The 116553-nt window shown below is 37.4% G+C and overlaps 8 protein-coding genes, 1 long non-coding RNA gene and 1 other non-coding gene across 15 annotated transcripts; 6 read left to right on the top strand and 4 right to left on the bottom strand.

Moving 5' to 3' along the window:
• Nucleotides 1-4622: 4622 nt before the first annotated feature.
• srbd1 (S1 RNA binding domain 1) lies at nt 4623-59127 on the bottom strand. Of its 4 annotated transcripts, none has more exons than XM_056760902.1 (21): nt 59094-59127; nt 58220-58322; nt 57734-58019; nt 57188-57433; nt 56837-57003; nt 56366-56483; nt 55904-56042; nt 54782-54878; nt 54429-54591; nt 49256-49359; nt 45613-45720; nt 45330-45487; nt 44506-44596; nt 44322-44429; nt 33621-33712; nt 29162-29244; nt 18704-18810; nt 14307-14474; nt 13957-14106; nt 6798-6982; nt 4623-5298 (listed from the first exon to the last, which is right to left on the bottom strand). In XM_056760902.1, exons 2-21 carry the CDS (start codon nt 58285-58287, stop codon nt 5006-5008), a joined length of 2931 nt encoding a protein of 976 aa, XP_056616880.1. In that variant the 5' UTR covers nt 58288-58322; nt 59094-59127; the 3' UTR covers nt 4623-5005. The 4 variants fall into 4 exon arrangements, with proteins under 4 accessions (XP_056616880.1, XP_056616876.1, XP_056616878.1 ...); XM_056760898.1 differs by lacking the exon at nt 59094-59127 and adding an exon at nt 58605-58652; XM_056760900.1 differs by lacking the exon at nt 59094-59127 and adding an exon at nt 58553-58648.
• LOC130431735 (lysophosphatidylserine lipase ABHD12-like) lies at nt 59127-62844 on the top strand. The gene is made up of 13 exons (XM_056760903.1): nt 59127-59317; nt 59725-59810; nt 59926-60019; nt 60164-60283; nt 60655-60688; nt 60781-60826; nt 60943-61072; nt 61186-61223; nt 61369-61445; nt 61785-61867; nt 62022-62100; nt 62180-62304; nt 62482-62844. Exons 1-13 carry the CDS (start codon nt 59217-59219, stop codon nt 62507-62509), a joined length of 1041 nt encoding a protein of 346 aa, XP_056616881.1. The 5' UTR covers nt 59127-59216; the 3' UTR covers nt 62510-62844.
• Nucleotides 62845-63372: 528 nt separating this feature from the next.
• Nucleotides 63373-72304, top strand: tm9sf3 (transmembrane 9 superfamily member 3). 2 transcript variants are annotated; one of them, XM_056760167.1, is made up of 15 exons: nt 63373-63584; nt 66395-66590; nt 66741-66863; nt 67159-67319; nt 67530-67607; nt 67719-67850; nt 68168-68334; nt 68652-68746; nt 68903-69033; nt 69286-69425; nt 69526-69594; nt 69684-69830; nt 69981-70064; nt 70242-70318; nt 70468-72304. In XM_056760167.1, the coding sequence occupies exons 1-15, from the start codon at nt 63492-63494 to the stop codon at nt 70533-70535; spliced, it is 1761 nt and encodes a 586-aa protein (XP_056616145.1). In that variant the 5' UTR covers nt 63373-63491; the 3' UTR covers nt 70536-72304. The 2 variants fall into 2 exon arrangements, with proteins under 2 accessions (XP_056616145.1, XP_056616144.1); XM_056760166.1 differs by having other exon boundaries at nt 70227-70318.
• Nucleotides 72305-72633: 329 nt separating this feature from the next.
• On the bottom strand, nt 72634-75924 carry prdx3 (peroxiredoxin 3). The gene is made up of 7 exons (XM_056760169.1): nt 75823-75924; nt 75342-75453; nt 75081-75222; nt 74802-74937; nt 73355-73458; nt 73056-73221; nt 72634-72850 (listed from the first exon to the last, which is right to left on the bottom strand). Exons 1-7 carry the CDS (start codon nt 75856-75858, stop codon nt 72800-72802), a joined length of 747 nt encoding a protein of 248 aa, XP_056616147.1. The 5' UTR covers nt 75859-75924; the 3' UTR covers nt 72634-72799.
• Nucleotides 75925-76157: 233 nt separating this feature from the next.
• Nucleotides 76158-79687, top strand: sfxn4 (sideroflexin 4). Its single transcript, XM_056760168.1, has 14 exons — nt 76158-76611; nt 76740-76805; nt 76940-77002; nt 77093-77119; nt 77266-77320; nt 77454-77479; nt 77583-77636; nt 77722-77784; nt 77857-77925; nt 78059-78149; nt 78275-78390; nt 78528-78613; nt 78710-78827; nt 79038-79687. The coding sequence occupies exons 1-14, from the start codon at nt 76573-76575 to the stop codon at nt 79113-79115; spliced, it is 951 nt and encodes a 316-aa protein (XP_056616146.1). The 5' UTR covers nt 76158-76572; the 3' UTR covers nt 79116-79687.
• Nucleotides 79688-79775: 88 nt separating this feature from the next.
• dennd10 (DENN domain containing 10) lies at nt 79776-82917 on the bottom strand. The gene is made up of 9 exons (XM_056760165.1): nt 82424-82917; nt 82123-82319; nt 81818-81897; nt 81521-81669; nt 81159-81270; nt 80934-81034; nt 80642-80749; nt 80467-80561; nt 79776-80323 (listed from the first exon to the last, which is right to left on the bottom strand). Exons 1-9 carry the CDS (start codon nt 82461-82463, stop codon nt 80156-80158), a joined length of 1050 nt encoding a protein of 349 aa, XP_056616143.1. The 5' UTR covers nt 82464-82917; the 3' UTR covers nt 79776-80155.
• Nucleotides 82918-82980: 63 nt separating this feature from the next.
• Nucleotides 82981-84924, top strand: LOC130431246 (uncharacterized). Of its 2 annotated transcripts, none has more exons than XR_008908194.1 (4): nt 82981-83185; nt 83261-83354; nt 84048-84133; nt 84283-84924. It is a non-coding gene; the product is annotated as an uncharacterized LOC130431246 (long non-coding RNA). The 2 variants fall into 2 exon arrangements; XR_008908195.1 differs by having other exon boundaries at nt 84048-84146.
• Nucleotides 83965-84071, bottom strand: LOC130432279 (U6 spliceosomal RNA). Its single transcript, XR_008908450.1, has one exon. It is a non-coding gene; the product is annotated as a U6 spliceosomal RNA (small nuclear RNA).
• A 1958-nt stretch (nt 84925-86882) lies between the features above and the next one.
• eif3s10 (eukaryotic translation initiation factor 3, subunit 10 (theta)) lies at nt 86883-96707 on the top strand. Its single transcript, XM_056761345.1, has 22 exons — nt 86883-87053; nt 87734-87924; nt 88033-88169; nt 88625-88788; nt 89005-89204; nt 89466-89674; nt 89811-89982; nt 90415-90519; nt 90696-90794; nt 90926-91042; nt 91278-91463; nt 91548-91895; nt 91988-92092; nt 92234-92347; nt 92614-92736; nt 92848-93001; nt 93222-93403; nt 93544-93632; nt 93732-94195; nt 95387-95531; nt 95683-95840; nt 96066-96707. The coding sequence occupies exons 1-22, from the start codon at nt 87005-87007 to the stop codon at nt 96257-96259; spliced, it is 3705 nt and encodes a 1234-aa protein (XP_056617323.1). The 5' UTR covers nt 86883-87004; the 3' UTR covers nt 96260-96707.
• A 4018-nt stretch (nt 96708-100725) lies between these two features.
• Nucleotides 100726-105877, top strand: emx2 (empty spiracles homeobox 2). Its single transcript, XM_056761025.1, has 3 exons — nt 100726-101875; nt 103057-103241; nt 104686-105877. Exons 1-3 carry the CDS (start codon nt 101485-101487, stop codon nt 104851-104853), a joined length of 744 nt encoding a protein of 247 aa, XP_056617003.1. The 5' UTR covers nt 100726-101484; the 3' UTR covers nt 104854-105877.
• Nucleotides 105878-116553: the final 10676 nt, after the last annotated feature.

Raw genomic sequence — 116553 nt, 5'->3', positions numbered from 1 at the left:
TCTCAATAGCATCCTTCACTCTCATAATCAGTCTAAAGACATTATCCACTTAGTGGAGATGAGCTGAGGGGCTGCAGGGGATACGCTGACTGCGTAACAGAGTTAGTCTAATGGCCGCCAAAGAGGGACCAAGATGAGTTTCAGTTGGGTTGGAGGATGGGGGGGCTCTGGGGAGAGGGGGTCTCCCTATGGGCCTGCTAATCTAATGCTTGCGTGGAGGTTTTGATATCACACTCATTTGGTGACAACAGCTTTTATAAGCTCTGTTGACAAGGTGCAGCCTAATGCAAACAGCCATTTGTCTGCCCCGAGGCACTCAGAGAAGAGCGGATGAGGACAGACTGAGTATGAGAGAATGGCAACGTGTTTTGGTGTGTGACTTAAACATACTTTTTATCAAATTTGAAATAGTTGTGTTCATTTTAGTGTATTAAAAATGGACAATGGTTTTGTAATTGGCAAGTGAGGCAAAACATATTTAAGTGGGGCCTTGAAATACAAGAGCAAAACACATTGTACATCCGTCATCTGGGGAGTCATCATTTACTGCTCACTGTCAACACTTTGAAGCTGAAACTTTTTATTACCCTTGAAAATTACCACGAACTTATGGCCACTCACACGCATTTTCATAACAAGACAAGTACAAACCATCTCTTTCCCAATGGAGTAATGGAGACTCAAGAAAAATGAACAGCAGGAACACAGTAAGTTCCCCAAAGGAACACAAGAGCAACACAAGGTTGCAGAAAATTCCAGTTTGACTTTAGCTTTATTCGATCACACCGGTATACCGTCGCACAATACTGGCTTCATGGTAAATCCACCCAAACCTTCATTAAAGAAATCATAAATTTGATGTCAAAATTGTCATATTAATGGTGTCTGCTGCTTGTGTGTGATGAGAGCAGGAGTGGGTGTGTCTGGAACATTTAAATGTAGTTGTCTTTGGTTGGGAGTTGTTGGAGGTGTTTTTGGTTTGGAGTAAAGTGGAGTAAAGTCTTCAACTTTTGGCTAAAAGATCTGCTGTATTTAATTAAACATTTTGGGTCTCTGATGGAGGTACTATTCAATGGATTTTATTCCTTTATGTGGGACAACTGGAAAAACTCATTCCAGTTTGTGTCATTGTTTGACCATGTGTACACACTGAAGCTATAAGTGCTAACTAAGATTGTTGACCCACAGACTTTTATTATTAAAAAGACTGATTCTATTGCGCATCAAAATTCACTGCTTTAAAATTAAAATATGTGAAATAATAAATATGCTCAATTAAACTACATAAATATTTATAGTGATCTCCTGTGGACACTCCTATTCAATCCCAAAAACTTCCTAGATTTGATTATTTGTCGCTTTTTGTTGGTTCAATTTGAGTTACTGGGTTGCCTTACATTTTTTTGTTAATTTATCTTAAAAATAATAGTTACCTCAATATTTCATGGGGAACCAGGTAACTTATTATTCAAAGCTGAATCAACAATTTTTTACAGTGAGGTTGCACAAATCAAAGATGTTTTCTTTAGACTGTTTGGCCTGGTTTCACAGACACGGCTTATCTTAAGCCAGGACTATTAAATATTTCTGTTGCTTTTAGAAAAATGCTTCAAAGAAAACATTACTGGTGTGCATCTTCAGACAAAACAATGGCACTGATATATTTTACGATATTTCTCTGCAAGTTAGATTCAGTTAAGACAGGTCACACATTCATTTTAGTGTGGGACCAGCCTTAAACCTTGTCTGTGAAACCGGGCGTTTGTGTCCTGAATCTCGTGACTTACATCAGTGAAATTCAGATTATTTCTCTTACAACAGTGTATGATTTAAAACGTGTATTATGTTGCAGTTTCTAATAAAGATGCGGGCCAACTGGCAAATCAATAAGCCAAATTTTACTTGCATTTGGTGCTTGGTGAGTGTTAATTTTGGACCTTAGGTACAGTGGCACACTACATTGCCCTGGTGTTTTACATTCATCACATCATCAAGAGCCTGTACCTTAACTCCTGCTCCACATCTAACCGTTGCCAAAGACATTGCGTAGTTGGACCAGATGTTTTGTCTGGGCCCAATGCTTTTCTTAATTTAGCTATATGCAGAAAGATTGAGAAAACAATAACAAATAAAAGGTAGCAAATGCACACACATTGACACATGTACAATCCTGAAAATTGGGACTCAATAAAGACCATGTGAAGTCAAACAAGAGCTGAGAGATATATCGATCACAACTGTGATCACAGCTGCAAATGATTGCACGCAGACGCATGCCCACAAAGACATCAGCATTGACCCGCCGAGTTCCCCTTCAGCCTTTCTCAGTGAGACCTCTGCATTTCCAATCACAATAGCAGAGCAATGCACCGCTTTGTCCAGAAACAAATGAGACAAGTGAATGCATGACTTCAAACCTATGTCCAAAATCAGCAGTGAGTCCTGATAGCCCAGCACAGACTGAGGCCACCTACATGGTCTTTATAGAGTCCTCAGGGCAACAGTTTCGGCTCTGCCAATGAACACAATGGGTTCTGCATGGAGGTGGTGCTGTTGTTTTCAAATAATTGTCTGTAGCTCTGGTTTACTCACGTTTGTGGTTGAGATTGGACACCCTTGTTTTAGAGGCGCTTGTGGTGTCCAAAAAGATGCTCCTATATTGGGGGCATTCAAACTGTTCTACAGCATTGAACTATTTGATGTTTTTTATTTGCCACAACATTTTCAAGTCATAAGGTGGTCTACCTTTCAACTAATGGGTTAACTCATATAGGCCTATGTAATGTAAATGTTTGGCTATTCAAGAATTTTCTAAGAAAAAATTTGGAAAGGTTGGGGAGAACAATTTTTTATTTCTTTATTTGGAGACGCTTTTATCCAAAGTAACTTACAGTGCACTGATTTTAGTTGTATGTTTTTTTTTTAAATAAAATGTACCAATGACCTTTTGCACTGTTGATGCAATGCTCTGTTGCAATTGCGCTAAAGGTACACTATTGTCAAGATTTTATAATCCTTATACACAAAGCAGATCATTATTTATAATGTCATTCCATATAAGACTACTGTACTTTATTCTGAAATTACAAGTCAAAGCTGTTGTATTTAAGGGTGATTCCTCATCCTTTTTTTGTAATAAAAAAGTGCTGTGCTAAAAGCTTTAGGTACAGTCTCAGGTTTGAAAAATCTTGTTCTAGACGCTACATATTGCATTCAAGTTCACTTTCTGTTATCATGAGGGATCCAGAAATATGCTGAAAACAATTAGGCATTTAAAAAATGATTGACAAAAAATGGTTATGGAACAATGGACACTTCCATTTGCCTGTTTTCCTCCTTTGGTCTCATGATAAATCATTATGGAAAATATACACACACACACACACACACATAGTGAACCAGAACCATTTGTACAGCCAGATAAAATTAAAGATGAGCTCAGGTTTAATGTGCTGTTGTTGGTTACTGATAAACATTTTCACTTAGCATTAATAGATTACAATAGAATGCACATTCTTTGCTGAAACAGGAGGAAGCGCATACATGTGCCTTTGAAAGTAAAATGTCAATATTGCTAATAAGACTTGCATTCATGCATTTGTTTGATACGTACATATGTTTATACTGTACAAGTCTGTTCTCTGGAAACCTAACAGACTAAAACCTGTTAACTAGCTTGAGCTACCATGTGATCGCCATCCACAAAACTTTTTGTTTTGTATTTGTTTTCCAATAATGGTTAATTAAACACCTGTCATTTACCATAAATATGTTAATTCAAACTAATATATCAAACTTTCAGATCTGTAGGCTATGTAGGGCAAAAATGCTTCAGCTACGAATAGAAAATACCAATAAAAGTTGGAAACATAAAAAGCATTTAAACCAATTCAGTAAAAAACTACAAATGAAGTCATTTTATTAGGGTCATTTACTTTTAACCATTGATGTAACACCATTCTTTACAACAGTTCCTTGTCAAACAAATGAAAGATCCCAAATGTAAATACACACTCATTTGAAATTCTCTCCCTGTGGTTCCAATGAAGTGCTCAGGGCACATCGGGTTTCTTATTTATCCATTTTTCTATTTGTGTCATATAAACACAAACAGATTAGATAATAGAGATAAGGGAGTATGGGATTAATTTTGAAGTAGCTCATTAGCACGTGGCTAGCCGTGGTAATTAGGTTTGCTTTTCCCAATGGCCTCTAGTCATATTGGAGTGTGGCAGCTGTTTGTTCAACCCCCTCCTCACTGCTTGATAAGTGACTGTCAATCACTGTATTTGAGTTTGGTGGGGTAACATCTGTGACTGTGTCAGAAGTGCTCCATAGCAACAGTAACCAATTTATAGAAATCATGTGCTGCAATTACATCCATTCAAGGACAAAATGATATTGCACAACAGTGTTAAAGCTGAAAAAAGAACAACAAGCTTCATAACAAGAACATCCTGTAGGGTAAAACCTAATATTATCTACACTAAATATTTAGATCATCATACAAACTTTGCTGAAATATCTTAAAAATATAAAGAAATATAAAGATAAACATCTGAACCTAAGAAGAAAAAACGAGATCTTCATACTGTTTGGTGTAAATGATTCAGTTTAATATCTATATATTAGACATTAATATGATCTTGTCATCTTTAATGAATCATGACATTTCATGACAACTCATGACATTTCTTTCTCATTCACCACCAAATGTTAAAGTAAAACAAGAGAACAAAACAGCAGCATATTTATACTGTAATAAAGGAAGCAAGTTGTGAAAAATAATATATTCACAAAGAATATACATTATTAACCATTGACAAGTAAGAATCTGCTATAGTGCAGAACGCATTCCAAACATTTGAACAGTTGTTAATTTCACCTCACATTCAACACAGCAGCTTGATGTGAAAATGTTTCATTCCAATAAACAAATACAAAATGTTTTATAAATGGTCTCATTACAACACGTTTTCATTATGTATTCCTCTGATCAATCAGTTTATCTGAGAACTCTTATGAGGTCCAGACTGATCCGATTCCTCTGGAGATCAACATGTTTGACCATCACCTCCACCCGTTCGCCTGGACCGAGAGCTAGGCTGCGTCTTTTTTTGTCATTTGGAAGTTTATCAGTAGTGATAAAGCGCTTTGGGATCAGCCCGCTACGACCAACTCCGATGTCCACGAAGGCTCCAAATAACGCAGCGTTCGTTACGCGCCCAGTGAGAACCATCCCCTCATACAGGTCATCCATAGACACGATTTCTTTCTTGAAATCTGCCTGCTCGAAATCTAAACGGAGATGAAAAATAATTTAGAGAAGAAAAAAGGATGGAAATCGAGAAAAAAAAGTGACATAAACTCCACCCATATCTGAGACCTCCACAGTGAGAGATCCGAAATTACCAGGCCTCTCAAACCTCTTCCTCCTCACTTCTTCTAGTCTGTTTTTGAGACATTTTCTTTGGGAGGTGTTTTTTACATAAACACGGTCTCTCAGCAGGCTCTGCAGTCCAGGAAACATTCATCTCTGATTATTCTTATCCGGGACACCTTACCTTACAGCACAGCTCACATGGCAGTTATTTATACAGCTGGCTACAAAGAACGAACAACTCATCAGGCTTCTAAGCAGGGGAAGTGAGCCTACAGCCATCTGATGAGAAACAATAGTGTCCCATCTAGTGCACATCACCCTTACCCACCCCAAATGACATCTCATAGTCTGGAACGCCCATCAAACGTTGCAAACATTGCAAAAAGGAGCCATTATGTGTCCTAATGTGTGATAAAGGATGCTCATTCAGACATGATCAAAGCGCTTTTGTGGCACAACACATGTGCCTCGGAAAACTTTTTCTTTTAAACTAACCACATCATATTTTGGGATTGAATTATGCCTACAATATCTACAAACAGCATTTTCTCCCCCACCAGAGTTCCATTGTTAATTCGACTTTAACGAACAGCGCCATCATCATCTTTCCAAGTGCGGAAAATAAAACTCCGTCCCGTTACCAAAGAAAACCTTCCCTCTGCATATAATGAACTCCGTTCCCCAACCCTTAAAACACGTTAAGACATTCGTCTCAATTATGATCCTGTCATCCTAAATGAAACGTAACATTTACTATCAACACCCGCAGAAGAAAAACAATGTCTTCTCAGATGTCTGAACGTAACATTAAAACCAGAAGAGGCGTTTGTTGTTCGGTAGGTTTTATTCATTCCAAGAGAGAGTGGTGGGGGATTTTAGCGCTGGGATCAAGGGTGTTCTGTGTTGCTTTTTAAAGCAGCTTTTTCTCCCATTAATGATATATCTGTCGGCAGGTCTGCTTTAATAACGCGGGTCTTCCCCCGGTTTACGCGGCGAGACTTCAAAAGCCTGGAGCGTCGCCCTGTCATCTCACAGACAAGAAACGGACTCCGGGGAGACAGGAGAACCGCTAAGAAAAAAAAAACTGAGAAAGAAGGAGATGCCAGCATTGTCTCTGATGTGTGTGTGTTGCAGTAGTGTTGGAAGAGTGTTTTGATTTTGTCAACTTTTGCTTTGTTTTATGCTAAGTTGGTTTCATGCGCAAAAGCACAAATTATTCATGCACCTATTTTGTAATTTACTGTTTGTCTATTAGTGTTGTTACATTTCTAAATAATACAAATCTAACAATATATTATGTTATCGTGATATTACTCATGCAACCCAACCCTACAAAAGCATGTATTTTCATGTCTTTGCTAAATATCTGTATCCAAACTGAGGGGCTGCATGGGTGTCACTTATAGATTCTTACCCTGGCGAATGTCAAAACCTGGAGGCTGAGTGAGTCCGTCCACGATAAGCTGAAGAGTCTCAGGTGTGGTGTTCAAAGATTTGGCCAAGCCATCCAGACCACTGCTCTTAACACTGTTCTTCACATTGTGCCCAAGAGAATCACTGCCCATCATATCCAAACTGCTCTCGATCTGAGACAAGAACCTGCATGAACAGACAAAGGTGGAGGAACAAATGAAAAAAGTGCATTTGATTTCATTTGAAACCTTAGTTTCTGAGCCACACACCAAAGCATCAGAATCAAGTGTGTTGAAATGTAGGGAGGTCTGCTGAGGTCCATGGGAGGTGGTGTCTTAATGAATGGCTTTTTAATAGCCCTTCCCAAAGCCCTGCACACGTGGAGGAACTCCCCTGACGCCGGCGAGGAGCCTGAAGGCCGCCGCACAAGAGCGGAGGAGAGGAAAGAACGGAGATAGCAGAGGGGAGGTGAGGCTAATTATGTCCTAAATCTTGATTTCTAGTCCCAGAGATGAAAACTCTGTCTCCCTCTATAAATCTTACAGCTTAGAGAGTATCATACGTTAGAGAAGGTTAGTGCTAAGGCTTGAGGAGTGAATCAGGATGTCGCTTACAGACCAAACACATCCAGCAAAAAAAGGTCCAGACAGGGCCAATTACTTGGCACGAGCTATAAACTCTGGCTCGTGATGACTCTATATACTAAAGAAAACTGACAGTGATGAAGTGCTTATACTACAGTATTATTCTCTGTTGCACAGTGAAAATATTAATATTAATATTTTGTAGATTAATAAGAAATGGCTCTCTAAAATAGCTACGTCCATTTGCTTTGTTTTTGCAGAATTGGCATTTTATCAGACAGTTTCTTCAGGTCTCACCCAGAGAAGCTTTCAAAACAGTCCCAAAGTAGTTTTTATCAATGCAGGGCTCATATTGGCTCTCTTTCCTTCATTATTTAGCCCAAATCATCTATTTCAAGCACTTTTTAGTTAAAGAAAAAGTACTAAAAAATACGTATTCATCCTATTCATATTCATTCATATCAATATTTTATTGTAACTTAATTGTATTCAATTAAATCAAATTGTCAATAACGGCAGTTCTCAATCCTAATCCTCGCGACACCCCGCTCTGCATAATTTGTACCTTTCTAATGGTTACGGTTAAATAACCCTTCACATTTGTGTAGTAAGTTTTGTGTAAAGTAAAACAAATTGTGATCTTAAACGTCAGCGGATTTTCTGTGTGCAGGGAGTACAGATCAATGAACGCTGTCTAGGGACCATGTCAATCCGAACACAGTTTGTTCAAGAAGCAATCTTCTAATGAGCTGGTGATTTCAATATGGTGTGTTTAACAAGAGAGAGACGCAAAATATGGATAGCGGGGCTTGAGAACCAATGATCACGTGATCACGTCATCCAACACAAGAAAGACTATGAAGACTCATACTGCCTCCATAAAATCGAAATACATCTCTCTACGCAAAGCACACTTATAATGGCAACATAACCTATACAGTGCGATACATCATGTCCTGGAGTGGGCAACAAGCTTGGGGCAAGGACTTTGAGAGAGGTCAAGCTGTCCAGAGGTGGCTGAGGAATGCTGGGGTCCAGGGGTATTATTGGAATGTGTGTTTTGGCAAGAGGAAGGAGCGGACCTGCTGAGCCAGCTTGCTGATGGATGGCCGTCGTCGTGACAGCCTGACGCCAGCCAGCCAGCGCAGCTGTCCTCTGTGTGACTGACAGGGCAGGTGGGTTCAAGCCCCACCCATTTCCTGCTGCAGACGGGGGCTTGACAGCTACAGCAAAAGGCTAATCCGCTCACACTCACTCTTTTGTACGCACGCTGACAATTCCGCACGGGTTCCGAGCTCGAGCGGATAAATGCAGATGCACTTACATATGGATCATAGTTCCTTCCTGACTCACCCTGCTGATAAAGTGTACACTTGACAGGAGGGATGCTGATGGGTTAGGTTATATAGAAAGATTCATTTCAACAATCAAAATTCTGTCATCGTGTATTCATAACCTGTATATGACACTTCTGTGGAACACAAATCAATATTTTGAGAAATGTCTCCGGTTTTGTGTCCATACAATCGAAGTCATTTGGGGACAACATTCTTCAAAATATCTTCTTTTGTTCTGAAGAAGAAATTAAGTCACACAGGTTTGAAATTACATGAAGGCAAATAAATGATGAAAGAATTCTCATTGAAGGCAATGCTAGGTTAAAGGGATAGTTCAAACAAAGATGAAAATTCTGTCTTCATTTACTCACCCTCTTGTCATTTCGAACCTCCTTCCTTCCGCAGAACACAAGAGAAGATATTTTGTAGAATGTTGATAACCGAACAGCAGTGGCACCCATTGACTTCTATTGTTTCTACACAAAACCATAGCAAGTGAATGGCTGCCATCGCTGTTAGGTCAACAACATATTTCACTTCTGGGTCCCTATATGGCCTGGTTCCAATTGTATGTACAGTATATGGGATTTTTCACCTGTTAGATCATACATCAGGTGAAAATGGTCCATCTGATCTCTTCAAAAAGTAATATCGCACCGTTCGCTGACAAGCTGAAGTATGATCTGTGTTTCAGCACAAACAGTGAGAGATGAGTTACGTGCCGAAGTTTAATAAATTCGGCTTAAGGGGTCAGAACGGACCTCAACACTTTGATAGCCTCAGCGAGGGCCACTGATTATATTAGCAGTACATAACCATCCATTTTTCATTAGTAACCCGAGATGATACAGACTTTAAATGGCTTTCCTTCTCACTTTGAAACCACCAACAGTTTTAGAGCAGAACTCGGTCTGGTGAAACAAAAAAATAATCATAGACTCTCTGTTGGGTCTCAGAGTTATGAGGTGATGAAACTGCAAAGGGTAACAGACATGCACTCTTAGCTGATGAATTCCAGCTTGTCTTGCAGGTCAATGTGGACGTTTTTGAAATGCAGACCTAAGTCATTCAATGCGTGTAATGAAGGCCAAAACAACAACAATTGAGCTGTAATGACAAATCTTGTCAATCAAATTTCATTGCACATAATCTCTTACTCAATGTCCTGAGAACACCGGCATTTCAACGTTTTTCACACATGTACCTGTGCCCAGTACTTGTACCAAATTCAACAGATTACTTAAGCGCTCATGCTATCCAAAAGCAACTACATATCGCCTCCAGTGGTCCTCCCAAGATTTCCGTAATATTCATAAGGGAGACGCTATGCCCCTCTCCAGCTGTCCACGAGCAGTGCCAGAGTAGGCAGCAGAGAGAGAGAGAGAGAGAGAGAGAAGGTGGAGAGCTGAACTTTGAGTGATTTATGAACAGCTACACTGTAAGTGTGGTGGTGGCGGGTGATTGGCCCGGGGGCTCAGGTTTCTGGAGGGGGTCTCAGCTGGGCTTATGTTTCCCTCTGGTGTGTTAGTGTTTAGGGGGTACCAGGGCCGCTGCTCTCTTGGATCGGGGAGAGCGGAGTCTGCCTTTTCCTCTGGGCGTAATGAAAAGCAGCTCTGCCGAGGAGCAGCACAGAGGAGGCCTCGGTTCCACACGCCGTAAGCTGCTGGGTGGGCCCACAGATAGAGGCTATCCAGACCCAATGATTCTGCTTTAGTGTGTGGTCCCCTCAAGTACATTTTTTATCATTAGGGAATGTAAGAAGTATAAATTGGTGACATTTGATATCAATTCTCAGCTGATTCAGAGATTTCGGCCAGATCTGTAGTAACAAATGCCGAGTTCAGGTCGTGATGGAATTACGGCATTTGCAAGATGACAACTCTTATACATCTTTTGCACAAGAATGCTGCTGGTTTTTGTGTTAAATTTGGTGCTCGGCCGACCGATCTATAAACCACCATTGCCTTATGAGCTCAGTGATGACTTACTTGCTACTTCATAACCTGCTTAACCATAGCACAGAGTAGTCTTTCTTTACAAAACAGTTTTGAGAAGATACTAAAACATTTAAAGTAAAAGGATGAAACGGTCAAAATCTTACATTTATAGATGTTTATTAACACTTTCTATTTGTAAAATAAAGTATTTAAGTATTAAACGCTGCACAATTTGACGGGATGGCCATCAAAATGAGCTAAAATATTTTTAGAAATGATGCCATTACGTAAACTTAATTTGATAGCTCACCCCCCCAAAAAATCTGTCATTATTGATTCACCCTTGTGTTATTTCATGACTATGACTTCATTTCAAAACACAAAAGCAGATATTTCAAACAATGTTGGTAACCGAACAAGGACGGCAGCAATTCACTTCTATTGTATAGACTCAAAACCGATGCAAGTCAATGAGTGCCAGTGTTATTAAGTTACTGACATTATTCAAAATATCTTCTTTTGTGTTCTAAAGAAGAAAGTAACTCATACAGGATTAAAATGACGAGAGGGAAAGTCAATTATTAAATAATAAAAAAAATTGGGTGAACTATCCCAATAAATCTTGTTCAATCTGAATAGCCATATTTTTGAGATGATTTACATGTTCCAAAGATAATACTTAAATCCTATTGCTGATCCATGATAGGGTCAGCGCTGCATTTTGTGAACGCATATTTGTGTGTGTATGTGTGGGAAGTGATTCCAAGTGGTGAGGCTTAGGATATCAAGTTCATCACATTAGAGCAACATGATCCACCATTACCGTCTGCTGGCCCACGCTTCGCAAAGCGCCCATCGTGCAACAAAATCACTCACAAAATGGAGGAAGACAAGCTGCATGTTTTCACAAGCAAAACCTGTGACTGATTTAAGCCACCTTCTGTACCAACTTCAATTCTAACCACACACACCAGTGGACTAACAAGTTTTTGTTATTTTGTATTCAGGTAGTATAATTAAATTACATATTAATGAATAATAAATAAGTTGAATAGTTCAGGTTGTCTTTCAAAATACTGTTAAAATATTTCAGATATAATGTTCCGTTTTTATGCTTATCCTTATCAATACCTGTTTTAGTTTACAAGCCAAAATGTAAAGGATTAAAACCTACTGCAGTATCAGAGATGTCTTTGTATGAGAATGTTTGTCGTTGTCAATCTGACGTGTTTTCTATAGTATACACAAGAATGCACTACCACTATAGTGCATACAAAACATTCAGGCAAGGTTTGTCATTTTTATCCTGTGCAAATTTTCTAAATATGAACAACAAGGTTAAGTACATCTGAATAAAAACCATGATTGTGATTTTTTGTGGTTACAAAATCATTTAAGAAAGACTGGCCATAATAAATAGTCTGTCTTCTCCTTTTTTGGAGGGCAGTGAATTAAAGGAAGTGAAAAAGGAGATGGGCTGTCTGTACTCTATAATATGCGAGGGAAACAGAATGAGCTGGTGAAACAGAGGACACAAGTGATGAACCCAGTTCAGAAATGGGTTACAGATTGTTGGGAATCTGTCAAGCTTGTCATCATCATTATAAGGCCATCTCTCAGACATTCTGCTCGCATCATTAGCCTCATGATTCCAGCCCTGTTTCAAGCTTGCAACATATTTGATACATTTTATAAGCAATACCCAGAATTCCTCCCCAGCCCCCCAGAAACCCCTGTTTTAAGGCCGCTACATTAGCTGGCCGCTACATTACCAACTCGGCACTGCTGGTGGCCATGTTTAATCAAATCCTGTTACTCCAAGAAAAATATGCCTGGCCTCATGATGACAATTGGAGTGGAGCAACGTCCATTAGCACAGCATTTGGTAACGATAGAGGATGGTGATAATACAGGGGACTGCGAGGGAGGCTTTTCTGCCTGGTTTAGTCGGAAATGAAGCCTAACGGAGAGAAATAAAAACAAACAGAAGGAGAGGAGAGGAGGGAGGATATGACAGGCTGATTATTCCTCCACTCCATGGCCCTAAGTGGCTTTATTAGACCTCTGACCCATGCAGGCGCCTTCGACGACAGATCGGGCGGACGGACAAGCACGCGCTCACACATGGGTCACACATGCGGACACGTGCAAATACACTGAGGTTTAGACGTCTCAGACCACTGGCGAAACTGCTTCCTTTTTATATTATAATTTGATTGCAAAGCTTAACACAAATATTTGTAATACCTTCTCAGTTGGTAAATCCAGGCTAATGTAATTTTACAATGATTTCAAACTTTCAAATGGCACCTCAGTCAATATAAAATATATAAAGGTTATATTTTGACAGAATGTTCTTTACATGTAGGTTGATTTTAAATAGAAAACAGTAAATAAAAAAAAATATGTTTTCTCAGTCAGGGTTACACTTTTTAAGTAGTTGGCATGGCGCTCTTTTGCTTATATGACAGCACGAGCCGGCATAGACTCCCCAAGTTTGAATGAAACCTAATGATCCCTGTTATCCCAAGTTGATTTGCATGTGCTACAATTAAAGGAAATCTGATCTTTTGAACAAAGTGTCTAAGTGATATTCCATTTAAAATACTCATTACCAGAACTCTAGATTTCCAGTTTCTTTCAAAAGCCTTTCCAAGCATTTTTTTAACTTTTCTACCGAGCTGTATCATTGCACAAATATAAACTACTAAGTGACACAAAGCGTTTCTGCACAAGTACACCCACTGTAATACATCCAACACTAAAACCTCTTTTTCAGTGGAAACGAAAGACGTGAGTAACACGCAGTGAATGAATGTCTTTTTCCTAAATTACAGTTGCCATCAATGAATCCTCGGAATTCCACAGCATCAGATTGCTGTGCCCAACGTTCATATTCAATTTACAGAAAAAAGCCTCTTTCACATGCACACACCGATTTCGATTTAACTCGCAGCTGTCATGCACGCAGGCGCATCCAAACCGCAGGGCATCCGTGCGCACATCTTCTGGAAGCAACAGGCGCGAGTGTCAGATTGGAGTAGTCTAAACAGGCTTGAGCAGCACAGCTGCAGGGAGAACTACATTCGCTGCCAGAGAGTCCAGAGCACACGCTGAATGTGCTTTTCATATAAGTGGCAGCAGCTTGCAGCACGGCCCTCTCGCACCGAGCAACACAGGACCAGATGCTCCCACTTGATGTAAACACGCACGCTACTGCTTGGGTCAAGCCTTGAGCAGATCCAATGATCGACTGCATGGGTGAAGTAATGCGATAGTTCAATGCCAAGCTCTGTTCTCACCTCAGGGCGATGCTGTAGGATTCTGGGTGGATGCAGGTTTGGTCCAGCGGGTTAAACTGGTTGGAGATGGTACCAGAGGCTTTGACTTTTCTTTTCCCAGCAGTCTGATTCTGAGGAACATCAAGTTCTTTGTTCCCTCCAGTGCTGTAACTGCATAAACCAAACCAAAGTACAAATACAGAGTAAAACGTTTGAAAGATTTTAAGAATCCTGCAGAAGTGTATTTAAGCTATATTATAGTATTACAAATATTTAAGCTACAAAAGGAACTGTAAAAAAGCAAAGCTTTACATCTAAACATCACAGCACGAGAAAATGATACAATACATGTTATAAGGGCAGATTGATACCTTAGCACCGTCTCGGGGTGGACCCGTATGAAGCCAGCACACTGCTGAAAGCTCTTAGGGCCCAGGCCTTTCACCAATTTGAGCTGCTCTCGGTTGAGAAAAGGTCCGTTCTTTTCTCTCCACTCCATGATGCTGCGAGCTCGTCCTGCATTCAGGCCTGCGACATGTCTGAAAATAAAACAAGCACAACTGACAAAACTCACTTGTACATTTAAGACTAAAAGACATTTGGCCCGTGTCTTAGTGTTTCTTGCGAAACATATTTCTCCTGGTTTATTAGTTGCATAGTTTGTATTCTTTACATCTGCTTTGCAACAATGCAACAATGCAAAAAGTGCAAAAAGCACTATAGAAATAAACTTGACTTCTGGATTTATTGAATTATACATTTTTACCAGATTATAAAAATCCAAGCTGTATGCACTGTAAAAAAATGAAGCCCTCACCTCAGCATTTTCTAGTGCCTGGTTACGTCTAGTCTTCAGATGGCTTAGTTAAAAGTAAGCCTGGGACGATATATTGCGCAATTCTTATGCTAAGTTTCTCAATGAATTATGGTTAAATGCCGCCATATCCGAAAGTCAGAGGGCACTCTCATGCAAAAACTCAAACTATGGGACGAAGAAGAAGTGTCATTTACACACACTTAGGCCGTTTCTCGCTGGGTGTATGGGAAATGGCATACTTCCTTACTATATAGGAGGTAGAAAGCAGTATGCGAACGAATAGTATGTCCCAATCATCAGTTTTCATAGAAGAGTTTGCGAAAAAAATACCAGAGTGCTGGACTATTTCTTGCAAAATTTGGACATGCCTATACTAATGTTGCGTCTGATAAAGCCTACTTACTTACTATGTAGTAGGAGAAAACAGTTCTTGAACAAAGTAGTATGTCTGAATCGACAGAATTAATAAAAGAGTAGGTGAGAAATTCCCAGATGGCTTACTGGTTACGCCCAGATTTAGAAGTACTCAGCGACGGATACTTGAGATGCTCTATATCCCATGAGCCCACGGGACAGATTACCACACACAGCGCGCAAAACAGTCTCAGCCGACTTTCATGTACAATTAAACATGTTGTTCATTATTTTGAAGCTAATATAACATTAACATTGATTGACCTTGCTTTGTTGTTAAATTGACCATGTTTTAATTCATAGAATCTAAATACGAAGCATTAATATTGAGCTTATTTTCATCAGTTTATTTACGTTTGTGTTTATATGCATATTTGCCCTTTACAATATTATATATTGCTTAAATGTTTTTTTAACTCGCAGATATAGAAAAATACATGATAATTATTCACAAAATCGTTTTAATCAGGTGGTTTGAACGGATACACTTTGGCACAGTTCAACTTTCTAATTACCCTTCATAAACAAATAATTACAAAACACAAATAAGTCTTAAATCAATTAATTACATATTTATTATCTGAACGAAACTTGAAGAGATGTGTAAAAATGGTGTAGTTGTATGGACAAGGAAAGAAAAGAACAGATAAGGAGAAAGTGAAAGAAAAACGAGAGCGTGGTCGGATAACATTTGGATAACATCCAAGTTAAAACATAATCGGCATATTTTCTCAGGTTGTTTTTAATGCTACAACAGGATGCATATTAGAGCAACATGGGTGTATCTACATGAGAGACGTCAACCAATAGCCCGAATACAGAAAAAAAAATTAGCAGCAGTTTACAGTCAATAATCATTTTTCTGTTACAAAATTAACATCTCATTGGCATAATCATTCTTCACAATGGAAAGTGTGAATTGGCCTGTTATTGCCAAAATTTAACTGAGAAAAAGCATCGCAAAATCACAAAGTTGCTGTTTTCCTTTTAACTTTTTAATTTTTTCAAAAGTACATTGCCCTACAAGATAAAAATGAAAATACATTAAAATAGAAAGCTCTGAATGTGCAGTACTTGAAGAAAATTGAAAGCTTTGTTTCATGTGTTGTTAACATGTACAAACCCCGTAGTATGTAAGGTTATTGATGCAACCTGTCTCTCATAACTGAAATTGCGCTTGTCTTTACATCACATGGCTAATCTCTGGCCCACACTACAGTAAAGTAGGTGGCGGATATGCACCTCAAACGTATGTTGCCACCCACTGTCAAAAAGGAAAAGAAGAATTACATCACATTATTACTTCAATATGGTGGACAACCGCCGATCTAATTCATACTACCATTTCGGATGCAGCCAACATGGGTTCCTTAACGGTCTTGTGTCCTCGTGTTTTTGCTCTGTCGTCAATAACTGTCAAAGTCCCTTCCAAAACTCAAGAACACACGAACAGAAACGCGTATAAACGCATAAAAATACATGGAAGTGTTCTCGATATCAATGATGCATCGAACGCAGTCTTGCGCGCATTCGCAACCTGCTTGAATTCCCAGAAGTCACTGCGGCGAGTCCATTCAGGTTCGTTCTTCCGAGTCTGCATCGCAAGATCGGTCTCCATTAGAACACAAGACCAATCTTTGCGTCCTTGGAATTGAGAAACGGCCATAGTTCCAGGAAATGCCAATGGTGATATTCTATCGCTGTTCTTCAAACCGTTTCAGGTATTTTCATGATAAAAAAGTATACTTATAATGATGATGTTTGACGAGTGTTGCTTTTTCAAATGCATGTTATAAACGACTCAATCTCGTATTGAATTTAGATCGAGGATAACTTCCTACTGATCAAAGAGCCGTAGTTCACAGAAGAGCTGTGCATAAAATAAGATAATCGATTTCAGAACCGACATAGACTGTGGATCCCGATATATCGTCCCAGGATACTTCACCCCAAAATTAAAACAATTTTATCATTTACTGACCTTGTTGTCATTTCAAACCTGTGTGAGAGTCTTTCTTCTGCAGAACAAAAAATATATTTTGAAGAATGTTGGTAACCGAACAACGCATTGCATTGGTTTTGTTTTGACATAACAAAAGTGAACGGGTACCACCGTTGTTTGGTTACTAACATTCTTCAAAATATCTTTTGTGTTCTGCAGAAGAAAGACCATCAAACAGGTTTGAAATGTCAAGAATAATGATGACAGATTTTTTTTGTTCTTGTTGTACTATCCCTTTAGAGTTCAGTAAATTTAAGGAACAGTCCTTAGGTGTAACTAGTCACTAGAAATTAGAAGTTGAGACTTGTGCAGTAAAACTCGAGCAAAAATATAACAGATATTCTGTTAAAAAAATCCCAATTTTAACCCCTCAAATCCCTCCGCTCAACCGCAAGTAGCCGTTAGCTTTTGGAATTACTCACTGCTTTATAAGTCAATACTCTGCATTAACCGCACATCCTGGATAAAAAACTTTAGCATAAGAAGTCCACCCAAGGCTATGGAAATTCCTTTTCATACTGATGTAATCCCTACATGCTCACAAATGAGACGCAAGATATTAGTAAAAATATTGTGAACATTTTCCAAACAGAATTACCAAACTGCTGCCTAAGATCTCATAATCTTTTTGACCTTTTCATCCGAAACAGACAGGCATTGAGAAGTTTTTTTTTGCGACGCGGTGTGGGCAATTCGAAGTGGCAGCTCCACCGAAAGCAGCTATGTAAACACTATATGTCATCACATATAAATAAGGGTCGAATAATGCTGGAGCCATGAACACTGCTGTCTGGAGCTCTGGTACTGAGAGCTCATTTAAAGTCAGGTAAACAGATGACCTGATTCCGGGCTACCTCACTAGCATTAACCCTGCCTACTAATGGCAACGTACAGCTTTCCTGTTCAGACTAGTGATGTGTGTGTGTGTGCAATAATTCATAAGCCTTTGGAGTTAAATATAGAGGTCGCATTTCAACCTACTGCTTACATGTATGTGAATTTGGTGTTGAGATGTTGAAAGATGACAGTTTGTGTGCCCTCGTCAATTTCTCTTTTAAACTTAAGTAAACACACCAAACTGTGTAGACTATGCATGTGAAAATGAACGTTTCCAAAGTGCATTGAATGACATGTAAAAATGATCCAGTTTTTATTCCGCGAACGCGTTCCACGCCACTGCTTTCCATAGAGAATTACTCACGAAATCCTACAACGAATTAAGCAGAGCAGCTAGCAGATTTACTTTCAGTACATAAGCACTCCATGCATTTCCATCATTGGGTAAGTTTATGTGACTAATATTCAAGGCTATATATCTTAATTTGAAACTATGTTGGGGAACAACAATGTTTGTGTATGTAGATCACAATGTTTGTGTGTAGTGGGGACATGAAGAAACGTTAGGGTGCACGCTTTTGACCGTGTGTGTGTGTGGCGTGAAGGGTGTCAGACTAAACAGAGCGTTAAGCAGTAGTGGGGAGGCGAGTGAGAAGTTGCCATGTTGTGACTGCTGCTGGAAAGTATTTGGCCCCTACCTCATCAGCGTCTCTGAACAGATGTTGATGTCCACTCCCACGAAGCTCACACACTCCTGCACCACCCCGTCCAGCGCTGCCCTCAGCAAACTCTGCGACACGTCGTGCTGGAAAGAGTGATCATGGTCTTTACAGAAGTGTGTAAAATGGGAGGAACTTTAAAAAATCAAACACATTGACAATAATGCTTTAATCTTTATAGGGGTCATATGGCGCCAACACGTGTTTACTGTGTCTTCTGGTGTGTTATAAGTTTCCCATGTGTGTATGAGTCACGTTAAATTGCAAAAATTAAAGTGTCAGAAACGAAAGATGCATTCTATCTAAAAGCGAATGCTCACCCAGACCTGCCTGAAACACCTTGTGTAAACACACCCCCAAAAATCTACGTCAGTTCGTGATATGATGAGACTAGACTAAGCACTGTCAGTTCAATTGCTTTGGAACCTGATGTTACAAATATGGTAAGAGGAGTTACATTTCCGTCACACGCTTGTACTATTCGACCAATCACTACGCACTGGTTAGCTGGCCAATCATAGCACACCTTGCTTTTCAGAGCGATGAGCTTTGTTAAAAATCTGCGTGTTTCAGAGAGGCGGAGCAAAGAGGAGATACAAACAAGAACGGTATGTGGAAAATACAGCGTTTTTTAACCTTAAATCGTGTATACACATTGCGTTACATCTAAAACAAACAATAATATCTGTTTTAGCCGTGTCATATGACTCCTTTAAAATCACTTTTTAGTTGTAAAACTTCTACTGCATCGTTTTAAATATCAAGAAAGTATACTAATATCTCGTCGTCTCAGTCCCAAAACAATTCTTTTTCACCAGGCCAATGCTGTGTCACTGGCAATCCAACGATAACCTTAAATACTTTGCAGGGTTCATGCTGGTCCGAGAAATAAGAGAAACTGCAGAACAAAAAGGCGTTCGGTGGATCCCTTGCCTCGAGAGACGCGGCGAGAAGGTCTGAGGCTGTTTTCCTTGGAAAGCATCTGTGACACTTCAAAGTCCTCTCACAGGGGTTTTCCATTAAGTGCAGAGAATTGATAAAGTTAATCCAGCCGAACTTTTCACACTTTGGAGGCGGTTTTCTAAAATGGAGATGGAATTCAAAGCACATAAAACCACAAGGCCAAATCCAAAACGGACCAAAATTAGGAGCGAGCAGGGAATTCTGACAAGCCTTTGTCTGTCTGGCATTGGGACCAGGATCCATATGGAAGACGTTACCGGTGTTGGAGACCTGGTTAGAAGAATGTGCAATACTTCATTTGGGAGGACTCATTACGATGAGCGCTCTACTATATTTACAAGAGTTTTATGTAATGACTTCGAACCCCTGTAGTGGCTTCGGAGGAAAACTCGAAAATGTAATTTAATAAAGATGGGTTAATCCGTCCAGTATATCCACATGAGATGCAGGATAGGTAAAATACAAAAACAGCACTGCCATGCTTCTTTAAACCATTTAAGTCTGGAGGAATGATGCTAATTGAACACAGAGGAAAATACACGTTTGGCAAAACTGCACTATAATTAGACTTAAATGACTAAAATCAAATATATAAAGATTCAAAGCCCTTTTGATGAAGCTTTAAGCGTGCAGGTAACTTTCACATCATGCGCCAGTTTTATGGATGCATAAAAGGGTGACGGGGAACATCCAAACTTCAGAGAGGAAACATTAACAGGTCAAAAAAACTGGATCCTCTCATTTTCTGTTTCATCCGGGGAAAATCAAACAGTGAGAACGGCCAAAGGGAAGCAATGACAGTTTGTGGTGGAGTGTATGACATGTTTTGCCGGTTCTGTTTACTTTCTGCAAGTACATTTACACGGTAAGTATGTTTAAAGCTCTCTTTTTCTATCTGCCAGCGTGTTTTGTGTTTGTGCGATTACAAATTCACCATTCATACAGAATGAGAAGCCCTCAGTCCTCTTACAGCTAATTCAATATACACATTCAATCTCCCTTGTGCACACACGCAAAAACACAGTCAAACGCTAACACGGGAACAGGCAGAAATAATAAACGAAGACATAGACGATATATTTCTCTTCTATTTAGACACAGTGGTTTACTTTGAGAGAGTGTTAATGTTACAGTCAACAATGAACTAGGAAACTCTATCCTAATGCTTTTTGTGTTACTCATTCTAGGATATGATACACATTTTTTATGAAATTGAGTAGATGTGAAAAACTAAATAATATGAAACATGCATTCTATGTATTAACTAAAACTAATTATGATGTCTTCGTTTTCTTCTTAATAACATTTACATATCGTTGCTTTCCTTCTAAAACCTTGTATCTGCATATTTCGTGAATCTTATTTTTTGTCATAAATCATTATTATTAGTCACCCTTTATGTTTGTCACTGGGTTTTGCAAATATCTTACCATTAAAAGTATTAAAAAGTGCTTTTCAACTGCAGCAAATCAGCAAATTTGCACAACAACGATATAGTGGATTATATTCAATCACATTCAAGACATGTTAACATCCCTCCAAAGCAATTATGTTTCAGAGTGATGCAACGTACGGCTGAAGCACTGTTATCCATTGTAATAAAACACAGTACAGGACTGTAAAAATGTGGCCAGAAAGGCAAGGATGTCAAAGAGGTCCGAGAAGCAGATGTTCAAACAACACACAAAAAACACCCCGAAAACAAATATTGTGTTCTAGAGAAACCTGATCATGTAAACCTCATTAGCAGATCTGCCTGTTTGTCCAGAAAACACATGTCAGTTGAGAGCAAAGCACACCAAGACAAGGAAATGTTTGATAAATACTGTAGAAAAATAGGTAAAACATAATACAATATAAATATAGTCTACTAAAACACTATGTAATAAAATTAATCAAAAAGGGCACTAACTGACACCATTAAACTAAATAAGAAACAGGAACTACAGAAACTCCTGTAAGCAGAGGCTCTATATACATTTTTTCTTTCAGTGAAAAAGTGATGATGTTTTAATGCTCGGTCCTAAAATGACTGGCACATGCAATAGCTATAATGATTGAATACGGCACCACAAAAACTGTCCCAAGGGCTGCTGTGTTTGCAACCAAAAGGTGTTAATGGACACGGTAAATGAGACCAGTCGCCAACCACGACGAGATGTATAACATGAGGTGAAATGTGTCCAATCAGATATGAATAAAGAAACCTTTGTGTTTTCTAACCCACAGGATAAACACAAAGTTAAAGCGAAAGCATTTAAATTTTGTCATCGTTTACTCACCCTATTGTGATCTCAAAACTGTATGACTTTATTTCTTCCGCAGAATACAAAAGAAGATATTTTAAAGAAAGTTGGTCACCGATTCACTTTTATGGACACAAAACCAATGCAAGTTATTGGTGGCCGGTTAACAACATTCTTCAAAATATCTCATTTTGTGTTCTGCGGAACAAACAAAGTCATACATGTTTGTTTTTTTGGGTGGACTATCATCAATTTTTGTCATAATTTATTCACCCTCATGCAGTATATGATTCTTTCTGTGGAACAGAAAAGAAGATATTTTGAGAAATGTCTCAGTAGTGTTGTGTCCATACAATGGAAGTCAATGGGGTGCAGTGCAGTTTAGTTACCAACATTCTTCATAATATCTACTTTTGTGTTACACGGAAAACAGAAAGTCATGCAGGTTTAGAATGACATGAGGGCGAACAGGTAAGAGTGCGAGACATGAACAATCATGTACTCTCTCACAATATTGCCTCTAGTGGTAAACAGAGTTAATTGAAATACACCAAAAGTACCAAAAAAAGCATCAATTACACCAGAGAGGCTGTGGTACTTCATGAGAAAATAAAGGAAGATTATTTGAGTATCACTTCCTAAAATCAGCTATTGATACACAAATATTGAAAAGAAACTGTAATACTATACAGGTAAACATTTAACTGCACAGAAACAGGCTTCGTGTGGGGAAAACCCTGCTGAAACATTCAGCCAGACTGTCTCACACTTTTCTTTTGTAACCTTAGAGAGGTGAGAAATTTGTGTATGCTTCTGGAATGCATGTGTGAAAAAGACGCAAGAAGTCTAAACAATAAACAGGAGTGCCTGAGGGAAAAAGCATTCATTAGAAATTCATCAACTACACATCAATCATTCCTAATGATCCTCTTTCATTTTGAAAATACCCAGACGTATACAATTTATGGCATTTCCCCATATATTATTAAACTATATTAAAGGAAAGGTTCACCCTAAAATAAATATTATGTCTTTATTTCCTCACCCTTAAATTGTCCCAAATCTGTATAAATTTCTTTGTTTAGATTAACACAGAGAAAGATATTTTGAAGAATGTTTGTGACCAAACACTTCGTGGCCACCATTGAATACAATAACTGGATAATTGTGTCATACATTTTTTTGTTCTGTTAAATGCAAAAGAAGATATTTTGAAGAATGTAGGACAGCAAACAGTTCTGTGGCACTTTTGACTGCCATTGTAATTTTTCCTACTATAGAAGTCAATGGTGGCCAAGAACTATTTGGTTACAAGCATTCTTTCAAACATATTTCTCTGTGTTCATCATAACAAATACATTTATACAGATTTGAAACAACTCGTGACTGAGTAAATGACGACAGAATTTTTTTTTGAGGGGGGTGAACTGGCCCTTTAAGATGGTTACAAAACGATCACTCATCACTATATGATCGCTGTATACAGCTTGTGCAGTAACAACCAATGACTACTCTGATAAATATAAAAAAAATACATCAGCACATGCTCGAGAGACTTTCATAAGAATACCAAACACCTTATTTTTAGTCCACAAAAACCCTCTGGTGCACAATATCCGGATGCAACCTGAGAAGTATGCGGACAGGTTCCCATGTATCTGCTCCCAAACCCTAAGGTTAGCTTTTGAGTACTTGGCAGGCAGTCGGCTGAACAGAATGCCTTGAGCGTGGATGAAGCGAAAATTCTCACAGTCCTCAAGCGCGCAGAAAGACACCTAAAAACGACGGCCTCCAGGCACCGCTGATGGAATGCACACTCATTAGAACGCCATCAATTATAACAGCCCCCCAGATCTATTTTTAAGGCGATTCCTGGAAGATATACGCGATGCTCCATTAATTTATGATGTGGGACGCCCCTGCTGTGATAGTAGCGCTTGCATACTGGGAGAAAAGCGTAAATGAGCGGCATATGATGGAACGGGAGAACGTTCAATGATCCGCATCAACTGTCAGGCGGTCTGCCACGCCGGGTCGAGAGGGAGGGAATACGGCTTCAAAGACAGATCTATCACTGTGAACAAATTGAACAAAGATGAACAAGAGAGTAATAACAGTGTTGTGGTCGACATATGTGACAATCTGAAAAATCAGCCTTGACGCTGTGAATCATCCGGCCTTCCGGTAGTCGCACTTGAAAGAGGCTTTGGCTTTTACCCATGTCATCTCTTCAAGCTCTCGTCAATCCTAGTGGATATATCAAAAACGGCATAACCATTTCAATTAGAGAGTGTTAAACCGAAGAGCACTGAGCTACATCTGCTAAAGTGTAAGATTAGAATCAAACAACGTCTTTGAGAAGCTCTCCGCTGCTTCATGAGATACACAGTGTTCTCTTCAAGCTCATATTAAGCTCTCCATCTGTCTTCAAACACACGTTGTGCCGCTCTCCGGCCTTGCTCAGTAGGAAGAGCGGATGGCAGCTGAGCTCTGACACGGCGTAGCGGTGTGGTCGCCCTGAAGACACAACAACCCCAACTCAATTAAAGCATTGAGGAATAGGTGAAGAAATGTGGTGCGAGTTCACATAGTTTTTAAAACCTGTTTAAGTGTGAACAGACGCATACCCAGAATCCCTTGCTTCTGCCACTCCAGAGCGGGGAGACGAAAAGGAGCGGTAACACAAATACGCACGGATGACACAAAACTCACGCGCCCACGTACACACGAAAACATACACCCAGACCCAAATACACACCGCGAGATTAAATTCAGGTGCGAGGTCCTGTTTGGCTTGGACAGGCCCCAGCGCCAGAACAAAGTGCGTCTGTCCGCACTCGGGCCAGTTAACAGCTTTTTTTATCAAAAGCTGCCACTCCGAGATGTCAATCAGTTCTTCTCTCCCCACCCTTGTGACCCAGCGTACATCTAACCAGCTGCAGGCTCTAAAAACACACTTCCCAGAGAGAGTTGAAAACACAAAGATGTTTGACTGGGAGATCCCTTTACATACCTCCCAAACCTCTGCCTCCTGAGAAACCAGAGCCCCGCGTTTTCAGCAAAACATGAAAGCTCCAAATGAGGCATTTGAAAACTGCTGAAGACATCCTGACAGAGGTCGAAGAGATGCCAATGACTGACAGCGTTGAAGTTCTACCTGTTCTAGGAAACGAAAGAAAGTGGTCTGCGGCTCTATACGTTCTACAGTCTTAACTACAAGTTCATGTGTAGATGTGTTGATCGATGTTAATCTCCATGCAGAAATAATTAAAAATGAAAATAGAATTACTCTTCAGAGTTCTCCATTATCATTCCAGTTCTTCCTGGGTTTAAAAGCAATTTTTAAGCCTCAGTTTGTGAAATTTAGTGGCATCTACTGATGAGCTTCTGAATGGCAACCAATGGCTCACTCCATCCCTCTCCCCTACCCTTTCGAAGCACTACGGTCGCTGACACCGTGCTAAGATGTTGTCAAGTTTTCGCTTCTTTGCTGAAGTATTTATAATGAAACACGCTCAGTAGAGCAGTTTGTGTTTGGGACTACTGTAGAAACAACATTTCGGATTCCATGCAAGGGGACCTGGGGTGTATGTAGATAGAAATAACTCATTCTAAGGTAATAAAAACATAAAGCTTCAATATGTAAGGCCCTTATACACCTCTGTAGACATAGTTGTGTATATTATATTGCATTTCCGTCAATAGAACACCTTTAATTCAGACAAACTTGCTTATGAGTCATTCCAGCCAAAGTCTGAATAACTATTTAATGAAATGAATTAATTCTCTCTTCGCAAATTCTACACACCAGCAACTGTATTCATTTCAATGACTTTTCCAGACCTGGAAAACACTATTGCATGAATTAAAACAAGCTTTCAACTGAGACTGAAAGCTTCTGGCAGCAAATCAGGTGATGCAGTTTCCTGGCAATGAGTTGACATTTTAACGGCGACACTTTTCTCACCTACACTCCCTTCCATCTTTCCTTTACCTCAGGTGAAGCCTGGAGTTCAGGTCTGGAGTCAGTAAACACCTGTCAGACAGAACATGAGAGCTGCTCCCACGTGCACACTCGCCCAGCAATAACGTGAGAAAAACACGGATGTTGCTCTTTTTCATTAGTTTGTAACTAAAATAAACACCAATAAGGACCGAAATATAGAGGTTATTGTTGAAGGCTATCCTGAACCCACCAACAGGTATTTCAATTTTATTCAACAACTATTATACGGAAAATGGACCACACAACATATTCAGCTACAGCACTAGTATGAATCATAATATAAGAGAAGGTGTTCAGGAGAACATAACTTTGACTTTTTCCCACGCGAAAAAGAGCAGAGCTATCAATCATCGTCCATCAGCTTCCTGTCAGTCAATACTCACACCTTCATTCGCTCTCTTCCGTTTCACCCTGAGGGAACAGTCTCAGCAGGCCCATTAAAAAGAGAAAGCTCTGAGAAAACTACAGTGACATCATCAGAGCTTTTCTTCCCTGTCCTTAAAGGGGCAGCTCATCCAAAATAAATCGTTATTTATTTTGTAATAATGTACGTGGTAAGCTGTTCTTCCTTTTTTCTTCAACATTCTTACCTGTAACCCTATTAAATGTACATGACAACAAAACATATTTTCGCAAAATTACCCCTTTAAAGGGAGAGTTTCCCCAAAAATGTTGTCATGAATTATTAAAAACCAGTATACATTTCTTTGTTAGGTTAAACACAAAGAAAGATTTTTGGAAGGATGTTAGCAACTAAATTTTTCCGGGGCAACACAGATTTTTGTCTATAATTGTATTTTATATTTTGAAGAATTTAGGAAAACAAACAGTTCTGGGGCACCCGTGACAACCATTTAATGCTAGTCAATGATGCCCTAGAATTGATTCAGTTTGGAACAACACTTTTATCTTAACATTTGCAAACACTTTATGAACAGAAGCAATGAACAGCTTTAAAGCAACATCATGTATGAACAACAATCAAAACATATGAACCTATAACCAGCGACACTAAATTAAGGGTACTTTTTAAGTAACTTACAAATATATACCTTAAGGAAAACGAAAAAAGATGTTTAATAAAAATGAATTCATATAATTAAAGAAGATAAGACGCTGCTAGTGGACTTGAGGTACACATGGGAAAGTGTGTCAAGGAGAGTGACAGTTTCCTTAATATCCGGACGTGTGTGTGCTGTTTTCTCTCACAGCTGGGTAAAATGGTAAAATGTGCCCTTTGGGACCTTTAAGGAGTTCGGAAACCTGAAAAACAATCCTCTTCTGCCTCAGTGATTGACAGTTAACAATATAAACGTAAACTCTGGAGGTCCCTCCCGCTTTGGCTAACAGGCATGTCATGACAGTACAAGCAACAACAGAGGGCAATGTGTTATCATCTTGTAAAGTTCCTCCCGAAAAAGGAAAATTCTTTCAATTACTGACGGTCCAGTCACTCAAACCTGTCTTACTTTCTTTCTTCTACAGACCGCAAAAGAAGATATTTTGAAGAATGTCGGTTACCGAACAACACTGAGCCCCATTGACTTCTTTATTGTATATGGAGACAAAACCCCCTGACCAATTCTCAAAATATCTTCTTTTGTGTGCTAAGCAAAAACGAGCCATATACAGGTTTTGAAAACATTAGGGTGAATAAATTATGACAGAATTGTTATTTTTGGGAAAACTATCCCTAAAAACAAATCAATTTCAACATCACTTGGGAATGAGAATATTAAAGTAAATAAATTTACTAAATGTAAAAATGGCTAATCTAATAATTGAAGTATTATCCGCTGAAAAGCCAGGGGGATCCGCATGTTTCCGCTAGTTAGAGGTTATGACCCTGCCTAGAAAGTTTACCTGATAATCTGAATTGAGATCACTGTACATAGTCCAGTCTATTTGCAACACAAACAAATATACATACTGTAAACCTCTCTCTCTCTCTAACACACACATCACTCATCATGTCAAAGCAGTGGAGAGGCGTCTTGTGTTGCTGAGATTATGTAGCAGGGTAAATAAACGCTAAGTGCTGACAGACGTGCAGGGCGACTCTGCGATGCACACTGGACAAGTCTCACACTGTGCAAGGGCAAGAAGAGGTGACCCTGATCCTCTGCTAACCTAAACCTGTGCACATGTGCATATGGTCTTTGGGTCAAAAGTTGACAGTGTGAAATATGTGATATGCGATATTGATCCTTGACATTTGCAAAGATGCAAGATGTTCTTTCCTCGCCTTATTTGGGAAATGGCTCAGAGGCTGCAGTGGACTTGGTTTAGAGTTCCCTTGTACTGCTCTTAAACCAGCTAAATTTCACTCACAAGTAATATGAACGACTGCATACAAAACAATCATGAGTTTGCAAAGCCCATTTAGCTTGATATTCGTTATCTAAGGCAATGACAAGGAGCATCCAAATGAGGTTCAACAAAGGTCATAACTGTTTTTTAAAGAGCGAAACAAAGGGTAGATGAAGGAGAAATAAAGCATGTGGCACAGACCACAGAGAAGGCGAAAGCTGGATAGTGAGGGAGAAGAAAAAATACAAAACCAGGCCTCAAGTCAACATATGATGCTGCTGGGAATAGCAGCTGAATTGATTTCAAGAGAGAAATGAATTACTCATAAGACGGGACTGCAAAAGCAAACAGTGAGAGACAGGATTAGGTCGCTGGTCCAGCTGACTTCTGTTTTACTTAAACGTAAAAAATCAGAGGCTGGTTAGAAAGTTGGGAAAGAGCCTACAACTACTTTGAACATTTGAAAGCATCAGGAGTAGAGCCACACATTGTTCACACAGTCACTATCACCTGGATGATAAATGATATCATAAATCATAAAGACACAATTAAGTTGGTAAAACTTTACAATAAGGTTATAACAATGGGTTTATGCATTAGCTAACAAGAACAACACTTCTACAGGATTTATTTTTCTTACTTTATGTTATTTTACTAATACATTATTAAAACCAAAGATCGTAACTGTTAACATTAGTTAACATTTCTAGTTTACGTTAGTTAATTAATTTACTAATGTTAACAAATAAAATGTTATTGTAAAGTATCTTTAATGCAAAATTACTAACGTTAACAAATAAAACCTAATTGTAAAGTGCCTTTAATGCACTTCAAACACCTAAGCAGCAATTCACATCTAATACAGTATGTTTCGGACATAACACTTAGAAAAGAAGATATCATGTGACTCACCTGATAGGTGCCAATCCCAATGTGTTTGGGGTCAATCTTAATGAGCTCTGCTAAAGGGTCCTGAACACGCCTCCCGATGGACACTGAGAAGACCACAGGAGGAAATTATCTCACAATTGAACAGTTTACTCTCAAATATAATAACATCCTCTGGAGGGATAAGCAATATTAACACTTTAATAAACCAACAGATTTAATTAAGAATAAATTAAGCCCACACAAATGCCTTGAACTAATCACTGGTTTACAGACTATATTAATGAAGCAGATTTGCATTTACTACAGGGAATTCCGGTGCTTGCAAGAAACTAAAGAACTCTGTTTAGGGTTTAGCTGAGCTGAGATCTTAAACATGGGTTCTGTATTAATGAACAGACTACAACAAGCATCAAAAAGCAATTTATCACATATAAGGGAAAATATCAATGTGTAATTTTTTGGAGGATATATTAACAGAAATGCAATACAATAAACATAACTATGTATTTAGAGCTTATAAAGACCTTACATAATGAAGAGTTTGTTTTATTACCTTAGAATAAGCTATTTCTATCTACATACACCGCAGGTCCCTCGCAATGTTGTTTACGGACAAACTGCTCTCTGGAGCGTGTTTCATAAATACATTTTCGCCGGCTAAGAAGCAAAACGTAATGACATCTTAGTCCTGTGAGAGCCACCGTAGTGCTTCGCAAGGGAGGGGTGGAGTGAGCCGTTGGTTGCAATTCGCAACTTCACCACTGGATGCCGCCAAATTTCATTCACTGGACTTTTAAATATGTCATGGTAACATCTCTTCTATGAAATCATCATTAAGATGTACAGTCTCTCTGTTACTACTGATAAATTGTCTAAAAATTTAATTATACTGTAGTTGTTGTAACTTTTTTTGGTGGGAGTAAGATATTATACTTATACTAAGGTTGTGGCATATATTAATGTACCTTCAATATAACAACCCTTTATTTAAAAAATGTGCACTCCTGAAGTCCACGCTTAAACACACTGAGCTATGCATACTTTTCCTTGTACTAGACTATTTTCTCTTTACGACGTAAGCTCAAAACAAAAACACTTGTGCAACTCTGACCTTTAAATGAGGCTGAGAGATTAGACAAATAAACTCAGACAGATTCATTTAATAGCGGTAACTACAAGCGCACGTGACATCACATCTGTCTGAGAGAGAGAGAATGAGAGACACTGACAGACACATATAGATTTGCCATGAGTCCTGTTTCCCAGTAAATTCTGTAAGACAGGCAAAGACATGAGCCAACTAAGAGTGGTCTGGACAAATAAGAACTCAATTAAAGTAAATAAAACTCAATTTAGAAGAAGCAGAATCCAACTTGTCCCTGGAAATATCATGTGTGAGCAGGCCAAAGACAATTTTATAAAATGAAATGAACATAAGCACTGTGGAGCACTTGTTCCATTAGCTTTATCTAGTCTTGTTGAAGGTCAGCAAATGAAAATCAGATTTTCATCTTTACTGTGCGTGGCCGTGTGTGTGAGTGTCAAAGAGCGAGAGAGAGTGAGGAAGAGAACAAGACTCAGACAGAAATAACAGGCCTGAAAACTCAAGACAGAATGTGAGAGAGTACGTGGTTTTCTGCCCAAACACAAGCTCCACATTACAGAGAGTGGAGAGAAGTGCTTTTGTGTGTTCAGTACAAGGCCTGAGCTGAAACTCCATCTCTATCCAAATATTATTACAGGCAGCAATTTCCCACAGAGTTCAGCGTAGAGACGCAGCGAGTGAGGCTTGGCCATCATGCTCTTGCAGCCCACCTCAAAACCTCTTTCCACGCTCACCCACTTTAGCAAGCACAGATACCTTCATCTTTCAGGTCTTAAGAGAAAGGCAGTCACCTCCTGAAACTGCTCTCATCCAGTGTTTGAACACCTCTTTCTACGGCAGCTACGGTTTAACTCTTAGAATTCATACAATGAAAATAGAAATGTCCTTGATTATCTGAAATGTTGAACATCGTACTATAAAAACATACCAAGACATTTGAAACTCAAACGTTTTGAATTTGTGCACATCAATCACAATCACATTTCTTAAATGCAAATAAAATCCAAGAAAAGCACAGACAAAGTTTTAGTTTGTTTACATTACATAGACTTTTGCATTTTCATTGATTTGGAATTTGTTTTAAAATTGCAGTTCAGTTTTGTTATTTGACAAAAAGTATATTTTTATTTTACAACGAATGTGCAGCATTTGAGAAATAATAAAAGGGCAGTTGTTTATTTATAATTTGTCTCAACTCACTTTATACAAATAAATTGTGAATAAATCATATTGTGAGATCAGCATCATGAATCATTACATCCCTATTTTGTGTTTATTTAATATATGTGTTGTGTATATTTATATGAATCCATAAAAATATATAAATGTGTATATTTAAGAAACATGTGTAACATATATATTCATAATATAAATTGTATATATATAGAAATCTAAATATATTTACGTACATTTATGTTATATATATATATATATATACATGTATCTGTGTGCATTTATACATAGAGATACGCACATTTATATGATGTAAATATTTATTGATTAATCGATTTGACAGCACTTAAAAAAATATACAAACATATGTATTTAAAGTAAAAGGGAAAAAACTAATAATAAATTACTATATATATTTCTAAATAAACGACTTTTCAATATATCAAAAAATATATCATAAATAAATAAATGTATTTAATATTGCAAGATAATGATCTATTCCAAATTCTAGAGTTGTGATCTCTGATTTTAGTAATGCTGCATGGTGTCTCAACACTAGAGGACTCTACCATTCATTATAAAACACATCTGAGTGCTCAGTATACAAACTGTGGTGAAATCAGAGGGTCCAGTTTTCAACAGAGTTTACTTTATTAGTATTAAAAGATTTTTAATACTTCCTACACAATACTGCACTGTGTCATGCATAACTGTATTTTCTTATTAAAAAACAAGCCACTTATGTTTTGATACTGTTATCCTATGTTTTAGTGTGTATTTATTGTGTGAAACACAGAGCACTACACACATTTACACAGATCCCACACAGGACGCTCCAATTTCTTACGCCTTTCATAAAATGGCCAAATATAGCTTCCTAGCTCGCTCTTGCACTTGACCAGAGGAAAATTTATGATTAATCCCACACTGATTTACTGCCTTTATAGAGGAAGTCTGGTATAATTCTCACATCCTGTTTTTGAGAACACTGGAGTGATTTCCAAACTTTTCGCCATGCTTTACGTTTTTCAATATTGGAGAGTCGCTTGTGTGGTCCAAACACAAGGACGCCTTCATACAGAACCCTAATGTGTTACACAGTTTTCGAAAGAAGTGAAACTTGTTTTATTCATAAGTGGCATTTTGTCTACCAGGGCAACTGTCTTTCACTGCATCTGAAGTCAATATATTGAGAGAAATAAATGTGGCCTACAGGTAAACAGGAAGTCTGTTCCTGACAAAAAGACATGAATGCCATATAAAGGTCTGATTTAGTAGGAGCTGAGTTAGACTGACAGGTAAAGGTGATTCAACTGTCCAGGGCCAGTACATGTGACTTGGGTCTTGGCACTAAAAAACAAACAAACCCATCATTCAAAGGGACATCTTTCAGTCAATGTTAGTATGCTTACCACTCCACGTTTGGTACAAGAAAAGGTTTGACATTCATATTCGCAAGGTCATTTGTCACCAAAATCCAAAATAAAGTCTAACATTTATATTACAGCATCTTTACCAATACCATGCAGCAGGTGTAATTTGCGGGTGGGACATGTCCCCACAACTTTTTGGAAGAAATTGAGAAATGCTTGCGTAAAGTGTGCATTGTTTAGGTGCCATTAAAATCTAAATCTTGTGGAAAACACAGGATGAGCCGCTTTCTCACCATCTCCCGTTGCTCACACTCGTAAGTCATATATGCGGAAGACAGAGAGCCACGACTTCAGACACACGTCCAGTATAATAATGTGTGCATCAAACAGACTTGCGGTGCTTGCTCGTGCCTCCAATGTCCAAGCACAAAAATGTGTAAACCTATAAACAAGTGACTTTTTTAGTCCAAGAAAAAAATCTGTTATTAAGTGTAATGCACCGCAACAGCCAAGTGACAGTTTGGGAACCACAAGATGTGAGAGCTGTAGTCGAAAAGCGGCGTAGGCAATGGACAGACCACCCACTATACTATATATGATAAATATACCCCCAAAGTATTGTTTTTGTCATCTCAGTCCCCACCACTTTTCAAAACAAAGTTACGAGCACTGCCACGCAGTAACTTAAATTAGAAAAATATTGTCCAAATATTTCGTGTGAAATAAAATGACAGATTTAGGCATTATTTTCATTTACAAATTAATTTTCTATACAGTATTTCAGCAAAAAAACACATTGGTTAAACTCTAGAGAAGAATATGTAATCACCTGCACTCCTTAAGTTGGGATCCAGGTCAGGCATCTCTTTCACAGCCTCGGGACTCACGCTATAGATGGACGCTCCTGCTTCATCTGTTATGCTGGACAAAAAAAACAAAGACAGACTGAAGAAGGTTTCCAAGGAAATTGGTGATATAAACTCACGAAGACCCCAGATGATGTGGGAGTCTCATAAATTCACTTCCCAGTAATTCTAGGAGGACAGACCAAAGAGCCAATTTAAATAAATTTCCATTGAAAACATGTAGCCGAACCTGCAGGACCTGAAGCTTGCAGTACACAGCAATGCACAGAGGACATGTGCAACAACACACATATGCTCAATACAGCGCTGTTTATATTGGACACCAACAGCCATTTTAGCATCTTGAAGGCTTGTGGTTAAATTCTGTGACTCCGAGTTGATGTTCATAGCTGGGTGTTTATTAAATGAAAGTTGCTGGGACTGAATCATACAACAATTTCCAAGACAGAAGGAGAAGGTAAGTGATGTGATTGTGGGGAAAAAAACAAGATTTGATAGTAGTAAAGAGAAAGAGAGTGTGGCGGTGATCAAAGGTTGACTGAAGAAGCTTTTATAGAATAGCTATTCATGTCATATTACAGTTGCACAGGTTCTAAATAAAAGACAGAGACAGAAACCAACTAATAACATGGTGATATATATTAGACATCTATGTAATGTAGTTCTTTATATATTAATAGTTTTTTAATAATAAACAACTTTGTTTCCTGAATTGTTTTGTTTTTATGTACCACCAGGCATCTATAAGGCCTGAGCAGTCTCGTCAAAATCAACTGAGACATGTTCTTCTGTCGTATCAACAAGAATGAACATCCATGAGGTCTTTAATAAAAACATAATGTAATAAACATTATTGAAAAGACGTTTGAAAGGACTTCTGCAGCAGACCAGTGTGAGAACCCAGATGCATTACATTTATATGAAAGTGTGAGGATAATTATATTTAATTATTGCATAAATAATGAATATAAAATTTCAGAGATGTACTTTGAGAGATTAAAAATACAGTGTTGCATTGCGTAGGGTTTACCCCACCATGATAGATTTTATTTTTATCAACGTATTTTTATATGCCACAAACACTTTGTTAAAAAACATGTTTATTAACTAGCAGTAAGTGATGAAAATTACATAGTTATAATGTTATGACAGCTATATATTCATAAACGCACTATTGCTACAAAACGATAGCATGTAGTCAAAACAATCCTAACTGGTTTGTAATTTTTTACCAACTCTTAATGATCCTACCAAGAGTGTCACATACATACTGACAATTTAAATAAAATCTAATGTATGCCAACAAGCAAGGTAAATCTGCAAGGCAGTGAAGAGCACTCTGCAGATATGCACAAAACCTTTGATATCAACGCTATCACATCAATTACATTACACACAAACATGTTCTTTCCTTAAAAATGTACACAGTTGTATCTATCCACAGTTTTACTTATCAGGCAACTAGCATTACGCCTCTAATGGATTACAGCAAAAATTACAAATACATTATTAACAGACACAACAATTTTATGTGTTTTAATTTTCAAGCCTTTCATTGAGAATACTATTTATTCACACAGGTTTAGTTTAGTAAACAGTGTATTTATTTATCTAATCATGAATCTAACAGTAGTGGTCACCCAACAAGCAAATGAAAGCATGGGTAAATACTGCCATCTAATGGTAAACAAGCGCATTCTTTACATGTACTTCTGACAAAAGGACACTAAATACTAAACAAAATTCAGTAATGGAAAATTCAGAAATATATTCGTGTTCTTATAAAATTAAAAACTAAATACAAGATTAAAAACTAAACGAAAAACGAAATATATAAAAATAACAATAAAAAATAACAATAAAAAAACTCTATTTTACAAACCTAAAGATATAATTTATTTATATCTGCAGTTATTATTCATGCTTAGAATTTAAATAAAAATGAAATCTTCAAGTGTAATTTTTTAAGTTATCTAAGTGATCTTTGTGACAAAATGAAACGTTTCTTTTCAGCTCATCAGACCCTGATTCATCATATATTACAAAAGATATTATTGGCTAGTTTAAAAAAATTCCATCAGAACCTTCTTCAAAACTTTTTTTACTTGCCAAGTTACTGAGATCTGTTTTACCCACTTATCTATATAAATGACTGGATTGTTCATGACGTCATTACAGTGAAGCTTTCGGGAGCCATGTTGGTATGGCCAAATGTTCTGATAAAACAGTAAAAACAGATAAAACAGAGATCGCCTCCTGCCGTTAGTTTAGCGTGCTAGGCGCAATCCAGTAATTTATATAGATTAGTGATTGTATCTATCTTTAACAAATTTCAGAAATGTACTCCTCTATGCTATTGTTGTTACAGATAAAACATGTACTCTTGAATCGACCTTGACTAAGATAATGTCCTCCCCACATAATTATGAGCACAGTTACAGAATAAGCATTCAAATTAGGCCGGTTCACAACTGCAGCCTGTTACATTTCCTGTCCTTCCACTGCTGCCCACGGCTTCTTTGGTTAACGTTGCCAATTAGTGTCATCATACCCCTGACAGGATGCAGAGGCTTTGTGACATGGACCAGTTTGACTCATTTTCTCAGACCCTTTCACCTCTTATATATTGTTGTGGTGACAGCACTTACTCAAGGGTCAAGGTGAAGCAGGTTATTATAAAGAATAGTAGGGATGGAACAATTATTAAATAATCCTCTCATCGCAAATATTTCAGATAACTGCAATTATTGTGAATCCTTAGAAAACAAGGGTGATCTCTGCAGTATCTGCAAAATTTTACATCGACGGTCCTTGATCTGCACTCACTGTTAAGTTCAAATGACATTTCTACATCTTTTGAGTTGTCTCAGCTTTGTATGTTTTGGGTTGATTTGTTTTGTTTCTTTGATTCCAAACATGCTGCATCTACACACCAAGATGACATCATCCTCATATTTAGTTTTTGTTTTCTTTAAAGTCACTCTATAGTAAATACTACTAGTTATTTAATAAAATTGTACATTTCTTCAATGAATATATTAATTGTTATTAATCGTAATATTGTCAAAGCCTTGATGTCTAACAAACATTAAATATTTATAGTCATCTGTCTGCAAACATGAACCTCATTTTTTATTTGTTTGCTTATACATCATTGTGCATTGGCGATGAATTGTCTGTTAAATAATTGTGATAATGGCGATTAATTGTCTATTTTAAAGAAAGATATTAGCAACCCTAATCTAAATCTCTATAAACACTAGAGCTGGTGCTGATGAGAGTGACACCTTCCCATAAAAGATGACACAACCGACAATCAAGTTTTAGTTCTCAAAACAATCTTTTTTAGTGTTCAATGTTTAGAACATCATTTTACAGAATTCTATGTAACCTTGTGTCTATTTTAACATTATGTATAAGACAGGCAGCAGAAAGCCACCAGCTCCCTGGCCAAGCCCAAGTGAAACGAAAGATGCAACGTTATGATGACAAAAAGACAAACCCTGTCAGCAGATGACTTGATGATCCTTTAGGTTTGAGAGTCACACACTTACTCACACACACTATTGGGGGCTATCATGTGTTTATGAGACCCCCTGGGCAAAGTCACAGCTAAGCATCCCCCTTAATTGTAAGTTACTGTGGTACTCGTTGTATTTGTCATAATCCTCTAGGCTGGTCCATCTCCCCGTCTCAAGGTCCCTGACCACAGGGTGACATCAAGAGATACATACTTTGATACTCGCCTCTCTAACAGCCCCCCGAACACAAGTGCTAATTAAAAAAATCATTCATCAGATCCATCGGCAGGGTAAAGAGATATCATCTCGACAGTAACCTGATACACAAAACCTGCAATGGAATGAAGACTTAAAGCTAGAGGAAGCACATTCACTATTCTTGACCATATATGATGTGCAAGTAAATAAGTTAAGCATGTGTGTCATGTTTTGTAAAACCGTCAGCATCAGATGAGAATTAGGCTCTGCAACTGCTATAAATAAAATATATTTTCGCTGTCTATCTGAAATCTTGGATGTCCAAATTCGCACATAGAACAAATACTGTACTTTTTAACACTTTTTAATACTTTTGGGTTAGATATTTGCAAATCCTGGTGACAAACATAAAGGGTGAGTAATAATAGTGATTTATAGTAAAAAAGTTATATGAGATACAAGGTTTAGATGGACCACAGCAATATTTAAAAGAATTAGGCCCACTCAAATTCAAGATTAACCACAAAGCTTTTCTATAGAGTATTTTAACTATAAGTACGAAACTACAAAGTAAAACCACGTGGATTTGGTCAACAAAACTGCTTTATTAAGCAAACATTTAAAAAAATCTTATATGATGGATTATAAAGACCCCTGCATATCAAATTGAAAATCTGGTCATTTTAAATGTTAAGATAAAAAATGATCATATTTATACAGATTGAAAAGTGCTTAAATTGTTGCCCCCTCTCATAAATACAAATTAAGATCAAATCTATCTCTGTCTTTCATGTTTGCCAGAATGAGACGGGAAAAAAAGAACAATCTTGGATAATTACAGCTGATCAAAGGGACTCTAGCCAAAAGAAAGTCATCAGATATCGCCCAATGCCAAGTCTAAAAACTCTGACTTTTTTCGGCTAGAACAGGGCCAGAATGGCAGGTGTCAAAGGCCGTCAGTCTCAGGCTCTGCGCTAGAGGCTAGAAAACGCCCGGCCAGTACAGAGCCGCAGTTAACACCACATTCAATCTGCCACCACCACACAAGTCTGAAAAGAGCAAACCCTCAAAGTCACTCACATCAAACTGGTGGCAGATGTTCATCACCCCCTCAGCTCCCCTTCCTCCCTTAAACACCCTTCTCCTCAAAGAGTCTCTTCAGTGTGAGCTTTCCAGGTTTCCAGGTTGTGGATATGTTTCACCACAATCTCACGGCAATTCGTAATAAAATTTAATGATTCGGCAAATTTTTATGAATTTAGTAATCGCTCTGTCCTCAAGCCAATAAGAGTTAGGTTTAGGGTGGCTTCATCATTGCGTTTTTTAATTATTCATATTGTATGCTTTAATATGAATAAGCCACCTTGTAAAATGCATAAAAATTCCTGTAAGATCATGTCGTTTCCTGCAGAGATTATGGGGGCAGGGTGCAGTGTCCAGATCTCAAGATCATGAGTGTCCAGTTCCAACAAATTTCAAAATCTAGAGATAAAAAGCACCCAAGCATAGCTCAAAAAACAGATATCTCGGGTCTTTCCATATTCTAATTTCATTTCGGTTTCATTAGAGGTCCGGTTCATGAATGCAGATGTGAAATTGAGGTTTCAATGTTTTGATGTAGCAAGCTTTTTCTTTCTCTATACTCTAAGGGCTATAAACTAAAACCTAAAACGGCCAAACACAAGTAAATGAGGCATGAAATGTGCAGCGTGGTAAAAACTTCACTGCTGGCAAGTGCTTCCAGTCGTTCTGACATCACAAGAGGCCATTAGATAGAAATTGACAGACAAGGATTTGGCATCTGGGTTAAAGGCAGTGAAAACTTCGGACCGCTTGTTTGATCTCACGGTTGGCTGAAGAGGATCAATCAGCACAAGGCCGATTAAGAGTGACACTACAGTTTCCATGTCCGCTCTTATGAAAACTTTGTTAAATGCAAGAAAGTATTGCTGGTATGACTGTTCTGGACAACCGTTCTGCTGGAATGAATATGCAACATTGATGCTAAAATTCCTTATGCAAACAAACATTTGGCTTTTAAAATACATGACATCGATAAAAGACATTAACACAAATTTCTATATTTACTGTGATAAAAGTAGTCAATCTAAATTAGGGGGCTTCATAAACCCACTGGTTCTGAATGTCCTCTGTGACATCTGCGGACATCTATACCTCAGTGAGACATTAGCCAAAGGCCTGTGACTGGCAAATACTCCTTCTCATTTCTCCCTGTCCTAATCACCCTACCCAGAACCCTCCTCAGAGGCCAAACTGCCCAGAAACAGCACTCCACTCATCCAAGACCTTACAGCCACAACTCATCTCACTCCACCAGAAGCAAACTGGAATCTAAGAGCACCACAAAAAAGGACACAGACACAGGTCTATACATAAAGGAAATCTTTAAAGTAATGTATCATAACCATAAGAAATCGAACAAATGACACTGCAAACCAGACTTTAAATTGTATTATTTGGCATAAGTATTATAGTCTTGTTTGTAGTAAAATGATCGGAATCGTGTTTTAAAAACAAGATAAATTTAGCAATATTTAGTGGGATTTGTTTAAGACAAGAAAAATACTATTTGCCACATGGTAAGAAAATACAGTTGTTTTCTTTAAATTTAGATTTTTCTCAGCTCACCGGAAGATTTATTTTAAAACAAGACGTCTTGTCAATTTCCTCCTTAAGTAAATGTGTCATGTTTTATTCTAAAGTTTTAAAGCACATGACTGCAATACTATGATCTTTTAATCTTTTAATGCAAAAATGTTTGTTAAAATCTTTGAAGTTGTTTTTGTAGACAAAAATATTACTGTGCCAATTTTATTTCTTAATATTATAATTTACTGTATTTTTTAAGACAAAGATTTTATTAAATAAAATATTTTTTGCCAAAATAATGAGCCAATATGAGCCCATGAATGGAAAAGCTTTCCCGCAGAGTTTAAATTGGCCCATAAAATGCAAAGAGTACAATTTTGCACCTTCCAGGCAAAGGATGGCTATTTTGAAGGCATATAACACAGTTTTAAATTTTTTGGGATGTTTTTAGTCCTAACAAAAAAACGTGTAGTTACCATTCTGTTATTCCATTATTAAAATGAGTTTACCATTATTCTAAAATGTGGAGAATAAAGAAATGTAAATTAAAGACAATAAATAAAGACTAAGTCTTTTAAAACCTTTGAAGCTGTCCTTGAGCTTAGAAAACGTTTAGTCTTCTTGATTTCTCAGATAAGTGGACGTTTCTTTCCTGTTACAATGAACACGATTATCTCCGAATCAAGCAACAGACACTGATTAAAAACAAAGTGGATGGGAGTATGAAGGAGAGAGCTCCTGTAATTCCTTGTCCCCCTGCAAACTGAGTCTAATGACCAGAGACTGGCCGGCTGGTGGCGGAGAGACGGCCTTAGGGGAGGAGGCTGGCCTGTGCTGCTGTGTTCAACCTTACAAACAGACAGAGCTGTCCAATCAGTCTATAGCCACAGCTCAGTATCAGGATCCCTGCCCTGACAGTCAGAAACACTACAGGCTCTTTCTCATTAAATATATACATGTCATCTCGTCCTTCAGGGGCAAGAACCAAAGTCAAAGCCAAACAGTAGCAATGACCTGAGTCAGAGCAGCACCTTCCTTTGAATAAACCTCTTAAAGAAAGATAAACAAAAGATGTTCTGCTATAACATAACGGACAAATCACACTAAATGTGTAATCACGACAAAATTCATATTTCAAAAATCAAAAGACCCTTTCTAAATTCAGGGAATATACAGGGGCAAAAAAATTAATACTTTTTAAGAGCTTTTTTAAGACTCTTTACATACATTTTAAGACCTCATCGCCACTTCAACAACATTAGCGACACTTTAACTTACATTTACTGGGCTATATACCGTATAATGCAAGATAGCACAACTAAACAGTCTTATATTTTGTGATAACTCCTTATTAATGCAACATAATTCAGAAGTGTGGGAATTAATTTGAGTGACTAACCAAACGCAAGGTTTATTAGAAAGAAAAACCAGTCTACGCTTCTTGCCTTCCAAGACACAGAGCACAGTTCTTCCCATGACAGCCCTCAGCCATGGTTCCAACTCATTATCCAGCAACCATTTGAATGAAAACTTGCATTTCCCCATTAGTCAACAATGTTGCTTAACAACCGGGTGTAAATGGACCTCTCACTATTCGCCTACGCAAAGATTAAATTCATGCAAACTTAAGCATATGACATCTTTAATAATACACAAAATATTTTCAGTTTTACATATGACAAAAAAAAATATGACAAACTAGATTTTTCTCATAGTTTGTATACGTCTTGTAATGCTGTCAGTCTTTCACATTGCTGTTGGATGGCTTTGTCAATCCTGAGGTTTGATTCAGTTGAAATTCAACAGACACTGGACTGTTATGAGCACAATACATCTAGAAATTCTGATTAATTGAACATTTTCAATGGTCTCTTATATTTTTATAAGGCTGTATATAGGGTATAACCATGGAGCTTGTATGGTGGTTTCATCCTGCAAGAAGCTAAAACCGAAAGATGAATTAAACAAGATAATCATCTTTGTGAGTATTAAAAGGGGCTTCGTAAAAAATAAATTATACATTTAAGAGACTTGAAAAAGCCTTTTATAAAGATTCAAACTGCTCTGTGCTGAGGTTGGTGAGCAGAGCTTGAAATCCTTTGGGGTTACATTAAGAAATTCTGGTGTCCAGTTAGGGATTTTAAAAAAGCTCTTAAAAACAAGCTTGTGCACAAACACTGTCAAGCCAACATAAATTTGGCAAATCCACATCAGAAGCACCACTGCTATCTTCCAGCAGTCCTCGGATACAAGGACAACCAAGGTCATCCTGGATTTGGTTCATGTTAGAGGCTTTGAGCACATCTTAGTTATGATGATAGGGGAGAGGAAAAGAATGCCCCCCACAAAAAACACAACACTAAAACCTTTCACAATGAATGGGATAGTTCAACCAAAAAAGAAAATTCTGTCTCTTGTCAATTTCGGACCTGCATGACTTTCATTCTTCTGCAGAACACAAAAGAAGATATTAAGAAGAATGTTGATAACTGAACAGCGGTGGCAGTCAATGACTTCTATTGTATAGACACAAAACCAATTCAAGTTAATGGCGTCCATTGCTGTTCGGTCAACAACATTTTTCAAAATATATTTTTTCGTGTTCTGCCAAAGACCGAATTTTCATTTTTGGGTGAACTACCACTTAAATATATTAGACCTCATTGTAGGCTGCTCATGCACTGCAGAGGAGGAAATCTCAGTTGCTTACATTCCAAATATCTTCCTTTGTGCTCAACAGAACAAAATATGTATCCAGGTTTGGAACAACTTGGGGAAGGGAGTAATTCCTGACAGAATTTTTTGGTGGAGTATCCCTTGAAGTTAGTGTGAATCCTGGCCTTTTGCAAATAACAACCTCATCAACTCAACAGGCCCGTAGTTTAACGGAGGAGCACCGGGTCGCTGAGAGCGGCTCATCCCGCAGGCTCATAAGCGCACACAGTCACCCGGCACTGCCTGTCATTCCACAGCAGCAGTCAGGCGAAAGAAAGGAAAGCAGGCAGCTAGCGGGGACGTTGTGACAGAAAGGAGGGAGAACCGGGATGATGGGAAGGGGCAAGAGATGATGTTTTATTTCCGAGCAAGCTGAGGGCTCCGGAGACAGATAGCAGACGGTGCAAATGAAGCCGCCGGTTTAATTGACTAGCTGCGTACAAAGTGCAGTGCGGAGATGAACTTTCAAGGGGGGGAAATGTGCCGAAAAAACACATGGTTCCAAGTTCATCCGTCCAAGCAGCACACACAGGGAAGGCAGGCGCTATATGTAGGCGCACCAACCACAAAGCTATCGGCACCAACAAAACTTTTATCAAAACTCTTTATTAAAAAGGAAAATGCCCTTTACACTGATATGATAGGGAACAACACCATATCACATCACACTATGAATTAGTAATATGTGTTATGCTTCTGATGTTTTCATACAAGGGTTACTGTTCTATGTTTCCTGTAGAAATCTGCAATAGTCTGAGAATCTTACTCTAGTAAACCGACGAGTGATGCATTCCTCCACTTAGAGGAACATTTCAGCATGCAATTTAATCAGTATCATTTATTACAACTAGCATTTTGCTTCTATAAATACCTGGCTGGGACTACCAGGACAAAAGTTTAACGTGTCAGCAACCCACGCCAGACACTGGATGTTGCACTGCCTATGTGGAGATCGACCACTTTCATTTTCGAATAGAGGTTGAAATGAATCCACTAGTGGAGCGCCTTGGATGTCAATTTTGACGCATCATGCTTTGCTGAGAATGACAGAGGCAGACCTGGCAGCCAATCTGAGCTGCACTGAGGGATGCGGAGAGCTGCAATGAAAACCGCCATCAATGTACCCCATAAACGGCCACTTCAGAGCGGTTCTGGGCAGCTCTCCAGTCAGAACCAAAAGTCAACAAACACGAGTCTAGCTAGATGGAGGGAGAGACAATCCCAGTTCGGGGCTTTATTTGGGTTGGACAGGAATACATCGGCCTGGTTTGGTTTGAAGGACGGTGAGAAATATTTGTTTTTAATTAGAGACAGTCAAACAAGCTCCAGATACCATTTAAAACCCGCAAGAGTAACACATTCCAGACCGGCACCGTTTCCTGTCCTCCTCGTTCGCAAACCTTGCCTGACAGTTGCTATTTTCACTCTTAGCACAGTTTATTGATAAAACACTTTCATATTTCAAGATGTAATCACACCGAAACTGGAAATGAGCTTGATGTGACCTCAAACTAATGCAGGTAAACCTCTGCTGTGCTTAAAATACCAAAGACCCGTCACAGAAAGAGCTGCACTCAGATAACAAATAACTTCAGATGATGAAAAATAAATAAGTCGTACCAGTATGAAACATCGAGTTGGTGGAAGAAGCGCTGTTTAATTAATTCTGTAAAGAAGGCTTCAGTTTCTCTGCATGCTTTGCCATTTCCTATAACAACGGTTTGACAGCTGCAAGAAGAAAAAACTGTTATTCATAAATCTTTTGGGAGAACTCATCCAGCCATCTTCACTTTGACTGTAATACCTATGTTTAAGCATCAGATGGCGCAGTTTTTCTGCCTCTCTTCTTCTAGCTGAGCCATGCAGGTAAACCACATCTGTGTGCAGTATGTGACCTGAGGAGAAACACAAAGCTTGTAAGACGATAAGAAAAACCTCTTTAGAGAAGACAGGCTAACAAATAAATGACAAAGAGAAGGGAAAATTATCGCATCACTAAATTCAAAAACCCTCATACTTCCCAAGCCCTATTAGGGATACGGTGATATTTATCTACATTCATTAATTAGTTTTTAATATCTGCAATCATTAAATTGAATTCTAGTATGCACGTATCTGCATCATATGCCTCGCATTAGCCATTGGTCAACAACATTTATGCCCTTCATCTTGTTCCCTCTCAGACAATTCGGTGGCCGTTATGGTCAGTGTGAGAGAGGCGATCTAATCACAATGGACACCTCAGGAGCCAGGCAGGTCATGTGACTCCACACCCACAGACCTGTCACATTCAAGCTGGCTCCTTGTGGGTATGTGGTGCTGCTGCAGGGCAGAGGGCAAAACACGGCGATGCCACCTGACACACACCCGCCAGGCCTATCAGTAGCCTGGACAGGGGGCACACACAGGGCACAGCATGCAGCTCCACCCACCGAGATGGCACGATGAGCATTCTCATCACACCTGCCAATCAGACACTCTCCTTAAAGTTGAACATTTCTTTGAAATTAAAATGAACTATGGTTATTTTCCGATGGCTTATTTATTTGTTCAAACATAACCTCTTTTTACAGCATCAACTGTTTGTTTTAGATACTTTAGGATTCTATCTGAGCCTAGCATTCTTACTGGTGGGGGAAAGAACAGCCAGTTTGCAGCCATGGTGAAATCCTGGATCCACTGCCATGATGACCTTGCCCCGCACAGGACACATCAGAAGACGCTGACGTAGATTGCGAACAAACATGGCTATGGATTCCTTTTCTGCACTAGCGGTTATTTTAGTCCTGGGACAAGACGAAGCACAAGTAGGGCTTAGAGATAATATCATTTGTGTGCTGTATAAATAGTAAAACGTTTGAGAGAGAGCATTAGGAAAAGTTGTGAGGTTTCTTGTCAGGCAAGAACAAACCTGTAGCCTCGGCTGAGAAAAGGCAGAATGAGCCTCTTGTAGGAATCTTCAGCAGCATTCTTCAAAATTTCCATCAGTTCCGGTCGTGCAAATCCTTGTGGCTTCCACCTGCAAATCACAGAGCAGATTTTTCACACCTCTCCAAAAAAAGTAAATAGATTTCAAAGCTTCAAGGAGAACAAATGCAACTTTCAAAACATTACAAAACATGTTTTTGCAGAGCAAGTTGCATTCTACATTTTTTTATGAAAGATTGCAAAAAGGGGGACTGCCATAAAACAATAAACATATACATACTCATATATACTAAAATTAGAATTGCAAATTTTGGATTGTGTAAAAAACAGAACAAAATGACAAAATTGTATATGTGTAAATATGTGAATAAACAGAATTAATTCCCTCCTGAAAGGGAAATCTTTAAATATAAAATTTATAAAAATGTATGGGAAATTTTACACACATACACATATATATATATATATATATATATATGAAGAGTTTGGTTCCAAAATGGGATAACATTGCAATTAATATCACTCAAACTGCAGTTGGTTTGTTTTGATTTAAGTTAAAAAAACACAGCTAACTAACACAATAAAAACATGATAACATAACAGAAAATTACGGCGGCGTTTTAGTGCCACGTTAAAAATAAAAAATTCCAAGATTTCGAGAATAAAGTCGAAATGGTACGAGAATAAAGTCAAAATGTTACGAGAATAAAGAGATATTTTTTGCAGCCATTTGCTAAAATCATTTAAGTTCTTTTTTTTCCTCATGAATGTACAAACAGCACCCCATATTGATAGAAAAACACAGAATACTGTGTTACCTGAATACTTAGGACAATGTGATATTTCAGTTTTTTGTTTTTAATAAATCTGCAATAATGTCAACTATTCTGTGTTTTTCTGTCAATATGGGGTGTTGTGTGTACATTAATGAGGGAAAAAAATTAACTTAAATGATTTTTAGCAAATGGCTGCAATATAACAAAGAGTGAAAAATGTAAGGGGGTCTGAATACTTTCCGTACCCACTGTATGTATGTATAAACACTCACCTAAAGGATTATTAGGAACACCATACTAATACTGTGTTTGACCCCCTTTCACCTTCAGAACCGCCTTAATTCTACGTGGCATTGATTCAACAAGGTGCTGAAAGCATTCTTTAGAAATGTTGGCCCATATTGATAGGATAGCATCTTGCAGTTGATGGAGATTTGTGGGATGCACGAAGCTCCCGTTCCACCACATCCCAAAGATGCTCTATTGGGTTGAGATCTGGTGACTGTGGGGGCCATTTTAGTACAGTGAACTCATTGTCATGTTCAAGAAACCAATTTGAAATGTTTCGAGCTTTGTGACATGGTGCATTATCCTGCTGGAAGTAGCCATCAGAGGATGGGTACATGGTGGTCATAAAGGGATGGACATGGTCAGAAACAATGCTCAGGTAGGCCGTGGCCTTTAAACGATACCCAATTGGCACTTAGGGGCCTAAAGTGTGCCAAGAAAACATCCCCCACACCATTACACCACCACCATAATTGCATTAATGAGAAATTGAACAGGTGTTCCTAATAATCCTTTAGTTGAGTGTATTACACTGTAAACAGTATGTTCCTGGTTCCACCTTTTATACAGCATTTAAAAATACATAGGCGTTCCTACAAAAAGATTTATAAAAGGAAATGATAAAACAGTTATACATACATTTATAAAATATACAGACATGCTCAAATTTGTTGGTACTCCTCCACCAAAAACGAAGAATGCCGAATTTTCAGAATCTGGCCACATAGCACTGGCCACCAGAACGGCAAGATACAAGAACAGTTTTTTTCCTGCAGGCTATACTCCGCCTGGACAATTAAAAGCTCTTACTAGACACACACCATCACATTGCACACTTGCAAATAGCATCTGGAAACTGTACATTGTAAGAAACAACAGGTTAAACCTGTAAATAACACATCTGTACAAAAATTATATGTTGTTTTTTGTCTATATTTTTTCACTTTTTGTATGTAGTGCATTATTGTATTTATTTAATTTCTCATTTTTTGTATATCTTTATGTATACTTGCAGTCTGTTTGAACCATGTGTACACTTTCTACTGCACTAAGCTCCTGTCGCCAAGTCAAATTCCTTGTGTGTGTAAACATACATGGCAATAAAGCTCCTTCTGATTCTGAATAGTCCAATGTTTTGTTCTTATCCATTCTTGGGCGTGTTTGGGGTCTTTATCCTGTTGGAGGACCGTTGACCTTCGACTGTGACACAGCTTTCTGACAATGGGCAGTACGTTTTGCTTTAGAATGCCTAAATAGTCTTGAGGTTTCATTAAGCCCTGCACAGATTCAAGGCACCCTGTGCAAAATGGAGCAAACCAGCCCCAAAACATAACCGAGCCTCCTCCATGTTTCACTGCAGGTATAGTGTTCACTTCTTTGAAAGCTTGATTTTTTCGTCTGTGAACAAAGAGCTGATGTGACTTGCCAAAAAGCTCCAGTTTTGACTCATCTGTCCAAAGGACATTCTGCCAGAAGGATTGTGGCTTGTCAATATGAATTTTAGCAAATTTCAGTCTGGCTTTTTAATGTTTTTCTTGGAGTCCTCCTGCTCAAAAAGCGACCAATGGTGCGATGAGAAATGACGTACCCTCGTCTTGGAGTTCAGCTTGTATCTCTTGGTTCTTTTTCTAACATTCACAATATCCTTCTGTTCAATCTGGGGTCAATTTTCCTCTTGCGGCCGCGCTCAGGGACGTTGGCTACAATTCCATGGACCTTAAATTTCTTAATAATATTTGCAACTGTTGTCACAGGAACATCGAGGTGCTTGGAGATGGTCTTGTAGCCTTTACCTTTACAATGCTTGTCTATTATTTTCTTTGTGAGCTGACAACTCTATCCTTTCTTTCTCTGGTCTATGTTAAGTGTGGTGCACACAATAATACCAAACAGCACAGTGACTACTTTTCTCCATTTAACTAGGCTGAATGACTGATAACAAGATTGGATACATGTGTGATACTAATAAAATAAACTAATTAGTTTGGAATATCACTATAATCCAATAATGTATTATCTTTTCTAAGGGGTACCAACAATTGTGTCCAGGCCATTTAAGAATATCTTAGTAGAATAAGCAATAATTCATCTCTTTTCACAGCTTCTTTGCTTTATTCTATGACGTACCAAAGTCATGCAAGTATACATGATACAATAGCTTTTGATTTCATCACTCTTCAGGAGGAATGAAAAATCATTTCAATGAGCTGTGAGTGTACCAACAAATTTGAGCACGTCTGTAAAATGAACTTTAACAAATAATCCAATCAAATATTGACAATGTTTAGAAACTTTCTTCATTAAATGAGAATGTCTTATGAATACTCTTTAAAGCATTCATTCATTTCAAAACATCTCTAGCGAATCATGAAAAGCAACTACAACACTATTAATACGAGTTGTTAACATATTTTAAACCTGGCAGTGTTAAAATCAGCTGCCAAGCCAACACCCATCAATCAGACCAACAGTATTGAGCCATTGAGTGTGAGGATGAGAGGAAGATGAAGAGGTGTGTGCGTGCAAGTGTTGCGGGTGTGTTCGGGGGGCTGGAGTGCTGACCTGACGTTGACGCACCACCTACAGAAGTCATTCTTCACCCAGTCGGGGATGTTGACCTTCACTGTCAGAATCTTCAGATTCTCCCCACGGTTAATGGCTAACGTCTGAAACAAGAGAGTAACCTGTAGAGACAGCCGACACAAGGCGAGGTAGGCAGCGCGCCGTCAGTGCCACCCCCTCCCGTTCTCTTCAAAAACAGGATAGCGCGCTAAAACACACTTTTTTATCTCACGTAAAAGCCTCTCTCACTTTCTCCAATCGGCCCTTTAAAGGAAAGTGACATGCTGTGAAGCAAATAGTTTTAAGTATCTGACCTTTTCTGTGGAGAAGCTTTTGAAGTAAGAAAGCAAGAGGGATAAGATGACCCGTCAATCTGGACTCCAAGCGGAAGAACCGAGCTGACAAACACCAGCAACCCCCTACGAAACCACACGCTCGCCCCTACACAGCAGAGCAGCAACCACCCTCCTCCACAACGTTCAACAGCTAATGGCCTGATCGAGATGTGAATTAATGCAGCCAGAAACATGACGAAAATTATAATTCCCTATTTTGGCATTTCACCACCCTAAGGCGGCTGTTTACTTGCGCTTTCCCATGCGACGTTCATCGCATTTGAAGTTTTGCACGAGATGAGGGAAATGTCAAACAAATATCAAACTTTTCTACTTACCCTGTTGCGTTTACAAATTAGGGTGTGTGTGGTTAAAGCATGTGTGTTGTGCTACACATTGAGAGGAAACGAAACGAAAGGTGTTGTTGTTTTTAAAGACAAATTTGCCATTGTGTGTACGGTTTTTCTGTAGCTTAATTGTGTTAAAAGCGCACAGGTCATGGGTTCAAATCCAACAAAATGATACAAATGTATACCTTAAAAGTTATAGTTCAGCCAAAAATGAAAATTCTGTCATCATTTACTCACCCTCCAGTCATTTAAAACCTGTATGACTTTCTTTTTCCAAGATATTTTGTTGGTTTATTGGTAAGTAAGGCACCCTTGTACTTCTATTGTATAGGCACAAAACCCATGCAAGTGAACGGGTGCCAGTTTACAACATTCTCCAAAATATCTTTGTTTTTGTTCTGACAAGAAGATAAGTAAATACCGACAGGGTAACACTTTATAATAACTGCACGCTATGAATCATTAGTTAAGCATCAGTACATAGTTAATTAATCATTTATGAAGCATTGGCCCCACATTAATAGACATTAGTAAGCAGTATATAAATACAGCTATAAATGCTTTGTTCTTGATTTATAAGCATGTATATAATATGCTTAATAATCAAATTTTCATACTTTATTAAGGATGAATTCATCATTTCTAAATTAAGGATTACATTACTTACAAACCAGTTAGTTAGGAGTTGTCAGTGGTTCATGAGATCATTTATAAAGTGTAAGTAAATGATTAATAAACTCTTTGAATGCACATTTATACATCTTATTATTCTGACATATAGTAACAGTTCTTAATTTGTTAATAAATGCTTTTTTAACACACATTCCTGCTGTAATTCATGATTAATTAAGGTAGTTATAAAACATTTACTAGTTGTCAGTTAACTATATTTTGTGAGCTCATCTAAAGTTCTGACTATGTATGCCTTGTAAAGCATTTACAAATGAGAGTTAAAGCTTCAGTTATCTTCTAAACAAGAATAGGAAAAACACAACACAGAGGGATACAGAACATAGAAATATTTATTTCAAGATGCAAAATAAATTAAACTGTACAACTGTACATATTAATGAATATAAAATGATTTAACATAAAATAAAAAATAAACCTCTGCAAATTTAAAATTGTACAACCGAACATATAAATTAACATTAAATGAATTGATATAAAATGAAAAATAAACTTCTGAAAAAAAATTAATTCCTGCACACCTCCAGAAAAAATATAACTGTGAAGTGATATGCAACTCTCATTTGTAAATGCTTTACAAGGCATACATAGTCCTCACTTTAGATGAGCTCACAAAAAATAGTTATCTAACAACTAGTAAATGTTTTATAACTACCTTATTTAATCATGAATTAGAGTAGGATTATGAGCCTTTAACTCTCATTTGTAAATGCTTTACAAGGCATACATAGTCCTCACTTTAGATGAGCTCTGAAAAATAGTTAACTGGCAACTAGTAAATGTTTTATAACTACCTTAATTAATCATGAATTACAGCAGGAATGTGTGTTAAAAAAGCATTTATTAACAAATTAAGGAACTGTTACTATATGTCAGAATAATAAGATGTATAAATGTGCACTCAAAGAGTTTATTAATCATTTACTTACAGTTTATAAATGATCTCATGAACCACTGACAACTCCTAACTAACTGGTTTGTAAGTAATGTAATCCTTAATTTAGAAATGATGAATTCATCCTTAATAAAGTATGAAAATTTGATTATTAAGCATATTATATAGATGCTTATAAATGAAGAACAAATCATTTATAGCTGTATTTATAAACTGCTTACTAATGTCTATTAATGTGGGGCCAATGCTTCATAAATGATTAATTAACTATGTACTGATGCTTAACTAATGATTCATAGCGTGCAGTTATTATAAAGTGTTACCGATGACAGAAGTTACTTTAGCGCATGTGTCATATCATCTACTCATATATAAAAATCATTCGTTGTCTGTCACAAACCTAGAAACTTCCTGAAGACTTCGGAGACAATGGAAACGTTAGTGTTTTTAAAGAATAAAACAGAAATTGTCACCACAGAAATCAGAAATCTGCTATTTTGAAAAGCCATAATTCATATATTCAAGCTCGGTGTCCCATTTCAAACCCTCAATCAGCCTCAACACTTTCATGCCAATCCAGGACATGACATTTAAGAACAGAGAAGGAAAAGAAAGACGGAAAAAAGTGTAGTCTAAATATTCAACATATCATGTTCCTCAATAACAATGAAATCATGATTGGAAAAATATGAGGAATGTAAGCGACAGAAACGAATATTATTCTAAAGACTGAGCTATTCCGATTCAATATTTGTTCTCCAAATAAAGACAACGCCATCACCACAGAACAGAGCAATAGAGGATGGCTGCTACAAAAACAAAAAGGAGGGATGAACTTTTCACTTCCTATCTATGCGTGTACAGAAAAACAAACATACACAACAAGGGGCTTAAAATACATCAACGATCGCTTTCTATAAAAAATAAATGAAGTTTCGTGCTTTAGCAAGAGCTGCTTTGTTTTATAAAAACTTTGATGGTTTAGGCATGAAAATAATGTAGTAGACCTCAAACATACAAACAAGCATATCACTTATTAAACTAACTGTAAACAAACTAAAAAATGTGGGACTTTTTTTCTAGTGGAAGAAATAATGCACTTTATTCATTTTTGTCTTTAAATATCCAACAGAAAAAGAATGATAACTGGCCCCTTCTAAAGTCCAAAAAACTTAGCATGTTACCAATAAATACAGCAAGCGTGGAACATGAGAAGGAAAAATCAGTCAAATCGCTAAACTCATTATTTTACTCAATACTGTTCAGAAACTAAAAAAATCTACATTTTCAAAGAACTGCATTAGAAAGAAATGTCAAAGACTTCCTCTCTTCTCATTTAACACACAATATATTTCAAAATAAGAAAGAATGTTGGTCAATTGCAGGGGATTATTCTCCACATCAAATAAAATATTTAAAACATACAATAATTGTTTTTAATAAAAAAATATTTAAAAGAATTAATTAGATTTACTGCCATTCTTTTCGTCTTCTGAAGTCACAAGATTCTTTTTTTACATTAAGACCCAACACTAGTGCAGACAGTTTGATTTCGTACGATAAAATATTCAAAATAAACTAGTTCTGTCAAATTTGTACACAAAGCACCAATGTACCCACTGTTAATGAATGGATCTCTAAGATCAGTAAAACCTTTCACACCAACCTGTTCACTCTTACGATACCAAACACCCAAACACACACCCAAACACACACATCTGTCCTTAATACACTCTCGCAACTGATGTGTTAAATTAAACAAGCAAGAATGTGTGTATACACATGCCTCCTGTCAAAATACATTCCACACTCTCCCTCAGCAAAACCACGAAAAGGTTCATTTTAGCCGGAGTGTGACAGCTCGCAGGTCACGGCAAACTCAAATTAACATTCACTGACAATCCTCGTCAACAGATTAACAACGGGTAAACTGTGCTTCATAGCAGATCTCTCGCCCGCTTGCCTGCTAATTCTGCCTTTGTCTCTCGCCCTCTCTCTGTACCCCCCCATCCCTCTCATTGAGCCCATGAGCGGCTGTCAACACGAAGCAGTGACTGTCAATCCCAGCTTTAATCCACAGCCACGTGGAGACAGACGTGTCACATATGTTAAGAAGGGAAGAGAGGGAATGACTGGAGGACAGGGAAAGGATTGTGAAAGATGGATAGAGGGAGAGAACGATGACAGAGTCACTGTGACATGTGGCCCGCAACCAGCTCTGAGTAAGCGGGTCCCCGTGAGTGAGAGGGGGAGGGACACTACTGACGCAAAGATGTACGGTTAAATGCCACTGACAGAAGAGCTAAAGAGTGACACAAGGACTTATATGTGTGGCACAACACTGTCAATGTTTATGTAAATAGGGTGCAAACTGCTTCTCATTCTTAAGCGTTACAATTCTCCCACTGTGTAACACAAGTATGTGTTAAAATATGATATTAAACGAAATATGGAAATTATGTTGCGAAGCAAAAATGTCTGAAAATGATGCAGTCTTATATTTTAGCTTCTTAAAAATTACCAAAGGAGTCCCGATGTATCCTGGGAACTTGTTGACTGCCTTCATTTGGGGCAAACTCAAAACTCCAGATCAAAATCAAAATTTTAAACCAAGATTCTTTGTAAAGAAGTATTATTTGCTTATTTATATATTTGTAATTCAATTCAAGAATTTAGATAAAGGCATTTATATGCATTGACAATAAATATATATATTATATATACAATGCATACATTTACACTTTTATTTCATCTGACATTTTAATTTACTTTTAAAATAATTATTAATTTATTGTTACAGCATCAAACTTTGCAAAACATGTTGCAAAACATGTTGCAAAACAAAAAGTTAGTGATCTAACGTTTACTGTCCTTACAATTAAACTCATGAATTGTGACCATACCTGATGGTGCTGGATTTGCTGGACGTTGCAGGTGAAGTCAGTGTATAGGCTGAATTTGGCAATGTCTTTTGGTTTACTCTTCTGATTGCTCTGCTGCTCCTGCTGTTCTTTAAGGGCTGTTTTAGAAACTGCCGAGTGAATGGTCACTGATGCCCTGTCACACCTAAGAGAAAAACACACACATGCAATCAAACAGGTGCTCATAATTGTGACTGACAGGTCAGAAAACTCATGAAAGATATGTGTGTGTATAGATAACAGATGCAGGCAAATTATTACATGAAAGATTAAAATAGAGAGGAAGTAAAAGCTATGCAAAAATAGTGACAACGTTAAAATCATAAGTGGCTTACAGTGACTGGACATAGGTTAGAGATTCCTTGTCTTTAGAAATCATATCCGCCAGGATCTCTTGCACACCTGTGGCCACCTCAACCAGGTTTGACAACCCTTTGAACACAAAGGAAGAAAAAGAGCGAATATGTAACATCAAAACTAATCAGTTCTTCAAAGATCCTGTTTGACTGAAATTGAGTAAACCGAATGTAACACCGATCAACAGCTGACTAATAACATAAAAAAGTATTAACACTTCGGGTTAACATTTATGTATACAATGGTGTCCAAAAGTCTGAGACCACATTGAAATTCTTGGATTCAAACTGCCAACCCACAATCCACATTGACCGCATTAACAATATCATTATTATGCTAACAAATCCATTTTTTATTCATTTAATAAACTTGAGAAAAAAAGTGAATATTCTTGCATTTGTACAAAAAATGAAGTTATATTAATTAAGTTAAAATGCTTTGAAGATCTTATGAATCTTATGAATTCTTGGACTGGTCACCATTAATTTCACCAAATTTGGACTATTTTATTTTACTTTAAAATCCTGCCATGTACTGACGAATCAGCAGACGGTACAAAAAAAGTACTTTGCTGCCCTCTACTGACCAAATCGCTAGTATTTCAAATGATCCAATGTCAAATTAACATTAATTCTGGAAGCTGATGAGCACTAGGGCATAATTGTTTCTTTACATACACCACCATGTTTTTTTCTTCTTGGACACATCATCAGTGAAATCCATAAAATAAGATTTTCTTATCATTTACTCACGCTGTTAACATTCTGTATACATTTATTTGTTCTGATAAACACCCTTAACTACCATTGTAGGGGAAAAAATAGTTTTTTGTTCTGTTGAACACAAAATCAAATATTGAGGAATTTAGGAAAGCAAACAGTTCAGGGGCACTATTGACGTCCATTTTAATTTCTCCTACTGTGGTAGTCAAAAAACTGTTTGGTTACAAGCATTCTTCCAAATATCTTTCTCGGTGTTCATCACAACAAAGACATTTATACAGATTTGGAACAACTTGAAGGGGAGCAATTTATGACAGAATGTTATTTTAAGGTAGAGTATCCCTCTCGTGTGTGTAGTGGTTTTCAGAGAGGCAATACCTTTTTTATTGGGCTGGATACAGGAATGGATGTCCAATGTCTGGGGTGCCTGAAGCAAGGCTAATGCAGCAGGTTCCAGTCCAAGCTCCTTAGCTCGCCGGGCCTTAGATAACTTACTGCCCTTTTTGTAGGGGGCATACTAAAGACAACACAGTAGTGTAAGCTGTTGTTAGATCATGCACAGTCAAACCATCAGTTTTATTGTAGTAGGCATGCCCAGAAAGTAGTTGAATTTTTGCCACTTTGCAAAATGTAGCATTTCGCTGTTTCAAATGTTGTAAAATATGGATCTGATTGTAAACAGTACGTGTATACAAAAGTGAAAGAGGCGGAGTAATTAAAATTAGACAATGATGGATTTTAAAATCTAAAGAAATCTGAAGAGTTTTTGTGGGTGCCGATTCAATATAGGCCTGGTAATAACTAATACGTTTTTCATGTTTTAGCTTGTTTTTTTCTCACCACATGGTCTATTTCATCAGCTGTTGTGCAGTTTTGTAAAGCATTCTCCAGCTGTGAAGTAAGAACTCCCTCCTTTTTAAGTGTTTGAGCGACGGATCTGCTCTTTTTTGCCACCGACCTAAGACACACAAATGTCATACATCAACCAAAAAATATATATACTTTTGAACAATTCCTCTTACCATCTCCAGAAGATTAAATAAACATTTTAAAATAATTTTATTGAAGAAATTTGATGGAAGAGTTGAAATTTTCCATCTAATTAATGAATTGATGCTAATAAAAATGTTTTAAATGAAAACCGGTCTTAACAAAAGAGGAACATTAGAAATCCCATTAGAACCTATGCAAATATTTAAAAGGATATAAAATCTAGCACGGATATACAAGTTTAACCTTAAACAGTTTAAAGCATGTCCCCTTAAATATGAAATCGTCCTTAACCTCATTTTTGTCCTTCCAATGTCTTACCGTAGCTCTTCTAGAACGAGTTGAACATCTCTAACAGCATCAGCATCCATATGATTAATCAACTCTTTTCTGTAGCGCACCATGAAGGGAACTGTGTTCTCTTCCTGCAACAGCTGTACAATGTTTCCACATACCCACTGCCCCGCACCCGTCTTCTCAGCAAGTATCTACATATATACATATACAGGTAAAAATATATGCAACAAACATACTTCCTAATAACCTGAAGAGGTTTATAACTGTGATGCATCCACTACAAAAATTACAAAACCTAATACTGCATGATTAAACTCATCTGCAGCATCAGCCAAGTTAAAAACTACTTAATTCCACAGGAACATAATAACCCACCTGTATGAGATCCCAATTCATCTGTAGGTCTTCTAAGCGGGAATTTCCTACTTTGAGTTTTATTGGTCTTCCCTGTTGTGCATCTGTCCTCTGCTTCTTCTGAGGAGGTTCTTCAAATGTAAAGTCTTCTGGTTCTTCTTTTTTCACCCCGAAAGGATGTTGGCTGGATGACGGCCCCTCATCAGGCATATCCCCAGGGACCGCAGCAGTATTACTGAACTCACTGTTCAAGTTGATGGATAACCTCTAAAATCAGCATCAGGTTGGAATACAGTATTAGTGTACACTCAACACATAAACAATTCTTTGAAGCAACCTAACCCTTTTTTAGTTTAATGACGCCGTGCTCTTGACTACACAAATTATGCAAAAACAGTTATTCATGATTGGAAAGGTACATTTCAGTGATATTGGTTTCTCATTCGGACAACTTCAAGTTGCCACATGTGCTGCTTCTTTAATATCATTTTTTATTAAGTAATGTTGAGAAACTGGCAAAAGTCAAATAAACTGCTGTTAGCCATGAAACGAACATTCATGATGTACCTCTTCTTTAACCATCATGAGCTGCTGTGAGGCGGGCTTCGGTCCATTTGTATCCTCAGGTTGTTGTTCTTTATTAGACTTCACCGTCTTCACTTTAGGGGCACGCACGGTTCTCGGCTTCCTCTCAGCTTTAGGCTTTGTCTCTTTGGGTTTAGCCACCCTTTTAGATAGTGGTTTCCCATCTGCTGTTTTATCTGGAGCCTTCTGGCGTCCTTTTTTCATTTTGCCATCATTCAAATCTGGAAACCATTCCAACTCTTCACTGTCATCTTTCTGATTGCCTGTCCTGTAATAGGATAACGTTTCCATTTCATAAAGCACACAGGTGTAAGAGCGAACAGAAGGTAGTGTATTTATACATCATCATCTTTGTGTGTTTATAAAGTAAATATCATACAACTTTGCTTAATTTATACCCATTACAGAGGTAATGTCACAAATAAAAGCTTTGATGGAGAGTGCGAACAAGCAAAGTTAATCACTCACGTGTCATCAAAATCGTCATCTGTTGAGGTCTCATTGTACACTTTCGCTGTTCTTGTTCTTCGAAGCATCTTTGCGTTACGTTAACGTTAAACGACAACACGTTCTGAAAAATGGTACCCAGACACAGTTTAATAACCCGCTCTTGATGAGCACATCAACAAAGCAATTTTTTTTCAATGTTATGTTCAGCGTCCGGCTAGAAAACATCAGGATCTTTATTTGCTTCTGTCTCATTTTGAATTTAGCGCGCTAGCATGTACGTGTGATGTGATGTGTTTGGGCTTCACATACTCTAACATACGAAGAGCATTTAAACGAGAGCTGTCCACTTACAGAAGTCAAACTGTTAAAACTTCCAGTTTTATTCTCACAGAAATCAAACTACCTTCAGTTTCAGGACAAACAGAATGATGGTTTGCTTCCTGGCGGCGTCACTGCCGGAAGTGACGTAACTCTCAAAATGTATAATAAAAGTTCCGCCTATTCATAAAAAAAGACATATTAGGTGGTAGTTTACTTCGTTTGTTCTGTAAACTTTTTTATAGGTGAAAATCATTTATTAAAAAAACAAAGAGTTGGTCAGTGCCTACCCATAAAACATTTACACAGCATTGTCTGAACCACGAACACTGCATTTAAAGAACAGCAAATGAAAAAGCTGTTTATCTGGAGTTTAAAAGGATAAAAAGATAAACTCGTGTGCATCAATTAATGGACACATTTTCTATAAAAGTTGCACTTCTGCTTGCTTTTTTATTTATTTATTGTTTCATACCTGAAACAATCAAAACGCATATCAAGAGTCTGATATTCAATACAATGACATAGCAAAACTAAGAGTTAACCCAGAATCATGATGCATGAATGCACATACTGTCAGATTGTCGATGCTCTTTGATCTTTACTCCCATGATCCGCTTCCGTGAGTAACACGGTTGTGGAGTGATTGCCCACTTTGTAAAACAAACACAGGAAGAGAGCGTACCCTGTTCTTAAAATGAAGAGAAGAATCGATAAATCTGAAAGCAAGGCTACAGCAGCAGGAAAGTCGCAACGAACAGGTCGTCATAAATCTAAGGATTTAAATGTGCAGTCAAGGTAACTTTTGCTTTACCCGCTCGCCTTTAAAATAGGAGAACCTGTGCAGATGCAACAAGAAAGTCTATGCAGAAGTATGTGCCACTTCCAAGTTGCATAAGACTGATCGAATGCCTGAAAACTAGATTAAATGCTACAGAACTTTATAGTTATAATATAAGAACTTTAAACAAAATGACTATTACTATAAAGTTGGATTGTGGACAGCAATGAACATGTCAAGTTATTAAATTATAGATAGAAACAGAGTAGGCGCTTCAATGTATTAATGTTGATCTTAGGGGTGTTATGAAGACTTCTCATGTAATGTACATTCTCAAGTGAATGCGTGTCTGTAAATGTTTTAAAACATCTGAGTTTTTCTTTATTTCGATGTAACCTAGTTTCTGTTTTTGGATTCTCTTCAGATCACAGTGGTGGGCATGGACTAAAGTGGGATTTCTTACACTCTGCAGCCTTGTGACCATATCTTTTCTTTTGGAACACTTATCTGGTAATACACAACTTCTATCCCAAAAATTAGGCCTATATTGGAATGTTGTAATTATGTAGTGAAAATGTTTCAAATATACAGTTTTTGGATTTTATATATATTTTTATTTCCCCAGATTCTGTTGACCTCACTCGGCCTTCAGATGTAGGTCTCAATTATACTATAAATATATACCTTAAACCTGAGGAAGGGGTGAGAGTGGGCGTTTGGTTAGTTTTGAGATACATACACACACATAAACACACAAAATAGAATAAAATAAATATGAAAATGATAGCAAAAAATATTCTGGTTGTTAAAATATAATCTTTATTTTTCTTTCTCTTCGCATTACAAATGTTTCCTTGTTCCAGGTATACTGTGCCTAAACATAAATGGGAGGAGTCAAAGGGACAAGATCTTGAGTGGTTTGAGAAAGCTCTGGGGGATGGATCGCCCATTTTCATTTATCTGCATGGCAATTCGGGCAACAGGCAAGACCTAACTTTTAAAATTACTTTGAATGTATGCCTTTGATTTGCCGTAATAATAGCTAACCTTTGCACAGTCTTTTGTGTTTGCTGTTTGGCGTGATAAGAATTTTATTGAACTTCAAACTGCAGTGCACTTTACCTTAGTTAAAAGTTGGATTGGCATTCACTGTTTAAACCAAATGTCTCAGGAAACTAAAAGTAAATACTTTATTACTAAAAACATTGTATCAATGTGTCCCATAAATTTATTTGAACTACAACAACATTATATAAAATAAATACAATTTAAATTGTAAAATTCACAGGGGGAAAGGGGTTATATTTCACCTAATGCTGAGATTACATTATGTTTCTATTCCTTTCATATACAGAGCTTCATATCCACATCGCATTGGAATTGCAACTGTGAGCCTCACTTGTTTCATCACGAAACCTATAAAAATGAGAACTTTAGCATAAATATTATTAATGACTGAAAATATCTCTTGTCCATACAGGTCTTAAGTGCTGCTGGATATCATGTCCTAGCTATGGACTACAGAGGTGGGTGGAAATTGTGTCGCTTCACTGTATTATACAATGATTGGGCCACATTTAAAACTTGACCGTAATGGCTAAAACAATATAAATTTTCACATGAAAATATTACAATGTATCAGGTTTTGGGGACTCTACTAGTGAACCCACAGAGCGTGGTCTGACTACAGATACCTTATACTTGTACAACTGGGTTAAGGCACGCAGCGGAAACAGTCTGGTGTGTGTGTGGGGTCATTCACTTGGTTCTGGGTGTGTAGAAATGTATTTTGTTATTATCTATGTTTACAACACACATATTATATTCAAACAATTCTATTATGCATTATCTACATATAACTGCAGTATGTTTCTTTATCCAATAGTGTTGCAACAAACACTGCAGTGAAATTACAGGAGCAAGGTAAGAAGTTGATTTATTTAGTAAAAGTATTAAAAAAGAATTATAGAAGTAGATATTAACTTCTTGAAATATATGCCCAGGTGTGAGGGGTGTATATTCTTGTATTTTCTTCTTTTTATTATAATTATTGTAAATGTATTGAAAGGAAAACATTTTGATGGAATAATACTTGAGGGGGCATTTACAACGGCAAAGGGAGTAAATCAACACCCCTTTACTTGGGTAAGTAATGTTCTTGTAGTAAAACATCTGATCCTGAGCATTTTACCTCTGCAAATGTTACCTGACCTGTGAAAACCACTAAAGCCTCACAATCTAATTATGAGATTTGAAGCGTTAAAGTTTGAGTTATTTTTCAACCATTCATTTCACTACAATATATCCCAGTCAATATTAAAGATATCAAATTTAAATTAACTTAACATTGTGAACGTAGAAAACACTAATTCGCAAAAACTGTCTTTAGCTGGGTTTTTACAGGCAGTCACATATTTAAGTGAATTTATTGTTAATATGGGTTGTACATACCTCATTTGTGCCATTCTTTCTCCTTTTCTAAAGTTTTATTGGAAGTTCCCATACATTCAGTACTTTCTTTTCAATCCATTAAAAGACAACATTTTGGAACTCCCATCGAACGAAAAGTATGTGACAATTAAGAAATAAAGATATTAAAATAATTTAATTGTTTAAGATAATTACAAGAAATTGGATATACCAGAGATGGTTTTATAAAGAGAATATACAGTTTTCATTTTTTTTATTTAATCAAAATCATTTTTTTCTTTTTTTTGATAGTTTGAAACAAATCAAAACTCCCCTTTTGATTCTTCATGCTGAAGATGATCCAATAGTGCCCTTTGTCATGGCTAAAGAGGTTTGTGTGTTTACTTTATCATTTTAAAATAACTTTTTTATAAAAACAAAATGTTAATGGTCTTTTATTTTTTGTCCAGCTATACAGCACAGCAAAAAATGCTCAGAAATCAGACAAAAGAGTCAGGTTGATATTATTTGAGTCATCACTTGGATATGATCACAACGGGCTCTATAAAGACCCTCGTTTGCCAGATTTCATAAGGTAATATCACTTTCTGAAACATGTTTCAATCGTGTGAAAATCATTAGTTCAGATAATAAATATAGTACAGTATACTGAAGAAAATGTGTTGCAAGAAGCACATGATTTAAGATTTTCTTTAAACTAACAATAAAAAATACCCATAAATTGTCGATTTTATTATATTTTTCCTTTTAGGGAGTTTCTGCAGTCACTGATGGCTTAATACAGACACACAGGAGAGGCGGTCTCTTGAGAGTTGCCCTAGCTGTACCTGTTAATAACACTTGTTTTTATCATGCACCTCTATATACATAACTGAATCGTGACTTAATCATGACTTATTATTGTTTTACATAATATTATAAATTCTCCTTTTTCTGTAAAGTGAAATCCTTTTTTAATCAGTTTATTTTTGTACCTGAATTATATGTTTTCCATTGTAAACTATTATACAGTATTACAATGTAATATTATAATTTAATAAATTTGATATAACTAAGATGTCTGCTATGTTATATTGTAAATAAACATCCTAACTCAGAATCCTGATTAACTGAATCATTCGTGAAATTGTGATTTTTTTATTTGAAAGTTATTTTTCTATTTAAATTTAAAACTTTAAACTTAATTTGGGATGGGCCCAGATAAGCAAAAAATATATCCTAGTCCGAAAACACGGATCATTTTAAAAGTTTCCCTATATTTATTTTTCTGATGCTTTTTTATTTTAAATGTATAAATAAATTATTATACAGTACTTGAATCTTAATCATAAAAAACAAGGGCTCAATTTAATTTAAATCTACTATCTATGCTTTAATTATTTACTGGACAGGCGTAACTTCTCACTGTTCAACAAAAACTTGAATTATTTGTCAAGGACCAGTCAAGCAACGTGGTTTAGATCCTGTTAAAGCAGCTCTCTTGTTTGCGCTCAGATGACGTGGCCATGGGTGGCGAAGCGTAGCAGAGGAAGGGTTTCCTTACTCAACGCTCTCTTCAACGACAGGTCCGAGTCACCCACGTGATCGCTCACCACCAATCAGAACTAAACGCGCAGAACGCTCCCTAAACAGTTTTACGACAAACTCGTATGTGAGCATACTGAGACAGCCACTGTCATAGAACCAGGAAGAAGGAAGGTGGGTTAGCCCCCCAAAAAAGATACCATCACAAATCAGTTGGAGAACGTTCCTTAGAAAACCATGGGGGTCTCCAGGTGGAAGATCGCAGGGGTTGTCTTGACGACTGTTTTAAGTGTGTTACTGCCAATTCGAGCGGATGAACACGAACACAAGGTAAGCGAATCTGCGGGCCGAGAAGCGAAGCCCTCTGTGTTCGGTTTGTGTATAGCCTCCAAAGACGATTGATAGAACTGGTTGCATTGACAAAAGTGGCGAAAGATAAGAGAGAGAAGGAAGACTCAAGGCACTCACAAAGGTTGCAATTTCTTGCTCTGGGTTTGTAATAGAAATCACCAACGTTATTTTTGCTGTATAACCCTACGTGCTCATGAACTAACTAGCTTTAGCTTTTACTTGTTAGCTTAGCATGAGCTATCATATTACATTGTTGTGCAAACGGTGTCACTACCTTAGATTACGACTAATTTAGTAGCGATGCATTACACTCATAATAATATTCCAAGTGTATGTTCTGGTTTCTCCTCTTGTGTATGTGTAAAATCAGTCAGGGTCGGCTAATCGACATTAGCTAAATATGTCCGTCTCTCCATATACATATCCGGTTCGTCCAGGCTTTTGTATGGCTGCTATTCTGTCATACCCCTATTGATAACAGCGTTTACTTTTTCTGTAATCAGTGTGTACCCATGTCACGTAAGAATTTATATACACACATCACACCTTATGGGCTTCTTGTCTTTACATTTCACCAGACGCCGACATGGACCTGTATCTAAAAAGAGAAGAAATTCTGTATAACTAGTCTGTGCTCAGTGGGTTATCATTTTTACTTCGGTCCTGTCAAAGCTCTAATAATATGGCTTGATTTATTAATCTCAGTCTGTGAGGAAATACGACCAGGCACATAAGTGACACATAGACACAAGAACATAGGAATTGACACACCTGCGTTACTTCCAGGTGTCTTATCTTAGAAAGATCTGAGGTTACTGATGGATAATGACTTCTTTATTGTAATACGGTGTTCATACCATGATAGAAAACAATGAGCAGAGAGAGAGAGAGACTAAGTTAGCATGGTCAAATGTAAATGATACTATTTGGTGCCATGTTTTTAATTTATTTAGTCCAGTACATGTAACGACCAGAGAGTGAGGATCAAGGTGCTGTGCACTTTACAAAATCTCTTCTGTGTTGAATCGCTGTGTGTTTCGAATGATAAATGTCAGGTGTTGCTTAAAAACATACATACCTACTTTGGTTTCAACGCCTCCTATTGACATCATTGCTGCACGCTCCCTTTACTAGGCTTTAAAGTTCGCATGTAACACTGTAACATTACCTGATTTACAGGATCACGCCCTCTTTACTGTGTTTCTTTTCTTTTCATAAAGCATTGCTTCCAGCACAATACATTCATCTGTTTGTCTGATGGTCAGTTTACAACATTGTGTACATTAATAAATCTGAGATTAATCTAATGGAACATAAAATCTTGGTCAACTGCTAATTTGACTAAACTAAAAACAGGATTTTCCTTCTACACATGGAACTAAAATCTGAGTTGGTTTCATCTGTTTTTATTGAAATGACTGATGCTTGGGTCTGATCGCCTGGGACAATAGGTTTGCTGTTTTATTTTGGAGAGCTTCCGCAACTTGTAATGAGTGACATCAATTGGGTGAACATGGTTCAAACGGGTTTTGTCAGTTGAGTTTAACCTCAATTTTTCATTAAATTGTGTCTCAGATAGTTGTATTCCATCTGTTATTTAATTCTATACAGATTAAGTCATGTATTTTTCTGCAGAAATGTAAAATTGACAGGCTGCCTCTGATGGGAATTTTCTGTCTGTTCAACCTTTTGTTCTGACAGTTTTATCTTTGATATATCTGCAATAGAGTTTCTTTCTTTTGGAAGAATTTCAACTTGCTTTGACAGTTTCCTTGCATTCTGCTGTTTTCATGTCACGTATATGTATGTTCCAAGTGCTAAAAAAAATCCTTTTGTGTATGCACACACTTGGCCAATAAAGCAGATTTTGCTGTTTTCCCAGTGTCAGACTCTCTTGGTCACTCAGTAGCCTAATAACAGGTAACCAACATATAGACGAACAACAGTTTTATTTATCACTGTTGTTTAAAGAAAAGTTAATTTGTATTGATTGTGAGGTGGCATTAACAGAATTGTCTCGAATACTTTCTTTTTCATCTTTGAAGAATGTAGTTTCACGGTAAATGGACATTATCTGATCTGATGTTCTTTACACAGACACGCTCAATATAAATGTTGTATTCAATTGAATATTCTACTGAATCTTCTCCTTTTCTTTGTGCAGTTCTGAGTTCAAGCATGGTTTCTTGAAAGTGCAGCATTTTATGCACTGCTTTTCTGTGCCTCAGTGGGTAGAGCATGGCGCTAGCAACGCCAAGGTCATGGGTTCGATCCCAGAGGATTGCACATAGCTTTGGATGAAAGCGCTTGCCAAATGCATAAATGTAATGTTAATGCACTGGCCACCACATCATTAAATAGACCTGGTATTGTCTGTCAAAGTATTCTTAAAGCTTTTTCCTGCCAAGTGACTACATTTCGCCTTGAATCAATGGAGTGATTTTTATGGGTGCGCTTGATGAGAGACCCCAGACAAAAGAGACCGCAAGATGGGAAGGTCATCTATGTACAATGCAAAAAAATGCAATCAAGTTACATATAATAAATGTTTTACTTTTATATTAGGTGAAGAGTATAGTAAACAAAGCTGTATAAACAACAACTCTATTTTACAGAATCATTTATGACTGTGTTTTATTCATTACTTGTACACTAGTTACCATAGATGCATGTTGTGATATTGGTAATGGAATACTAATTTAAAATAATGTGTTTTAGGAGCTATAAGGAGAGGTAGAGGCTGTGATATTAAAAACTGACATCTGATGACTGGTTTCTTTCTTTTGCAGTACACAGATGACGAGGAGGTGGTTCTATGGATGAATACTGTGGGCCCTTATCACAACAGACAGGAGACTTATAAGTACTTCTCTCTACCATTCTGTGTGGGTTCGAAGAAAACTATAAGTCATTACCATGAGACATTAGGAGAGGCGCTACAGGGAGTTGAATTAGAATTCAGTGGTCTGGACATCAAATATAAAGGTATGACTGACTGTAGTTAATGTGACTGTCATGTTCACTTGACCAGTGAAAGGAATTTCATTAAACAAGCAGATTATGTCAATCACGGTTACAGTTGGATGACCGTAGTATTGCAATTGTAAAGCTTTACGTTGGATTTATCTTTTGTAGTCGAGGTGTTGCAGAAAACGTACTGTGATATTGACCTGGACAAAGCTAAGAGAGATGCGTTTGTCTACGCCATCAAGAACCACTACTGGTACCAAATGTACATAGATGACCTTCCCATCTGGGGTGAGTAGCAGAAAGGGAATGGCTATACACCCCTCCTTATAATAGACTATTTTATATTTTCAATTTTTCTCATTAGGCATTTTCTGGAAAACCTTGCTTTTAACTTGAATGAATATGGATTATAGGAACCTTGTCTTAGTGTTTTTCGACAACTGTTGGGAAAATTAAAATGTTCTGTGGTGGCACCAGGTTGTTATACAGTAATTTAGTGCAGAGCTTGGTTTCTATTTTTATTATCCATAAGGATTTGAATAGCGTTGTCAAGTGTTAATCTTATCTTTTTTGTGACATTAAGGAATTGTTGGTGAAGCTGATGAGAATGGGGAGGACCATTATCTCTGGACTTACAAAAAGCTGGAGATCGGATACAATGGGGATAGAATCGTGGATGTTAACCTGACCAGCGAGGGCAAAGTCAAGCTTGTGCCAAACACAAAAATTCCCATGTCTTACTCTGTGAGTAAAACTTTAAAACCGCTCTCATTTGGTTGTCAAATTAGATTTTCTTTGTTTTGTATTCTGCTCTTTTAACGTAGTAACTTTTTATATACAAAAATAATCCGGTGTTTCTTGTATAGAAAGTAATTTGTTGTCATTCATGTGAATTATAGTTCTGTTAATCAAGATTTTTCATGTGGGCTACAATCTTGTTGGTAATTCTCACAGGTGAAATGGAAGAAATCTGATGTGAAATTTGAGGACAGATTTGACAAGTACCTTGATCCATCCTTCTTTCAACACAGAGTAAGTGATCCTGTCACATCATGTTATATCAGGATATAGATTAGAAGACCATTCAAACCAGCTTAAGTAAATGTGCTGTGTGATGTATTAAACTTCTTATGCACCCAACAGATTCACTGGTTCTCAATATTCAATTCCTTTATGATGGTGATTTTCCTGGTGGGTCTTGTTTCAATGATCTTGATGAGGACGTTAAGGAAAGACTATGCAAGATACAGCAAAGAAGAGGAAATGGATGACATGGTGAGCACATTAAAGAGAGGAATATTTTAATAACTAATACATTTAATTGAAACCGCAAAGTACAGATAATACCTGGTTAAAATTTACTTTTTATTCACTTTTTTTAATTTTGAGAGATTAGTTCATTCACAAGCTCACAATGACTTGTGGCGTATTTTGGCCCTTTATAAAAAAGTTATAAAAACTCCCACATCGCCATATTAATAATGCTATTTCTCTTTCAGAGTTCCCTTATTAACATCTGCTTTTTATCAAAACACACATTTTTTTCACCTACCTTCTGGATTTCTTGTGATCTTTATCTCTTCTCTACTCAGGATCGTGATCTTGGCGATGAGTATGGATGGAAACAGGTTCACGGTGATGTGTTCAGGCCGTCCAGCCACCCGCTGATCTTCTCCTCCCTTATCGGCTCTGGATGTCAGATCTTCTCTGTTTCTTTTATTGTTATTGTTTTGGCAATGATTGAGGACTTGTATACAGAGTGAGTTCTTCCTCTTACTTACAGGACAATGCAAAACTACCTGCACTACCTGTATAGTGTTTATTTATTTGGTATAGGGCTGGAGTGGGAGCTTGTAGTTGAGATTCATTTACATTTAGATATATTAATTTAAACATACTTTCATGCATTACATTCATACATTTTAAGTCATGCATTATCTGCGGTTTCAACCAATGATTAGGGAATCAAACCAATGGTGTTTCTAGTGTGATGTAGTTGAGATTTATGAACAATGATGTAGGCAAATGCTATCCATTTTTCAATTTTAGTAACCATGTTTACATTTGTCTTTGTAGGAGAGGCTCCATGCTTAGTACAGCCATATTTGTTTATGCTGCTACGTCCCCAGTCAACGGCTACTTTGGTGGCAGTCTGTATGCAAAACAAGGAGGTATGGAAACTTATATTTAAAATATTAATTATCATACCTCTGAAAGTTTAATTGTTTAAGTCTATTGAAGGTATTTTAGAAGCAGCAGGATATGTGTCTTGTGTTTTTCAGTAGGGTGTAAATGTGAGTTGTATTTCTATTCATATAATTATGCAGGCAGGAGATGGATAAAACAGATGTTTATAGGAGCTTTTCTGATTCCTGCCATGGTGTGTGGCACAGCATTCTTCATAAATTTCATTGCCATCTACTACCACGCTTCCAGAGCCATCCCATTCGGCACCATGGTGAGATTTTTCAGCTTTCTTATGAAGAACAGAATGTAGGGAAGGTTTTTTTACGATTTACAAGTGTTGAAAAGCACCCACTTATTTTCACACCACTCGTGTTCTTTTGGACAGTTAAACTTTGTTGTACACATTAGTGTCATTTAGTCACAAATCTTCCTAAAATGACACAATGAAGTCTTAAAGAACTCATTTTTTGGAACAATACGTCATGCACCTCTTAAAATGTCATGCATGTTTCTTATTGGTCAGGTTGCAGTCTGCTGCATCTGTTTTTTTGTAATTCTACCACTAAACCTGGTGGGGACAATTCTGGGCAGGAACCTGTCTGGCCAGCCCAACTTTCCCTGCAGGGTCAATGCTGTACCCAGACCCATCCCTGAGAAGAAATGGTAACCTCAACAATCATTCATTGTATCATACCTGTCTTGGTATCTGTAGTTATCTGATATAAAATGACACGTTACTTAATGTTTTTTCTGTGTCTGGCAGGTTCATGGAACCAGCTGTTATCGTGTGTCTGGGTGGCATCCTTCCATTCGGATCAATATTTATTGAGATGTAAGTCTGCAGGTTGTATCAGTGCATATTTATTAAGATCCACAATCAACACCTTCTGGATAAAATACCCCTCTCACTTTTCACTTCAGGTACTTCATTTTCACATCCTTCTGGGCTTACAAGATATACTATGTGTACGGATTTATGATGCTGGTGCTTGTGATCCTGTGCATTGTGACGGTCTGTGTTACCATTGTCTGTACCTACTTCCTTCTTAACGCAGAAGACTACAGATGGTGAGGACCAATCACTATCTGTTATTTTGCTTTGCAGATTTGTGAATCTTTATTAGACCAAAGATTAATTCACCGTTTTGAGATCAAAGCACAGATGATTGTAAGTATATTCAATGAATGTAAATTCATCATAATTGTTTTTTTTTCTAGGCAATGGACAAGCTTTCTCTCAGCAGCATCAACAGCAGTTTACGTTTACATGTACTCCTTCTACTACTATTTCTTCAAAACAAAGTGAGTTTGTTTCCTTATTACCTGGGTGTAAAGGGGTGAAGTTTGTTCTCACACAAACTGAGAATTCCAATCTGTACTTTCCATACAACAAAATTGACTGTGATTCAAGCTTCCAAAAGTGAAATAGTGGTTGTTGATCTGATTCTACTAATTCACATTCAGTCATTTTTTCCCCAGGATGTATGGATTATTTCAGACGTCATTCTATTTTGGCTACATGGCTGTCTTCAGTACCTCTCTGGGAATCATGTGTGGTAAGTACAGAACAGCTTTGTGGTTCTCTTCGCATGTCATAAATTTGTAATATAGCATTATGGAAATGTGAGTTATATGTATGATTTTTTTTTTTTGGGAACAATCGATCCTATGAATAATGCACTTCTATTTCATCTCTTGGTTTCAGGAGCGGTGGGTTACATGGGAACAAGTGCCTTCGTGAGGAAGATTTACACAAATGTGAAAATTGACTAGAAGCTCCACAGTGACACTGCAGATCAGCCGACACTTCTTCCCGATCAAAGCGGGCACAAAGTCTCCATTTATTTTGCAAGAAAAGATTGTGGTATCTTGTACAAAATCTAGTTTTCCATTTTCTCTATGAATTAAAACTTTGCGACACGATGCGTACACAAGGGTAAAATGAAGGGTGAAACAAACAGGACTTTTAATTTTCTATTTTATTTGATCAGATTTTTGTTTTTCCCTCCGGTTGAAATGCAGACCATAAATGCAGATTAACCGGAAAAAAAAGTACAACACAGCATTGCTCCTATTTCTTATAACGCTATTCCACCCAAGAACCATTGAACAGATCTTTATTGATGCAATAGTCTAGCTCTCTTCAGTGAAGAGGCCAAAGTGTATGGAGAGCCTTTGTTCTTTTATATGAGAATATAGGAGAGTGGGGTTGACATCCATCCTCTTGCTTGTCTGTTTTGTATTACAGAGTTGTACAATGCCATCATTGTATTGTTTTACACACTTACGAATCACACCAAAAGCATAACGTGGTATGAAGTTCCAAAATAGACCGTTGTTTTGTTTAATAAATAGATAAACCAATATGATGTGAAGCAGCCAGGTTTTAGCTCTACCTTCTGGTTTTCTATAGTTCAGAACAGCAGAGCAGAGAACTTGGCACTTTAGATACTGTACAGTTCACTGTCCGTAACAGATTACGGTGAGACGGATAATCTTTGGTTTGGTGGCAGAATGTTTTAATGGGTTGTGTGATGTGATATTTTTTCTCCAGTTCAGTCTTATGTTACTCTTTGAGTTTGAATGAAGTCCGCTTGTAAAAATAATATATGGAGGGGGGGTGACGTGTATATAACCCTAAAACTGTAGATGTAGATCCCAAATGTATTTTGGTTGTACAGATTTATTAAAGGGTGTTTTTCTTTTTCATAATGGACAGTCTGTTAAAACTTTTTTCGTTGAAGGGTGGGGTGGGCTTGGTAGCACAGTTACATCTTGCCTGGATAATGCATGAATCTCACCAAATCATAAAATCAGATTCTGTTTGTTTCTCGGAATTAGGTGACCCCGTCTCACTACCCTTTCATTCTCTACCCTTCATTTGCATCTTGTAGAACAGTCTAAAAAATAAGTGCTTCATTGACTTTGTGCTGCTCATAGAGGAGATAGTCATCAGCTTTTTTATTATTATTATTTTAAAGGGTTGAAAGACCATTCATTGATTTGAACGATCAGCTCTCTCGTGCTTATTTTTGTATCCATGATTTGAACCAAATTGTGAATGTCAGACACAATTGAGGCACTCATGCTAAATATCTGCAGGCATACTGTACAAAGTGAAGTTATTGTACACTTTACTAGATGTTTTCATGGTTGAGTGCAGAAACACTTAGACCAAGCTGTTGTTGTTTTTTTTTCTTATGTTCCATTGTGTAAATACAGTATGTAACTAAAAAAGTTGAAAAGTGGCAAAGCCTTTTTCTAAACCTCATTCCTCCCAGTTTGAAGTTGATTTCTGGTTCTTCATGTCATGTTCCATGTGAAGTCTAAAAAGACATTTTTAAATGCGATATTAACTTGCTGTAAAAAGGATGAAAAGAAATAAACATTGGTTTTGAGGTAATGTAGGCATGGTTTGTACATGAAGGCAACGTTTTCCATTAAAAATTTCTGCCCAAGGACAGTTGTTTTTGAGAATCACAAAATCAGTATGTAATGATTGCAGTTTTCAGTCAATAGAATAAACAAATGGTGTGATGGCATCTGTCTCAAACATGTTAAGTGTTTTCTTAGGACATTTTTTTTTAGAGATGAAAGATTTTGTCTCCTAATTTTAAATCACCAAATGTGTGGTAAAATAGTCTTTTGGTCATGGATTCATTTAAAACAAAATCTGGATCAAAGTTTATGCTTAACTGCAGGTATGAAGACTTTTTCAACATGTACTTGACTTTTAAAGAGCAGGATTTCTCAACCACTTTGTAATTCATTACATGTATGCTTCTGGCAGATACTGACGGTGGCTAACTTCTGGTTGTCTGACAGTAAAGCACTCTAGATAAGAATCTTCAATGGAAAACAAGAGACAAACTCAACACAGACTTAATTTTTATTTAAACTACTATCCAAATCCAAAAATCAAATATTTCAACTGCCAATATACCTTATCATGCTGCGTGTAAATAATTATATTCAATTGTATAATTCACTATGGAGTAGCATTAAGATTTGCATGATCTGTCAGTACTTTTGGAGTTTCAGTTGACTTTCTCAAAGTATTCCTTGGAGCCCTCTGGAGTTGGCTTTATCTAAAACCGACAAAAAAAAACTGCTATTATACCAAATCTGCCGTTAAGCGGTCATAACTTTATATTTTACAAAATTATTAACTATTCAATTATCATTTACTGGGTAAATCTCCAGTTTGGGTGTTAAAAATATTTAAATGGACCCACCTCACATTATATGATGTAATAATTTGGCATACTTGTAAGAAAAAGGGTAAAACCTTACCGTGGGCGACTTTGGGGTCCAGCTGGCAGGACAGACTTCACCGTGGGTTTCCACAAACTGGAAGGCCTTGACCAGACGAAGGGTTTCTTCAACCGAGCGCCCAACTGGCAGGTCATTTACACTCATGTGTCGGATAACTCCATTAGGGTCGATAACGAAAAGACCCCTAAAAAGTAAAAAAACATTCGGCGATATTAATTCCCTAATCTAGCAATGCATAAAACAACCTTTCTTCTTAGAATACATGGTACAAGTTAAAGTATGTCAAATTAGTCAACATTAAAAAACTAATTGCTTACCTTAAAGCAATTCCAGGGCCTTCCAGTAAGACCCCATAGTCTCTTGACACTTGCTTTGTGAGGTCAGCCAACAGAGGAATGTGTATTTTTCCTAATCCTCCACTCTACAAGAAAGGCAGAGAAGCCAAAGTTCAGTCACTGAACAAAGTTAGCAAGGCTTAGGCAGCTCTGGTCACAGTTCTAAAGGTGTCATGAACTGGCCCTTTTTATTATTTTATACTGGTGTTTACTTATGACGTTCACATGGTTTTAACATTAAAAAACATCAAAATCAATAAGTAATAGGCTATTTTCTAAGCTGGTTTTGAGGCCGGCTCAAGAAAAGCTTGTTTTTATGGGCAGGCCGCATTGAAGACTTGTAAGTAAACGCCCACTGCTATGATTGGATTACAGTTCCAAAAGACAGCAGTGTGCCATGTAATGATCATATCTGTGTGTCTGTTTGACAAGCTACATGCTTAGTTGGAGCCTTCTGTAAACTTGGTTAGACACGTAGGTTACACATCATCAGGATTTATCAAGAGATCTCTTATAAAGCAATAGTGACGCATCGTATGTATATTTTAACTCACATAAGATTTTGGTCGGATTCAATATTGACGGCACAGCATTGCTTTTTAATCTCAGTCTCTCTGCAAATCCAGCATCGACATGTGCCATGTTTAGAAAGGAATCCACGGTGAAATGAAGCGAACAAATGGTCAATGTTTTACCCACGTGACGTCCCACATGAGCTGAAACGTCTATAAAAATAAACTTCAACCACGCATTCCTAATATCAGTATCCGAAGGAAGCAACGGTGTTCTTCCACAACCAGGCGCTGCACAATAATTTGCATGTTTGTTGCTTCGTCGCTCTAAATAAAAATAACAGTGAAAGAACTCGTCACTTTTGCACATATGACAAAGGGCTAGCCGCTCTTGAGAGCCCTTCACTTAAATGACAGTGTTGCCAGATCTTCACAGAAAAAATAAGCAAATAAAGACAAGACGAAAATAAACCCTAAAATGCAAATTGTTTACATTTATAGGACCAAACAAATCTCAAAATCTTATTAAGACCTAATTTCCGAGGCTTTTTGATCTAATTCCAAACAACAAGTGTGCACATGCTTGTTAATAACGACCATGGCAACTAGGGCTGCAACAACTAATTGATAATAATCGATAATGATATTCATTGTCAACGATTTGCTTGTTATTAATAAAAGTTGCCATTTCAGTAATAAGGACGGCTTCAGTTCTGACACTTACAGGATGTTGGTCTGAATGAGCTTTTATAAAACAAAAACTAAGGTTAAAATGTATTTCTTAATTCAAGACACCTTTAAATCTAAGAGAACTGTGTTCAATGTGTAAAACATATTGTAACTCATCAGAAATGTGGTCTGGACAGCACATCTATTCTCCATGCATTCATGAATTCCAAACCTGACCAGTAACATACCTTTCTTGGGGTGTTAGTCCAAGCCAAGTGGGTAAAGTGAGAGTCCACAGACACACCAACTAATTCACAGTTTACATCATGGAACTCTTTAGCCTTGTCACTGAAGGCGATGATCTCTGTGGGGCATACAAATGTGCTGCCGAGAGGACAGAAAGGAAGCATTTTATCATAGTATGCACTCCCTATGAATATGAATGTATAACATACAAATATTTGAATGCAACATTTAATTATTTTTATTATGAACCTTATTGTGGATCTAATAGTTCAGAAACTTACAAATCTAATGGGTAGAAGAAAAGGACTAGGTATTTGCCCTTAAAATCTTCAAGGCTGATTTCCTTGAACTCTCCGTTAAGAACAGCAGTGCCTTTGAAGTGAGGAGCTGGTTGAGTGACTGCTGGAGCCCATCTTGCTGCACCTGATATTTATAAACCATTTATTATTGGTGGTAAAACTTGTAATGAAAAGGCAAGAACTGATGCTTCTTTTAATCGGATGTTCAATAAATGTGAACATGTTTTTCACTAAATTACTCACTGACTGAGAAACAAGCTTTTTGTGCAGCAATGCAGGTTTGTGGGGCCCTGATCATTGATGCTCCACTGTGAGCATTGAAGGCCTTCACCCCATTAACTGCCACTCTTCTTGCCTGATAAACAAAAGCCATTATCAGTTTTAACAGCCAAACATCATGCAAGTTATCAAAAGAACGTGAATTATAAATACTCTGCATTGCATATGTGCACATTTATTCATAAGAAATCAACACAATATGTGCGTAACTGACATAAAACCATTTGTTACTGCTGTGCACTTCTTCTGACAGATCATTTGACATTGCAGTTAACATTACACATGGTTGTATAAGACGCAGGAAGGTTATCGTGAGACGTATCTTATAACTAGACGACGACAAAGTAAAACTTATTTTTACACACAAGAGCTTCAGTTTAAATGAGCTTAATGTTTATGGTAACCATTCAAAGAATAGTTGTCCGTGTAGACAAATTAAACTTACGCAAGTCCCGAGAAGTCTCCCGATGGTAGCCGCCATCTTCCAGTGTCACTGTGCGCTCAGCCACGCCCACGAACCGTTGGTTCATTATGAAGATCTGGCTACGCGAGACAAGTGGGCGCTGAACGCATAACGCAAATCCACAGTGGGCATCAAACCTATTTCCGCATTTGAATCTAAGTAAACAACTGTACACAAGAATATTTATGATCTACATACTTATATTTATGATCTACACATTCTAAAATATTTTACTTATTATGCACATTTAACATTAAATGCAATGCAGGCCTACTTAAAAATAGAAAAAAATATATTTCGTTGGTATAAATTAAAATGGACAAAAGCTAATAAATGCTGTAGAATAATCGCTAGTTGATGTTAGCTGATGCGTTATAATGTTAACAATTGGACCTTATTGTATGTGTTACCAAAACAAGTGTTTGTATTGAAGTTTTACATTGACAATGAGTACATTTAATAAAAAATGTATAAATAAATTTACAAGGAAATTGGAAACAATAATTACTTTACCAGTAGTAGTAACATAATAGATTTGTTCTTGTTCTCATTGCGTACTCACAACCTGCTTATACTGCACTGTCATTGGACGCAGTCTGAGTAACACGTGACACCCGGAAGTGTCACGCAAACAAGCATGTTTTCTGCGTGACCTTATAATACAAATCCTTGTACAAGAAACAGAAAATGAATAGGTGATGTTATTCATTATAAGACCATTTAAAAACTACAATGGACCTCAACTTGCAATATTGGCAAAGCAATGACAAGGTACATTAACGTTAGTAGCTAGCTCCAGGTGTCGTAATTTCACATTGAATAATATTTTAAATCGTTTATATTGTGTTATTTATGAAAATTATGTTGTCATCGATAAATACAATTTTATCACTATTCAGTCTTTTCTGAGCCGCCTGCGTCTCTGGTTTCATATCCTTGACCCCAAATCTATATTATCATCACAGGTAAGCACACTAGCGCATAAGGCTTCGCCATTGATTCAATCACCATGATGAATAATATAACTTAAAAAAGTATCATGAATAATATAACATAAACGCTACATAAGACTGAATGAATGAAATATTTGTTCCCTTAGACTGAAATACAGAACGCTCGCATTCTTCTACAAAATGATGGAAATCAACATAAAAATGACAAGGTATACTAATTACTATTAATGTATATAATTTGATTGACCCTTAAATGACAAAAATAAGAAAAAGTATTGTTATATTTTATGTCTCATTAGGTTGCTGAGGCCTGGTTACTGTCTCTTGTAAGTTACATTAAATTTGCCTCACCAAAGAAACAAACTTTTATACCCTGGAAATGTTGTGTATTTACATCAGTTGCAGACATTATTGGTAGCTCAAATTTTCTTAATGGTTTTGCATTAAAATGAAGTGTAATTTGCACTTGTAGTCATCTGTTCATGCTGATACCGGTGCTGTAATTCCACCAGTGTTTCGTCCTCAAGGTAACAGATTAAGGATTTGTCTTTATGTTTTATACAATTAATATGTGTTGTTTGTAAATTGCCATAAGTGTTATCATTCAGTTTTAAATGTAAGTATTATTTGGGTAATCTGAAATATGCATTTCTTATTCAGTTCTTCTACCTATATCTGCTCCTTTGGTGAGTTGTGATATTTAATATGTACATAAGATTAAGCTAATAATGTACCAGTAAGATATAAAGAGAGTTGAATAATTAAATATGTTTTATTCTTATTCCACAGGTGGTTGCAAGTTTAATACCCCACAAAGGAGTTAAACCTGCTTTGTTCTGGCAAGTAAGTGCATTCGTCTTTTAATGTTTTTTTTTCTTGACAAAATCTCTAACCATTTATTAACAGAACGTTCAACTTTTTGTTGTAGTTTTTACTACAAACCTACTGTGCAGGATTCAACCATGCTAACCGAAATGCAACAGCAACTTTGGTAAACATTTTTACATTGTTTAAAAACCTCTTTGCGTGGCTTAGCTTTCTATCTAAAAATCTTTTTGCTTAGGATAACAAAACGTCATTGAAGCAGTCTCTTCTTATTACTGGAACAGTTGCTTACTCAACATGTGCAGGGGTAAGAGACCATCTCTGTTTTCAGTGTAAAGTATTGATACATCACAGTAGTATTTATTATACAGCATTTAGTTTATGTTATAAAAGTGTTATGATTTAAAAAATATATTTTTTATTTTGTGGACTTCTTTTAGGCTCTTCCTCAGATTATAGTTCAGCGTTTTAAACTAATAAGTGCTGTGACTGAGACTTTTTCTAGATCTGTGTTACCCATTCCACTCTCAGGTAAGAACAGAACCGCATATGCACATAATACAAACAGTAGAGTTTGTCAATATTGGTACTCCCGGAACTTGATACTACTTTAATCAAATTCATTCGTAATACATCATTTTTACATTGGTTTCTAGTTTGTCTAGCGGCATTCAGTGTAATGGTGGTGAGGAGTGAAGAAGCAGATAATGGAATACGAGTGTTTGATTCTAATGGGAATGCTGTTGGGGTTTCCAAAAAAGTTGGATCAAAGGTAAGTGTGCAACCAGAACATGTCTTTATTGTTAAATTGCCACAAAATTAAGTCAATACCTACCAAGATTTTATATTGTTTATATATATTTGTCAACTAGCATTTTTATTTATTTATTGGATTTATTAATTTTTAAGGCTGTGAAGGAGACGACCATCTCAAGAGCGACCCTGTTTGGCACCACTGCAGCTGTTCCCAGTTTACTGCTTGTTGTTCTTAAAAGGTACAACTCAAAACAGTTTTGTCATCCATTTGAAAACCGTTTATTCAAAGTTTTGATAATTTGCAAGTGCAAACATTGATGCTTTGGATGTCTCAGGGCAAAATTTGTACAGAGGAATCCAATGTTAATCGCCCCTGTTCGACACATCAGTACCGCCATCGTTTTTGGTCTGATGATTCCCGTGTCCTTCAGTCTTTTTCCACAGCTTGGCAAGGTAACACTATGGATCTATAATTGGGTATCATTTGTAAAGCTGTAATAGAGACAACCCTGTATTGCCGGCATGAGTTTACAAGCTAGATTATCATACAACGTACAACTAATCTACACAAAAACATGGAAGTATTTGAATATTTTCAGAAACATGCGATATCCCACAAACAAAGCTAAGACTCTGATAAAATATTTTTCTCTTTGATTACAGATCAAGAGGGAGGATTTAGAAGGCGAGTTACAGTCACTTGCCAGTGATGGAGAACTGTTTTACCACAGAGGACTCTGATGTTGTCATTGAATATCTAATTTATTGAGCATGGTATTTATTGACACGGATTGTGCTCACACAAAAGGACAATAAAAATCAACACGTAAACTAACATACTCATTTCCTGATAATCACTTGAGCAGTTTAAAGACAAATGAGAACATTCTTTTTTACACATCAACAGGACCACAAAATTGAGCAATTACAACTTGGTAATACCACAGGAAGACACAAGGCTATAAAGTTTTGAATTTGTATTGATTTAAGTACTTTATTTCATCAGTTTTATTATTTTTGACCGATGCATGTCATTGAAAATAGAATTTTCCACATAACACGCTGAAAAACAGCATTTTTATACTCTGCTATGAAAGGATTAGAAAAGGTTTAAACATTTGAAGTATTGTTTGAACATAATGGTTTCCATTAAATATTGCACATGTATTATCTTTAATGGTCAATTTACGCACAGAAAATAAGTTTTTTTTATGAATGAAGACATTTGAACCTGATCATGTGCAATCCTTGAAAAGGATGTTAAAGAAAAATTCTGTTTTAAAACACATTTGAGAATAAAGTCATTAAAAATACTGTTACATGAATAACCTTTAGATTGTTAATGTCATATATAATAAATTCAGATAAGCATTTGGCTCAATGCAATACTTTAGTAATACTTTGGTCTTTTTCACAGATCACCTACATGTTTAATTAAGGTTAATAAAACGTTAATTCATTCAAGAATAACATACTTTAGGAATGCTTGCTGAGAAATCTAAGATTTTCTCCTTGCCACAAGATCCCCAAACTGCTTGGAGATGGATTATAAATTGTTTCTCTGAAATCTGTTATTGAATATTCCATTGAATATTTCATTATCCAGTTTCTTTAAAAAATCATATATATATATCTTCATAAGAAATAGATATCTTTATGTTCCCATAACGTTTGGCCCGTCACAATTATTTTCAAAATGTGTTTGTAATTTCACAACTAATGGTAAGTTCCTTTCTGAACGTCGACTGTTGTATCAGTGGTGGTTGGGTTACACTGATTGGTCAGATCTTCAGGAGTTGCTCAGCTGCAGCTAAGTGGAAGAGGAAATTTTCAGTTGCTGGAGGGTAGTGACATTTCTTCAGAGTCTCCAAAGACAACTTGGAGTTCTCTTCTTCATCAGCAAGTGACATCAGGTTACTCAGGATGTCTTCAGTTTTTACTGATATTTCCTGAAAGACACGCTTGAACTGTCAATATCAAAACTGCAGTGCGTTACTTTTAAAATCAATTTTCCTTTAGAATAAAATCAAAATGCTTAAAGAATTGACGTTTCATGTGACATTATTAAATGTCCTCCCTTGTCACAACTCACCTTAATAACCTGTGCATCTGTGCAGTCAGGATGTTCTGCAGCCTGAAGAATAAAGTGGCCCATTTCTTTATGCAATTTTCCCATAGCCATTGCCTCTAAAAAGGGCACAGGTGTTACTTGGGCAACATCATATATGAAAAGTTGCTCCTAGTTAATGTGCAGTTGAATCTCTCACCTTTAGCATTTTGTGATACAATAATCTCACTTTCTGGAAGATTAACAAACACATCAAACAGGTCTGATCTGTCTCTAACTTCCAGATCTACAAATCCTGCAACATACCCTTCAGAGAGGAAAGAGATTTGGTTACACTAGTTTAGTTAAGTAGGCCTAACATTGCATTAAGTTAAGAGATTAGTTACATTTTGAGGTTCTAAATTAGAAGTAACCTAAAACGTTGTCTTTTGAACTTGACAAAAGCATTTTAACTACAAAGCAGTTGTGAAAACAGAAGGGTCTCTCCATACCTGTACAAAGCTTGAGGTTTTCCAGCTCATTGTTATCTATGTGAACAAAAGGGTGAAGGATGGACCAGTCTTTCCTATGCCATACCAAGGCTGGAAGAGCTCTGGATTCAAAAGCAAAAGTTCACCTTGTTTAATAGCATGATATAACACAATTCTAAGATACAAGTTAGAAGCTTGGTACAATGGTGCTATATCCAAATTGCATTTGAGTATTGTCATCATTACCTTGTAAACTCCAGAAGCGCCTCAATCCGTGGATGATAGACTACCACTCTCTTCTTCAGCATCAGTGCTGTGTAAAGGATAATGGTCTCCAAACCAAACTGAGACACAACATCTAAAACACAGAATTGAAACAAACTTTGAGCACATTCGTAAATAATTAATGTATTAAAAGCTTCCCGAAATATTTTTTTTAAATATGCTTTGAACAAAAACATCCCATATGCATCTAAATATATGAATATATACATATGGCTTTACTACCACAATTATGTGAATTTGTGAAGCGAAAAAAGGATTTTAACTGTACAGATCTTTATGTATGCAGGTGCTATGAATATTAATTTTGCGGGTGCGTTTTTAACCTTTCAAGGAGCCAGCCAAGTAGGCCTTCCTGACATCATAATCTTTGATAAGGAATGAGCCATTCTCATCACTCTGACATGTGCCTTTGGTCAAAACAGCAACGTAGCCCTCCATCATCTTCACAGGACTTCCATGTTTCATATACATCCTGAACAAGAAAAATGTTACAATGTCACAAATATACATGGAGTCAAACTACATCCTTGAACATAGTAATGAATTAATAAAAAAAGTTAAATCAGTAAATATTCAGCAAAGATGTCGAATGGTTTTCACTTTAGGCAAATTAAACCTACCTGCACAGAACTCTACCAAATGCAGCGTATTTTTCAGGGTTGAAGTCCTTAGCAGTGACAACGACTGAAAAATGTGTCACCTGTGAATGAAATAAAACATCTGTAGGTACTTACAGATGAACACAGGAACAATGACCATCCATCTACACACAAGAACCAAACCCACATAAGAAGGGATATATCAGTCAGATATTTCTGACAAATTGTGAAGTGTTCACACAATATATGGTATCATTTTGTATTAAGAGTAGCTTTCCCTGAACTGTAAAGTTCAACAGGTACAGTACATATAACTCATGATATACCTTTTTAAGTGCAGTGGGCTCCTGGACCTCTACAGAGCTGATATAGTACCAGGTTCGACAGTATTGGCCGAACAGAAACGTGTGCAGAAGCTGATTCTCCAAAGCCAGGCAACATTTTCTCAACAGAACCTCTCTTAGATCAGCAGTGATGGAAGGATAGCACCAAACCCAAAGTGAGTCTGCATTTACATCTTTCTCTGTGTGGGTGCACAATATCAATTACGGCCCAAATCATAACTTTTCAACACTAAAGGCATAAAAAAAATAGTTTAATAAATAATCGTGTGTATTTCGAGCTTACCAATCAGGCCAAGACTCAGCATCAGCTCAGACGCAGCCATATTCCATACCTGATCCACGTTAAGCTGTATCTAAAAGTTCAACAATGACGTTTAAAACAGTTTATGTTGCCAACAGACATGAACTGAAGTGTGTGGACTTGTAATCAACACAGAAAGACAACATCCATCTTTGTGTAAGCCTTGACCAACTATCCGGAAAACCTTGTAAATGACACAAGGCGCGTGACACCGTTCTTCTTGCGGAATCTTTAACAGTGAATATGTCACAGCGAGCCTGGAGTCCAGCTACAATTGCCTAATGAAGACCTCAGTGTTACTTGTTTTCCTAAGTAACTTAACAAGTACACAAGCTCATCAGTCCTTTAATACAGTTGCAATCAGTCCTGTAAGTAGGTTCAACAGAGAAACAGGAACAAGACAAACAGTCACATGAAAAGTTCTCAGCAATCTTTACAGCTGTGGTCAACGAGATTCTTCCGCGTCAGTTTTGCGACTGAGACACATCAGGCTCACACTGCCCCCTAATGTGCTGGTGCGAGTTTGATGAGAGCTGTTATCAAATTTCCCCTTAGGTAGACAGGTGGGATCTTTTATAAATATGTATTTATTATTTATGTATCGGAGGAAGCTGCAAAATCTAAGTTTGTTTACCGTTGCATTAGAGATGTTCTTTTTAAGCTGTGGCGTCACGGTACGTGCACTTAAGTTAGTTGTGCCTTGCGTGCATCTTCGGAGTACACATGGCTATCTGCACTGCATGGGTAAGTTTTTGCGAAAAATCATTTGTAAATAAAACGATTATATTTGTCCTAATCTTACTTTTTACCGTTATTCAGAAGGTTTTGGATGTAAAGGATCGTGCTCTTCGTTGTCAGGCTCTATGGAGATGTAAGCTATCCGAGCGGAGTCAACACGATCATCACATTTACAGTAAGACAATTCTTGCACTAATGTGCATTGTGTGTGGTTGTGTATAAAACGAAATGCACGACCACATAAAAGCACATCAAAGTTTGCGCAACACTGGTTTGGGATTTAACGTTAATAGGTATTCGCCATGACAATAAAAAGTGATTTAGATTTCAAGAGAAGTAAATTAACGTAAGAGCAGGAATTTAGGAAATCTTAGATATGAAATGATTAAAACAATATGCGTAGAGTATGTAAACTTCGTTTGCGTGAATCTAGATAGTTAAATAAGAGGGGCGCATACATAAGCTGGACAACTCTGCCCTCTATTGGTCACAGTATTACTTGACTTTTTAAAAGTAGTGATTTAAAGAAAATGTTTTAACTTTACTTCAAATTTTACATTTTCAAAATGGAGCACCGTTGTACGATTTTGCCTGTGGATATTTCTGTAAAGCTTAATGAAGCACAGACAGATCTAGTCATCTTTTTTAAATAGACAAGGTAACCTTATGTGTGTTCAAAGGCTGCCATCTAGTGGTTCTTTTTTGTTTTGCATTTCTTTTTCTTCACTGAATACATGATGGCCATCAGAAAAATGAATATTAACAACAAATAAGCAATATATAAACAAAATATGGAGCGCTTCACGAATTTGCGTGTCATCCTTGCGCAGGGGCCATGCTAATCTTCTCTGTATCGTTCCAATTTTAGTATATGTGCTGCCGAAGCTAGCACAAACATGGGGCTCGGAGGACCGGTATTTGTACCATGGATACCAAGTGCTCTTCTGACTGACAGTAAGTAGATAAAGTACGTATGTTACGCTTTTATACCTTCTGTTCCAGACCTAGTGCAGGCCGTGGACACAAGGTTTTGTTTAGAAAGAAAAAACATATGAGCATGTAAAAACGTGTTTTAAACTGATTTTACTGTTCATGTTTTTCAGTCTAGACTGCTCGGTGGAATATATGCAAAGGAGATTTGGCTCTGGCTGCTGTGATTGGATCAGCGTGGTGACGTAAAGCAGTTCTTTGTCATGCTTCACATTCCTAACACCACCCATTCCCCCGCCGAAAGATCATGCAACCTCCCCCACAGCAGACGCTTTTCTTTTCAGGAAACGGACACACTAGTGTAGCGTGGCATTATACTAGTTACCCTATTTAATCTGGTCTTTTCTGTCTAGGTTGTTGCTTGTAAATCACAAGCAACTTAGTGATCAGCTTCTGCCTACTAAAACCACCCTGAAGCTTGCATGACAAATATCTGGCTGAACCCAGTTGTTATAGGTAGTCCAGGAGTATGCACTAAAGTGAAATCTTGTAATCTGAGTCTAGAAATTGTTTCACATTTGTCTTTGTTTAAGATTTACAAACATCTAAAAAGTTAATGATTCTTGACTGAGAGTTCCTATAGTTCTCTTGTTAGAGCATTGGCAGTGCAAAGTTTAAAGGTTTGATTCCCAGGGAACACATACTGGTAAAATGTGTAACTGAAATGCACTGTAAGTTGATTTGGATAACAGCATCTTGCAAATGCATAAATGTTAATGTATATGACTGATTATTAAAATATTAATATTAAAATATTTCTGTTTATATAGACTCCAATGTGTAAAGAGTACCTGAAAACCATACGTGAATAAAAGTACAGATACCTTGCAGTGAAAATTACTCCATTACAAGTTACAAGTCACAAATTCCAAAACAACTTGAGTAAAAGTCTTAAAGTATCTGATTTTGACATTACTTTAGAATTTTACTCCTATTGAATGAGGGCTCAAAGCAGCACTGGTCCTCAACACTTAAGAGACATGTCGGTGAAAAACATGAGTTGATTCGTGAGGAGAGCAATCTCATCAAACTGAACACCTAGAAATTGCTACAAATCAAGGTGGACACCATAGCAAATGTCTATTGCAAACATCCAAGCCTCAGTTAAGCTCAAGCACTCATAAGGAAAACACTATCCTTCAAAAAGGTCTCTTCAGTAAAACGGATAAATAAAATAATATTAAGTAAAACTACAAAAGTCACAGCCTTTTGCACTGGACATGCTGGTTTCAGCTTCATCGCTGGCTGATGTGATGTCCTCTTCCCACATAAAACACCAGCGATGTAAACTACCTGATACTGCACTGGTATTCACATAATGAAGTCATGTTGACAATTTTCAGTAAGTAAGGGGAAAAGGCACAAGATATAGTACCTTCAATGCCCTGTAAATGGCAATATTGCTTCTTCTGTAACAAACTGTAGCAGAAAAAGTGAGGGGCCCTGGAAAATGTAATGTTTAATTGCATTATTCATTACAAATGTAGTGGAGTAAAGAGTACAGAATGATACTTAAGTACAGTAACTAATTACATTTAAACCAATACTTTACACTACTGTAACACAATCAGAAAACTGTTTTTTTATTAAAGAAATATGTTGATTATGTCTGATTATTAATTTGTTATTTTAAACAAACACGACCAGTCTTTAAAGTCTTTTATTCTGAATTTGTATGTTTCAATGTTTTCAGTTACTTATGTTGCCAAAAATATAATTGTGTCAACATATTATTTTCATTAGAACATTTGAAATTACTACATTTTTGTTATGGATTATTTTGACCAAATTATGAATGAAGTGTAGAACCTTAAGAAGCTAGATGATAAAATGTTAATTCGAGGCAAAGATGCTAAAATGTTTTTCTGTTTAGTCACAACATAATTGCCACATTTACAGTTTTGTTATTTCATTGCCTTGTTAGGTTTTATTCTTTGAAATTTGGGGCAGCACAAAATAACGAAAACATTTGCAAATCCCAAAAATACAGGAAACTAAACACCTACCTTTTTTGTCTGTTGCATGTCATTTGTTTTGCTATCTAATGCCTATAATTAAATAACATTTAGAAAAAAAATCTCCAAAAGAAGGCGCACACATAAGCTGAACAAGTCTGCCCTCTATCGGTCACAGTATTATTTGACTTTTAAAATAATAGTAGTCCTTTGGAGAAAAGGTTTAACTTGTATATATTTCTTAGTGGAGCACTGCTGCATCCGCCAGCTGTGCATGTTGCTGCAATGTTTAATAAAGCACAGATCGAGGCAAGTGTGCATGTGTGTGCCTCCTGTACTCTTAGGCTGTCATCTAGTGGTTACCTTGTGTATTGTTTTTTCTTTTTACTGAATAAATGAGAAGCACAGAAAACGTAACTTTTTTGTTGTTTAATAGATGTCATTTATTTCGCTATCTAATGCACACAATTCAATATTCAAGCCACAGTTTGTGTGTGTGTGTGCGTACAGCAATATAGCAGTGACTTTAATTGTCCATTAGTGCATTTATAATTGTGTAAACTACAGTTCAGATTTAATGCAGAAGTCTGTGAAAATAACCATGTTGTCAGATTCGGTGAAACGGTACGATTAAGAATTTATTACATTTTATTATAAATGTTATTTACTGATTTATTTTGCTCGCTGCCTGTCCTGCAGACATCAACGGGGAGGGAGCGTGTACGCGCACATACGGGAACTTTCGTTTTGCTCTCCGGCGTAGTTCACGTGCGCTAGTCCTTTCTTGCTTGCGCGGCCAGCAGTCACGGCGCTGATGGACAGGCAGAGTCAATAAAACAGCCTCGAATATCTAAAATCCGCCTGCTAGCAAGCCATAACAATGCCAGCCTATTTCCAGAGACCCGAGAATGCTCTTAAACGAGCAAACGGTAAGTGGACAAATATGTTGGACAGTAATTGTGGGAGTAGCTGTTAGCATGATATGGCGCGTGGTGGAGCAGCCATGTTTCTTACAGGCAGGCGCTCGCGCAGGCCGGATGTCACCGTTACTGGGCCTGTGTGTGTCATGTATGATGCAGCGTTTCTAATCTTGTGTATCACCTTTTTAGCGAACCCAGTGAGTGAATCCGTAACGTGAACTTTTAAATAAAGTTGTATTATTCTTTAATGTCACATGTGGTGTAAAATAACGCGAGGCAGTTTTTGTTCAAACAACCGAAACGTGTTAGCAAGCTAACGTTACACTATTGCGCTCTAATCCGTTAGCATAGCATTGAAGTTCAGGGATTTTTACAATAAAACCTGTTTTAAGGAAAGATGTCAATTCCCAAATGTGTGAAGAGGTTGTTAATAGTTAGCGTTTTGTATAACGTTAAACATTCTGGACTCGAATAGCAGCAATGCAGACCTGCCTCTAGGTTACAGTTTTGCTAACCTAGTTTTGTAACCGCGTTAAATGATTCCTTTGAGTTAAAAGGGTCTCTTGAAGGTACAGTTTAAGTCAGAAATAACATCACGAAACATTATGAAATGTTACAGGTTTGATCCCATATGTTTGCAGAATGACACGTATACGGTGCATGACAGGTGTTTTATGTCTCTTTTTCAGAGTTTCTCGAAGTTGGTAAAAAGCAGCCAGCTTTGGATGTGCTTTATGATGTTATCAAGAGCAAAAAACACAGAACATGGCAGAAGATACACGAGCCGATTATGCTCAAGTATTTGGAGCTCTGCGTGGATCTTCGCAAGAGTCACTTGGCAAAGGAGGGGCTGTATCAATACAAGAACATCTGCCAACAGGTTTGCATTCACGTTGTGTTTCCCTATGTTGTATTAACATCATATCTAAAAGAGAGTTTTTGAATTTGGATCAATACAGTCTAGAAACAACTTTCTCTTGTTGTTCAGGTGAATATCAAATCTCTAGAAGATGTGGTCCGTGCTTACCTGAAACTCGCAGAAGAGAAAACTGAGACGGCCAAAGAGGAGTCTCAGCAGATGGTGCTGGACATTGAAGATCTGGACAACATTCAGACCCCAGAGAGGTACTGGACCCCAAAATCCTAAACATTGAGGATGTGGGTAGTTGACAAATAAATCATACGCTTGTCTGATAGAGTGACATTAAAAATGTACAAAACAAACCGTTAATAATATAATAGGAGTAATACAAAAGAGGATATTTATAATAAATTAGCATAATGGAGATTTATCTTGATCGTACATTTTTTCCCTCTCACACACCAAAAGACACATACACACTTATTTGTCAACTACACATGTCTCTTTTGCCAACTGAGAAATACATTAAGATTTCTGTCTTCTCTCTGTTATTTTATGTAAAAAGGTTGAGAATTTGCTGAAATGTTATGCACTCTTTAGTGTTAATCATGTGGAACCTACATTCATCTGGCGTTAAATGCATGTTTTGAATTGAGAGATTCTGTATAATCCTGAATACATTTTGTGAAAAATATGAAATGCTGAATTCCCCCCTCAGTGTTCTGTTGAGTGCAGTCAGTGGCGAAGACACCCAAGACCGTACTGACAGACTTCTGCTCACACCTTGGGTGAAGTTTCTGTGGGAGTCGTACCGTCAATGCCTGGATCTGCTAAGGAATAACTCCAAAGTCGAGCGCCTTTACCATGATATTGCCCAGCAAGGTAAGTGTAGAATTCACAGATTTTTGCTCGTGAGAGTTTTGCAAACAAAGCCCCATGATACAGATAAGGCACACGGTTCCACAACGTTGATACAGATTGGGTGTATGTTTTTGTTGCATTCATTTAACCTTTTTTGGCATACAATTATAAATGTGTTGTGTCATATCTTGTAAACGTTGAAGACTGAATACAAAACTTTTTCCTTTTTACTCTTAGCGTTTAAGTTCTGCCTGCAGTACATCCGTAAAGCAGAGTTCCGTAAGCTGTGTGATAACCTGCGAATGCACCTGGGCCAGATCCAACGACATCACAACCAGAGCACTGCCATTAACCTGAACAACCCTGAGAGCCAGTCCATGCACCTTGAGACACGCCTGGTCCAGTTGGACAGCGCTATCAGCATGGAACTGTGGCAGGTCTCTGTGCTTAATGCTTGGCAGGCAGTCGAATGTTTGATTTCGTTCACATCAGCAATTTATTTATTATATTTTAGCCTTTATTACAGTCAAAGATGAAATGCCTCTTCACAAAGAGCAAGCAATGTGAATTATAGAAAGGAATGAGTAAAACAGTCTGTTATTATTACTCATATTGTTTGACTGGCTGTAACTCGATAGCATGCTAAAAGTGTTTAGATGACATGGAAATGACCCTGGTTTACTTGCATATGTACACAGGAAGCATTCAAAGCTGTTGAAGACATCCATGGATTGTTTGCCCTCTCGAAGAAACCCCCTAAGCCTCAGCTCATGGCCAACTACTATAATAAGGTGTCCACTGTGTTTTGGAAATCTGGCAATGCCTTATTCCACGCGTCTACCCTACACAGACTCTATCACCTCTCCAGGGAAATGCGCAAAAACCTCACCCAGGAGGAGATGCAGAGGTGAGCTTAAAGAAAGGCATAATACCGATGAAGAAATTGTAGTTAATGTCATTTTCAACTATATGAATCATTTTATTCGACCTGTCATGTAAAATAAGAAGTTAAGAGTATTGCCACATTTTGTTCTTTCCTTCAGAATGTCCACTCGAGTGCTCTTGGCCACCCTCTCTATTCCTATCACCCCTGAGCGCACTGATATTGCTCGTCTGTTGGACATGGATGGCATTATTGTGGAGAAACACCGGCGACTGGCGACTCTACTTGGCCTGCAGTCACCACCCACCCGCCAAAGTCTCATCAATGACATGGTAAAAGCATCAGTAAATAATCATTTTAGTCAATAATGTAAACTGAATTGAATTTATTGGATAATAATTAGGCCTGGGACAGTATATTGTGCAATTCTTATGCTCCGTTTCCTTAATGAATTGCGGTTAAATGCTACAACATCCGAAAGCCATAGGGCGCTGTCGCCCTATGGCTGTTTGACGAGTGTTACTTTTTCAAATGTACGTTATAAACGACTCAATCTTAGTCAGTTTAGATCGAGCAGTACTTCCTACTGATAAAAGCGCTGTAATTCACATAAAACAGTTTCAAAATCGATATAGATATGTAAATTTGTGTGAATCGTGATATATATTTCAACCATGCCCAATGAGGATGCAGCGTTTAACTGCTATTATCGGTTTAACTGCTTTGCAAAGTTCTATATGTTTGACTCCTATGTTCAATCATAGGTAAGGTTCAACTTGCTTCAGTATGTTGTCCCTGAAGTCAAAGAGCTGTACAACTGGTTGGAGATGGACTTCCACCCTCTCAAACTCAGTGGAAGAGTGACAAAGGTGAGAGACAAGTGCTTTATTTTAGATGCATGACTGGAAATAAAAAAAATACGAAATGTACACAAAAGTGTTAAACTCATCACCCATAGTATATTATTAAATCTTACAAACTTTGGTTAGGTTTTCAGATGCACACAACAGTCATTTAATGTGTATGTGATTCTGCTGCTGTTCAGGTGCTGAACTGGGTGAGAGATCAGTCGGAGAAAGAATCTGACTTGCAGCACTATGTTCCTCACTTACAGAACAACACTATCCTCAGACTGCTACAACAGGTCAGTCTTAGTTTACCCTTAGATTTCACTTTACTTTTGATGAACTTATATTTACTTGGTTAACCTATTTGTGCCCATGCCATTGGAGATTTTCAGTCTGGTGTTGATGGAATGTTTTTGGTCTTCTTCAGGTGGCTCAGATCTACCAGAGCATTGAGTTCAGCAGGTTGGCATCTCTGGTGCCATTCGTTGATGCTTTTCAACTGGAACGCTCCATTGTGGATGCTGCACGCCATTGTGACCTGCAGGTACAGTAAAAAAAATCCTGTATATTTGTCATTTATAGTCACTAAAACAAACATATTGGTATAGTTTTTACATGGTTAAAATTGAGAAGATTACATTTGTACAGTTTTTTATTGTGAATTGATTTGAATCGCTAGAAGACTGAATCGCGATTCATATGTGATTAATTTTTTTTATCCAATCCTTAGCCTTCAGTGACGTAAGGAAATGTTGTTTCTTGTGTTTTTTAACCTGAAGGTGCGCATTGATCATACATCTCGCACACTGAGTTTCGGTTCAGATCTGAACTTCTCCACCAAAGAGGATTCGCCGGTAGGTCCTTTCCTACAGAACATGCCCTCTGAACAGATCCGGAATCAGCTCACTGCCATGTCATCGTCATTGGCTAAAGCCATACAAGTCATCAAACCTGCCTCCATTCTGGTAAGAAAGGATGTTTTCCGTCACGAAGATCTCTTTTGGGGGAAGTTTTTCTGTTTTGTTTCTCAGTTTCTACTTCTTCCACAGCAAGAACACGAGGAACAGAGTCAACTGGCCATCACAGCCTACCTGAAGAACGCCCGTAAGGAGCACCAGCGCATCCTTGCTCGCCGGCAGACTATCGAGGAGCGCAAGGAGCGTCTGGAGAGCCTTAACATCCAAAGGGAGAAAGAGGAGCTTGAGCAGCGGGAGGCAGAGCTTCAGAAGGTGCGCAAGGCAGAAGAGGAGCGTCTTAAACTGGAGGCCAAAGAGCGGGAGAAGGAGCGCATCATGCAAGAACACGAGCAGATCAAAAAGAAGACCGTGCGTGAGCGACTGGAGCAGATCAAGAAGACTGAGCTCGGAGCCAAAGCCTTTAAAGACATTGATATCGAGGTACTGTAGAGAAGAACATGTCGTAGCACGTTATACAAAACAGTTTTACCTTTCCATTAATCGTAATATACATTCTTAATCATGTGGTATAGGATCTGGAAGAACTGGACCCCGATTTCATTATGGCCAAACAAGTGGAACAACTGGAAAAGGAGAAGAAAGAACTTCAGGAGCGTCTGAAAAACCAGGAAAAGAAGGTACATCTTTCATTTATTGAGTTTTGTCAATAAGTCTATTGGAAAGCTGTTTTAAATGCAGGATAGTATACTCTGTGTTTTAAGGTTAGGTGAGAGAGTCCGCTAGAAAGTTTATTTTCATGCATTTATGGCATCTTCTAGATCGACTACTTTGAGAGGGCCAAGCGCCTTGAGGAGATTCCTCTGATCAAGAAAGCCTACGAGGAGCAGCGCATCAAAGACATGGAGTTATGGGAGCTGCAGGAGGAAGAGAGGGTAATCATCACATACCCCTTTTCCCATTTGTCGGAATTACATGATCTGCTTCACCCTCTGTTCCATGATTACATTTTTTAAATTAGAAAATGTTCTTCCTTGGAGTATTTTAGTTCTGCATTATTCCTTGAGGCGTTATTCTCATTACGACCTGATTATGAGTGCTTAAATACAAAATATATACATGACTTTGTTAAATAATGTATTGAAACAATATTGTTTAGTGTAGTTGAAATTAATCGTTGTTGTGCGTGTCTGTTTCTCAGATTAGCAATATGCAAATGGAGCGTGAGAAGGCACTAGAACACAAACAGAGAATGTCCAGGATGATGGAGGACAAAGAGAACTTCCTCTCCAAAATTAAAGCTGCTCGAAGCTTCATCTTTGAGGTAAGCAGAGTTATTCACATTTCATTTCAAGCCTTCTACATTTTCAGGGTAATATACTTGAAAGCATTTGAACTCCCTACAGCAAACTTGTCACAATTTTCTCTTACACAGGAAAAACTCAAGCATTTCGAAGACAATTTAGTTGAGGAAAGGAAAAAGCGCATCGAGGAGCGAAAGAAGCAGCGCAAAGAGGACAGACGAAAGGCCTTCTACAGCCAGAAAGAAGAGGAGGCTCAGAGGATTCACGAAGAACAGCTCAAGAAAGGTCTTTACATTCGATGTTTTCAGGTTATGTCATTTAATAAATAGGTCACATTTCACTGTAAATTCCGTTAGAAGTTTATGATTCGCTTGTCACCTAAATGTTTAATTTGCTTAAAATAAGTTTCATAAGTAAAACTCCCTCGTAATTATCAATAAGAACGTCAGTCGGAGTGTTTTTGGTTCAGCTTGTGTTTGAGCTTTTGTGATATTGTGTGTTTCAGAGCGGGAGGAGCTTGAACGCGTCGAACAAGAACAGAGAGAGGAAGAAGAGCGGGAATATCAGGAGCGTTTACGAAAACTCGAGGAGCAGGAAAGAAAACAGCGTGCCAGACAACTGGAAATTGAGGAGCGTGAGCGCCGTAAGGAGGAGGAGAGGAAGGTGCCGGAAGAAAAGCCCAGCAAGGTAATGTGTGTGTTTGTAAACTTTGGAACTTATACTATGACAGGATAACCCCCTGCCTCATTTCCCCCATTCAGATTTTATCCAGGTGTTGAATAGAAATGTTGTTTTATCAGATATTAGATATAATATTGTCTCTCCAGGAATGGGGTGATCGGGGTGAGCGTGAGGAAGGTGGCTGGAGAAAACGTGGTGAAGGAGAATCAGAATGGCGACGTCCTGTTGAAAAGAAGTGTGTTTTCAGACAAACTGCAAACCAGATACAAAAGTAAATTTAAGGTAAATGTAAAGGTCTGACAACAAAATTATTCTCTTTTTCTTTCTCTACCAGGGAATGGCGTCAGGAAGGGAATGAAGACCAAGACCGTGAAGACCGTGACACTGAAATGCCCTCAAAGAGAGGAGGAGACACTGCTGGCCGTGGGGGTTCAGATGACCGGGTTCTCCGCCGTGGATTTGATGATGAGCGAGGTCCACGCAGGGGTGGTGATGATGAACGTGGACCCAGAAGGGCCTTTGATGACGATCGTGGGCCCAGGAGAGTCTTCGATGAAGACCGCGGGCCTAGGCGCGGAATGGATGAAGACGACCGTGCCCCGAGACGAGGCTTTGATGATGACCGTGGACCTCGTCGAGGCATGGATGAACCGAGAGCACCTCGACGTGGAGCAGATGATGACTGGGGCCCCAGAAGAGGAGGGGATGATGAGAGGGGTGGTCGCAGAGGTATGGATGATTCTGGCCCACGTCGTGGCGAAATCGACGCAAAACCATGGAAACCACTGGGAAGATCAGGTACAACTTCCATATTTGCTTAATAAAGGGATAAAATCGAAAGAAGTATTTTATAAAGAGTAGTGTTGTGACCATACCAAACTTTGTACCAGTCGGTACTAAATGACGATACTTGCATTTCCCGCTATCATTTTGAGCGCTGTTGAACAGATTATGAAAAACCTCTGATTGGCCATTGTGTCCAAGCTCATCGGATATGTCATTGGATGGCTCATTACCAGGTGCTTGAAAGTCTATCAAAGTCAAAATCGAACGTTTCCTTATGTATCCGTGTAAGTCTGTAGAGACTGCGAGGCAATGATCATTTCACTCGCTTCTGAGTTTGGTTGGGCAAGCGCCATTCAAAGACAAATGCGATGAGCTTGGTAACACAATGGCCAATCAGAGGTTTTTCAACAGCGCTCAAAATGCAAGTATTGCCACATTTAGTAACTACTGGTTCTGAAGTTTGGTATCGTGACAACACTAATATAGAGAATTGTTTGAGAAGTGTTTTACAATGACAATATGCTGTAACTTTCAAAACTACGAAGCCTCAATTTGGGCCTTTTTCAACTTTACAAAAACGTGCTGTTTAACATTGACGCACATAACCATCCCCATCTAAACGATGTCTAGGTGGTGTTGCAGTGATATTTTATGTAGAGGAACCAGGATTATTCATGCAGTAGTGAAGCAGTGACGTTTTATGGCAGATCTAATATAAACATTTTTTTACAAAAGAGGTCTTTAAAGAAAACGTGCACACAAATATGAAGATTATGCCATCATTTACTCACTCTCTTGTCATTGAAAACCTGAATGACTTCTTCCACGGAACACAAAAGAAGATATTCTGAAGAAAGTTGGTAACCGAACTGCACTGGCCTCCATTGACTTCTATTTTATAGACGCAAAACCAATGCAAGTGAATGGGGGCCAGTTTTCAACATTCTTCAAAATATCTTCCTGTGTTCTGCAGAAGAATGAAAGTCATATAGGTTTGAAATGACGAGCGGAAGTAAATTACACATTTTTTATTCTTACTTCCCCTTAAAGCACAGCAGCAAGAAAGGCAATCTATTTTATAAGTATTTGTAAGAATCAAGAAGTGTTTGGTGATTGTATGGTAAATTTAAATTGTAAATTACAAGTATATTTAAAAATGTATAGTCACTAATTTCTCTGACTGTTACCTTATTTTATTCTTAGTAGGTGGTTGGCGAGAGAGAGAGAAGGCTCGGGAGGATAGCTGGGGACCTCCTCGAGATGCTGGTCGTGATGATGATGATGGCGGCGAGCGTGAGGGTGATGATCGTAATGAAGGTGATCGATTCAGAGATCGCCGCCCTCCTAGGTAAAAAAAAATTCAAAACATTTTCAATGAATAATATAACAAAATAGCAAAAACGTAATAAACTGCTCACCCTTGCGCTATGATTTGTAGGACATTCCACCTGTCTCAGCTTGATGAACCATGTTAAAAGTATGGTTCTGTGCATTTTCAGGGAAGAGGGTGCTTGGAGAAGAGGTGGCGGAGAGGAGACCAGCAGCTGGCGAGACTCTCGTCGTGAAGAATCTGACCGTGGTGAGCGTCGCGACATTAGAGACCGCAGAGATGACCGTGATCGTGACCTCAAAGGACCTCAAAGAGACAACGATGAAGGTCAGAGATTTATGAGATCTTTTTTTCTCATTAAAGTACCACATGCAGTAGCACTTAAAATTCAAAGGTGAACTCTGTAAGGAAGTCTCCAATTATTGTCAGTGTGTTAAACAAGGTGTCACTGTCAAACTTGAAGTGTATTGCTGCTAGGGGTGCCAGACATGGCATTAACATACATTTTCTTAGATCCGAGTTTCAAGCATAAATGTATGTCCTAAATCTCAGGTGGTTCATGGCGTCGTGGTGGAGATGAAAATCGAGAGGAGCGCAAAGATGAAAGAGAGGCTCCTCCCAGACCACGCGACCGAGACCGTGAGGGCGATGAGAAGAGCTCTTGGCGCACTGACAAAGATAAGGAGTTGACACGCCGGACCAAGCATGAGACAGATGATGATGGATGGACCACTGTCCGCCGCTAATGCTTAAAGCATCACATTTTTGCTTGATGTCGTATTGAGCCCTGATGTGTTCTTTAATCAATATGGAGTTGTAAGGTCACTGCTTACATTAACATGAAATACATAAAGCTTTGCCATAGATCTACAAAATGTATAATGGCGATTTCATTGGCAATTTCTATTTATGATCTCTTTTTAAAAACCTCAACTTCCATTAAATAGCAGCTCATTCCTTTTTTGTTATGCATGCTTAAAAAAATTACAATTGGTCACGCAAAATTATGATGGGGTGCAGACATCATAGGCCAGTTCTGAAATACTAACATGATTCTAGTTGGTGTTGTGGTTAGGCTTTAAGATGAAAGTTTCTTTACAGCTGTCCATGCTGTAGTTGCTGCTTACCCTATGGTTGTATGCCCTCAAGAAATATGAAAAATCTTTATTAATAAAGTCGTTTGCTCAAATAAAACTTTATTCAGTTTTTTTTTCAAATAGCAGCAGACAAGGTAATGTATATTTTTATGTTCCGATCTTTGTGGCACCAGAACCGGTCCTAGACTTAACCATACACGTTGGTGCTTTCTTGTTTTGCCACTAGAGGTCACCTCAATCTCGTTAAGTTTTTCAAAAGCTCCAGACTTTTTGACCGTATCCATAGGATCTGCTCCTGTTTGTCGTTGTTAAAGTAGAATTGTTCTTATATACTACTGTTGGTTTCCCTCATAAATAGTCACTTAGTCATGAAAAATGTTTTAAGTTTTTTCTTATTTGTTTCCTGTTTTTTTTTTGTGAAATTCACAAAAAACTGTTACATTAGATGCTGTCTATACAAAAATTATTAAGGGACAAAATCTATCAGGCTCGAACATCAGTGGAACCCCAAATTTTTTAACTCTGAAGTTATTGGTTAAACTGGAACAGGACCACACACAGATGCTGATAAGAGGTAATCCTCTATAAACCTCATCAATGTGAGTTCTTAGGACCGTGATTCACCTCGCTGCTGTGGTGATAAACTTTAGCTCGCATTATGTCGTTGTGTAAAAAAGACTAGAAAGAAACGATTATATGAGAGCTCTTTGTTGCATCCTGCTGGAAAATCCACAATTAAGGCCAATAATCCCACAATTGGAGCTCAAATTCCCACGCAAGAGGTTATGAACTCCCAAACTAGATTAGAACCTTACATTTGTTAAGGCAGACTTTGTGAAGTTTGACCACAGGTCAGGGTTTGTAAACATCTGCGACCTCTAACGTTAACTGAAGCGTTGAGGTCAGTGAATTTGGTGAGTGCGTTTTTATAAGACCCAAATCACTTCATCTGTGCATCTGCCACCCTGCGTTATTTATCAGTCGGAATTTCTAAAATATTGACAAGTTAATAAGTAAACTGAAGACACCGCATAACGTTTTACTAAAACGTTTACTCCTACATTTGTAATAACTGTGACAAATGTAAGAATTCAGGTTTGGAAATATGCGTGTTATCGCAATTTGAATAGTAGACTATTAACTACATAATATGAAAGAATCGGTGACATGTTGGTCTTATTCCTTCATAATGCGAAAGAAACGGAATCGAAGCTCGAACAACTTGTTTGAATCTGTGTCATGTTGATTTTACAAACACGAGAAGAAATCCTATTAGGCTATGGGTCTCTTGTAAAGTAGTATTATCTCAACTATTTTGAGTAGATAAAATCATTCGCAATTTGATCACAATATAACGAACAGTGTTAAAACGTGTTAAAATTAAGAACAAATGAAGACTTGTTTTGCCAGGTATGTGATAAGATCGTAGGCATATGTATTAAAGCATTAATGCGAATCATTCAAAGGGATGAAAAGGTTTATATGTAAATGGTTTAAACCAAGTGAATATTACTATTTGAATGTGTTTGTTACCTGATAAAAATGTCATAGATAATATTGTAAAACTGTGGCATCAACTAACTTTAGTAAAAAAAAAAAGATTTAAAACAGATTTAAAGGTTGTGTGATGAACGCTTAGATATATAGTGGCTATATATATATATATATATATATATATATATAAATAAATATATGTATACATATATATACGATCTTTTACAAAGTTTACATTTTTGAACGCAATCCTTCGCTACAATTATATTTCAAAAGAAATCATTTAGAAAAGAAATATGGAAAAAATCTTACAAATTAGTGAAGAGGATAATATAAATATAATTGTGCCACTGTATGCAGGCTATACAAAGAATAGGCCTTATGTGTTTACTTGTCTGAAAATGACGGAATGGCATTTTGTGAAGCCTGCATTTTAATGAAATAACAATTCAGCTGACATGCCAGTTTCAAAGCTCTTCGAAAATCGGTTCATGGCTGTCACTTGCATTTCATAACATATTTTCAAAACATATATCATAACTGTATCCGACCTGTTTGAAGGATAGACGAAATAATATAATAAAACTAAACGCGTTCTTTATTTCGAGATCAATTTTGACACGGGCTCAGTTTTGACTATTATTTTATAGTTAGACAACAATTAAGTGATAACAAAAGTGCGTCGTTGATCAAGTTTATTTTTATTTGATTGTACATATTGAAAATATTGCGCTATGAGATTTTTTTTTCAAATAAGATTCAAACCATTTTTAATTGTGATCTAAAGACCAGTCAAAATGATACACGTGTGAGTTCTGTGACATGAAAAGCAATAGGTGGATAGAATTGCGTATCTAAATGGACGTGGTTAAAAAGAACATAAGACAAAATAATATTCACTAAAACATTAAATAATATTAATGAGAAATTCAGCTCGAGCTTGTAGTCCTGTGCACATGGTAATAGAGGATAAAACTAAAATATCATGACTGTAAGGCTATTTAGGCATATAATAGAAAAGTTTGTAAATAATCAAATAGGCCTATTCGGGATCGTAATGAATATGCACATTGATTATTTTTCAACAAATATAGGAGCAATATATAAAAGCCACACAGCACTCCATATGGTGGTTGGTCTAACATTGGTGTCACCAATTGCGTGCGCCAAAGACCTGATGGAAATAGTATTTTCTAAACACCAGTTGGTGGCGCACTGTCATAACACATTAGCACACAGAGCCAAGAACATTCAGGATTCTGACCCCCTTCGAAGAACAGCAGATCGTGTATAGCCTACCCCATGCAGCTCATTGACTTCTTTACAAACCGGCAAAACGAAAATAATATTGTATAAACTAAAAAGTACATTTGAATAGCCTCTGTAATATGCTTTTATAGCTAATCCACAAAAGTCAGATAAAAAATGTGTATCATAATTTAAGCCGTTTCTCTCCAGCATTTAGTGTTAATAGAGCCTATACACATCAGCAAATTAACGAGAAAGCTATATTATCAACGTTACAATATATCATTTTTATTTGCTTATTTGTTCGTGAGATTTTATTGTTCGTATTTAAAATAAGATTTGTGGTCGAAACTGATGGCGTTCAACAGTATACGAAAAAGCGCGATAAGAAATATTTCTGTGTCTTTATAATGAACGTTCTTTATGAGGAGAAATATACCTCGGTGCTTGTGCACTTTACTGCGCGAAAGAACAGACCCTGAATAAATATTATATTTGAATTGTCTGTACTAAAATAAAAAAATCTAATGGATATGTTAAATGGTGTAAAACAAAGTACATTTTAATCCGATCCTGTTCAGATGCGACAACAGTCCGAAAAATAATTGTAATAAAATAGGCCTACATATATTTGGTTTAAATTGTCACAAGAGGATGATGATTGTAGTCGTAATACCACTTCTTATAATGCTTATATTAATTTTATAATAATAATAACACCCAACAACACGGGATTTATTTTAAGAATTCCTGTTTTAATTCAACATTCCCATTATTGTGTAGACCACTAATCTGGATGCTAACTAATATCTGAATGTCGATCAAACAAATTCAGAGAGTTTTGACTTGTAGAATAAAGTTATTCATGTGAACAGTGAAGGTAGAAAAATAAAAGTATTTCATGTTATGTGCGTGCAGCGTAAAAAAACGCTCTTCTCAAAACAAATTCAATGAAACCGAGAAGGAAAATGTATAACATTTAATGGGATGAGAAAAAAGGCTTAATTTACGCCACTCATTCAATTGTATTCCTGTATGTTTTTTAAATATCTAAAGTCAAACTGAAAAGTTAATAAACATCACTGAAATACATTATAGTATGTAATACGGGTTCTTCTGAACCCCAGAGATTGCGATGACAACTGAGCATACCTAAACTTTTGAGAAGTATGTACATTAGTGAACCATTATGGGTTTGAACTCTGCTAATTTAATGAGTAGTTAGAGGGTAATCGACTCTTGTAGTCATACGACAAACAAACAGAGCTGAAAATATTGTCTGTGTCTAATAAGCCCCATCCTTGTCTCCTGGCCAATAGAGAAAGGGAGTCTCTCATCCCCAAACTAATCACAAACCCATCGGAGAAAATGAAAACGCGGAGAGGTGGGCGTCAGACGGGCCCAACTGGACTGTCATAGAGCGCATGCCTTCCAGACATCAAGGTTTGATATGCACGTAAATAATTATTTTCTACAGAACAAATTTATTACGATTTGTTTAGACGATACTATTGGTTCAGCAATTTCCTTTTTTTATAGTAGACAAGTACTTCATAACAAACCAGCAAGAAGAGTTTTACAGCTTCGTCCAAACTGATTATAAGCATCGAGGCGCAGTAAAACATGTAATAGCGTGCTTTGCCTCTGCGTTGAACAGAAATGCATGCTGAAGTACCTCTAGTCTGTGAATGGGATCAGATGTGTATGTAAATTGCTCCACGGCTCTGGTTCGGGGCGAATCCGTTCCGTTTTGCTTGAATCCGCCTCTCCGTGCTCGTTGGTATTGACGCACTTAAAGACTCTTCCCTCAACCTTAAGGCGAGCGGCAGCGACCAATCACCAAGCCATTACAGGCTTCAGAGGAAACTGTTTATGTGACTCCAGAGCTAATTAGGCTCATGAACTAACAAATCGCTAGCACAACTGGTGAGGAACCGATCACATTCATGGATTGCTTGGAGAAGTCGGCAACCTCCATCACGATGCGCGGTTCTGTGTGCTTTTAAAAGATTTTCTACTCTTCTTGAGCCGCCACTTACTTGCTGACAAAACTTTGTCTTGGGTGTGGAGTATTTTTAGTGCATATCCGTGTGCCATTTTCACTTAAACTGGGGAATCTTGACCGGTGAACCATGTTTCAACCCACACCGAAGAGGTGTTTTACCATAGAGTCTTTGGTAGCGAAGGATAATCCTTTGCCAGTGTCGAGATCCGAGGAGCCCATTCGACCAGCGGCTCTCAGCTATGCAAACTCAAGCCAGATGAATCCATTTTTAAACGGCTTTCATTCCAGCGGCAGGGGCGTCTACTCAAACCCGGACTTGGTGTTCGCTGAAGCTGTTTCACATCCTCCTAACTCCGCCGTCCCAGTCCATTCAGTACCTCCTCCTCACGCTTTGGCTGCTCACCCGCTGTCGTCCTCTCACAGTCCGCACCCTCTTTTCGCAAGCCAGCAAAGGGACCCTTCAACTTTTTACCCGTGGTTGATACATAGATATAGATACTTGGGACACAGATTTCAAGGTAGGTTCATGCTAAATATTCTTTCGGCAATATTTTTACTATTCGTCCGATGTGGAGAATTCATTTTATTAGGATAATTGACAATGCGTACTAAGCTTGTGGTTTCGTTCACAATGTACTAAATAGTATTTCCTGCTATTTATTAGAAACGCCAAAAATTAGTATGGTGTCGAAAATACTTTTTACCATTTTAATGTATAGAAATATTTTTTTTTGTAAAGTAATGACATTATAAAACGGTTCTTACCAAATTCTCAAAGAAAGAAACTTGGCGTTATTCCATGACGCTTGTTTGAAAACTAATAGAATAGAAAAAAAACAAAGAAAAACATTTGAGTATCTAGATTGCAAGTTTGAATATTTATTTTGGCATAGTTAATGATCTTTTTAAAATAACTTAATTTGACAGAACATAGAATTTACTATTATTTGTTTTTGAAAAACGAATATTTGAAACAACACGATATAAAAACGAATTTACTTAAAAATAGAAAGGGCGTTTAATTTTAGTTCGGTTTGTTCATGTAAATAAGAAATTACTTCTGTTGAGCAATGTGCTTATAAATGTCCAAATTAGGTTGGAGTCTATATGCCACTAATACATAAATGTCTTACTGATTAATTACGTACCAATTGTTACAACAATGAAACATAGAAACTTTTTTTATTTTTGTATTCTTTAATATAAATGGAAAATAATTTGTCATCCAACCGCAACAATTTTCCTGAGAACAGCTATTTGCTATTAGAAAGATTCAGTCAAGGCCAATAGATTGACGGATATCACGAACATTTTTTTGTGCTAAACTATATTCAGCCAACCTGCATCTGCCGTGGCTTGTACATGCGGGGAATAATATTGTGAGCATCATTTTAAATGACTACAATTTACTGTACATTTAACATCAATATAAAACTATCATATAATTTAACTTGTAGCAAAAATTAAGTATAACGACAGTTTTGCTATTTTACATGTTCCAAAATTATAAAATCAGTAAAACCGTAATTCTGTGATATTCTCCATCATGTTTAGTAAATTGTGTATATTATGTAATGCTCTGAAACGTTAGGCCCTGTAGTTTGAAATTAATTCTTAAACAATTGCAATTTAACAACGGAGAATTAATGACAATATTTAGGGAGACATTTGGTTATATTTATCACTCCTTTCGTTACAGGCAACGAAACGAGTCCGGAAAGCTTCCTATTGCACAATGCACTGGCAAGAAAGCCCAAAAGGATTCGGACAGCATTTTCACCATCACAGCTACTACGGCTTGAACATGCTTTTGAAAAAAATCATTACGTCGTCGGTGCAGAACGAAAACAACTCGCTCACACCCTTAGCCTCACAGAAACTCAGGTAAGAAAATATCTAAATAGAGTCTGCTAACTCATACTTGATTGTGCGCATGGCGTTATTATTATAATACAGACGAAGTAATAGCTAAACGCGGCTATTTAATTTCATGGAAGAAGAAAGCGTATTTGAATCAGTACACCTTTACATTTTATAAGATTCAGTTGTATGGTGTAATTTTCCATTGACAAATTTTTTAATAAAATAATTTTGAATATTTTAATAGACATTTAAAGTCTTTCTGAATGGGTGTTCATTTTACATAAAAATGCCATTCCCAGTCTGACTAGGATTTTTTTCTATGGCATTTATTTTTGCACTTAAATGTACTTATTATTGTTTGTGTCAGTTCTCACTGTTAGCAAATACAGAATGCACATTCGTTCGTTATTGTCGCTTTGTTCAGAATTTGATTTTGTTTGACATTGGATGCGTTGAGAGCTCACCATTGTTCTTAAGGCGTAATGGTCTTGAGTGAGTTAAATCCACCATTTCCAATTCACCCCGCTTTTGGTGAGGTTGAACGATTCCGTTGTAGACAGAAGGCTCTTGTGGAAAATGTTTGGCAATTAACCAGTTATCCGGTTTATTGGACACTTAAAAGAAATAGACGGACTCTATGAATTTCCCTAGCCATATTTAAGATCGTATTTTGCGCGTATCTTTCAGTTTCCCGGTCGGAGCCTATTGTCCCGGTGACAGCATCGGCCCTTTTCTGAACGGTGCCTTTCAGAAGAGCAAGTGAGAGAAATGGACTACGAGCCACTTCAATGCTTCAATTAGCTCTATGAAAGCACATTAAATGTGCCTCACTTGCCAAGTTGTCTGCTGTAAGCTAAAGACCGAACTTCCAATGTGCGCTAATAGAAACGGTTTTATATTGCCATGTAGCATATAATGAGGGGTGAATTGTAAATAGGCTAGCAATCGTACTGATCCGTGATAATAAGCGACAGTAAAGCTACACCGGTATTACTATTATGTAAAGTGGTGTGTCGCTATTGTAACGAGTGTTTTTTTCACCCAAAACATTTAGGCTACCTTTGAGCGTGAAGTAATGGGTGAGCACGAGGGTAATAATTCAACCTGTCGGTCGTAAACAGGTCGGTCAGGTGCTCTCGGAAATTAAAGCCAATTATTCCATAGCTATATTCCTTAGATTACATGTAATCTTGTCCATATATTTATTACTTAGTCTAAATTCATCAGTGTGTTTTAATTTATGCAGTCTTCTACAGACATTGAATGAAAGACGACCAATGGTCTCGCGAATAGATTGTAAGATACCTGGGAGCTCTTTGTCCATCTAGCCCTGGTTATTCTTAGTGCCCGTTAGTGATACCTTCTCAAACTCTCTTTGTTTAATTGTCTCATTTGGAGAAAAACGAAAAGGCCTTTTCGATGTATTGTATTTTACGCTTACTATTTACACGTTTACTCCTTACAGGTAAAAGTTTGGTTCCAGAATCGAAGGACGAAGTTTAAGCGACAGAAACTGGAGGAAGAAGGATCGGATTCACAACAGAAAAAGAAAGGAACTCATCATATAAACCGATGGAGAATGGCCACAAAACAAGGAAGCCCTGAGGAAATTGACGTCACCTCAGACGATTAAAAGACTTAAACTGTTTGAACCCAGGACAGTGGCGTGGCTTGAAGGATGTCACGGATAAGGATGCTGTGTACTGACAGAGGGAGAGGGTAAAGCCAATATTACATTTGATTCTTCGAGATCGGCAGCTTGAGGGTGAGAGATCCTGTTGGTGGCACTGCTGTCACTACAAGGGAACTGTCAATACTTTTTACATTGCCAAGGCAAGATGATTGACAGGTATTACATGCAGCCCCCAAACCCCCATCACAACACTACCCGCACCAACTCATCACCACTATAACAAAATAGCTCAAATGCGCATAGGACATTTGCACTTCTGAGGGGGTTTTCTCTAATTTTATTTTTTCAAGACGTGAACCTTCCACTTCAAGATACCAAAATATACAACTGATTTTGTAAAACTTGAAATGCATGGTAGAGCAATTGATCTTCTGGTAGGTTAATTAATTTGACCTTCTTTTTCAAAGTAACTTTGTTTTGATTCTATTTTTAATCTGAACAAAAGATGTTGTGTGCTTGTTCCTTTTTTACAACAGTGTGCAGTCTTTGAATTTATGATTCTCGTGTTAAAGTGATTGTGAAAACAATATGAAGTAGCAGTGCTGCGTTATAGTGTTTTACGTAGTAAACCGATTTAAAAAGTTTATTAAAGTTTACCACAGACAATTATAATTATGATAAAAAAAATCCATGACATTCCTTAAAAATGTAAGCTTTACCATGACTCCGTAATCTTGGTGCGAATATATTATCGGGACTCGCCCCTCGCATAAAGAGTTGCCTCGAAGGATTAATGCAAGCATTGACGGCCGCCTAGGCAGCAAAACTTCAAGCACTGAGCGTATTCCATGTATAGAGATAATAAAAGCTAATGTTTATGTTAAATCGTCTTTTACAAGAATGTAAATAATTTTGTGTTTGTGTTAAGTTTGCTACAATTTTAACACAAAGGATACTTCCAAGAAGTATGTAATTGTCAATATTTTGTCAATAAAGTTTTATCAATATGTTGCTCAGAACAAAATCACGGGCTTTTTGTCTTTCAAATAGAGGCCAAAATGAAGCTTGTGCTGGGTAGACGCGGCGAGTGACGCTGCGTCGCAGCAGCCTACATCTGTGTCATAATAATCACATCATCTCAGGACAATAGTATTTAAACTGTTCCGACACCTGTCTTTTGATTGGGTGCCTTGGTGTCATTGTTACCCAGAACAAACAGAAGTGGTATCAATTCTTTTTTTAATCCATTTTTTCCACCACATGTATCATTCATCTGAGGACGTAGCGTGTTTAACGGGGAAACTGACTGGTTAAAATGTTACAAATAGAATGCTGACAACGCTTTTGAGCTCGATTTTCCAAAGCAACGTGCTTGTTTTTTCCTCATTCGCATCTCAATCTGATAGACTGGCATTAACCAGTTAAATTTCTATTGGTAGAAGAGCAGCGTCTGGTCTGTTCAAGCTACAAAGAGTCCTGCGAGCTTTTGTGAAAGTGCAAATCAGTTTAGGCAATTATCATACGAGTAATATGTGGGGGAAAGGGAATGCATTGCCCAGTGGTCCACTTTAATCTGTTAATCCGTGGATCCAAGGGGGCCTGCTTGGACATAATTTAGTACAATCTGACTACCTCTAACGCGAGATAAGAGGTTTGCAATGTGCCGCTAAATAGGAGCTTTGTTTAAAATCTTTTTGGTTGCTGGTATGTATCTTGTATGTTCAGTATATTTTTATTCGTATTTTGAATAAAAGCCCAAATAATACGGCGACGTTTTAAGGACGTATGTATGTATTTTATTTTCACATGGAACAAAATATTTCAAAATTCTAAGAAAGATATAAAACACAGCATCGACCATTCCTGAACGTTATTATTATGGTTCCCAAAAAACCTTTATGCGTAGTTTGATAAATGTTCAATTTTGAGATTGTTGCATGCACATACTGCATAAGAAGATTCTTTTTAACAGTCTGGACTATAACGGTAATAAAAAATCTGCGGAGAATACCATTAGCTTTGAAAAAACCCTAAAAGCTTTATTACAAACCCAGCTTTGAAATAGAGGGATTAGAAGGCTGAAAGGGTCCCACAATAGTTAGAAGAAAAGGTTTCATGCTAATGAGGTTAATGCCCTTTGTATCTCCGGACTCCACAACTTCATTACTCCTATCTCGGGCAACACCGAGCGGCTCAGAGCCCACAATCCACTCGAGCTGTTCCCTACCCTGCCTAAAGAAGGATTTGATAGCAGCCCTGTTCAAACTAGATAATTATATCTTTTCAAGTTGGAATTAAGATAAAGAAAGTGCAGGGAAGGCGGTGAGCCTTGATCCGCTGCAAACAAATTTGGCGCACTTTCTCCTTTCGTTGTGCCTCAAAAGACAGGACAACCCCCTCATTACCTCTTGCTCCCCTTTATTAATTTTGCATGTCCGATTTAAAATGCCCCCGTCGTTTTGCATTCATTAGCTCAATTTAAAGCAAGCAAATTATATTTAACGGAACAGAACTTAACAGAAACTTTACATGCTCGCGAGAAGGTTCGATTTACATGCACACAATTAGTTTATGAGACACGATTAATTAACATTTAACTTAGAATATGTTATAAGTATAACAAAATAATATACCAATGTCATTATTCAAAACTCCGGATTACGACCATGTATTGGCTAATCGAATTGGTTTTCTAAATAGCCATACGGGCCATGACGGGCTGTATTAAGAGCCTTCTGACCCGTTTAACTAACCCCGTGCTGCGATAACTTGTCTCAGAGCAACATTTACATTAACCGTTCAACAACGCCACGCTTATGCAGTAGGAAAACGATCAGTCACAGAGGGTCATTGCTATGATTCATCATACAGTCGGAAAAGTTGGTGTAACTTCCAAACGCTTGCAGTGGCTTGTGAAATTGAGGGGTTTAAAACTAAGGTGTAAAACCTTACCATACGAGTGATGTTAAATAATTACACCTCATTTAAAACAGCCTCCTATCAAATAACCCCACTGACCCAAAACCTCTAATCTGCAATTACTAGCTTTAATTACGTCCGTTGATCCTACTAAAAGGCAGTTGTACAAAACGGTGGACGGCCTGGACCCATGTGCAAAATAAAGGTATGCCTTTATTAGAAAAATACCTGCAATATGCCCACAATCCATCATATTTTCCTAGAATGTATAACGGAGGTGGACGTGAGGCCCGTCTTTCGTCCCATTCCCAATTTAATTGATAGACAAAAACAAAATTAGAATATATTTCTATTTATCGAAGGTCTTGCACGGTCCAATATTATTTGCAGACTTCTGCTGAGGTTCACCGTGTTTCCACAAAGCCGCATTCCCGTTGCAACTGGCCACCGGCTCGAGTTTGAGATGATATTTATAGCATGGTAATATGACGTCACGACAAACACAATCTATCCAGTTTCACAAATTGCTTTTGAAACTGATCCTTGTAATGGGAGAATGAACACCCTAACAATTCCCGTGGCCTTGCCATAAGGTACAGCCATAAATATACAAGACTAATAAGCAATTACAATATAACCTTTTTGTAATTTACATTACAAATTAAATATCACATTTTAGATTCATGTTCTCCCTTTTATTATTAACGAAGGGAGCATTCCGTGAGTTTCCATTCCTAAAATTATGCAAATTGAGGAAGGTGCAATACATGATTATTTACAAGATGACGTGATAAAAGAAGAATAGACTATATGCGACATACATTTTATTTAGGCTACATTATTTTGTATGTTTTTTTGGTAAGATGTCTTGGTCAAGTCCATTGTAGGCTATCATCTGGCAGCTGTCTAATAACTCACCTTCGCCAATCTCCTCTAAACAAAAACATTAACGGATCAAAAGTAAAATATGGTTGACCATAACTTTGATGGCTTTTAAAAAGCAGTTCAAGACTTTACTGTCTCTCTGAGTCATCATTGATAAATCTGAAAGCGTTTGTGGCGTTTACCATCATCACTAATGTCGATTCCCGTATTTAACACAAGCCGCTTTAAAACGTAACAACCTAACTTTTTTGTTAGTCGTTTTACTACATTTTCAACTAAAGGCTAAGGCTATGTTTGCATTGCATTAAGCCTAATGGATAAGTGGATTAATGTATATTGTGTATATATGTTGCGTAATGTGTAGCTGAGATCAAAAATAAATTGTAAATTTTATTAGGAGCAGGAAAAATGTTAAGATGTGAATGTAAAGAATGATTATGCTATTATTTTTCATTCTTCTTATATTATATATTAATTGCAATTAATGCACTCAAGCAGTTTGACGTATCTAAATTGTTGGCTACTTTAAACAAAGTAAAAGTCCTCCAGATGTAGGCAGGTTCTTACAACTTTTCATATAATTTCTTACAATCCATTATTTTTTAGAGTTTATTAAAGCAAATTTTTAATTGTCAGAACCACACATAAGCTAACACTTAGCTGTTATTGTCCATAGAAAATTGCCCATTATTGAATAGGGTAGATTAGTTAAAAAAACTTTTTTTTGCTATTGCAGAAATACAACGGAGAGCAAGAAACTGTAAAAACAAAGCAAAAATATCAAACCATTATTATTGGTAACATTTAAAACGCATAGGAACATCCTCCCCAAAAAATAATAACAATTTTCCAACGAGTCGAGACAGTAGAAGAGAAAGATGTTTTAACTCGGTTACTGTAACAGTGAAAAAAATATAATTGTTGTTATATTCACATACAAATGGACCCTTAACAAAGTGGGCCCAGAACTGGTGCAGGTAGCGTGACTTTTAGGGCCCTCGAGGTTTATACTAACCATACAGCTTTTAAATAAACACCATGGGCATCGTCATCCTTTTAAAGTAGCCTACTTTTAATTTTAACAGTAATTTCCAATATCATGATGGAGTTGGAGAAGGTTGCTATAGGCTGTTTAAGTCTAAAGGGTGCAGACTGTTTTCCCATATTGTCCTGCTCTGTTCGTCTCTCATCTGTCAATCAATTATTCTTGAACCTGGAAAACCTGCCATGGACATTTCGCGCACTGGATTGAAAGCAACTTTTTACACTTCTGCGTGGCCTAAGCGCATTTCGTTGCGTTTTAGTATTTTTTCCTCTTTGAAAGTTTTACGCGACCTTTAAAATATTTACATTTATTGTGTAGATTAGGCCTAAATACTTTCAACATAAAGGACACTTCACCTTCAAGTGCAGAGCGCTTTCCCACTGTTGGACTTTTTTCACAATAATAATTAGTAGGCCAATAATTATAATAATAATTGTTGTTGTTTTTATTATTGGTTATTAATAATATTGAAAAATATTCTCAAAACATTTGGGGAATGACTTTCCCTTTAAAGTATTAATGCGTTCCACATGGCAGGACTGTACACCTGATAAAATATCTCTGGGGCCTCGCTGTTTGGAAAATCCTCAATTCGTTCTCTAAATCAAATAAACAATGGCTTCACTAAATATATCACATGTGTTACCATATTGATTGGCCTCTTCGACTGGCTTCGTGGTCTTTCCTCTCATATGTGGCTTAAGATCTCGGTATGGTTTCTAACACTAGCTCATTGATTGTCCGTGTTTTGAAAAAGCATCATTACCGCAGTCAGCATTTAGATATAGACATACGTTAGAAGCGCACAAACATCATTTCACAAAAAGCGAAAACATCTGCAGTGCTAACTTTGACGCGTTTACAATTTATGAAACCAATTGTATTGACCATTGTGTAAGAAATGCATCTCAACTTTATACATATTATACAGTATACAGGCTGACACAATGTAGGTTGTAGCTGGATTGCAGTCTGTGTAAAACGATCAATGAAGAAGGGAAGAAATAGTTATTTTACAAATATCTTGAGGGAAACTTGTGAGAGTTACTATAATGAGTTGTAATGAGTTATGCAAACATACAGGTTCAGTCTATAAATCATTGCTGCCTTACCCTGAGTGACCTATTTTACATGAGTTGCGAAAGTGAAAACCAGTAAGACCAGAGACAAAGGACAAAGTGAAAATAGTGCAAATGTAATGCCAAGATGGAGCAAAGTATACTGCAAAGTATGACATGGTTAGTATGCGTTTATTGTGTAAAGGCTCAATCAATTTAAGTTATTTTAATAACACTTAGAAATTAAGATGATGCTATTTTAAATTTATGCTTTATCACACACATCTCTTTAGTGGTGGTTTATTAAATATATTGACATATAATAAGTATTTCAATAAGAATATATCTATATTTAATTTATGCTAATAACACAAATTCCCATGTGCAGCCTGCAAACAGAAAACAGGAAACCACCTGATGTGACATCAGTGTCAGATTCCTGGCAAACGTTCCCCGAATGGACTGCTGGTGTGTTGCCTGGACCAAACACTGTCCAACAGTTGTTGCACTGATGCAACAGAAAATAACATCTTCTTAAATGAATAACATATAAATGCTTAGCAAACAGGTAAAGTGTAGAGTAGATGGTGTGTTATTTTCTGCTGCATTTGAGGCCTGCCCCAGACAATTTGGGTAGTGAGAATCTTACGAGTATCTTAAATATTGTAATGAATGTTAAACGTTGTAAGCTAATGCAAAAGTGAGAGTGCAGAATGAGAATATACCACTAAAGAAAACACAGCACAGACGTATGTGGCTCTAATAATGAAGAACAAAGAACATTACTTCCTCATAAAAACACATCAATTATTCACACGCACCATGATTCGAAAATAATTTTGTGTGATTTCCATAATAAAATCTGCTTTTCATCAAGGGCCTTTGAATGTGTGGAATGTATTTTAGCCGTTAAGGTTGACTCAGGCAAATTATCACAGTTCATTCTCAAGCTAATATGAAATATAAATGAACAATATTAGCTCAGACAAGCTCCCATTAATTTAGAAGTATACTACGTGTATAAGACGTGTACGTGTATAATATTATAGTCATGAAGGTTTGTGTTTATCTGCAGTTGCTTTTCAATCAAGGTGAGAGAACAGGCTAAAGCCGAGCACTTCAAACATATAAGGTGGTGTGTACATGTGTGTGCGTGTGAGAAGCTCTCCTTTTCTCCTGCCCAGTCACTTGCTGTCCTTTTTAGGAGACTCCAGAGGCTAGTTAAAAGGTGTCTGATTCCACCATGAATCTAATTAGATCCTTGGCTGAGGTCTTAACGTTTCCTTAAAGGGAGGAAAGAGTGAGAGAAAGAGAGAGAGAGAGAGAGAGAGAGAGAAAGGGAGAGAGCAAGAAGAACTACGATAGGGGAGAGAAGGTGCTAAAACAGCATTTCGTTTCTTCCTCCTACAAACCGCCACCCCCATCCTTTTGGCCTCCACTGAAGAAAAACAAAGACCAGCGAGCTAATGAAGTTGGTAATTAAGAGGCTTCTGTCAGGCACAATGGGTAATTAGGAACTTGCTTCCCTTGGGTGTTAGTGGTCCGGTCTCATCAGTGCTCGGGCCTGCGGTCTGACCAGGGACACTGGGCTCTCAGACCCTTCAGAAAAATAGAGAGAAACGCTAATTTGCACCTCCGCCTGACCTGGATCTGTTATATCTCCCCTGCCTGCAATTCAGCTGTTTTTCCCACATTCCGAATTTCAGTTAGCTGTGATGTAAACGTGTTAGTGAGGGAACTACGTGAAAAAGAGCAGGTGTAGTTTGATCAGACCTGTTCACTGTGTACATGTGTGATGCTTTTGCTCATTTCGTTGTTGGTGAAATAAAGATGCATAATACTGCAGTGATTTGTTCTTCTTGTAGGTCATTTCTCTATAGCCAGACAGTCTGTGAAAACATTATTGTACTTTATATTGGGTGTCCACAACATTAAAAACCTGTGATGTGAATGTGAAGCTCCTCAGTAGTATGTAAATGACTGAGCGGTCTTTAGAGCAGCCTGGCCCACTCAGCATTCTGCAGGAACAGAGCTTTGCTCTAATTAGCACGTTTACTTTAGATTGCTTGACTGTGGTGCGGATAGAGAAAGTTCACTTGGCCTCAATTAAGCATATTTATCTCCGATTATCTGTCGGTAAGATTTCTGCCTGGGCAAAGAGATTATTTTAAAGAGGTGGGGATATGCGGGCGAGATGAAATGTTCTGAAGACGTGACGTCTTTCAGAGCGGAAGAAAGAAATGAAAGATTTAGAAATTGAATCAACTAAAGAGCAGTTTAAAGTGAAGCTAATATGTGGTGTTCCAGACTAATGTGCGCACTTGTCATTTTTTTAGTGTCAATAAATTTTTATGGATATAGATGTAAACAAAGACTAGTTTTATTTTTTTTACTAAATGGATAAACTTTTTACTAAATGATTAAAGTTTCAATCTGACTAGAATTAAAATAATAAAAAATAAGTTTTGGCAAAATTGTATGGATATCCTTGTAAAACCTTTCTATATAGATTGGTCTGCTGAAATATGACCGTGGCGTGTCCAAGGACAGTAATGCCATACATAAAGTATATTTTGTATTTTCGTGGTATTGTTTTTTTGTGCCATCCACTTTTCAACAGCTACATATGCTCCACCTGCTCCGCTGCTGTTATTTTCCAGTCACAAAAGGGAGTGAGGCAGCATTACAACAGAGCTTTTACCACCTGAGGCACAAAGAAACCAAAAAAAACACTCATAGCATGTGGCATGGGTTTTATTGCAACGCTGAAATCTTCTCAATAATATTTTTTTAAACAGTTTTAGATCTTTATACTATAGCTTTATTCTAGTTCTAGCAGTTAAAAGAACAGTTCGCCCAAAATATGAAAATCCTGACATAATTAACGTACATTTCTTTGTTCTGATGAACTCCATGAAAGATATTTGGAGGAATGTTTGTAACCAAACCGTTCTTGGCTGCCACTGACTGCCATAGTAGGAAAAAATACAATGGGAGTCAAAAGTGCCCCAGAACTGTTTGCTTTGCTACATGCTTCAAAATATCTTATTTTGTGTTCAACAGAACAAAGACATTTATAAATCAGTTTTTCCTACTAAGGTAGTCAATGGTAGCCAAGAACGGTTTGGTTTCAAGCATTCCTCCAAATATCTTTCTCTGTGAACAAAGACATTTTTAAAGATTTCTCAAGGGCTAGTATAAGATGACAGAATATTCATCTTTTGCTTGAACTGTTCCTTTAATAGCATGTGAATTGAAGTAGAATGTGCTACACCCAAGCGTTTAACAAAAAAATACTTTTTTAAACAGCCCTAATAAGTATACTGCACAACTATCGGAATAAAGTGTATTTTTGTTGTTGTTGACAGTCAAGACAAACTGTTCCTGGCCATTCGTTATGTTGGTCAGATCAGTTTTCACCTCAAACTTTAGTTATCATTATCTCATTACACTGAGACAACCCAACTAATAACACAGCTTACATCCTCTATTGTCACAGCTCACCACTTAAACCAAGATGTCTTAACCAAAGTCGCTGTAACATACAGTAGAAACAAGAGCCTGATTGGCTAACTCCTTTGATCCGGTCATGCACTATTGCATTCCTGAAAAGCATTTACACTGTTCAGACTGGAAGTGTCCTGCTGCAGGGCACAACACCTGTGGTTTGAACCTGTGACCTCCCATCTAAGTACGACTGCTGAAGTTCCCTCTGCCTCGCGGTCAGCGCAGGGATCAGCCTGGACAGACAGCTGCATAACTCCTCATATCCTGTTAGCCTTCCTGTCATGTTGGCCTGTGTATCCAGCCCTGAAGATATATCACCTGCACTCAGGTAAGGGTAGTGCTTCCCACAACCAAAACGTGAATGTTTATACACACTTATTTGTGCACTAATAAATATGACATGCAAATACACAAGATGATAAAACTTTGATTAAGTATGCATAAATAGTTGCACAGGGAACGTAAGAATAACTTCTTATTTTTAATAAGATAATAGTCAAATTATCCACAGGAGAGATTAAAATAAGGATCAGGGTCAGCTGGTTTGATTCCAGAATGAAAGATTATAAATAGAGCCCGTGCTGGAAATTCTGTCTCTTTTCTCAGCAGGTGCCTGACAGTTGCTCGGGTTGGGTTATAACGGATGCCTCAAGCACTCTCTAACTTCCTCCCCTCGCAGTGCTCTGTGTCCAAAATTACTTTGAGTGAGAGCATCGGTTTCGTGGGAGTTCATCCCTCATCGTCCGGCCTCAACCCCGCACCTCTCAGTGCCACAGGCAGGGGGCAAGATAAAGAGTCCTGGCCTGTCTGGCTGTAGGAATCCTAAATATTAGTGGCAGTAAATCAGGCCTCTATGGCCCTATGGGTAGCTATTATCTTTTTCTCACTAATAAATCCCTCTCTATCACTGATAAGGTGGTTTCCCTCCCTAACCTCGCAAAGGAAAAAAGAAGTGTTTTAAGAAGGAGACGAAACCAATGAAGAGGGCTGGGTCAGATGGTGATATTGAGCTGTTTGTCTGGTCTCTAAGTATTTGAGTTTTACCATAAGTGGAACAGTAGCGTTTTCACATTTATTACGTTTTCAATGTATTCGTACATAAAAAACATTTTTCATTTGATACATATCATTTTTTATTAGTGTTGTGAAATAGATGTATGTGATTAATCTAGGGCTGTCAAATTATGAATCGTGATCAATCGCATCTAGAATTACAGTTTGTTTACATAATCTATGTCTGTTGCATATAAAAAACATACACATGTATGCATATATTTAAGAAAAATATAAAATACAAAAAATAAGAATCATTTATATATAATTGAAGATTTTGGAAATATAAATAAATACAAATATTAATGTACGTGTTTGTGAATACAACATTAATATGCACAGTAGACTGGAATATTATGTTAACACAAACACAAACTTTAATTCTGGATGCGATTAATCATGATCAATCGTTTGACATCCCAAGATTAATCGATTCCAAAATAAATGTTTATATAATATGTGTGGGTATATGTTTAAGAAATTGGGTTATGTATATTTATACACTCTTAAAAAGGAAATGTTCAAAACAAGTTGTGTTAAAAGTACTGAACACAAAATATGTTGACATAATTACAAGATATAAATTACATTTAAATTGTTATATTTTTCTCTTAATATTTGTTATATATATTTGTAATATACAAGCCGTTTATAAATATAATTTATAATTACACAAGCCAAACACCTATATTATAAAAAATAATTTATATAATAAATACAAACATTTATTTGGAAACTGATTAATCGTGATTAATCGATTTGTCAGCATGAATTTTTACTTTACACCCACACATAAGATATACCTTTATTCAATATACTAAATATTTGACCATTCAAAATGTCTTAGAAAAATATAAGAGAATAATATTTTTTTATAAATATTGTTCTGCAAAATATTGTTGTTGTATTCCGAGCACAAATTCGACAGAAAGCCACAAAAGTTTGCAATGACGGGGCCGATATTTAAACCCAAAGAAGCTGTGGGACCTCTGATAATAGAGATACCACCAAACATCAATGGAGTGATTGATCTTGCTGTAAGCTGGTAGTGACTTCTTGAGGAAAGGTTAGAGAGGCTGACGACAGGAGGCCATCTATGTGATAAGACTGTTCTCTGATTGTATCACCTATACAGGTCAGTGTGTTTAAATGGGTTTAGCTGTGTTGTGGAGCAGGAGCAGGCTGTTTAGAGCAGTGATCTTTACATGCACTTAGCGCAGAGATAAGCTACTG

Source organism: Triplophysa dalaica, chromosome 11 (genome assembly GCF_015846415.1).
Source record: "Triplophysa dalaica isolate WHDGS20190420 chromosome 11, ASM1584641v1, whole genome shotgun sequence".
Taxonomy (NCBI): domain Eukaryota; kingdom Metazoa; phylum Chordata; class Actinopteri; order Cypriniformes; family Nemacheilidae; genus Triplophysa; species Triplophysa dalaica.
Note: the sequence above shows the minus strand (reverse complement) of the source record. Positions and strands in the feature narration are given on the sequence as shown.

Bases quoted from the DNA above. Each gene is read 5' to 3' on its own strand.
- srbd1 (XM_056760902.1), bottom strand. From the start codon at position 58,287: ATGCTTCGAAGAACAAGAACAGCGAAAGTGTACAATGAGACCTCAACA. The intron at 44,430-44,505 runs GTATTACAGTCA...TTCTTCTTGCAG, and splicing joins CATCTGATGCTTAAACATAG to CTGTCAAACCGTTGTTATAG. The intron at 14,475-18,703 runs GTAGGGGCCAAA...TTTTATTTTCAG, and splicing joins TGTTCAGAGACGCTGATGAG to ACATGTCGCAGGCCTGAATG.
- LOC130431735 (XM_056760903.1), top strand. From the start codon at position 59,217: ATGAAGAGAAGAATCGATAAATCTGAAAGCAAGGCTACAGCAGCAGGA. The intron at 60,689-60,780 runs GTGAGCCTCACT...TTGTCCATACAG, and splicing joins ATCGCATTGGAATTGCAACT to GTCTTAAGTGCTGCTGGATA. The intron at 61,868-62,021 runs GTATGTGACAAT...TTTTTTTGATAG, and splicing joins GAACTCCCATCGAACGAAAA to TTTGAAACAAATCAAAACTC.
- tm9sf3 (XM_056760166.1), top strand. From the start codon at position 63,492: ATGGGGGTCTCCAGGTGGAAGATCGCAGGGGTTGTCTTGACGACTGTT. The intron at 63,585-66,394 runs GTAAGCGAATCT...TTTCTTTTGCAG, and splicing joins CGGATGAACACGAACACAAG to TACACAGATGACGAGGAGGT. The intron at 70,065-70,226 runs GTGAGTTTGTTT...ATTCACATTCAG, and splicing joins TACTATTTCTTCAAAACAAA to TCATTTTTTCCCCAGGATGT.
- prdx3 (XM_056760169.1), bottom strand. From the start codon at position 75,858: ATGGCGGCTACCATCGGGAGACTTCTCGGGACTTGC. The intron at 73,459-74,801 runs GTATGTTACTGG...CCTTTCTTGTAG, and splicing joins GGACTAACACCCCAAGAAAG to AGTGGAGGATTAGGAAAAAT. The intron at 72,851-73,055 runs GTAAGGTTTTAC...TGTCGGTTTTAG, and splicing joins GGACCCCAAAGTCGCCCACG to ATAAAGCCAACTCCAGAGGG.
- sfxn4 (XM_056760168.1), top strand. From the start codon at position 76,573: ATGGACCTCAACTTGCAATATTGGCAAAGCAATGACAAG. The intron at 77,321-77,453 runs GTAACAGATTAA...TTTCTTATTCAG, and splicing joins ACCAGTGTTTCGTCCTCAAG to TTCTTCTACCTATATCTGCT. The intron at 77,926-78,058 runs GTAAGAGACCAT...GACTTCTTTTAG, and splicing joins CTTACTCAACATGTGCAGGG to GCTCTTCCTCAGATTATAGT.
- dennd10 (XM_056760165.1), bottom strand. From the start codon at position 82,463: ATGGCTGCGTCTGAGCTGATGCTGAGTCTTGGCCTGATTG. The intron at 81,670-81,817 runs GTAGGTTTAATT...TTTCTTGTTCAG, and splicing joins TTTGGTAGAGTTCTGTGCAG to GATGTATATGAAACATGGAA. The intron at 80,562-80,641 runs GTGAGAGATTCA...TGCCCTTTTTAG, and splicing joins TGTATCACAAAATGCTAAAG to AGGCAATGGCTATGGGAAAA.
- eif3s10 (XM_056761345.1), top strand. From the start codon at position 87,005: ATGCCAGCCTATTTCCAGAGACCCGAGAATGCTCTTAAACGAGCAAAC. The intron at 88,789-89,004 runs GTAAGTGTAGAA...TTTTACTCTTAG, and splicing joins CCATGATATTGCCCAGCAAG to CGTTTAAGTTCTGCCTGCAG. The intron at 92,348-92,613 runs GTAATCATCACA...TCTGTTTCTCAG, and splicing joins AGCTGCAGGAGGAAGAGAGG to ATTAGCAATATGCAAATGGA.
- emx2 (XM_056761025.1), top strand. From the start codon at position 101,485: ATGTTTCAACCCACACCGAAGAGGTGTTTTACCATAGAGTCTTTGGTA. The intron at 101,876-103,056 runs GTAGGTTCATGC...CTTTCGTTACAG, and splicing joins CTTGGGACACAGATTTCAAG to GCAACGAAACGAGTCCGGAA. The intron at 103,242-104,685 runs GTAAGAAAATAT...TACTCCTTACAG, and splicing joins TTAGCCTCACAGAAACTCAG to GTAAAAGTTTGGTTCCAGAA.